Below are 121,896 nucleotides of genomic sequence, written 5' to 3'. Positions count from 1 at the left end.
GGTCTTCTGTGGCCACCTTGGAGTCTGGAGCCCCAGGGGCTGACCTGATCTGGGGTGAGCATGGGGCTGAGGCCACAGAAGCCAGTCTGGCCTGTGGCAGGCCTGAATTTTGGTGCCAGGGTTTACTGGAGTGGGCTTGGTGCTTGGGATCTGTGGTGAAGTTGGGTGCTATCTTAGCTGTCCCTTTTCCATGCAAGAGGGTATCTCTCTCCATGCTGTGCTGCCCAGGCTTGAAGGTGGGGTGACACTGGTAATGTGAAATTGTCCTTCCTATGCACTTCAATGTGTCTTTTCTTACTTCTGTGCTGCAACGGGGTGGCATAACCTCTCACCTGATTCCTGAGCTCTAGTGCAGTTATTTTCGTGCACAGATACTTGTTCAAATTGATGTTTCTGCAAGGGATGAGCACTAGAAACTCCTGTTCTGACAAACTCCTATTCCGGTTCTTGCTGACATCACTCCCTGAAATAGTTAATATACTCAACAGCTGAACACGGATAGGATGTTCACGGAATATGTTGACAGGACGAAAAGTTGAAACTGTTGGCAGAAACCCAAAGTCAATATCGAAGCCAAGGAAAACACTGCCTGCGGTGCCACATTAGAACAGCTCGGAGACCGTTCATTTTTAAGTGACAAGAGACTCACTTCCAAGAAGCAATTGTGTTTTCAGGTAGCAAATTTCTATTATTCTGATTGTTTCCAAAGAAACTATACTTTTTAAAGTATAGTTTTTTACTTTATGAGAAAATTAGTCATTTATATTCTAATTTCCTGAGTATATAGATAGTAGAGAAAGAACTAATATTCCTTTATGTAGAAATATTTAAATGTAAGATGATTTTAAATCAAAAAGAATACTTGATTGATTTAAAATTTTTAATTGGGCTTTAATATTTTCAGAGGTTTTCTTTACTTAGGGATTTTTGGACTGACATTATTGCCATTATTTATTAATTTTCTTTTTGCTCAAATCAAGAGGTTTCATAACTGTTTAATCTCTCTCTCTACCAATTCCCTTTCCAACATTACTAGCCACAGAGTTTGCCAATCAACAATAAACACAACAGTAGTCTGGACGTCTCAATTTGTATCTTGGGAAGCATTATAAACTTTCCAACTCCCTAGACACAAATGTAGAGAAAAAAAACCCCTTGTTTTCTATACCAGAAACTGTGTGCTTTGTCTTGTAATTCAGACATTTACAAGAAAATCTGTATCACCTTAAATTAAGATTTATGTTAAATGTGGTCTAAAACCAACAGAGTTATGTATTGTTTTCTTTTTTAGAATGATTTTATTCAAGCAAGCAACTTATTTCATTTCCTTGTTTGCTACAGTTTCCTGTGGTAAGTGAATTATCTATAAAGCATGAAATTCAGGCTAAGACAGGAGTAGCCAAGCAAGTCGCACCACCTCTGGAGAAAGCTATTGAACATACAGCTTCGGGGATGGAGATAGTCCCTGATGATTCAGGACACGTGTCTATTTAATGTTCCAGAACAAGTACGACTTGTGAGATATATTGCTGTATACATACATTGCAGACCAGAGGAAGGAGCTCAGAAGTGGGAATGTCTTGGGACTTGTGTTAATAAAAACTTCTGTCCACAGATGACACTCTGCAAAACAAAACTCAAAACAAAAAAATTACTCCTCTATTTTTATCAACATTAAAAAATTAAACATTATCTGAAATTTCAAAAGAGTGCTGGGCATTATATAGTGTCTGGGTCCAATCCAAGTATCTGTTAGGTACATGATACATAGTTTTACTCTGGACAGCCAGGGAACCATTTCAAAAATGAAAGTACCTGGTTTAAATTTAACTTAGCAAACCAGGCATTTGGATAGTTCTAGGTGAATAACTTTCAACACCAGATTTCGATCTCATTTCTCTATTAGTATCATTAATTTTTGGAGAATAAAAATGATTCTGGACATTTCATTAATCGCTATAGAGGGAGTTTTCTCTGTGTCCCCACAAGGCATGATTCTGAGTCCATGGTGACTTAAGAGGGCCACGTAACAATGAGTATTTAACTTTCCTCTCGTATGGCTACAATAAACGTCTACAGGGAAGGTTTACATTCATAGAGACTACTTTTCCAGGAAAAAAGGCTTTGATTCCTCCTAAATCACAACTCCTCTGTGTCTGTCCCTCAACCCTGATTGCTTTTCTAAACCGTAATTTACCAACCCATGTGCAAACCCACTGAAAACTGAGAAGGAGCACGAGCCAGAGATACTGTGAACCACGGCCACCTCCAGGTGGTTTCTCATTTTCTGTTTTTTTCTTCCGGCAAAATAAATCATGATTATGGCTACGAAAATTAAGGATGTAAATAAGCAAAAAACTAGAAACTACGTATTGCATGTAGTCCCCAAATTCAGAAGCAGTCGTTGTTAAACATCTTTTGTTTAGTCTTTCAGATATTTTTCTACCTATGCCTATTTGCACATTTTACAAAAAAGAGTTATTAACTATGGATACTCTTTGACTTGCATTTTCCACTTACAGCTACCTTTTGGTGCAAATAAATGACATTTTTTGGAGCTTGCTATTCTCTTTTTATGGTATGTTTGTGTGCACATTCTTATGCACTTAGTTATTTCTGTAGAATACATTTTTTGAAATAAAAATACTAGATTCAAAGGTATGAATATTTTAGAAGGCTTTATGGTGTGGCATCATGAAATTATCTTTCAGAAAAGTTACTCCCTAGTTGACTTCTACCAGCTAATAAGAGTCCTCATTTACCCCACTTAGGCCAACTCTAACAGGCTTCTGTTGCTTTGCATCCTGACATATTTATCTTTCTGGAAACAGTATCCTAATTTATTTCTGCAGAGCTACTGCCTCTCAGTTTTGGTCCATGTGGTTCTGGTGACCCTGACTCTTCTGCTGAACCAGGAAGTGCACACATCCTGCTGACTGCAGTGACCCAATCACAGCCAACATCTTGCAATGAAGCGTTTGTTTAGATGTCTAGAAATAGGACTCTTACTTTTTTTTCCAATTTAACTTGAAACATAAGAGAATACAGAGGCCTGAGCTACTGGTCCTATTTTGCTACTATGTGGAGCTTAAGAGTAATGGTAACACCATGACTGGAGCAAGCGGAAGGAGACTATTGTCCACTGATGCTATCCGTTGAGCACAATGTGGGGTTACTCCTTAAGCCAGAGTCACCATGGGCTTTTTGGCTCCTGAACCAATAGATTTCATTTGTATTCAAGCCACTTTGTACTAGGTTTTCCATCATTTGCAATCAAAACCAGTATACAAATACTGGTTATTTAATTTTTCATTTTTACTAATCTCATGGAAAAACTGGCTTCTAGTTGTTTTAACTTGCCTGTATTTGTGATTCTTCCCATTTTCATGTACTTACTAATCACTTCTATTTCTTTTGTAAATTATCTTTTCATATTTGTCCACTAATTCTTTAAAATTAGAGTACTTTTCTTCTCCTTATTGTTTATGTAATTGTTAAACAACACTGAATAACCTGCCCGAAATCCGTGGACATGGGAGCCCATGTGAAAGCTTTGAAAGCCACCATCATTATGAGATAAACTATATAACAGTACTTTACATATGCTCCAAAATACAGTACAGACACGGCTATCATTGTCATGATCATCATTATCATCATGATCGCCAACTTAGGAGGATAAGCAAAAACACCTACTAGAAGTTTCTTTCCATTCAGCAACAAAGTTGGCGTTTTTCTAGTCACTCCCTTCCCTGACTGAGTCGCATGGCAGTTCACAGAGGCTCAATGGCAGAATGGGAAGCTCTGGGCCAGCACCAGCCATTGTGTGCATCCTTGCATGTGAACCTAGGTGCTGGAAGAAGAGTGACTGCTTGATAATATGAGTCAGTCAAAACCACCAACTGTCTGACAAAACAGACCTCTTTGTAACCAGTATTGTCACTAAACCAATGCCTCCATGCTTTGTGCATACATGAAATCTAGGCAATACACTTGTATTCCCCAAAGCTTCCATTTGAAGAGATCTGTGCTCTTCCCAAATATAAACCTTGCCCAAGAGGTGGTCATCTGGCCGCACCTCTGAGAGGAATAGAAGTCTTGCTGTGTTGGGTGGTCAGACTGGGGCTCAGGGCCAGAATCCCCAGGGGGTAGGATTGTGCAGAGAAGATGGCACTCTCCGGTGCTTAATAAAATGCACGTGGTCTAAGCTGCCCATTGCCTCAAAGGCAATAAAAAATAGGTACTATTTAAATTGAAGAGTAACTACTGCCCCAGCGAATGGACAGGTTGTCATCAGAATAGCCATGGTTAATGCCCCAGCGAATGGACAGGTTGTCATCGGAATAGCCATGGTTAATGCCCCAGTGAATGGACAGGTTGTCATCGGAGTAGCCATGGTTAATGGTCAGTTGACTGACTGAAATGAATATGCTGGCTGACCAGGAAAGCTCATTAAGCAGACTTGGAAGAGAGTCTTTCCAGGTAAATCCAAATTTACAAATTAAAGCAATAATGACACCTAATTCGCTAATAATAGGTGGGGTGCAGTGTATTTTAGAGCTGGGAATAATTCCAAACAGCAAATAGTTCAAAATTTACTTTCAATTTAGCATATGCATGCATTTGCTTAAACTATCTTAAAAATGAGTAAAAAATATTGTCAGTTTGCTTGAATCATACTGAGATGCGGAACAATATTTAGCACTGCATGCTAGAAAAGGACACAGGATTGGGAGTCAGGGCTGGGTGACTGTCGCAGGATTTTCATTAAGTGTGTAGATCTTGGGCAAGTCTGTATGCCCTGAGATTCAGTTATTTAACTTTCTTTCAAAAAACCTAATCCAGATGCAGATAACAAAACCTGCTTCTAACTTCCCTTACAGAATTGTGAGAAGCTGGTGGAGATGTTTGTAACCAAAGTGTTTTGCAAATAGAGCAAATATTATTCTTTTTAAGGCATGATATTTTCATAGCATGTCAGGCAACAGGGAAAAACTAAGTTAGGATCTTATTTTATTGTGGGTAATTTATGTGCAAATTTTTGTGCAATTTAATGAAAATAAGCCAAAGTTTTAATGCAGAAGTGCCCAGAAAATTAAATAACACTCTACATTGTTCAAATGGTTGCCTTAATATATTTTATTTTCTCAGCATAATTAGAATTATATTATACAGGTCTTGGAGTAGTCAGTCAGTGGGAGAAGTTAAGACAACAGATATCTTTTTGTTAAAATTATTATTTGAATTATCTCAAATTAACTTTTATGGTTCTATCACAGGATGTCTGACTCAACTATACGAAAACACCTTCTTCAGAGGTGGGGATGTAGCTTCCATGTACACCCCGAATGCCCAGCACTGCCAGATGATGTGCACATTCCACCCAAGGTGTTTGCTATTCAGTTTTCTTCCAGCAAGTTCCATCAATGACATGGAGAAAAGGTAAAAGTTGATATTTCATTATTGGAGAAGCCATTTTTCTAAACTGAATCGGTTTTGTGCAAAGAGGTGTAGTATAACTGAGAGTTCTGTCTCAGACGGGGTTCAAGGACCAGCTTCAGCAAAATCCCTTCAAGTGGTTCTTACAAATGCAGATTCCTCAGCAACAACCCAGATTTGCTGAACCAAAGTTTCTTGGGACTAGAAATCTGCATTTTAAACAATCACTGTGTTTATTTAAAGTAGTAGAAGCTAGTCATTTTCTATTCAAAGCCTCAAAATGCTTGAACATCGTTGGGCTAAGAGATTGTCTCCAGAAAGCGTCTAACAGGTGAACATTTCATCTGAATAAAGAAACAGACTTAACTGTGTGACCCGTGATCACATTAGTGGCTAGCACAGTCCGAAGGAAATAACGTAAGACAAGCATTTTGCGGAGAATATAATTGAGAAAGATCTAGAACTTGTGATTTTGGGACAGGGCAGATCTGAATGAAGCCTAAAGTGAGCCAGTTTGGGCACCTATGGCATGATGCTATGTATGGTATGTGTGTGTTCATGTGTGCTTGTGCTTGTGTGAATATGTATTATTAACTGGAGATTTGTAAAAGTACTGGAAAAATACTACTTATGATTTTTTTTTTTTTTGAGATGGAGTCTTGCTTTGTAACCCAGGCTGGAGTGCAGTGGCACGATCTTGGCTCACTGCAACTTCCGCCTCCCAGGTTCAAGCGATTCTCCTGCCTTAGCCTCCCAAGTAGCTGGGATTACAGGCACGCACCACTACATCTGGCTAATTTTTGTATTTTTAGTAGAGACGGGGTTTCACCATATTGGCCAGGCTGGCCTTGAACTCCTGACCTCATGATCCACCTGCCTCTGTCTCCTAAAGTGCTGGGATTACAGATGTGAGCCACCGCACCCAGCTGTAATTACAATTTTTATTACATCAGAAAGATGCTTATTAATCACAAGCTACAGTTTCATCTTAATGTTTTTTCATTTTGAATAAGAATAAGTTTTTCTTTGTTCTTCCCATTTCCATATTCATAACTCTTTTCTCATCTTCACTCCACGTGAGTTTGTGAACTAGAAATTGGATAGTCATTCTCTGATCCTACATGTTAAACTTGTAGAGAAAACCCAGATTGTATGTGAGGATCATCATCTTAAAAGTGGAGGTAGGTTCTAGAATTCTTATAAATAATGAAATTAACATGAAGGCTGACATTTGAGACAGAGGGAAGTCTTTCATTAAGTGCAGACTACAAGGAGTTAATAAGCAAGATGAACACACAATATACAGATCCAGCTCTTATCACTAAGTTAATTTTTTAAGTAAATGAAAGTATTTGCAAAAATAATTACCAATTAAGGACATAGTTGCCTGAAAGTTTAAGAACACAGGAAAAATCATTAACTCTTCAATATGGTTGACTTCCTGTACTTAAAAAATGTGAGTGTAAAGAAAACGCAATGCTGAAGTTAAATATTATGGGGATGTTATAAAATTACCTCTAAGAGTGTTCTTTCCAGCAAGTTTTGGGGAAGCTATATTATTTCCCTTATTCCTGGTTTTATTTGTTAGTGTATAGAAAATGCTAGACATTTCCTCAATGTATGTTTGTTGTTCTACTTCCTAAATAAAGCTACTTTTAAAACAGGTTTGGCTGCTTCTTGAAAGATAGTGTTACAGGAACCCTGCCAAAAGTACATCGAGCAGGTGCAATTTCTGGACATTCCTTAAAGCAGTGTGGTCATCAAATAAGTGGTAAGCTGCGAATTTCTTAGCTACATTTGAGTTAATATTGAATCTACCTTAGAACAGCTTTTGCTAAAAGTTTGTACTGCTACAGCCTTTTGGAAGGAATCACTCATAAACATAGAAGATGGGGCAGTATTCCGGACACAAAAGAGGGACCCATATTCATCTGGACACTTCTGTTGTCTTTATCAATCGACACATATTTAATGAGCCTCTATTATTTATGAGGTTAGCACTCAAGTGTAAGATTTGCAGAAAATGAATCCAAATAATCGTGTCTCCTTGTTTCCAGATAAGAATTTTTAAGAAAACACGAGGGAACATCTCTCTCAGGTTCACGTGAGGGTAATTTTTATATCAGTGATTCTCAACCAGCAATGATTTTTGTCTCTTCCATTAGGGGACATTTGACAATGTCTGAAGACACTTTTGGTTGCTATGACTAGGGAGGGCTCTATTAGCATTTACTAAGTAGAGGCCAGAATGCCTCTCTCATTTACTAAGAAGAGGCCAGAACGTTCGAATGCTGCTGCCCAACCTTCTACAAGGCACAGAGCAGTCCTCCACAGCAAATAATCTTCTGGCCCAAAATGTCAACAGTGCTGACATCAAGAAACTCTGATATACCATTAGGCTCAAACTGAAGAACTGAGTTCTGCAAATCTTGCTAAAAATAATACTTCTTAAAGGAAACTTGAGGACTAGGATGCTAGAGAACTTTGATTTTACATCTGAAGCTACTGATGTCTTGGGAAATAATTTCCAATGCTATCCTAATAAATTTAAGACAAAAGAACTATTTCTCAAACATGACTGGGACTGATCAGAAAGCAAAAAGTGCTGAAAAGATTCAACTGATGGGTTGTCGGAATCTTAAAATAGCTGAGTTGTGATTCTATGTGTGACTATACATCATTATGATTTTATCTGTATTATGCACAATTAATTTTGTAGGTTCAAATTTCAGATGTTTTTAAATTTGTCATCCTTTCCTCCCTCATTGATATCACCCCTTCAATACATACACACTTTGAGCCTGCTGTTTGCATGTTAACCAGTTATCAAAGGATGGCAAAGCCTTCGTTATCAATATGGGCCTGACTTAGCCAGTGTAATAGGTGTAGTCTACCTGAGGTGGGGTACATTTCCTATTTTATAAGATCAATGTGTATGTTAATCTAATTTGGTATAAAATATTCAAGGAAGTGCTGTTTCCAATTGTTGTATCTTATAGCAAAATTTAAAGAAAAAGTAATATTGTGCCTTTCCCAGTATTCCTGTTATTGTTAATGTATTCTAAAACTCAGTGTTACTCACTTAGCTTGCTTTTAATGTTTTTTTCTAACTTCATCATCTTAAAGTGAAAAATTGTTCCCAAGTACATAAAATCTCTACTGTCAGAAACAATTCTAGTCGAAAGCATTTAGAGCTTTCATATGAACACTTAAAAAGTTGTTATTTGTAAGAGTCCCATCCCAACTCTTAGCCTATTCTTTTCTCACATGCAGAAAAATTGGAAAGAGATTTCATTTCTACTGTCTGCAAATTCCTGTATTTAAGAACCACTGTGAATAATCCACCTCCCTACCCAATTCAACATGCAGTTTTCCTGACAGTTTGTATATTTTCTGTCTTTCCCACCCTTAAATTTAGTTTTATGACTTCAACCACACTTCTTAGGAGTGGAAAGTTACCTGTAATAGATTATGGTTTATTCCACATAATCTTGGGGAATAAAACTTTTAAAAAGTTCATGGTTTATAATTCTGGTTTACATTACTTCCTTAACCAAAAGTCTAACTAAGAAATTTGAATATTTAAAAAAAAAAGAGCCTAATTTTGCTTCATTGTCTGTGAAAAGAATTATCTATATCTTTTGCATGTAAGACAAATCTCAGTGAAAAGGGTGCTTAAATAGAAGTTAACACTGTTTTAAAGCAAGAATGGAAATGGCTTCATCATGCATAAACAACAACTCTCCACATTTTGTAACGATTGATCCAGATGCAATTTGTAGTCAGACAGGAGAAGTTGAAAGCAGAGAAAGAACACTGGGAGATAGAGAAGCTCCTTCATTCAATGCAAAAGGTCAAAGGCACATCAGTTTCTTTAATAATGCAAACCTCAGCACACATGATCAGTGTCCTCATTATTATTGCCTTGTTTATTTCCCACTGCTCACTGTTAATTTCAACGTGAAATTTACCTGTATTGCTGCATGCATCTTGCAGTTTAAGAAGCAAAGTAACCCAATTTCCAAGCTAGTGCTTTCAGGAAAATACTGGATTGTATTTACTTCAAGCAGAGTTTGATAATTTATGGACATAATAAAAATTTTAAATCCCTTAATTAATATAGCAATTGCCAAAACTGGGCTGTTATCCTTCTAAACTACCGGCCCAAATGGTAGTGGGATCCTTCTAAACTACCGGCCCAAATGGTAGTGGGATCCTTCTAAACTACCGGCCCAAATGGTAGTGGGATCCTTCTAAACTACCGGCCCAAATGGTAGTGGGATCCTTCTAAATTACTGGCCCAAATGGTAGTGGGATCCTTCTAAACTACCAGCCCAAATGGTAGTGGGTATCTAATCTACCTCTAGAAAGAAAATGGACTGTGTTTCTCTATGTATTTTTCTTGTACAGCTTGCCACCGAGACATTTATAAAGGAATTGATATGAGAGGAGTCAATTTTAATGTATCTAAGGTTAGCAGCGTTGAAGAATGCCAAAAAAGGTGCACCAATAACATTCGCTGCCAATTTTTTTCATATGCCACACAAACATTTCACAATGCAGAGTACCGGTGAGTACAATTCATGGTGTTTGTTCTTTATATTAGTGCCCCCAGGATTTCGCTGTATTCTTCACAACCTCTTTTGTTCCCAAACTAAAAACCAAACAGGGCTTTTACTCCTAACCACTTTCCTTATTTACTTATTCTATTTTATATTTTTATCTTCTTTTTTTTTTTTTTTTTTTTTTTGAGATGGAGTCTCGCTTGTTGCCCAGGCTGGAGTGCGGTGGCGCAATCTCGGCTCACTGCAACCTGTGCTTCCTGGCTTCAAGCAATCCTCCTTCCTCAGCCTCCCATGTAGCTAGGACTACAGGCGCCCACCACCACACCTAGCTAATTTTTATGTTTTTACTAGAGACGGGGTTTTACCATGTTGCTTAGGCTGGTCTGAAACTCCTGATCTCGTGATCCACCCACCTGGGCCTCCCAAAGCGCTGGGATTACAGGCATGAGCCACTGCTCCCAGCCCTTCATTTTTAAATTAAATAATTCATTTAATTTCATTTGTTTCTCTACTTTTTTCCTCTGGCAGGTAATTGTACCCCATCTTCAAAGCCTGGCATCCTCTTCCACCACTTCTCCAAAGGCTGATTCTTTCAGGTCTTTCCTCAGATACCGTCCCCTCCAAAGGACCATTTCTGAGCATTCTCTTTTAAGCCACATTCAGCTCTGTTTATTTCATTCGTAGAGCTAATCACAATTTGATTTTTTTTTTTTTTTTTATTTGTTTTTTGTGAGACGGAGTCTCGCTCTGTCGCCCAGGCTGGAGTGCAGTGGCCGGATCTCAGCTCACTGCAAGCTCCGCCTCCCGGGTTCCCGCCATTCTCCTGCCTCAGCCTCCCGAGTAGCTGGGACTACAGGCGCCCGCCACTGCGCCCGGCTAATTTTTTTTTCTATTTTTAGTAGAGACGGGGTTTCACCATGGTCTCGATCTCCTGACCTTGTGATCCGCCCGCCTCGGCCTCCCAAAGTGCTGGGATTACAGGCGTGAGCCACCGCGCCCGGCCCGCAATTTGATTTTAACTTGTGAATTTCTTTCCTTATTTTTAAATCTCATTTTTGTTTGCATAGATGTATGGGGTACAAGTGTAATTTTGTTACCTTGGTGTATTGTACAGTGGTAAAGTCTGGGCTTTTGGTATATCCATCACTGGAGTCACGTACATTGTACCCACTAAGCAATTTTTCATCACCTGCCCCTTTCCCACCTCTCTATCACCTTCCCAGTCTCTACTGTCGATCACTCCATGCTCTTCTCAATTGTGGTGTCATTTTTCCTGAAGCGAAATTTTGGTGTCATTGTTTCTGAAGTCATTTTCTGAAGTCTGTGTCATTTTTTGCTTTCCTGAAGTGAATTTTGGTGTCATTTTTCCTGAAGTTCCATTTGCCCCACGCATAGGCTTTACTTATAGAATGAGGGTTTAGTGTCATGGTGTCTCCTGCCTCATTCTCACCCCAACTTTCCCTTGACCGCTTTGTGAGGAGAAGGATGTCCATTTGATTAATAATGCAAACCCCTAACCCACTCATTATCAGCATCATTGTTTTTTCCACTGTCCGTTTGAATACTAAATGTTATCTGGACTGCTACCTCCACCTCAAAGTGCAGGAAGCAAAGTAACCTCTTTTCTTCCCATTCAGGAACACTTGCCTCTTAAAGCACAGTCCCGGAGGAACACCTACCACTATAAAGGTGCTGAATAACGTGGAATCTGGATTCTCACTGAAGCCCTGTGCCCTTTCAGAAATTGGTAATTGTAGGACCACTTCACCTTGTGATTGTAGTAGGCGGAATAGGAGCCCCAGAGATGTCCCTGTGCGGAGCCCCGGTACCTGTGCGTGTGTTCCCACAGCTGGCAAAAGCGTTTCTATCAATGGGATTCAGTTAAGGACTTTGAAATGGGGAGTTTACTCTGGATTTTCTCGATGGGCCCAATGTACTCACAGGGTTGAGTGCTCACAAGGCTAATAAGAAAAAGAGAGAGGCAGAAGGGTCAGAGGCAGAGAGAGGTTTGAAGGTGTTACACTGCTGGCTTTGAAGATGAAGGTCCGTGAGCCAAGGAATGCAGGCGGCCTCTAGAAGTTGAAAAGGGCGAGGAAACAGTTTCCCTGTGGAGCATCCTGGAGGAACAAGCCCTGCTGATGTCTTGATTTTAGCCCAGTAAGACCCAATCTCTAGAATGGTAAGATAATAAATTTTTGTTGTTTTTAACCACTGAGTTTGTGGTTATGCCCCTATAGCAGCAGTTATAGGAAACTAGTACAGTGATGTTGTTATAGGTACAATGATACTGTAGCAAAACTGTAAGGTCCTTCCTTGGTTTTGTCCCTATCTAGGGAAATGACTCTACCTGGGGAGGGAAATAACATTCTGTCATGTCACACATAAAGGTAATTTCAATGGAATTGTCCAGAAAATTGCCATGACATTCCACCTCATTTAGCATATCAGGATGTTAATGACAAGATGTTACTGAAACCAAATCCCTTACTGCCAGTTCTCCGCAGTACTGGGTGCTGGCTCTGTGCCTGGCCCTGTGTTGGGTGCTAGGCTAGGATTTCCCTGTGGAAGATTGGGAAGGTTGGTTACAAGGTGTCTATTTTCCTGTCTCCTCTTTGCGACAGCACACCTCCACGGTGTGTGCCAGGTTCACATGTACTGGTGATGTAATTTTAACGTTCATATTATTTTTTTCTGGGAGAGTTTTTGAAGGCTGCCAGGAGGCAGGACTCGATGCAAGCATGCTCCATTCTGTACCCAGCACTGTTGCTGGAAGGATTTGCTGCACTTACGCAGGGAACAGGCAAGCTCATGCCGTGGTTCTGGGCTGTCACAGCTGCTGTCCACACCTGGGAGAGCACCCTGGATGGCTCATCTCTGTACTTCCTTTCTTGTTAAATTGCAATGAGTTCACATGTGATTTAATCTGATCAAATGGCCTTTACAGACTGGTAAAAATCTGGCTGTTTCAGGCAGTGTTTTGAGCTGCTAAGGGCATGGCTTTTCACTGAGTACGTGTTCCCCGTTCCTCAGGGAACACCCAGTAGCTACGTGCCTCCTCAACCTGGAGTAGGGCTGTCTCCTGGCCTCACTGCCCAGATGAGATTCATAAGTTAGGGATCATCTGTAGTCATCACTACAGATTTGTCCTTAGTTTCACCATGGATTTTTCTAATTTTACAAACAAAACCCCTAAGGCTCCTAGAAGGAGGGCAGAAGTGAAGGTGCTCGAGGGTCATATAGCTGATGAGCTGAACCAGAACCTGACCCTTGGGTCACACAGATTTCACATTGCTCACTCCCCCTTTTGATTTTTTAATGGATTTAATGGTGTTTTAAAGTCTCCTACCTCTCAACTCATATGAATTCATCATATTTACAGATTTCCTTCTCTTGTGGTCCATCTTCCTGCATAGATCTTGAGAGATGTCACGATAATCACGTCTCCCCAGTTAATTTAACAAAACTGTTTGCAATTCTGATATGGGAAATCTACCATATGACTTATTAATTTATCAATTGAGGTGGTAAACATATTTTTCAAGCCAAAAGTAGGAGAACATAAACTGGAAAAAAAAGTTGGTTTTTTTTTTTTTTTTTGTTTTTAATTTTTATCACCTCTGGGGAAGAAAATCTGATAAATGAACCTGGTTGATGAAATTGCAATTAGTGGGAGCAACATCATGGTTTCTGTTCTGAGACTAACCAGATGGCATCTTGAAATAGAGAATGTCCTAGAAATCAACTGGTTGCTTGGCCAAAATATCTATAAATAGTACCCGACATGTTCGATAGGAAAAGCAAAGTAAAAGCAATTTTAATAGGTTAGGACATTGGGCTGAAGTATTGCATATATTTAATGTCACATGCATCTGTGTGAAGAGACCACCAAACAGGCTTTGTGTGAGCAATAAAGCTTTTTAATCACCTGGGTGCAGGAAGGCTGAGTCCAAAAAGAGAGTCAGGGAAGGGAGATAGGGGTGGGGCCATTTTACAGGATTTGGGTAGGTAATGGAAAATTACAGTCAAAGGGGTTGTTCTCTGGTGGGCAGGGGTGGGGGTCACAAGGTGCTCAGTGGGAGAGCTTCTGAGCCAGGAGAAGGAATTTCACAAGGTAATGTCATCAGTTAAGGCAGGAACCGACTATTTTCACTTCTTTTGTCATTCTTCAGTTACTTCAGGCCATCTGGATATATGTGTTCAGGCTTAGGCCCAGAGGCCTGACATTCCTGTCTTGTCATATTAATAAGAAAAATAAAATGAAATAGGAGTAAAGTGTTGGGGTGGCAAAAATTTTGGGGGTGGTATGGAGAGATAACAGGCGATGTTTCTCAGGGCTGCTTCGAGCAGGATTAGGGGTGGCGTGGGAACCTAGAGTGGGAGAGATTAAGCTGAAGAAAGATTTTGTGGTAAAGGTTGATATTGTGGGGTTGTTAGTGGGAGCATTTGTCGTATAGAATGATTGGTAATAGCCTGGATATGGTTTTGTATGAATTGAGGAACTAAACAGAAGACATAAGGTCTGAATAAGAGAAGGAGAAAAACAGGTATTAAAGGACTAAGAATTGGGAGGACCCAGGACATCTAATTAGAGAGTGCCTAAGGGGGTTCAACATAATTAGTTGCTTGGTTGCTGAGTTTTTGGGCTCTATCCTTGACAGAGTCCTCCTTCTTAAGTTGGAGGCTGAGCTTGGTGAGGTGTGTTTTTAAAAGACCATTAGTCCTTTCTACCTTTCCTGAAGATTGAGGAGAGTAAGGGGTATGAAGGTTTTACTGACTACTAAGAGCCTGAGAAACTGCTTGGGTGATTTGACTAATAAAGGCCGGTCCATTATCAGATTGTATAGAGGTGGGAAGTCCAAACCAAGGAATTATGTCTTACAGAAGGGAAGAAATGACCGCGGTGGCCTTCTCAGACCCTGTGGGAAAGGCCTCTACCCATCCAGTGAAAGTGTGTGCCCAGACCAAGAGGTATTTTAGTTTCCTGACTCGGGGCATGTGAGTAAAGTCAATTTACCAGTCCTCTGCAGGGACAAATCCCCAGGCTTGATGTGTAGGGAAGGGAGGGGGCCTGAACAATCCCTGAGGAGTAGTAGAATAGCAGATGGAATACTGAGAGTGATTTCCTTGGGGATAGATTTCCACAATGGAAAGGAAAAGAGGGGTTTTAAGAGGCAGGCTAGTGGCTTGTAACTTACATGGAAGAGGTTACGAAATGATGACAGAATAGAATGGGCCTGTGAGGCTGGAAGGAGATATTTTCCTTGGTCCAAGAACTATTTGCCTTGTGTGGGAAGAGATGGATAGGTGGAAGTTTCAATGTGGGAGTAGATGGGAGTGACCGATTAGAGGGAGGAAAAACTGGCCGTGAGGGACAGAAGTTGGAATGCTAGCTGCTTTTATAACTACCTTATCAGCATGGGTGTTGCCTTGAGCAATGGGATCTGATGCCTTTTGATGATGGCCCTTGCAGTGAATGACTCCAGCTTCCTTTGGAAGTAAAGTGGCCTTGAGAAGAGTTTTTATTAAAGAGGCATTAATGATGGAGGACCCTTGCAGAGTGAGGAAACCTCTTTCAGCCCATGTAACAGCATGGTGGTGCAGGATATGGAAGGCATATGTAAGGTGTAGTAGAATAGCAGATGGAATACTGAGAGTCAGTGTAAATATTGATGCATAGTCCCTTTGCAAGAGTGAGGACCTGAGTTAAGGCAATGAGTTTGGCTTGCTGAGAGGTAAGTTAAGGCAATGAGTTTGACTTGCTGAGAGGTAGTGGAGCGGTGCAGAGTGGTAGCCTCAATGATAGATGTAGAAGATATTATAGCATACCCTGCCTTTGCTGGTGGGTGGAGATTAGGCCTGGTGGAACTGCCATCTATAAACCAAGTGTGATTAGGGTAAGGAATAGGAAAGACAGAAGTATGGGGAAATGGAGTGGATGTCAGGTGGATCAGAGAGATACAGTCATGGGGATGGGGGCCAGCCTAAAACAGTAAGGTCAAGTTGTTTCGACAGAAAGCCTACAGGGCATGGTCCTGGCTCTTGTGTAAGAATTTTGACTGCACAGCCCTGTACTTTGGCTGTGTGTAATGAAAAGGGTTGGGATGAGTTAGGGAGAGCTAGTGCGGGAGCAGCTTCTAGGGCTGTTTTTAAGGAATGGCAAGAGGAGTGGCTAAAGGATTTAGGATCTATGGGGTCAGCTAGGTTTGCTTTTGTGAGTTTATATAATGGTTTAGTTAGGATGGTAAAACTAGGTATCCAAAGGCGGAAGTACTTAATGCCTAGGAAGAAAAGGAGTTGTTGTTTTGTAGAAGGGGTTGTGGCTTGGGAGATTAGCCAGACATGATCAGCAGGGAGAGCACGTGTGTTCTCATGAAGAATTATGTCCAGATAGGTAATGGATGAGGAAGAAATTTGGGCTTGACTGAAGTAATGGGGGCTGTCTGTGAAGCCTTGCAGCAGTACAGCCCAGGTAATTTGCTGAGCCTCATGGGTGTCAGGGTCAGTCCAAGTGAAGGCAAAGAGAGGCTGGGATGAAGGGTGCAAAGGAATAGTAAAGAAAGCATGTTTGAGATCCAGAACAGAATAATGGGTTATGGAGGGGTTGTGGAGGGAGGTATTGAGGATAGGAGAGTATATATCCACTGGGTGGATAGGCAAGACAGTTTGGTTGATAAGGCACAGATCCTGAACTAACCTGTAAGGCTTGTCTGGTTTTTGGACAGGTAAAATGGGGGAATTGTAAAGAGAGTTTATAGGCTTTAAAAGGCCCTGCTGTAACAGGCGAGTGATAACAGGCTTTAATCCTTTTAAAGCGTGCTGTGGGATGGAATAGTGGCGTTGGGCAGGGTAAGGGTGATTAGGTTTTAATGGGATGGTAAGGGGTGCATGATCAGTCGCCAAGGAGGGAGCAGAGGTAACCTACACTTGTGGATGAAGGTGGGGACATAAAAGGGGAGGATGCGAAGGAGGCTTTGGGGACAAGCGTGGCAATGAGGTGTGGCTGTGGCCTAGGAAAGACAGAGAGGCAGATAATTTAGTTAAAATGCCTCAGCCTAATAAGGGAGCTGGGTAGGTGGGGATAACTAAAAAGGAGTGCATAAAAGAATGTTGTCCAAGTTGGCACCAGAGTTGGGGAGTTTTAAGAGGTTTAGAAGCCTAGCCATCAATACCCACAGCAGTTATGGGAGCAAGGGAAACAGGCCCTTGCAAAGAAGGTAATGTGGAGTGGGTAGCCGCTGTATTAATTACGAAGGGGATGGACTTGCCCTCCACTGTAAGAGTTGCCCAAGGCGTCTGTGATGGTCCAGGAGGCTTCTGAGGCGATCAGGCAGCGGCAGTTTTCAGCTGCTAAGCTGAGAAGATCTGGGAAGGAGTCAGTCAGAGAGCCTTGGGTCAGAGTTCCAGGGGCTCTGGGAGTGGCTGCGGGGTGAGTTGGAGAATCCAATTTCCACTGGGGTCCCACACAGATGGGACACAGCTTAGGAGGAATCCTCGGCTGTGGGCATTCCTTGGCCCAGTGGCCAGATTTCTGGCACTTGAAACAAGATCCTAATGGAGGAGGTCCTGTAGGAATGCTTGGCCACTGCAGCTTAGGCATTTTGAAGTTTTTGTGTGCTGGAGATGTGGCTGGGTTTTGTCTCACAGCAGAGGCAAGGAATTGCAACTCAGAAATATGTTGCTACTTGTCTGCCTCTACTCTATTATTGTACACCTTGAAGGCAAGATTAATTAAGTCCCGCTGTGGGGTTTGAGGGCTGGAATCTAATTTTTGGTGGTTTTTTTTTAAATATCAGGAGCTGACTGGGTGATAAAATGTGTATTGAGAATAAGACAGCTTTCTGGCCCTTCTGGGTCTAGGGCTGTAAAGCATCTCAAGGTTGCTGCCAAATGAGCCATGAACTGGGCTAGGCTTTTTATATTTGATGAAAAAGAGCCTAAACGCTAACTGATTTGGGAGAAGTCACATAAAGAAGAAGGAGCATTAATCTTGACTATGCCTTTAGCTCCAGCCACCTCTTTAGGAGGAAATTGTTGGGCAGGTGAGAGGGCCAGGTGTGAAGCCGGACTGGGTGTGAGGAGGGGAGGTGATAGAAGGATTATAGGGTGGAGGAGCAGAGGCTGAGGGAGAATTGGGACCTGGCTCAGTCTGGCGAGGAGCAGCCTGGGGAGGAGGGGAGAGGTCAGATGGGTCCATAGAAAAGGAAGATTGGAAAGACTCAGCAACGCTTGGGGTTGGGATTGAGGGGACAGGCGGGAGGGAAAGAAGGAAGATTTGGGATGAGTTGCATTGGGAACAAAGACTAGGGAGGGACTGATGTGTAAAAGAATGCCTGGACGTCAGGCAGCTCAGACCATTTGCCCATTTTACAACAAGAATTATCTAGATCTTATAGGATGGAAAAATTGAAAGTGCCGTTTCCTGGCTATTTGGAACCATTGTCAAGATTCTATTGGGGTTAAGTGGCATTGCAGAAGAAAATAAGGTGTTTTGGTTTTAGGTCAGGTGTGAGTTGAAGAGGTTTTAAGTTCTTGAGAACATAGGCTAAGGGAGAAGAAGGAGGAGTGGAGGGTGGAAAGTTGCCTATAGTGAATGAGGCAAGCCCAGAGAAAAGAGAGGGTAGAGACACGGAGAGAAGGGGTCAGGGTGCTTGCCCCCCAGGAAAGTGGTGCTTGCCACTAAGGGTGAAGGATCAAGGCAGGCATCCCTGCGGTGATCAGACACCTCTGAAACATGGGCGCATAATCAAGCAGGTGTCCCTGTAGTGATTAATCACCAAGGGAAGACTGTCTTCCCGAGTCCATGACCGGTGCCAGAGTTTTGGGTTCACAGATAAAACGCGTCTCCTCTGTCTCTACCAGAAAATGAAATGAATTGAAATTAAGAGAAGGGAGAGATTGAAGGATGGCGCCAAGATTAAAAGGAGAAAGAGGTTGAGGGATAGTGAGAGAGATTGGATAAGAGAGTAAAAAGAGGCCATTTACCCGATTTAAAATCGGTGAGATGTTCCTTGGGCTGGTTGGTCTGAGGACCAGAGGTCGTAGGTGGATATTTCTCACAGAGCAAAGAGCAGGAGGACAGGGGATTGATTGATCTCCCAAGGGAGGTCCCCCAATCCGTGTCACGGCACCAAATGTCATGTGCACCCGTGTGAAGAGACCACTAAACAGGCTTTGTGTGAGCAATAAAGCTTTTTAATCATCTGGGTGCAGGTGGGCTGAGTCAGAAAAGAGAGTCAGTGAAGGGAGATAGGGGTGGGCCGTTTTATAGGATTTGGGTGGGTAATAGAAAATTACAGTCAAAGGGGTTGTTCTCTGATGGGCAGGGTCGGAGCTCACAAGGTGCTCAGTGGGTGAGCTTCTGAGCCAGGAGAAGGAATTTCATAAGGTGATGTCATCAGTTAAGGCAGGAACTGGCCATTTTCACTTCTTTTGTCATTCTTCAGTTACTTCAGGCCATCTGGATGTATGCGTGCAGGCTTGGGCCCAGAGACCTGACATTTAACATGAATAAATGTGAAGTTCTTAGAATCATACATACACATTGGAAAAGATGGGGTTTAATAGCACTTTATAAGGAGACTTGAAGAATGTTTGAGAATCCACTATGAAGCTGCTGAAAATATCAAGAAAATTTAATTCTTATGTATATAAATAATGTGTCTGTTTTACATGAATTCCCTCTATCAAGTTTGGTATTTTAATATAGCATATATTATTTTTTCGTAGTAGATTTAAAATTTTTGATGTATAATTTAGATAACATAAAATTAACCCTTTGAAAGTGTACAACTCGGTGGTTTTTAGTATATCCACCTGATTTCACAAGAATCATCACTATCTAGTTCCAGAACATTTTTATTACCACTGAAGAAAGACTGTATCCATTGGCAGTCTTTCTCCATTGCCTACTCCTCCAATCCCCTGGCAACCACTAATCTAGTTTCTATGTCTGTGGACTTGACTCTTCGGGACATTTTACATAAATGGAATCATGCAATGCAGCACATTTTGCATCTAGCTTTTTTCATCTGGAGTGTTTTCAAGGCTCATTCGTATTCTAGCATATATCGGTACTTTGTTCCTATTTAGGACTAAATAGTATTCTATTATATGAATAAACCATATTTTGTTTATATACTTAGTTTGATGAACATTTGAGTTGTTTCTGGATTTTTTTTTTTTTTTTGCCTCTTATGAATAATGCTGCAATGGACAGCAGTTTTTGTGTAGGCATACATTTTAAATTCTCTTATGTATATACTTAGGATTAAAATTGTTGGATCATACAGTAACTCCATGTTTAACTTTTTGATGAAGTGTCAAACTGTTTTTGAGAGCAGCTACACAATTTTACATTCTTACCAGCAACAACTGAGTGCTTCAATCTCTCTACAACCTTAACAACACTTGTTATTGTCTTTTTTATTATTGCCTTTCTAGGCAGTGTGAAGTGGTGTCTCACTGTGGTTTTGATATGTATTTCCCTAATGACTAATAATGTTGTGTATCTTTTCATATGCTTATTATCAATTTGAATAAATTCTTTGGGGGAAATCTCTGTTTAAATCCTTTAGCCATTAAAAATAATTGGGTTATTTTGTTTTCATTGTTGAGTTGTATGAACTCTTTATATACTCTGGATACTACACTCTTGTAACATATTATTGGCAAATTTTCTGTGCATCTGCAGGTCATCTTTTCACTTTAGTGATGGTGTTCTCTGAAGCGCAAAAGTTTTTAAACTTGATGAAATACAGTCTGGCTTTATTCTTGCATGTGCTTTACCTAAAATGCCAAAACCTAATTCATGGTTATGAAGATTTTTACATATGATTTGTTCTTAGAGGTTTATAGTTTTAGCTCTTACATTTAGGCATTTGATGCATTTTAAATTAAATTTTGTATATGGTGTAAAGTAGGAATCCAACTTAATTCTTGTATGTGGATATTCAGTTATTCCATTGTCTTGAAACCCTTTTCAAAATCAATTTTCTATAAATGTAAGAGTTTATTTTTAGACCATCAGTTCTATCCCATTGACCTGTATGTCTGTCCTAATGCCAGTTACACACAGTCTTGATTACCATAACTTCGTAGTAAGTTTTGAACTCAGACAGTCTGAGTGCTTTTATTTTGTTCTTTTTCAAGATTAATTTGGTTATTCCGGATCTTTTGCATTTCCATATGAATTGTAGGTTGGTTGTCAATTTCTGCAACCAGAAGGCAGCAGGATTTTGACAGAGAGTGCATTGAATCTGTAGACCAATGAGTATCAATAGAATTATGTGTTATCAAATTTAGTAAACTACATAAACGATAGGAACACAGCTAAAATAAAACTAAGATATAAGATCATATTAATGTAATGTTAATAAAAGTAGATTGTCTCCCATTCTAATTTTAATGGGCACAAGGCATTTTTGTTAATCACTTCTTATTAAATAATTTTTTATAATATTCAGGAAAATACAACAACAAAAAACCCTTACCCCCAAAGGCCTCAGAGGCAGAGTAATAGAAGGAAAACGTAAACACATGCTGAGTAATGCAAACATTTGGCAACGGTGGTGACTGGAGCTGGGAGCACAGCTTTTATTTCTCTGACATAGGAGTTTGCCCTTTAGAGTTGGACCAGTTTTGCCTTCCTCTAAATGACAAACAGTTTGGAGGTATTTTAAAGGACGTTTTGTCACTTAGGACGTTTAGTACCATGAATAATATAAATAGTCATAATTCCTTAATTATGATGACAAAATACAAGCGAATTTAGCATCGTGTGGTTTCCTAAGGATCATCTCTCTCTGAGTTCACAGGTTGTCACATGAACATCTTCCAGCATCTTGCCTTCTCGGATGTGGATGTTGCCAGAGTTCTCGCCCCAGATGCTTTTGTGTGTCGAACCATCTGCACCTATCATCCCAGCTGCCTCTTCTTTACGTTCTATACGAATGCATGGAAGATCGAGTCACAAAGGCCAGTATGCATGGCTAGCACTTGCTGCTGTACTTTCATCAATTTTATTTTAGAGTCTGAGTTTTTAAAAGTTTCCTTCATTTCCCTCAAAACACTTGGACCTGCAGTTTAAGTAGGTACTTTTCTGCCAGGTGCAGATTAGTTAAGAGATTAGCAGACTTGTCTGCCTGTCTTCTCTTACTTTAAAACACAGGTTACCGGACGGGCGCGGTGGCTCACGCCTGTAATCCCAGCACTGTGGGAGGCCGAGGCGGGCGGATCACGAGGTCAGGAGATCGAGACCATCCTGGCTAACACGGTGAAACCCCGTCTCTACTAAAAATACAAAAAATTAGCCGGGCGTGGTGATGGGCACCTGTAGTCCCAGCTACTCGGGAGGCTGAGGCAGGAGAATGGCGGGAACCCGGGGGGCGGAGCTTGCAGTGAGCCAAGATGGCGCCGCTCACTCCAGCCTGGGCCACAGAGAGACTCCGCCTCAAAAACAAAACAAAACAAAACAAAACAAAACAAAAAAAACACGTTACCATTGAATCCAGGAAGCAATAGCCATGAGAACAAAGAAGGATCTGACGCCTTTGAATGAAGATTCAAAACACGATCTTCACGTTTTGTATTAGCTTGGAGTAAAAGCCACTCCCTGGCAGAATATCCCTTAAGCTTGTTGCCTCTTCCCTTTGTTTCAGAAACTAGAGCTCTGTTTATTCTGATCAAGGCTCTGTCCCACTCTCTTTATCTCAGATAACCCACCCTCTTCTACACACCGCATGGAGCTAAGAGAAGGGTGCCTAGTTACGGAATATCATCGGCAGCATAAACTCCCAGAATTTCTTCTTTGATTTTTTTGTTTGTTTGTTTTTCCAGTTAGAAGGTGGAACTTCGTCACTGTCCTCTCTTCAGGTTGTCTGTGCCTATTAGTTTTCTCCAGAGGGAGATGTGGTTTGATTTACATTTAATCTCTGCAATTTATTAGAGTCCTGTAGTCGGATTTACTTGGAAGAGAGTTTCCCAAAAGAATAAAATTTGCCAACTTCCTTTTTGGGTGTGAGCTGCTTTTGTATTTGCCTAATGCCTTTAATGCAAACTTCTTTCTTTCTCTCTTGCTTTTTTTTAAAAAATAGAAATGTTTGTTTTCTTAAAACATCTGAAAGTGGCACACCAAGTTCCTCTACTCCTCAAGAAAACACCACATCTGGATACAGCCTTTTAACCTGCAAAAAAACTTTACCTGGTAACGTGATTCAATAATAATATTACATAAAACGTAACATATTCCATGACTTAACAGCAACAGTGTTGAAACAATCCACAAGGTAACAGAAACTTGTGTAAATGTCGTTCATTGCTTTTCTCATTTGGTATCTTTTCGTGTTTATAATTGACACAGAACCCTGCCATTCTAAAATTTACCCGGGAGTTGACTTTGGAGGAGAAGAATTGAATGTGACTTTTGTTAAAGGAGTGAATGTTTGCCAAGAGACTTGTACAAAGATGATTCGCTGTCAGTTTTTCACTTATTCTTTACTACCAGAAGACTGTAAGGAGGAGAAGTAAGGGACATTTTATTTTTCGTGATCATTTCATATTCTTTTTCCCCCAGTGAAGGCTTACTCTTTCTACTGTTCATTTCATGTAGGTGTAAGTGTTTCTTAAGATTATCTTCGGATGGTTCTCCAACTAGGATTACATATGGGACACAAGGGAGCTCTGGTTACTCTTTGAGATTGTGTAACACTGGGGACAGCTCTGGTGAGTAACCTCACTTTTTCATGGAACTGTAAGGGATGTCTGTCATGTTGATAGTGTGCTTAGTCTTAAGGAATTATATGTCTTGTTCTCCTTGGTTAGAAGGGACTTTGATTCACTTCTAATTTCAACCATTGGCGTCAACACTCTTGTTTCAGTCTGCACAACAAAAACAAGCTCACGCATTGTTGGAGGAACAAACTCTTCTTGGGGAGAGTGGCCCTGGCAGGTGAGCCTGCAGGTGAAGCTGATGGCTCAGAGGCACCTGTGTGGAGGGTCACTCATAGGACACCAGTGGGTCCTCACTGCTGCCCACTGCTTTGATGGGTAAGTGTTGGATGCATCTCATCCAGAGTCTTACCTTGACTTTTCATTTTGAAGGTTCTGTGATCAGCTGCTTCACTGTCATGTGACTTTATGAATAGAGACGTGTTAAAGCAGGGATGGTATTCACAACATTTAACTAGCAGAGTCCAAGCACTGACCAGTCTGACCATCATAACAGAGTGTGGTCTCTGTACAGGACTGATGGCCCTGGGTGGGTATTCTCCCACAGAAAGAGAAACAAACACAATACACCCCTCCTCCAACCCACCGCCCACCACCAATCCCACCACCCATCCCACCACACAACCCACCACCCATCCTGACACCAATCCCGACACCAATTCCACCACCAATCCCACCACCACCCACCACCAATCCCACCACCAATCCCACCACCAGTCCCAACGCTACCCTCCACCAATCCTTCCACCAATCCACCACCCACCCCACCAATCCCTCCACCAAATCCATTCCTGATTCCACCAGTCCAGTCCACCATCCATCCATTCCACCACTGTCCATTCCATCCTGAGTCCACCACCACCCTGTCCACCACCTTCAGTCCCTGTCCACCAAGTCCTTCCATCCACCAATCCACCACCACCACCAGTCCACCACCACCAGTCCACCACCAGTCCACCAATCCACCACCACCACCACCAGTCCTCCGATCCAGTCACCACCCGCCAGTCCACCACCACCACCAGTCCCACCAGCAGTCCTACCACCAATCCCTCCACCAATCCACCACCAATCCCACCACCCACCACCAATCCCACCACCACCCACCACCAATCCCACCACCAATCCCACCACCACCCACCACCAATCCCACCAGCAGTCCTACCACCAATCCTTCCACCAATCCCACCACCAATCCACCACCCACCAATCCCAGCACCACCCACCACTAATCCCACCACCAATCCCACCAGCAATCCCACCAGCAATAAATCAAAGACTTATTTCTCAGGTCCATAGAAATGTTACTTCTTGCTTTTTGATTAATAAATATACTAATAATAATTTTTAAAAGTGAGAGTTTTGTACTCCGTATATTTCAACGTATATAATTTGATCTATTTCAGTTTTATTGGTCAAATAGTAGACATGTTAGGTAAGTCTTAAAATACTGAGGTTTTGGAGTTAGACAAAACATGGCTTGAGTGATAGCTTTGCTGCTTATTAGAGGTGTGGCCCTAGGAGATTTGTAAATCTCTCTGAGCTTTATTTTATCTAAAATATAAATAATAATAGTACCTAATTTGTAAGGTTATTGGGAGGATTAAGTGACACATTTAAAATGCTTAGTACTATATGTCAAACATGAACACTGCTCAACAAATGTAAACTATGATTTCTATATTCAATAAGAAGTGTAGAAATGGACAAAGCATATGAAAAAGCAAAAGAAATACTAGAAGACACTTGATTTTTCTAAAAAATAAACACAAAGTATTTTTGTTTTAGTGAAATTCATGCTTAGATGCTGTGTACTAGGATTGAACATACAGCCGCCAAAATATAGCAGTTGGTGGTACACGTGGGTGGAGCAAGACCCCTCCCCCTTGTCACCGTGAAGGGGCTCCGCCATACATGCCCTTGCATGTGGTTTAAAGGTGGTTGGCCTGGAAGAAAAGGCCCAAGTTGGGAAACAGTAGGTGTCTTTTTTACTAAATGAACTCCAATTTGAGACCAGGAATTTTCATTCTTGAAGGCTCAGTATTGTAAGTTTATAAGAGATAATAGACATAAAAGTATGATGATTTCATTTAAAAAAGGCTCCTTTGCGCGTGCTATCTCTGTTATTTTTTCTAGAATATTGTGCACACATGCCTTGCACCACTTGGTGATGATAAAGATTTCTAGATCTTTGCACAGAATAAGGCTTTGCTTTAGATCATAATTTTGGATGTACTTAGTATGTATTCATCTTTTAAAGAATAAATTTAAATTTTCATACTTTCATATATATATATACACACACACACATACACAAACACACGCACACACTTTATTTTAATATTTTATTTATTTATTTATTGAGATGGAATCTCACTCTGTCACCCAGGCTGGAGTGCAGTGGCAGGATCTCGGCTCACTGCAGCCTCTGCCTCCCAGGTTCAAGCGAGTCTCCTGCCTCATCCTCCTGAGTAGCTGGGATTACAGGCATGCACCACCATGCCCAACAAATTTTTGTATTTTCAGTAGAGACGAGGTTTCACCATGTTGGTCAGGCTGGCCTTAAACTCCTGGCCTCAAGTGATCCACCCGCCTCGGCTTCCCGAAGTGCTGGGATTACAGGTATGAGCCACGGTGCCCGGCCGTATAGAGATATTTTAAACAACACTGAAGTCCTCCTACTCTGCCTAATTAGAAGAGCATTGAAAGATCAGTCTGACTTCTTGATAGTTCTGAATTTAATGGAGCAATGAGGTGCAGCTTTGGTGAATGAGCTTAATTTGTCCATGATAAATTGCTAGTCTCTTCCCACTACAGTGTCTCTCAAAAATGGGACAGCAACATTCTTTGTGTTTTCACTTGCAGTAAGTACGCATGATACAATTACATAAATGTACACTTTTCAGTTTGTTAAACAGAATCTTCAGAGATTCACGTCTGCCGCTATTGGTGATGAGAAATGGCCAGTAGGAGGAATTAGGTAGGAGAAAATACGTCCTATGTAGTATTTCCTTCCCAGTTCTCTTTGAAAGAGAGTGATAGGAAAAAGGAACAATATTGAAGGAAGGCCTTCCCAGTTTCAAATAGGTTTTATTTTTCTCTCCTAGGCTTCCCTTACCGGATGTTTGGCGCATTTATAGTGGCATTTTAAATCTGTCAGACATTACAAAAGAAACACCTTTCTCACAAATAAAAGAGATCATTATTCACCAAAACTATAGAATCTCAGAAGGGAATCATGATATCGCCTTAATAAAGCTCCAGGCTCCTTTGAATTACACTGGTATGTAGCGTATGTAAGAAGGCGGATAGCAGAATTGTACTGGATGATATTTTCATATCAGTTTGAACAAGAGGGCAGATCTAGAGAGACTGTCGTTATTTTCTGACCGGTGGAGTTGAGGGAAAGGTGAGGGTTGCATGGGAAGTGAAGATCCCACGACTTGCCATGAAATCTCTTCTACGTGAAGAGCAAGAAATGTGAATTAGTTCTTTCAGGGAGGAGCACAGCTGCATGCAGGTGATGGAAATAATGGACGGAGGAGACGTCTGTGCTGTCTGAGAGGCACCGGGCTTCTTTTGACAAGAGTAGCAGAACTGTCATTGCTTTGGGCTTAGGGATATTAGAATGTGTGAGGACCAGTGGGACTAGATACATATTTCCAGGTATAATTTGGGTAGGAAAGAGACTGATGCCGAAAGAAGCCCTGGAAAGGCCAGAGCATCGTGATCAGAGGTGTTGCCTTTGGAGGTTCATTGCTGCCAGGAGCTGAATACCCACTGTATCCAATAACATTAATGGCCAGGCACGGTGGCTCACGCCTGTAATCCCCACACTTTGGGATGCCCAGGTGGGAGGATTGCTTGAGGTCAGGAGTTTGAGATCAGCCTGGGCAACACAGTGAGACCCTGTCTCTACATAAAATTACAAAAAAAAACACAATTAACTGGGTGTGGTGGTGTGCACCTGTAGTCCATGCTAGTCAGGAGGCTGAGACAAGAGGATCATGTCAGCCCAGGAGGTCAAGGCTGTAGTGAGCCAAGATCGTGCCACTGCACACAATTATGTGACCTTGGGCAAGTTGCTTTACCTCTTTGCACCTCTTAATTTCCTCATCTGTAAAATGAGGATGATAATTTCTTCCTGGGTTTGTTGTAATAATCAATACATTAAAGCACTTCATGTCTGGAACAGTGAAGACACCCTGCTATGACTATTAAGGATAGCATACACGGAATAAGACGCAGGAACTTCTAAATGTTTTTGACCGTAGATTTAGGTTCTGAGTTTTAAGAATGTAACTCAGGAAATTGTAACACCAAAAAGGTCATGTGAAAAATGGTGGTGACAAATTTTCTTGAATCAATAGCCTTAGAAGTTGGGCAGAAAGCAAAAAAGTTATTCTTGGTGCTACTCTATAGAAAGAGAAGACAGAAAAAGAAAAAGATGTATTTTTAAAGTCTATATCCATAACTTTATTTGACCAAACTCTAATTTAAAAATTATGTTTCAGAATTCCAAAAACCAATATGCCTACCTTCCAAAGGTGACACAAACACAATTTATACCAACTGTTGGGTAACTGGATGGGGCTTCTCGAAGGAAAAAGGTACAGCATGATGCTTTAAATATTGCTTCTAGAGTAAGTCTTACACGTTGAGATGCATGGAGTGGGTAGTTTTAATCGGCTTCTCTCTGAAATTATATCAAACCCCTTTATCTTTCCTACCTATTTATTCCCAAATATTTATTCAGTTATTCTTAAAAAACGTATTTTTGCTTTGGCTTGAAAAAAAATTTTAGGGAGAATTTTAAGCATCTTACTTCATTCTAAAGATCATTTGCTTGACTTCGCACGAAGGATTGTCCCCATCTAAGGCTGACAAGCCTGTGCAAGACCATCTGGTCCTCAGTGTTAGCAGCATTCCCATCTCCCAATACCATGTTCTCCTTTGATGCTAATGGCCAGGAGCACAGGCAGGCGTGTCGCCTCTCTCTGTGGCGAGTTCTTCATCTTCTTCTTCCAGGCACCCTTCCTGCAATCTGAGGAAGCCTAGGAACCACTTCTCTAACAATGCTTTTAAATGCTTAAATAAAATACACAGGATTACAAAAGAAACCAAGTGAAGTGCAAGACAGTTCTCAAAATACTTTCAAAAAGTACTACAATAATATATATGCCTCTTCATTAATCCTCTACATAGCAAGTTATTCTAATACCAAACATACTTTCGAAATAGTGGTGAGCACAAATGGCATTTTCACTTATCTGCCACAACTGAAAAGTGATATGAAAATATCTGTAATCTCTGTTGATGGCAAAGTCATAGGTGCCACTGATACTGCTGTGTTTGTTGTCTGCATTCATAATCGAAGGGAGTGGTAGGCTTCATCTGGAGGTTTGTGAAAACAAAGACTTTTTTTCTACACAAATTTATAAACCATGTGAATTCTTTCTGAGGACCTTAGGTTTGCAATTCCTACTTGTGGGTATCTGGAGTGTTCCAATTGTCCTTGAACTTTTTAAGAAACAGACCAGTCTCCCTTTCCAAAATTACGTTCCTGATAGACACTATGGAGAATAATATCTGTGTCATTCTTTACAGAAGAAGGTAGCTTGCCAAACTCTCTCCATCTTTCCCGATTCAGTCCTTAGTTCAAGTGATTCACATTTTTAGATTTTTTACTGGTAATCTGAGACAAGAAGAAATTAAAAGTAATTGTCACTAAGCAACGAAAGCTCCCAACACTGTCCTCCCCATGAGACATGCTCGCTTGCATTTACTCAAAAACAAAAGACCTCAAGACCCCTCTGTCGCGAAAACTCAGAGGGCTTTTCAGAAACGATAGGGCTTTCAATTATAATTTGGAATATATGAAACAAAAAAATGAAAAGTGAGAACTTCCAGGCTTTGGATTTTTGTAGGTGATAAATATAAAATGGGATTTCTGGGGGACTGTTACCGAGATGAGGGGATGGCAGAAGACACGGAAGAAAGGTCTCCAGTCAGCCCAGGGTGCTGGGCTTGTCCCGACACCACACAGGTAATAAGAGGACAGTGCAGGGCTCCGTCTCTCTCTCTCTCTCTCTCTCTGTGTGTGTGTGTGTGTGTGTGTGTGTGTGTAACACTACCTTCCTAATTTTTACTATTTGTATTCAAAGATACGGCCCTTATAAAAAAGTACACTGCTCTGATTCACTTGAAAACTTATTTCCATATTTACTATTTATTATGTTTCCTCCCTCTGAAGTTATATATTGATTACTTCACAGGTGAAATCCAAGATATTCTACAAAAGGTAAATATTCCTTTGGTAACAAATGAAGAATGCCAGAAAAGATATCAAGATTATAAAATAACCCAACGGATGGTCTGTGCTGGCTATAAAGAAGGGGGAAAAGATGCTTGTAAGGTAATGCATGAGATTATGAAAAACACAATAGGCTGCTTGAGAAAATTCACTTCAAAATATATTTTCTAATAGCATAATTTATTATAGTTTTTAAAAAAATTCAGAGACAAATGATCTGAAAAATTTATAAGCAACTTTTAACAAATTGAATATATACAATACATATTTATATTATTCATGATGTATGTCACAATCTATGCATGTGCTAATTTAAGAGGGACAAAAATACATACAATAATTGCACTAAAATATAAAAACATTAGATTTCTTTGTCATTGGGATGATGATATCAAGATTCCTTTGTTAGATTTATTTCAGAATTGAAGAGGGGATACAAAAAATGCAGGCACATGAGATACTTGGAGAACTTTAAGAAAGTTGTGTGTGTGTGTGTGTGTGTGTGTGTTGCTGTGTAGTGGACTACAGAATTTTAGAGGTGGTCACTTATTTGAGTCCCATTGTCATAACTTTCTACCATTTTATTTTTCCCCTGTGACTCAGGGAGATTCAGGGGGTCCCTTAGCTTGCAAACACAATGGAATGTGGCGTTTGGTGGGCATCACCAGCTGGGGCGAAGGCTGTGCCCGCAGGGAGCAACCTGGTGTCTACACCAAAGTCGCTGAGTACATGGACTGGATTTTAGAGAAAACACAGAGCAGTGATGGAAACGCTCGGATGCAGGCGCCAGCATGAGGAGCAGCCCAGAGTCTTGGCGAGTTTTACAACCTGGGTTCAAGTCAAATTCTGAGCCTGGGGGTCCTCATCTGCAAAGCATGGAGAGTGGCATCTACTTTGCATCCTGTCATAAGGACAAAAGACAGTGCACTCAGAGCTGCTGAGGACAATGTTTTGCTGAAGCCAGCTTTCAGCATTCAGTAACTGGGAGCTGATAATGTGAAGTCGCAACCGAGATCTCCATGATTGGGTGTTGTAAAATAAAATGGTAAAAGATCACAATTAGCAAGTGTTTTCTTCTGGTTGTGAAACAGAACTGAAAGTAAGTGGTTGAGGTTCTAGCACAGTGCCTGGACTCCCTCTAATTGCACTACTTCTTCTGGAACTCAGTGTATCTCAAAGATGTAATTTCCTCTCCTTGCTGCACCTGGTTAGCCACTGAAACCCACGATTGTCTGCTTCACTTGTGGAAAGAGCTAGCAGGCTTGGGTTCTGTTCTGCCGAGTGGAAGGGAGAACACCTGCGTCACACCCACTTTTATAAGAAAGAGATGGGTTACCTGAACCCATCGGGCATGTTTGCCTCTTGGCCTCCTAACTTTGCTACTGGGGCATGGATAGGAGGGTCCAGGCTGCGCGTGTGGAGGAACTCGAGGGGCTGCAGCATTGCACAGCCTTCACGGTAGGCAAGGAATCTGCTTTGCAAGGGGCATTAGCCCTGGAGGCTCCGTGGATATGGGCTATTGCAATAGTAATTCAAGGAGCATTTTTAGGGTGGCGCATTGGCTCATGCCTGTAATTCCAACAATTTGGGAGATCACAGCAGGTGGATCACTTGAGCCTAGGAGTTCAAGACCAGCTTGGGCAATGTGACGAAACCCCATCTCTACAAAAATTAGCTGGGCGTGGTGGTGCATACCTGTAATCCCAGCTCCCCCAGAAGCTGAGGCAGGAGGATCACTTGAGTGTGGCTGCAGTGAGCAGAGATCGCACTACTGCATTCCAGCCTGGACGACAGAGTGAGACTCTGTCTCAAAAAAAAAAGGAAGCATTGTTAGGTATAAATTACTATTATTTATTTATTTATTTTTGAAAGGAGTCTCGCTCTGTCACCCAGGCTGCAGTGCAGTGGCGCCATCTCGGCTCACTGCAAGCTCTGCCTCCCAGGTTCACAACATTCTCCTGCCTCAGCCTCCCGAGTAGCTGGGATTACAGGTGCCCGCCACCACGCCTGGCTAATTTTTTGTATTTTTAGTAGAAACGGAGTTTCACTGTGTTGGCCAGGATGGTCTCGATCTCCTGACCTTGTGATCCACCTGCCTTGGCCTCCCAAAGTGCTGGGATTACAGACTTGAACCACCGTGCCCGGCCCTGTTAGGTATAAATTATTTCATAAAATTCAGACTTGTAAATTTATTGTAGCCTTTAGAATGGATGATAGAAATCCTTATGCCACACAAATTCCTCATATGCCAGGGCTCACCATAACTGATACCAGCTCACTTGATTCAGCTCAGTTTAACATTTACACAGAATTGGCCATTTACAAAATCTTACATAAGTAGAAAAATAGAAAAGTGAGGTTTTCTGAAAGAGTTTGGGTTTTTCCTTCAATGCTCAACAACAGAGGTCCCCAATCTTTCTGGCACCAGAGACCAGTTTTGTGCAAGACACTTTTTCCATGAACCAGCGTGGTGGGGGGGGGGGTGATTCTGGAATGATTCAAGTGCATGACATTTATTGTGCACTTTATTTCTATTATTACTACATTGTAATATATAATGACATAATTATGCAACTCACCATAATGTAGAATCAGTGGGAGCTCTGAGCTTGTTTTCCTGCAACTAGACAGTCCCATCTGAGGGTGATGGGAGACAGTGACAGATCATCAGGCATTAGATTCTCCTAAGGAAGCTAGATCCCTCGCATGTGCGGTTCACAGTAGGGTTTGAGCTTCTATGAGAATCTCCTGCTGCTGCGGATCTGGCAGGAGGCTGAGCTCAGGTGGTAATGCTTGCTGGCCTGCCACTCACCTCCTGCTGTGCGGCCTGGTTCCAAACAGGCCATGGACGGGGTACTGGTCTGTGTCCCCGGGGTTGGGAACCCCTTCTCAAAGACACACTGGGTGGTAGGAGGGGCTAAAGGTGGAGAGGCTAAAGGAAAACATGAGGTCTGGGCTATCCACAAATCAGATAGTAGGAAACTGAAGAGTTAAAAATTTACTTCGGAATTGAATGGCTTTTGTAAAATCTGGCTAGATTCCATGAAATCATTTTAAAACCGCACTATGTAAACTTTTGCCTTTGCATGCTATGAAGACATTAGTCCTTGTTCGTGTGGATTTTTTTATGTTTAAAAGGGAGAAAACGGTTTGCAATGAAACTCTTCTATCTCAGTCTTTGAGTGTTGACCATCGGGTGTCGGAACAGGACTTTGGAATGCCTGCAGGGTAAACCTTTGGTCTGTGTTAGTCAGGGAATGACCTAGTTTGGTAAAACAGAGGAGAGTTTTGAAATGTGGAACTTTCCCGAGGCATAAACTGTCATTGTAAAGTTGTCAATCAAAGTCTGGTAGGACCGGGATGGTGTCTGGGTCACTCACTGTGTGCTCACACCCAGGGGAAACTGAGGAGCCCTTCACACAGTTACAGCCTCGTGGGACTAAAAAGTGTGAAATGGGCTAAGCAAATGAGAGGCTGGGATGACTTCACTCTTGCCAGGAAGAATGAAGGGAGCAGGCATGGGTCACTGGCAGTTCTACTTCACAAAGGCTGGTGGCAGTGCCAATCCTGCGAGCTGGCCTTGCCCTCCTGCGGCGGCAGTGTACACGTGGCATGCAAGCACATGCGCAAGTCATCTGGCTCCAAGGTCGGCCAAGGGCTCCAACATCTGTCTCAGTCCCTGCCAAGGCATGGGAACCCCCTCTTCAAAACTTGGAACTTTTCCTTTCAATGATTGTTTCTGTCTATCTGCTTTACTTGACTGCGAGCCGCTTCTAGGAAGGCTCTCTCATTCATGTTGCATATAATGGGCATTCAGTAAATGGCTGATGATGATACACTTTTATTACAAAAATAAGGCAATGGAGACTTGAAGAGGTAAAATGATTAGCTCAAGGTCACTGGCAAGGACAGAGCTGGAATGAAGCTCAGTATTCCCGTCCCAGACAATGTCCTCTCACCGATATCCTGCTGCTTCTCACTAGGAGAAGGAGGAAAGATGACAGAGCATTTATAACCACCATCTGTTATTTTCATTAACATCTGACACTGGTGTTTCCCCACCGGGAGCGATTTTGCCCTCCCTTCACCTCAGGAAACATTTGGCAATGTCTAGAGACATTTTCGGTGGTCCTAACGGGAGAGGGTGTGCAACTGGCTGGAGTGGGTAGAGGCCAGGGATGCTGCTAAACATCCTGCGATGTGTGGGACAGCCCCTCACAAAAGAGAGTTACCTGCCCCAATATCAGTAATGCCAGGGTTGAGACAGCCTGACCTCATGTCAGCATTAAAACCTTGTAATGAGAAGAGGACGTTTCAGGAACAGCAAGAAAGGGGTCGTAGGACCTGGCAGGCTGTGCCCTTTCTCTTCTTTGTTTTTGATACATTATATTTGTACATATTCATGGGGCACATGTGAAATTGTGTTATATGCGTGGAACGTGTAATGATCAAGTCAGGGTATTTAGGATACATACCCATCACCCGACCATTTCTATGTGTTGAGTACATTTCAAGTCCTTTTCTAGCTATTTAGAAAACTATGATACCTTGTTGTTAACTATAGTCACCCTGCTCTTCTATCAAACATTAGAATGTATTCCTTCTGTCTAACTCTATGGTTGCACCCATTCAGCAACCTCTCTTCGCCCCCACCCCCCACCCCCAACCCACACACCCTTCCCAGCCTCTGGTAACCACCATATACTCTCTACCACCATGAAATCATCTTTTATGGAATCATGCGATGTTTGTCTTTCTGTGCTTGGCTTATTTTTGACATAATAACCTCCAGTTCCATCACGTTGGATGGAACACTTACCATAATGACCTCCAGTTCCATCCACGTTGCTGCAAATGAAAGATTTCCTTCTTTTTTATTGTGTCTGTTTTCAAAGCGGGTTTTGATAGGCGAGAGAAGGGGCTCTGAGAGTTGATTAGGGCCATGCCTGAGAAGGGGTCTCAGTCAACTGATGCCACTGTGGTCATTCCTGTCCCAAGCGGAAGGCTTTAGGTCACAATATGTCCAATACATCTCCCACCTATGATCCACTGGATCCCACCTATGATCCACTGGTCCCACCTATGATCCACTGGATCCCACCTATGATCCACTGGTCCCAATAAACCTTGGGACCCCCAAAATCACGAAGCCACATGGAAAAGTCAAGCTGGGAACTGCATTGGGCAAACCTTCCTCCCATTCTATTCCTAAATAAGATAGCTTTTTTAAGCTATAAGAAGCCTTTTTTAAGCTTTAAAAAGGTTTTAAAAAGCTGCATTCCTCACAATTTGCCCACAAGGAAGTTCCTTGTGGAAAGAGGACAGGCAGAAGCCAGAGTCACCCCTCTGCTGACATGAGACAAGTGGGTATCTGATTGCTTCATTTGCCATGTTGTTTCACGGAGCCAGACTAAGGCATGAGTGACTGTGCTTGTAAATTGCATATTTGGTGAAGGGCTAATCGGAAACTCGAAAAAATGCACCTGTTGTCGCTTATCTACCTATGACCTGGAAGCCCCCTTCCCTTCTTCTAGTTGTCCCACCTTTTCAGACCAAACCAATGTACATCTCACGTAGATTGATTGAGGTCTCATGTCTCCCTAAAATGTATAAAATCAGGCTGGGCCCTGACTACCTTGGACGCATGTCATCAGGACCTCAGAAGGCTATGTCATAGGCACATCCTTATCCTTGGCAAAATAAACTTTCTAAATTGACTGAGACCTGTCTCAGATACTTTTTGGTTTACAATCCTAACTTCTGACTGGTACTTGGGTTTCTGCAGACTAACTTCTAGATTCTTCCCAAGACTTTGTCTAGTTATTCCTCATTTTCATCAGGCGTCAAATATTCAAAAACCATTCATTTCACTGAAAAACAATTAGGATAAAAATAGTTGATATCAGAATTTTAAACTGCAATGCATTCGTTGAAAATAATTTTTAAAGAATATCTAGGTCAGTTTAAAAGAAAGGTCTATTTAATCTCAAAGAGTTTCTATGTAGTCAAGACTTTTATTCTAGGCCGGGCACGGTGGCTCACTCCTGTAATTCCAGCACTTGGGAGGCTGAGGCAGGTGGATCGCTTGTGCCCAGGCATTCCAGACCAGCTTGGGCAACACGGCAAAACCCTGTCTCTACAAAAAGTACGAAAATTAGCCATGCGGGGTGATGTGCGGCTGTAGTCCTAGCTGCTCAGGAGGCTGAGGTGGGAGGATCACCTGGTGGCTGCGGTGAGTTGAGATCACACCACTGTACTCCCATCTGGGCGACAGGAGTGAACCCTTGTCTAAAAAATAAAACAAAACAAAACAAAAACTCTTATTCTACTTTTACTTGAAAAGACACAAATTTTTTGAATCCTGATACTATTTCAAAGACCTTAAAGATTTCACTAACTAGCTAAACCAAACTTAGGAAAATATTATTTGATTTTCCAATGAAGCATTTCTCTTATTTAGACCCTTTCTGTTTCTCTCAATAGGGTTGAAGAGTTATCCTTATCTTTTTTTTATTGGGGCTTCAGAAGAGAGATGAGGTTTCATGGAGTAAACAATACAAGGATATAAGGACCTCATATAATCTCACATATCCGTTTTCCATGAAAGCCATTCTTGGCATGAATTTGCCATTCTATGTTTGAGCCTCATAAAAGGCAATGCATCATAAATATGCACTTTTTGGGCAGCTAGAATGTACTTAACTTTAAATGGGAAACTCAAGAAAACAGCTAGGAACTCTTTATGCCAGGATAGGTCAAATGTACTGGCAATAGATCAAATAAAAATATCTGAGTAAATGCCTTCCAGATAGAACATCACTCTAGTTCTTCAGCACTTTACAAAAAGACCTGTTCTCAGTTCACATTCCCTTAATTCCCTGTCATTTCTCCCCTGGTCTTCCAAATATGTTTTTTTAAATTATGATTCCATTTATAAACACAAAATCGTATTTTGCTTCTCTAGGAAAAATTGAGAGCCTTCTCTGAACCATAAAATTATCTTTCTCCAAAATGTATTCAAATCAGGCATATTGAAAACTGTTTTGTGTTCGTGTTGTGAGGTTTTTTAGGGGACCGCACAGAAACTCTGAGCACTAGTTAGTGCCTTATGTTCTAAATGAGGAAACTGAAGCCAAGGGCCTGCAGGTGGCTGGTGACAGTGCACAGGCTGGTTCCACTCAAGTCACATGACTCGTCAGCCAGTGAGTAGGTCTGGGTGACAGCAGGCAGGGATGAACATGCCCTCCATAGGCTTTCAGACCTTCTTCAAGGCCAGAGGGAAAGCCTTCATGGAAATATAATTATGTGACACCCCCCAACATTTTTTCGCAAACTTTCCTGCCTATAAGCGACAGGTGCTACCACTGGAAGGCTCCCTCCAGGACAAAACCACCCTTTCCTTCCGGGATGTGACCTGCTCTGCTTTTGCTGACTGTCATGCAGCCGCTAGACATGTCACTTCCTAGCTCTCCATTTGGGTCTGTGTCCCAGGATGTAAAGAAAGCTAAAAAGAGGCTGGGCGTGGTGGCTCATGCCTGTAATCCCAGCATTTTGGGAGGCTGAGGCTGGCGTATCATTTGAGGTCAGGAGTTTGAGACCAGTCTGACCAATATGGTGAAACCCTGTCTCTACTAAAAATACAAAAATAAATAAATAAATAAATATAAATTAGCCAGGCATGGTGGCACGCACCTGTAGTCCCAGCTACCCAGGAGGCTGAGGCAGGAGAATCGCTTGAACCTGAGAGGTGGAGGTTGCAGTGAGCCGAGATCACGCCACTACACTCATGCCTGCATCACGAGAGACTCCGTCTTAGAAAGAAAGACAGAAAGAAAGAAAGAAAGAAAGAAAGAAAGAAAGAAAGAAAGAAAGAAAGAAAGAGAAAGCTAAAAGAGCATTTTTTTTTGTTTTGTTTTAAAAAATAGACTTTTAGTGTTCACAAGTGAGAATTTAAAAAAAAAAAAAAAAGGCTTGGTCTTAGAAGGAATCCTGTCTGCATAGGCCTCTGAGGGGCAGCCTTACCTGAAAGGAAACTGACTCCACAGGAGCCAGGCACTTAGGAGCGATCTGTACTTTGCTTCCCACCCGTCCTGTCTCCCCCAGCAGCCAAAGTCTCCTCCCTCCACTATATTGCAAATCAATGAATCCATTAGACTTTCCCTGTTTTCTTTTTAGACTTTGGGATTCAAGGTAAGCTGGAATTAATGGTTAACAGCCGACAGGTGAAAGTGTGGTTAAATGCAGCTTTGGCTAGCAGGCACGTTGTGTGACCGCTAAGGCACACAGACAAAATCAAGCTCTACAGCTGTCTCTGTGTATGTCACTTGTTTGAATATGAATTAAAATTAAAATATAAATTCAATGTATTGAGAAAGCAAGCAATTCTCTCAAGGTATATTTCTGACATACTAAGATTTTAACGACTTTCACAAATATGCTGTACCGAGAGACAATGTTACATAACACTGAGAACTAGTACAAGTAAATATTAAAGTTAAGTGACCATTTCCTACACAAGCTCATTCAGAGGAGGATGAAGATCAATTTGGAAGAAGAAAAACACCCTTATTAAGAATTGCAGCAAATAAGCAAACAAGGTCTTTTCAGGTACAGTTTCAGAACTTATTATTTAACATTCCTCTCAAGCAAATATGCCTTGAAATGCTTTTTGTAAATCATAGGAATTTAAAAACACTTTACAATAGAGAATGACGGATTTTTAAAATGTGTCTGATTGAGCTTTGTAGCGATGTTCAGCTAATATCCATAACTAATTCGAGAGGAAATGGGGAACGAAAGAAGAGCAACAGTGTCTACTCAGTAACAAGTGTTTTATGAGTTAAAAAGGCATCCAAATGCGATACTGAAAAATCGGAAGTCTTGATTTGTCTCACTGATGACTCTGTCTTTCCTACAGCCTGTTTAATGCTTAGTGGGGACAAATAGATTTATAGGTGACCAAGACAATCTATTAATGTATTAGCCACAGATTTTTTTAAATAGAAAATTTTCTAAGTAGGAAATCATTCATAGCTCTTTGAAAGATATAGGGAGAGGCCTCAAGGAAAGAAAGGAAGGAAAAAAATTGGGAAAGGAAACAAAGGCGAAAAATTGGGGCGGGGAGAGCGGCCAGATGGTGGCGGTGGGAAGGATCTGATCATAGGAAGCAGCGGGGCGACGGGGAAGGAGGGAGGAGGGGAGGGCCTGCTTCCCTGTGGGTTCAGCTTCTGCAGAAGCTAGTGTTGAGCGATACACACACAGCCACACTAAGGAGTGCTCCAGGATTGGGAAAGATAACATTCAACATTATAATGAGAAACCCGTGAACGCTATTGAGTTAACTACTCACCTCTCTCCCTATTTCTTGTAAATCTTAGTGTCAGTAAACTAATTCTAAATTTACATTTTATATTCTAAAAACATGCACCTTTTTCTCATTGTAGGATGATTTTCTTATATCAAATGGTACATTTCATTCTATTTACGTCAGTTTCTGGTGGTAAGTAGAGTGTTATCTTAACTAGGGACTGGGAGAGGGAAACCACACTACAGTCTCCACACATGTGGGAGAATCCCACACTGTTTATGCCAGGGAAGGAAATAAAATGGTTTTCTTTACTTCCTGATTAAGGCTCCAGAGGTTTTCAAAGCAGGGTAGGAATTGAGGTGAAAAAATTGTTTGTACTGGTAGGAATCTGTGTCTTTATGTATACCGTATCTATATCCATGCCTACGTACATCATTCATTTAAATGATATTTAAAAGCAATATTAAAAAGAAGAAATCTTGACTCGCCTCACTAATTGGTTGGTTTTTCATAAAGCAGCCAGTTCAATGGAACATACACACACACATAAAATAGGAATTTTGTACTGAAAAATGTTATGTAAATATTCATACATAGTTTATGCATTTCAATAATTTAACTACCCTGTTAATTCTCCACCCTATGTCACATCTGCTAAATCTGTTTATAAATTACTTAGCCAATATTAAGTAGGATATATCAGTACAAGTATTGTTTAGTTCCACGACCATTCTTTATTTAAAATGAAAGCTGAAGCATTCTTTTAGAAAAATAGCTTATGTATACATGTTATATTTAATTTCTGATACTATTGCTAGGATTTTAAGCACAGCAAATTCTTCTTTTTCTGGCATATGTGAAAAAAGGCAAATCTAGGTGAAGATATTAAAGATAAATTCCACTTAATATATTAAATTACACAGTTCATAAGTTCAATGTTCTCTGTGACAAGATTACTGCTCAAGTTATACTATTCCTTTGTTATAATTATCCGGAAATTGTATTGTTATTTCATTGATAAACATGTCAGCGCTAAATAATTGGATATATTTTGAACACTGGACCCAATAACTGCATGAACAATTGGCCCCCGAATCATGAGATCTACATCCATGGGTTCAAACAACCTTGGAGTGAAATATTTTTTTAAAAATTGTACTCAACATGTGTAGACATTTTTCTTGTCATTGTTCCCTAAACAACACAGTATAACAACAATTTACATAACATTTACATTGTACTAGGTATTATAAGTAATCTTAAGATGATTTAAAGTACACAGGAGGCTGTGAGTAGGTTATATGTAAATACTATGCCATTTTATATCAGGGACTTGAGCGTTCATGGATTTTGGTATCTTGCAGCCAATTCCTCACAGACATCAAGGAATGATAGTGTACATATATAGGTCCTTTATACATGCATACGGAACATTTACAGTTATTGACCACACACAAGCCTCTGAAACAAGTCTCAACAGATTTTAAAGGGTTAAAATTATACCAAACATGTTATTCAATCACTGTGAATGGGAGCTAAAATAATAATAAAAAGGGAACTGAAAATCCCCAAATGTTTGAAAATTGAGTATACCTTTTTAAATTAATATGAGTCAGAGATGAAATCACAATGGTAATTACAAAAAGAATTGTACAATAATGAAAATACAGTATATCAGAGCTTGGAGATGTAACTGAATCAGTGTTGAGATCAAATGTATAGATTTACATGTATACATTAGAATACAGAAAAGGTAAAAATTAATGATATAAGATGACCAGAAGATAGAGAATAGTGACTTAAGTGCTAAGAAACTAGAAGGCAGAAAGAATAAATCTCAGAAATTAATTAAATGGAAGACAAACATATTTGAGAGATCAACATAATCCCTTTCCAATCCATTTTATAAGGTCAGTGTAATCTTAACACCAAAATCTCATAGGAAAATTCTGAGAGGGAAAAAAAAATCACAGGTCTTTTATCTTATGAACATATGTAAATATCCTTAACAAAATATTATCCAACTTAACCCAGTAGAATGTTAAACAAATTAAAGGATGATTACAGTGTGACATTGTGACATTAGGCTTATTCCAGGAATGAAAAGTTGATTTAACATTCAAAATCAATAGATGTGTGACTTTGGGGTATATACCAAAAAAAAAAAAGAAGGGAAAGCAGGACTCACACAGATATACCTGTACACCCATCTTCATAGCAGCGTTATTCACACTAATCCAAAGGCGGAAGCAGCCCATGGCTTTATCGACAGGTGGCTGCATAAACAAAGCGTGGTACATACCGACAATGGAATATTACTCAGCCCTAAAAAGAAAGGAAATTCTGACACATGCTACCACATGGATAAACCTTGAAGACATTATGCTAAGTAAAATAAGCCAGTCACGAAAGAACAAATACTGTGGGATCCCACTGATATGAGGTACCTAAGGTAGTCAATTTCATCAAGACGGAAACTAGAACAGAGGTTGCCAGGGGCCGAGGGGTGAGGGAAGGGATGAGAGCTGGTGTTTAATGGGCACAGAGCATCTGCTGGGGAAGTTGGAAAGTTCTGGAGGCGGATGGTGCTGATGGTTACGCAGCAGTGTAAATGCACTTAGTGCCACAGAACTGTACACTCAAAATGGCTACATGGCACATGGTATGTTATCTGTCACAATAAAAAATAAAAATAATTTTAAATATTAATATGTGCAGAAAAATGCTTGCTAAAATTCTGTTAATGATCAAAACTCTTAGTAAGCTGGAAATGGAAGAGAACTTTCATCGACCATTAAAGGGCATTTTAAACAAAAGCAAACAAAAATCCAAACCAAAAGTTTTCAAAAAACATAATACATAATAGTGGAATATTGAAAGCTTTCCCAAGGGATTGAGAATAAGACAAGAAGACTTCCCATTGTTTCCATTTAATATTATAAGGAGGTACTAGTTGGTGCAGTAAGGATAGGAAATAAAAGGAAAATGATTAGGAGGAGCATAAGCTCTCATTTTACACAGATGATATGATTGTGTACCCAGAAAAATCCAAAATTAACCATCACATAAATTATTTGAGCCAATTAATTAAATTAGTAAGAAGTCTAGATACAACGTAAATATACAATAGCAAGCCCTTGCTAGTTCGCAAAACAGATTAACTGGTTTTTACTGACACTAGAAGCTGCATGTGGATTTTCCAAAATTTTTAAAATGTTTATATGTTTAGGAGCTGTAAGTGCAGATTTCTTACATACATATGTTATGCAGTGGTGAAGTGCCGGCTTTTAGTGTACCCATCACCCAAGTAGTGAACCCACAGGTAATTTTTCAATGCTCACCCACTCCCATCCTCCCACCTAGTGGCATATTGAAAATCAATTTGTCTTGTAAAATTAAATAATCCAATTAGGAGGGGGATATATTCTAAGAAAATCAGTGCATGGTGCACACACACAGAGCACGTGTGTGCACGTGTGTGTGTGCACGCACGCACGCACGTGTGAGAGAGAAGGACAGAGAGAGAAACTGAGTCTTGCTCTGTCGCCCAGGCTGGAGTGCAGTGGTGCAAACACAGCTCACTGCAGTCTCAAACTCCCAGGCTCAGGAGATCCTCCTACCTCAGCCTCCCGAGTAGCTGGGATTACAGGTGGAAACCACCATGCCCAGCTAATTTTTTTTTTTTTTTGTATTTTTTATAGAGGCAGGGTCTTGCCACGTTGCCCAGGCTGGTCTTGAGCTCCTCAGCTCAAGCAATCTGCCTACCTTAGCCTCCCAAAGTGCTGGGATTACAAGCACGAGCCACTGCGCCCACACCACATGATTAAATATAGAACATTTATTTGATTCGTCAATTAATATTCTTCTTAAAAGTAGTATTTTAAAGTAGCAAGATTGCTTTCCCCCCAAAGATGGGGATTTCCATGGTGGGGTTTCCAGATTATTCTCAGTGGGGTGAGGATGTATATTATCACACCCCCGGGCCATCAGATGCTATCAGAAACTGATCACTCTGGAGCCTTCGTTTCAAACAAGCACAGGGTTTGGACGAAGAGAAGCAGTTAGGAAAGCAAAAAGCAGAAGGCTCATTCCAAACCGGGATGAGATCCTGAAAAGCAGCAGCTTTTGCCAGTAAAGATCCTTGAAACGATTCAATCACTCTCAAAGCACTCCTTGTCTCCAAGACATGACTCATAAGCACAATTCCATTGAAGCCAAGGTACCATTTTGTGATTTTCGTTTCCAGCTGAGGCTGTTCATTCAAAAAACTCACATAAAAGTGTTCGTTGCCTTGATTTCCAAATTCAGGTGTATTTCCTGTTAAGTAGAGTTACTTGCCTTGCCTTTATGAGATTATTACCTAATTACATATATGCCCAGTAAAATCCAAAATAAAGCATGCCATGTGTTACATCACAGAATGTGTGACTCGGTTGTTCAAGGACATCCACTTTGAAGGAGGGGACATTGCTACGGTTTTCACACCAAGCGCCAAGCACTGCCAGGTGGTCTGCACTCACCACCCACGATGTCTGCTCTTCACTTTCACGGCGGAATCTGCATCTGAGGATCCTACCCAGTGGTAAGTGCTTCTGTTTCCACATCGAGGAGACAGATTTTTACAGGGAGACTGCTGTTCTTAACACATCTCCATCTACCGTTTTACACAATTTAACATTGACAACTGGAAGAGCAATTGTCTTTCAGTTGAAATATTATTACAGAAAGAAGGGATGGTGTTTAGGCAATTCAGAAAAGAATAAATATGCCTCCAAGTGTAGGCTTTCCAGCCTCTCTTACAGTCACAGTATTAATGGTATGTTTCTTCTGTTTGTCTCAATTTTTATGCTTCTTAAACATTTCACACTTTGCTTTTCTATCAATTATTAATTTTTGTTGTGCTTTAAACTGGAACTTCTCCCAACTATTTTATTAGAAAAAAATTAAATATTTAAAAAGATAATTTGAAGAAATAGTACAGCACCATGATCCCTTGCCACCACCAAGACTGCAATGTTTGCTATATTTGTATAGCAATATACAATATACAATATAGTATATAATACAATATACAATACCTATATTTGTACACATGCTTAACCATTTGAAATAATTTTAAAACATGACACTTTACCCCAAATACTTCAACATGCATTATCCTACACAAAAGACATATGAAATTTAACAAGAATTCCTTTATATTATTTCAGTTTTCCCTCAAATGTAATTTATAATTTATAGTAATTAACCAGAATCTTACCAAGAGTCACACACTGCATTGGGTTGTTTGTCAGGTTTAAAATATTTTGAACAGTCCGCCAACCATTTGTGTTCCCATCCTGAGCTTGAAAGTGTAATAATAAGCCTTTCTGTAGAATTAAGTTTTCAACATCTTTGTGTATTATTGCTACATTCACAGGCATTTATATAGCACCCTGAACTTATAAAATTTACTATTCCAGAATCTAGAACAGGGTTTGGAAAATGCCTTCTTAATAAAGCAGAGTAAATATGTTAGGCTTTGTGGGCAAAACCCGCAGTAAAGCCAAGGATATTATATAAGTATTTATGTCACCACTTAAAATGTAACCATTTGAAAATATAAAAATCATTTTGTAGAGCTAACAGGCTAAACAAAAACACACAGATTTTTGGTTGCATTTTATCAACAGGCCATAGTTCACCCATTCCTGTTTGTTCCTGTTAGGAAGGAGTATTACATGTAGTCTCTTAAGTGTAGGGATGTTGAAGTAGAAAGCGAACTCAGAATCTTGCTAAGAAAATATTTGTTTTGGCATGAGATAAAGTATTTTGTTTCCTTCTCTTTGGCTTTCTGTGTGCTGACTTTTAAGACCCATTATTTTAAAAACATAAATTCCTATTCAGTAATACGCATTTTTTAAAAAACAGGTTTACTTGTGTCCTGAAGGACAGTGTTACAGAAACACTGCCAAGAGTGAATAGGACAGGGGCGATTTCTGGGTATTCTTTCAAGCAATGCTCACACCAAATAAGCGGTAAGATATGTTGTTAGAATCAACAAATACCAGCTGTGATGTATACATATAGTCACATCAGTTATGGCTTTATGGCAATGAAATAAAACACTGCTATGTGGAAATAAACCCCCTTAATGAAGTTCTTTCAATGTAGAGTATAAACTAACATACATGCCTGCCCTCCAACACACTAAAAATTTCCTTACCTCATAGAAAGACATATGTTACTACCTCACTTCTCATCACTTATTTATATTGTTTCTACTTCCCAGCCTAAAATCTTAAATGAAAGTCTTTTTTTTTTGTGACAAGGTCTCACTCTGTTGTCCAGGCTGGAGTGCAGTGGTGCAATCACAGCTCACTGCAGCCTCAACCACCTGGGTTCAAGTGATCCTCCTGCCTTAGCCTCTGGAGTAGCTGGGACCAGAAGCATGCACCACCATTCCCAGCTAATTTGTTAATTGTTCCTAGAGACAGAGTCTCACTGTATTGCCCAGGCTGGTCTCAAACTCCTGGCCTCAAGTGATCCGCCCGCCTTGGTCTTCCAGAGTGCTGGGATTCCATGGTGCCCAGTTGAAATTCTTTATTAAACATATTAATCCAAATCAAAAGGAGCAAATATAAAAGTTGAAGTGACACTTGTCTTAATAGTGAGCAGATACTTGAATGAGTTAATTAGTGAAATAATCAGTGCAATTAAGGAGAAGAGAGGCGAGGTCAGAAAATCAAAATGTGAATTTACGAGTCTAAAATTGTTACAATACAAGAAGGACATTGGCATTCTTTTACTGCTTTCATTCAAGAATAAGAATTTTGTAGATTAATGTAACAAAAGACTTCTGAGGAAAGGTGGGTGAAAAAGTTCAGGGGGAGTCAGGAGGGACAGTTGCTGAGGTCAGCGCCTCTGGAATCTGGAAGGTACTCACGTTTTCCGCTTTTATTTCCAGCTTGCAACAAAGACATTTATGTGGACCTAGACATGAAGGGCATAAACTATAACAGCTCACTTGCCAAGAGTGCTCAAGAATGCCAAGAAAGATGCACGGATGACGTCCACTGCCACTTTTTCACGTATGCCACAAGGCAGTTTCCCAGCCTGGAGCATCGGTGAGTGAGCCTCGGCATTCGAGTGGCCAGTGACAAACAGAATGGTGATTCACTAAAAAGTTTTTGTCATCAACTTTATGCCAGAATTAATTTTGAACCCCTAGAAGGCATTTCAATAAAAGTACTCCTGGTTTTCTTCATGAAAAACACACTTAAAGCCTAATTTGGATGCATTTCATTTGTGGTAAGGAGTTTATCTTTTAATAACACTGTCAGAAAAATATATACACTTAGCTAATTTCAAAAGTGCTACACTTTTAAATTGGCAATTTTGAAACAGCTACAATTGGTCTGATTGTCAGTGCCCTTCCCAGTCTAAAAAATGTTACAGTATAACAGAATAAAAATAAAAACCTACTCCTCTCTCTCTCTCCCTCTAAATAACAGTTCCTTACCTAAGACAAAATACTCATGTAAAAAGTGTTATCCTGCTGCATACTGGATTTTGAAATATTTCAAGGATAAATCTATTGTGTAAGGATTTAAAAATGATCTGATCTCTAATGACCAAATCTGTGTCCTCATCTTTAAAAATTTCCATGGGAAATAGATTATTAATTTGTATATTCAGAAATATACATTATACAATATACAACATTATGCAATATTGTATACAATATACAACATTATCCAATATTGTATACAATATACAACATTATACAATATTAATTTGTATATTCAGAAATATACTGAGATAACTTAGATTTTCATAGTAAACTGCATTTATCTGGAATCAACAGAAAAGTGAAAAACATTCTAATTACTAATATTTGTGGGTTTCTTTCTTTTTTTTTTTTTTGACAAAGTTTTGCTCTTTGTTGCACAGGCTGGAGTGCAATGGCGCGATCTCGGCTCACTGCAACCTTAGCCTCCTGGGTTCAAGTGAATCTCCTGTCTCAGCCTCCTGAGTAGCTGGAATTATAGGTGCCCACCACCATGCCTGGCTAATTTTTGTATTTTTAGTAGAGATGGGGTTTCACCATGTTGGCCAGGCTGGTCTCGAACTACTGACCTCAGATAATCCTCCCACCTTGGCCTCCCAAAGTGCTGGGATTGCAGGTGTGAGCCACCGCACCCGGCCTAATATTTCTGTTTTAACATTGGATTTTAACATTCTGCCTGCCACATTAACAAAGAGGAGTAAACGGAAAGCAAACAAAGCATCAATGAGTTATTTCAAAAACAACAGTGGTTACACACACACACACACACACACACATACACACACCCCAAACCCCTAACTTAGTCATTTGACTTGCAACGCTTGTCTGTAGCTCAGCTCAGATGACAGCTTTTATGTCTAAGACTTAACGGAATGTGAACTGCAAGCCAAGAAAGTGGAGGCTGCTAAGCAAGATAAAAAAAGTAAAATCATTAAAAGTAAGAAGGACTTGGCCAGGTGCAGTGGCTCACTTTGCGAGGCCGAGGTGGGCAGATCACCCTGAGGTCAGGAGTTCGACACCAGCCTGACCAATATGATGAAACCCCATCTCTACTAAAAAAGAATACAAAAATTAGCCAGGCATGGTGGTGGGCGCCTGTAATCCCAGCTACTCGGGAGGCTGAGACAGGAGAATCGCTTGAACCCGGGAGGCAGAGGTTGCAGTGAGCCAAGATCGTGCCATTGTGCTCCAGCCTGGGCGACAAGAGCCAAACTCCGTCTCAAAAAAAAAAAAAAAAAAAAGTGAGAAGGGCTTGAGAAGTCATTCATTCATGCAGTCTCCTTCTTCATGTGGCCACTCTCTCAAGCTGTCACTGTACTGAAGAAGAAATAAAGTTACACAGTTCACAGGTGCTTAGCGGCACTGCTGGGACCACGCCCAGCCACTCAGCCTCCCAGATGGATGCTTCAGGGTCTCGCAGGTCCTTTCTCCAAAGGGGACTTTCTTATTGTCTCATGTTTTCTCCTCCTTGCACTTGGAAGAATAAGACACGTTTCCTTTTTCTTTTTATTCAGTAACATTTGTCTACTGAAGCACACCAAAACGGGGACACCAACCGGAATAACGAAGCTCGATAAAGTGGTGACTGGATTTTCACTGAAATCCTGTGCACTTTCTAATCTGGGTAACTATTGACTTCTTGATGACGTAGTGCAACCATTAAACATGCTGATGATCAGGACAATAGATCTCACTCAGGTTACCAGCTTATGCTCACAATGGAACGGACCCAAAGACCTTTACCTTCTTCATGTGATAGATTTCATCATGTCTTGTACAGTTAGATCCTCTATTTAAATTTCAAGTTTAAAATAATCATGTCATTTTCTTCTAAATAAAAAAAATTTAAAAGATCTTGGGATACACTTAAATTTTTTAATATGGAATTTACAAATGCTGTGACTGGAATTTTCCTGATAGCTGGTGAACTGAGTTCCTAACACAGTTCTTCTGTTTCGCAGCTTGTATTAGGGACATTTTCCCCAATACAGTGTTTGCGGACAGCAACATCGATAGTGTCATGGCTCCAGATGCCTTTGCCTGTCGCCGAATCTGCACTCATCATCCCGGTTGCTTGTTTTTTACCTTCTTTTCCCAGGAATGGCCCAAAGAATCTCAAAGGTAAGGAGTTAACAAGTAAGGATAATTTGTTATCTTTTTAAAATAGCTGATCAAAATCCATCATTAAAAACTCCAAGTAACTAAAAATTTACTCTAAATGTTAGTATAGGATAAAAATTGCAAAGAATTTCTAGCCCCTCTCCCATTCTATTCCCCACCTACTTAGCACAAACCCGACATTACCAAGGACTCTTTTTTTTTTTTTTGAGACGGAGTCTCGCCGTACTGCCCAGGCTGGAGTACAGTGGTGTGATCTCGGCTCACTGCAACCTTTGCCTCCCGGGTTCAAGTGATTCTCCTGCCTCCGCCTCCTGAGTAGCTGGGATTATAGGCATGGACCACCATGCACAGCTAATTTTTTTTTTTTTTTTGTATTTTTAGTAGAGACAGGGTTTCACCATGTTGGCCAGGCTGGTCTTGAACTCCTGACCTCAGGCGATCTGCCTGCCTCAGCCTCCCGAAGTGCTGAGATTACAGGGTTGAGCCACCATGCCTGGTCAATAAATTTTAAAATAAATATTATTTTACCTAAATAAATGTTAGGTACAGGTACAGTTTTGCTACATGGATATACGGTGTAGTGTGAAGTCTGGGCTTTTGCTGCTCCACCCTCCCCTATCCTTCCAACTGTCTGAGTCTCCAATAGCTTTCATTCCACTCTCTCTGTGCCTGTGTACATTTTACTCAGCTCCCACTTATAAGTGAGAACATGGAATATTTCACTTTCTGTTTCTGAGTTGTTTCACTTGAGATAACAGCCTCCAGTTCTATTCATGTTGCTGCAAAAGACATGATTTTATGATTTTTTATGGCTAAGTGACATTCTACAGTCTATTCTATACACCACATTTTCTTTATCCATTCATTTGTTGATAGACTCTTAGGTTGATCCATATCTTTGTTATTATGAGTACTGCTGCAGTAAACATGTGAGTGTAGGTATCTTTGTGAAATAATGATTTTTTTTCTTTCTTTTCCTTCGGACATGTACCCAGTAGTGCTGGAGGTCTCCACCTTGGCAAAGGGAGAGTTGTCTAATTCTAAATGAAATGAAGAGATTCCATTTCCACTTCATGACCACTAAAAGACAATTCAGTCCAATGCTTTGTTTAAAATAATTGAACCAGGAGCAGAAAGAGCTGAAAATGTCAGTGAAATGTCAAACCCAAAGTGGAGAGAGAGAGGTGGAAATGAATGTCTCCATCAAGTGGGTTAGGATGATGGTGGAGGGAGATTTGAGAATTGAGTTCCTGTTTCCTTACCAATGGAAATTAACACAGGACATCAGAAACAGCATGAGAAATTTCTTTGATTACCAAAAGGACATTAGCTAAGGTTGCTGTCCCTCTTTTATTTATTTATTTAAGACAGGGTCTTGCTCTGTCACTCAAATTTGGGTGCACTGGGTGTGATCTCAGCCCACTGCAGTCTCCACTTCCTAGGTTCAAGCAATCCACCTGTCTCATCCTCCCAAGTTGCTGGGACCACAGGTGTGCACCACCATGCCCAGCTAATGTTTGTATTTTTGTAGGGACAGGGTTTCGCCACGTTGGTCAGGCTGGTCTAGAACTGCTGGCCTCAAGCAATCCATTGGCCTTGGCCTCCCACAGTGCAGGGATTACAAGCCTGAGCCACCATGCCCAGTTTGCTATTCTTCATTGGCAGCATTCACTTAAACAAACAAACAAACAAACAAACATCCATAAAATTAAGTCAGTTTTAAAACCTAGCTTGTATATATCTTTGAATTGGAACTCTCAGAGCCCTCAGCACTTGCTTGCTTGGCCTCCTGTTGATGAAAATGTGTCCTCCAGACAATTCAGCCAAGGGGAGCCCCATGTGCCTTGCCCATCACATGAACCTCACTTTCCACTGAGTGAGGCTGTAATTTCAGAAGTGCCAGGTTTGTCACATGAAAATATATCTGTTACCATCACTTACTGAACAAATTTAGTAGAATTCGTTTGGTGCCTATTATATATCAGGCATTGTTCTGAAGACTGGGGATACCATTTAGTGAACTAAATAGATGAAAACCTTGCCGATTGGACCAGAGTGGAGATGAGAGAGAAGTGACCAGATTGATATGTGTTACAGCAGAGAGCCAATAAGATTTACTGATGGATTGGACCATGGATTGTGAAGTAGTCAGAGATAGCTCCGAGACTTTTGGCCCAAGAAACTGGAAAGATGGAAATGCTGATGACAGAGATGTGGAAGGTTTCACAAGCGGCAGAGTGTAGGAGAAGCAATGCCCATGACACATCTAGAGGAAAGGGTTGAACCGACAGCTGGAAATAGAAGTCACATTCAGGAGAGAGGTTTATGTATAGATCTGTGTTTAGGTGTCGCCAATATACAACTGATATTTTTTAAAAATCTAGTGAAATTATCAAAGAATTAAATGCAGACAGGGAAGAAAGTAGGTCCAAAGATGGAGCCTTGAGGTGTTATAAAGTTCAGAAATAAGAAAGATGCCATTGTCACTTGTAATTTTGTGTTAGTCACTGCTCTTTTCTTTGTCTTATTCCCTTACCGATCAATTCCTAGACTAGGAATAACACATTTGATCTTTAATACAGAATGTGATAGGAATGTGGCTTCTATAAGCCAAAGCTTGGCAATTTAAATTTAAATTTATTAAAATTAAATAAAACTGGCTGGGTGCAGTGCCTCATGCCTGCAATCCCAGTACTTTGGGAGGCAGAGGCAGGTGGATCACTTGAGGTCAGTAGTTCGAGACCATCCTGGCCAACATGGCGAAACCCCGTCTCTACCAAAAATACAAAAATTAGCCTGGTGTGGTGGCATGTGCCTGTAATCCCAGCTACTCAGGAGGCTGAGGCAGGAGAATCACTTGAACCCGGGACATGGAGGTTGCAGTGAGCCGAGATCGCGACACTGCACTCTAGCCTGGATTACAAGAGAAAGTCTCTGTCTCAAAGAAAGAAAGAAAGAAAGAAAGAAAGAAAGAAAGAAAGAAAGAAAGAAAACTAAAAATTCACCTTCCCAGCTGTATTGGCCACATTCCAAGTGCTCAACAGCCACATGTGGTTGGCGGTTACTGTATTGGATGGCATAGACATAGAATATTTCCATCACTGCAGGAAGTTCTAGGGACAGCCTTGTTCTAGACTGTGGTTTTGTCTACTTAGGAAAAGTCACTCTTTTCCAGGAAGATGCTTCCAGGGTGTAGAGTCAACGATGTACTTCACTCATCTCCTTGTAAACCTGTTGCAATCCTGGATAGGAGGTTTCTAGGTAGCATGAAGACTCCTGAATCTTTAAGACAGGCTGGGAGTTTTGAAAGGAAGGAAATGGAAAGGGAAGATACTGGGAAGACTGACAACAGAGCAAGCTCAGAAAATTGTTACGGAGCCAGGTGATTGCCTGAAAAATGTGCCCGCAAACTCCATGGGTCATGGAGTGTGACTTCTGCGGTTTATGGGTGTCACTCCGCGGTTTATGAGTGCGGACCCTGCGGGCTGCAGGTGACTCCATGGTTTGTGAGTGACTCCTGTGGTCTGTGAGACCTGTGCCTATGGGTGTGGACTCATGGCTTCAGAGTGACTCTGTGGCTCTGTGGCGTGACTCTGTGGTTTATGAGTGGACTCTGTGGTTTATGGGTGACCTCGTGGCTTGGAGTGGGTGTGACCTGCTCAGAGTGTGACCTGTGGCTCAGAATGGTTTCATGAGTGTGACTCTAGGGAGTGCAGTGGTGGGTGGATCTGTGTTTATGGTGTGACTCCATGGTTTAGAGTGTGATCAGGAGCCAGGAGTGTGACTCTGTGGTTTATGGTGGACTCCCATGGTTTGTGAGTGTGACTTGTGGTTTAGGGAGTGTGTGGATCAGGGAAGCTGGAGGTGGTGGTTTGAGGTGACTGTGGTTTCAGGAGTGGACTGACGAGGGTGGTGGACTGACGAGGAGTGTGGACCTCGTGGGTTTTACGGGTGACTCTGTGGTTTATGAGTGCACCTGCGGTTTTATGGGTGGACTGTGGTTTATGGGTGTGACTTTGTGGCTGAAAGTGGTGATCAGGTTTGCGAGTGACTCGTGGTTTATGGGTGTGGACTGCGGTTTGCGAGTGTGGACCTGGCTGGTTTGAGGTGAATTTGTGGTTTGCGGTGTGACTCCATGGTTTATGAGTGTGACTCTGTGGTTTATGAGTGACTCTGTGGTTTGCGGGTGACTCCATGGTTTGTGAGTGACTCTGTGGTTTGCGGTGACTTCAGTGGCTCGAGTGTGACTGTGGTTTATGAGTGTGACTCTGTGCCGGTGGTGTGCACCCTGCGGTTTGCGGACTGGTTTATGAGTGTGACTCCGCGGGTTTGCGGGTGCGGACTGGTTTATGAGTGTGACTGCGGTTTATGGGTGTGACTCCATGGTTTATGAGTGTGACTCTGTGGTTTATGGGTGTGACTCTGTGGTTTGAGTGTGACTCTGTGGTTTATGAGTGTGACTCCAAGGTTTATGGGTGTGACTCCGTGGTTATGAGTGTGACTCCGTGGTTTATGGGTGTGACTCTGTGGTTTATGAGTGTGACTCCATGGTTTATGGGTGTGACTCCATGGTTGATGAGTGTGACTCCGTGATTTATGAGTGTGACTCTGTGATTTATGAGTGTGACTCCATGGTTTACAAATAGTACTTTCAAAATGGAAAATCTTCACAATTAAGTGCCAGCATGAGCTGACTTTACTTTCTCTAGGTGCTGTAAAAATGTTTTTACGTGTCTGATATATTTCTACTTCCCTTTTGTTTTTGTTAGAAATCTTTGTCTCCTTAAAACATCTGAGAGTGGATTACCCAGTACACGCATTAAAAAGAGCAAAGCTCTTTCTGGTTTCAGTCTCCAAAGCTGCAGGCACAGCATCCCAGGTAAACTGAGTTCTGCACTCTGGCTGAGAGTGACCAGCCCCGAGGAGGCTGATGCATGCTGAGGGAGGGTCTCGCTCTGACATGTGGTCTGCTGTCTAGTGTTCTGCCATTCTTCATTTTACCATGACACTGATTTCCTGGGAGAAGAACTGGATATTGTTGCTGTGAAAGGTCACGAGGCCTGCCAGAAATCGTGCACCAATGCCGTCCGCTGCCAGTTTTTTACCTATGCCCCAGCTCAAGCATCTTGCCACGAAGGGAAGTAAGCCATGTGAAGCGCCATGCAGATACCCTTGTCTCGTCTGCCTGTGAGGCGCATTATGTTTATACCGTTTTGTTTCCAACTGCAGGGGCAAATGTTACTTAAAGCTTTCTTCAAATGGATCTCCAACTAAAATACTTCGCGGGAGAGGAGGCATCTCTGGATACACATTAAGGCTGTGTAAAATGGATAATGGTGAGTATAATGTCACTTGAAAAAATACAGCTGAAGGAATTATTCCATACGGAATCCATCACAACCAAGACTGTCAGGTCCAGCCGCAGAGGGGAGAACGTTCATGAAATAAACACATTTTGCCATTTTCCGTTGTTTTCACTCCTATCATCCAAGCTGACCATGTTTTAAAGGTAAATACTGGGGCTTGACCAAACCGCACATTGCCTAGTATTAACTAAATATATGTTTTAATTTGACACGTTTATACACCTGGCATTTCTGTTTTCCTTCTTTCTTTCTTTCTTTCTTTTTTTTTTTTTTAAACAGAGTCTCACTCTGTTGTCCAGGCTGGAGTGTAGTGATGTGGTCAGTGTTTACTGCAGCCTCTGCCTTGAACTCCTGGACTCCAACAATCCTCCCACCTTAGCTCCCTGAGTAGCTGGGGCTACAGGCGTGCACCACAACACTCGGCTAATTTTTTGTAGAGATGGGGTCTTGCCATGTTGCCCAGGCTGCTCTTGAACTCCTGGGCTCAAGCGATCCTCCCGCTTTGGCTTCCCAAAGTTCTGGGATTACAGGTTTGAACCACTGTACCCAGCCACAACTGGCATTTCATAATGAGACCCAGACTCTGCCAACACTCCTGTGATCAAGGCCAGTAATCTTTCCTATTATCCTTTGTAAGGGAAATATCGATCAATACTTTGGTTAGTCAAATTACTCATTTTCTTCTTAAAAATGTGTATCTATTCAAGAAATACTGGCACACCTCCTTTTTAGAGGTCTTTATTCAGATTCCATGCAGGGTTCCGGAGACTTAGGAATTGGCATAGGTTAAGGTAAAACTTTACTAACAACAATGAGTGTGGTAGGGTGGAAATAAGAGTGTTTAGATTATACAAGACCTATGATAACATAAAAGTTGCAAGAAAAATCCAACCAGCAGTGTTTCCATCACAGTGGCCAATTTCTGAGTATAGTCGCAAGAGATGGTTTGTAGGCAAACAGAATTGTTCCAAGGGACAAAATCCCCAACAGGAAAGAACGCACCACAGACACTCCTGCCTAAATTACCGTCGTAACTCAGGATGGCTTTACTATATACTGATTTACAGAAGCTGCATGTTCTTAACTGTTTATTGCTAAATGTCCAATATTCCAATACACTGTAAGATGCAACTGAGATTTAATGAATAAAATGCAAGTGATAATCATGCTTTGTCATAGTTTTAGAAGCACAAAAACCTTTCGTGTCAGATTATCTGCTGTACTGAGAAGGCGAGTCAATCCTTCATTTCTGAGAACTTGTTTTGTAGAACATAAAGATGTCATATTGGCCGGGCGCGGTGGCTCACGCCTGTAATCCCAGCACTTTGGGAGGCCGAGACGCATGGATCATGAGGTCAGGAGAGATCGACCATCCTGCCACACGGTAAAAGCCCCGCCTCTACTAAAAAAATACAAAAAAACTACGGGTGTGGTGGCTGGCGCCTGTAGTCCCAGCTACTCGGGAGGCTGAGGCAGGAGAATGGCGTGGAGCCTGGTAGGTGGAGCTTGCAGCAGCTGAGATCCCGCCACTGCACCCTGTGCCTGGGGGATGAGGAGACTCCGCCTCAAAAAAAAAAAAAAAAAAAAAAGATGTCATATTGCCTCCAACACTGATATCCTAACTAGTAAACCGCTACTCCCAGAGCTCAGAGGCGTCCGGCTTGAATCGCTGGATGGCTCCAAGCCTCCCAAGTGCCACAAGCCCATTTCAAGTCAGATCCCACTTTTCTCACTATAATTTCCCTTTAAGACAAGAAGGAGCATTCAGCACCATTCTGTTGTCTTTCTTCTACTTCTGAGCATTAGAAGGGATGCTTAGTGTCAAAAACGCTAATGTTGACATGGTTTAAAATATGGGAACGAGCACATATACCTTAATACATTGCAGATTGCGTTTCCCCCCTTCCTTCTTCATTATGGTTTTCTCGTTGGATTTACAGACTCTGGCCTGTAGAAGTTACAGAATATACCAGATAAAGATTGATAGCTGCAGGAGAAAATGTAAGATAAAGGAAAATAAACTCTTATGTCTTTTCAGTGCACCTTTGGAGGGAGTGAATTAGATAACTAGGTTTTTGCTGCACTGTATTTGATGGAATAACTCCCTAATGTGAAAGGGAATAGCTACGTGAGATGTTGATGGTGTCTTGTCTGCCATTGGTCTACAATGTAACTTAACTTTCTGAAGATAGATAGCAGCACCATTAAAACAAACATTTCTTAACACAAAATATGATTCTAAACACGTATTTTCAGCCTTTCGTTTAAACTGAGAATCAAAATAGGATGAACATCAAGGCCTCTCACCTGTACCTAATAGGTCTTGATTGAGTTATTTCTAACATACCCTAGTTACTGCTTACCTATTAATTTTCCTAAAATTTACCTTTATGACACTTCCCACCTTGCGAACTATAAAGGCTTCCGAGAAATTCCAGAATAGAGGACCCTCCAAAACAAATTTTCACCCTACCAGCTCTAAAATGAGAGCCTCTGTTCAGGCTTCCAAAGACACATCCTGCTCGTTCTCACCTCAGTTGCTGTTAGCTGCTGTTTCCTTCCAAACTCCTTCTCTCTTCCTCTCCTTCTATTTGAAATCCGCCCCAGAATTATACACTCATTTTCCTACCATGGAAAAAAAGGCCTAGTAAGGTTGTTTTATACCCACAAAACTAGTGAGTGGATCTTCTAGGATCCGGCTTCTCATCAGTGATTCTTCTGTTAACTTAGACTCCTCCCTTACCTTGGGACACGGAGCCTCTCTGAGCACCTGAGCCTGGTTATTCTAAGTGTGATCCAGGCACGGCACATTGGCATCACCCAGGAGGTTATTAGAATTTCAGGACCCACACAGACGTTACGGAGTCAGGATCTGCAATCTGAAAGCTATGCAGGCGACCCACAGGCACATAAAAGTATGAGTCGCATAGGTGTGTGCGTGTGTGTGCGTGTGTGTGTCTAGAATACTGCTGTCTACGAACACCCACTCCCATGCCATCTGTGTTCCGTGTGTGCGTGTGTGTGCACGTGTGTGTGCATGTGTGTATGTGTATGTGCATGTGTGTGTCCAGAATACTGCTGTCTACAAACACCCAAGTCCCATGCCATCTGTGTTCTGTGTGTGTGTGTACGTGTGTGTGTGCATGTGTGTGTGCATGTGCATGTGTAAGTCTAGAATACTGCTGTCTACGAACACCCCACTCCCATGCCATCTCTGTTCCTTGTGTGTGCGTGTCTGTGTGTGTGTGCGTGTCTGTGTGTGTGTGCATTTGCGTGTGTGTACACACGTGGGTGTGCATGTGTATGTGTGTGTACGTGTATGTGTGTGTCTGCGTGTGTCTAGAATACTCTTTACTAACACCTTAATCCTTTACGTGCCATCTGTGTTCCGCGGTGTGTGGTGGAGTGTGTGTAACGTGGAGCAAAGCGCGGTGGTATGATTAGGCATGCACGGTAAAAAAGGACAGGCATGTGGTAAAGGCGCAGGTGCTGCAGGTAAGGTAAAGATGTGTGCGTGTGTGTGGTCTGAATACCGCCATGAACAATCCTTTAATCTACGCCATCCGTGTCCGCGGTAAAGGCAGTATGTGTTCAGGAGCATGAACACCTTAACCTTACGCCATCCGTCTGCAGGTGCAGTTCCAGAGCATGAACACCCCACCCCACGCCATCCGGTTCCATGGCAATACCGCTGGTCCAGCCCGAGGATGGGTCTGTGTTGGGGCATCCAGCGCGAGAGAAAAGAGAGGAACTGTTCTTCTTAGGCAGCCACAAGAGTAAAGAAACACAGGATGAATCTAAGTCAAAGTCCCTGAAAAGTACTAAGGACCCCAGAGAATCCCAAACTGTCAACAAGGCCAAAGGTCAGAGGAAGTTCGCAGATCAGTCTTACTTTGGACGTGGATGGAGCAGGAGTGACTGGGAGTCATGGTCAGCAGAGTCATGGGAACAGGGCAGGAACTGGACAATGGCTGCAGCTTGAGGGCAAGGTGCTCGCCTTTTCTTTCTAAGAGTAGTTCTCAAACGCCAGCAGGGCTGGTTTAAACACAGAGGGCTGAGCTTCCAGGCTGGAGTTTCTCATTCACTGGATCTGAGGTGGGGCTGAAGAATGTGCATTTCTGACAAGTTCCCAGGTGACACTGTTGGTCTGGAGACTGCACTTGACAACCACTGGTTTCAAAGAACCATTCGCGTTATCATTTGAAGAAGGATAAGACAGCCTCGTAGTACCACACAAGAGGGCCGCATCCTTTGGGGTGTGTAATTACAAGATGAATTAGTTAATTCCATTTTTCATGTGCATGTTTTGCTTTGGCAACTTGATTATAAAGTCTCTGTAACTCAGGGTCATGATAAACTGTTGACTTGAGGGAAGGTTTTCTTCTTCTTGTTCCTGAAAGAGCGTAATTACTGATGGAAAGGAAGATGTAGGAAGCTGCTCATCGCAATGCTTCTGTTGCAGAGTGTACCACCAAAATCAAGCCCAGGATCGTTGGAGGAACTGCATCTGTCCGTGGTGAGTGGCCATGGCAGGTGACTCTGCACACCACCTCACCCACTCACAGACACCTGTGTGGAGGCTCCATCATTGGAAACCAGTGGATATTAACGGCCGCTCACTGTTTCTATGGGTCAGTACCATGGCTGCTTTTATTAGTTCATCTTGTTCACACATTTATAAAAAATATTACTAGCATATTAGGAAATACCTTAATCAATTAAATTGTCTTATTTGCAAAATTAATGAATTCCTTCAGTGGTAAAAAAGGCAGAAAGGAAGAGTCCCTCATGGTCTCCCAGCATCAGAACAGGTGTAGGTACACGGCCGCTTGACTGCCTGCAATTCTGCTTCCCGTTTAACCACATCCACATCCCCAGGGGCCTTCATGTTATTCCCTGCAAGAGCATACCTCCCTCTCTGTGTGTCTCGCTCTGTGCGCTGCGCCCAGAACTAAACTCACAGAGGATTTACCACTCTCTGAATCAAATTTCTAATATGTGTGTGTGCATGTGTGCGTGTGTGTGTGTGTGTTTAAATACAGAAAGAGGCCAGGTGTGGTGGTTCATGCCTGTAATCCCAGCACTTTGGGTGGCTGAGGTGGGAGGATCACTTGATGCCAGGAGTCTGAGGTCAGCCTGGGCAACATAGTGAGACCCTGTCTCTAAAAATTATTTAAAAACGAGTCAGGCCTGGTGGTTTGTGCACCTGTAGCACCAGCTGCTCAGAAGGCTGAGGTAGGAGGATTGCTTGAGCCCAAGGGTTCAAGGGTTCAGTGAGTTACTACAGTGCCACTGCGCTCCAGCGTGAGCAACAGAGCGAGACCCTATCTCTAAGTAAATAAATAAAATACAGAAAGAGTTCAGTCGGCGTCCGCAAACTGGGTTCCTTACTTAGGTCACTCTCAGCACTGGCCAAACACAAAGGCTCCAGCTGGGGGTATATTTATTCCAGGGAAGTTAAGTCAGCCAAACTTTCTGTTTGCTACTTTAGTGTCCTCTGAGTTGTTTCCAGACACAGTTTTGTGTGCTTTTAGCTTCGCTGCTTAATCAGTCTGCACACCATGTTAAACTCAAGAACACGTGTGAAATCAAGCATCCCCTCGCTAATTCGTCACATATGGGAACGGAGGAAACAGGAGTAACAAATTGAGTTCTCTCATAAACACAAAGCCCACCGATGAGGGTGATCCGGTCCAGTGGATCCGGTGCAGGTCAGGCGCTGGTGGTGGCGCAGGTAAGGCAATTACGTGCACCAGGCAGTTTCAGGTAAGGCCCAGCGTAGGTGGTTCAGGGAAGGCAGGCCTGTAGCGTAGGTAGGTTTCAGGTGTTCAGGTAAGGCTGCAGGTTCAGGTACGCAGCAGGTGCAGGTAGCCCAGGTGGTGGCAGAACGCGCAGTCTGCGGTGGCGCCCTCACAGGTCCAGGTGGTATGTACCAGGCATGTGGTGAACCAGGTGCAAGGCAGGTGCAGGCCCAGGTACCAGGTGGTGTTGATAATGGATGTGGAGGTCTGACCATCTTTGTGCATAATGGATCTTCCTGATAGGGTGATAATGTTTCTTTTTATCCTGAAAAATCTTAGGAAAAAAACCACTTTTTTCCACCTAAATGTCCGTCATTGGCAGAAAATATTAGTAATAGTTAAATAGTCACACACTTCACAATGTCTGGGAATTATTTTCAGTAAAGGAAATTTCTTTTCCTCTGCTGTTTGCTCCTTAGGGTAGAGTCACCTAAGATTTTGCGTGTCTACATTGGCATTTTAAATCAATCTGAAATAAAAGAGGATACATCTTTCTTTGGGGTTCAAGAAATAATAATCCATGATCAATATAAAATGGCAGAAAGTGGGTATGATATTGCCTTGTTGAAACTGGAAACCACAGTGAATTACACAGGTATGGAGAATTTTATCTGGAAAGTTATCTCCAATGGTGAACTGGATAAAATGTTTAACGCTGCTAGATTTACGACCTGAGCCTGCCAGTCTCTCCGTGTGTTATCATCATGGAAGCGAGAGGGCCTGGAACACGAGCCATTCATTCTGTTAAGGCTGACACACGTTCCTGGTGATTGAAACTTATTTGGGGAATGTGGGTGAAGAGATACGTTTTCCTGAGGCCTCTTCAGGTGCATAGAATGACACAATTTCATAATACATTGGAATAGTAAAGATAATTTGGTCTAAAGATAATTTAGTAAAGGTAATTTAGGGATGAAGGACTGAAGGTTAGGACAATTAAGCAACTTGTGCAGGATCACAAACTGAGTTGGATGAGGAGTTAGTGGCCGGGTGGGGCTTGTCTCTTTCTCGCCCCCTCATCCTGGCGCTTGTGCGATATTATGCTGAACCTGAGGGAGGAAAATATACGACAACAAGGCAAAAAATGAATATAGTAAACAAAGAAAACACAGATAATGTACAGTGGAAGAAGAGTCTCTTCTGGAAAAGAGGATCTATTTTGCATCTCATATTTAAACCATGATTTTTTACATTTAGATTCTCAACGACCCATATGCCTGCCTTCAAAAGGAGATAGAAATGTGATATACACTGACTGCTGGGTGACTGGATGGGGGTACAGAAAATTAAGAGGTAAAAATGATGTTATATGTGCTCCAGCCTAGAAATGAAGAACGGAAACTTTTCTGCCCTATCAAGTCATGTAGCTGAAGCACAATCGAGCCACACTACTCAGCTGCAGGAAGCGGATTAATACCGATGGAGAGGGAAAAGTCACCCAAGTGAGGCTGGTGCCTCGTCTGTTTGATTGGACATTTTAAATGTGACTACATCTCTTTAAAGACTAATTATATTTAATGAAGTTTAATGTGAAGCCTAGCACTTTTCAGTAAATGTTCTAGCCTGCTATCCAATTACTTTCTCTGGGAAGTCATTCCAGTTAGAGTCATAATTAATTTTGGAACTTAATTAACATTAACAAAATGGTACATGCAATAGTGGGAATAATGTCTTCTTCATACTTGTAATTATAAAAGGTCCGTGAAGTAAATCTAACATTTTTTCCTTCTAGATTTTTATATAGGCATGATTGTTGTTGTTGTTGTTTTTGAGATAGAGTCTCGCTCTGTCACCCAGGCTGGAGCCCAGGCTGGAGCACGATCTCAGCTCACTGCAAGCTCTGCCTCCCAGTTCAAGCAATTCTCCTGCCTTGGTCTCCCAAGTAGCTGGGATTACAGGTGCCCACCATCACCCCAAGCTAATTTTTTGTATTTTTAGTAGAGACAGGGTTTCACCGTGTTAGCCAGGATGGTCTCGATCTCCTGACCTTGTGATCCGCCTGCCTCGGCCTCCCAAAGCGCTGGGATTACAGGCGTGAGCCACCTTGCCTGGCCGTGATTTTTATTTTAAATATACGCGGCCGGGCGCGGTGGCTTACGCCTGTAATCCCAGCGCTTTGAGAAGCCAAGATGGGTGGATCACTTGAGGTCAGGAGTTCAAGACCGGCCTGCCCAACACGGTGAAACCCCATCTCAACTAAAAATACAGACATTAGCCGGGCATAATGGCAGGTGCCTGTAATCCCAGCTACTCGGGAGGCTGAGGCAGGAGAATTGCTTGAACCTGGGAGGTGGAGGTTGCAGTGAGCCGAGATTGCGCTACTGCACTCCAGCCTGGGCAACAGAAAGAGACTCCGTCTCAATTAAAAAAAAAAGTGTGTGTGTGTGTGTGTGTGTGTGTATGTATATACGTTTATGTGTATTGTATATGGTTATTCCACAAACAAACCAAAAAATTTTTTTCAGACAAAATACAGAATACTCTCCAGAAAGCCAAGATCCCCTTAGTGACCAATGAAGAGTGCCAGAGGAGATACAGAGGACACACAATAACCCATAAGATGATCTGCGCCGGCTACAGGGAAGGAGGGAAGGATGCTTGCAAGGTAACGCAGTGCTCTTAGCCAATGGAATATACACAAATTGGAATGCTTAATGCATTTTTTTTTTTGAAACGGAGTCTTGCTCTGTCACCCAGGCTGGAGTGCAGTGGTGTGATCTCTGCTCACTGCAACCTCCACCTCCAGGTTCAAGCGATTCTCCAGCCTCAGCCTCCTGAGTAGCTGGGATTATAGGCGTGCGCCACCACGCCTGGCTAATTTATTTTGTATTTTTAGTAGAGACGGGGTTTCACCATGTTGGCCAGGATGGTCTTGATCTCTTGACCTCGTGATCCACCCGCCTTGGCCTCCCAAAGTGCTGGGATTACAGGTGTGAGCCACCGTGCCCGGCCCCTTAATGCATTTTGAAAAGCAGTCTTCTGCCAATGAGCAGGGAACACAGTGTATTTGCTTGACTTGGCAAAAATGAGGAGACTGACTGGATGAACACAAGCACCCAGGTTCTCTGCAGTATATTAAGAGTCCAAGACAGCATTTACACGAAATCAACCCGAGCAAGATGTGCTGAAGACGGGAAGCGTCTGAGTTGATCTGTGCACCTTTTCTTGTCTCCCCTCATTCTAGGGAGATTCGGGAGGCCCTCTGTCCTGCAAACACAACGAGGTCTGGCATCTGGTGGGCATCACGAGCTGGGGCGAAGGCTGTGCTCAAAGGGAGCGGCCAGGCGTTTACACCAACGTGGTCGAGTACGTGGACTGGATTCTGGAGAAAACTCAAGCAGCGTGAACGGGTTCCCAGGGGCCACTGCAGTCCCTGAAGGACAGAGGATTTGCTGGGAGAGGGTGTTGAGTTCATTGTGCCAGCATGCTTCCTCCACAGGAACACGCTGAAGGGGCTTGGTGCTGGTAGGAAAATGCCAGAAGAAAACAAACTGTCACAAGCTGTTATGTCCAAAACTCCCGTTCTGTGATCATTGTAGTTTGTTTCAGCATCCAGTCTCTTTGTTTCTGATCATGCTTCTAAGGAGTCCAAGAATTACCATAAGGCAATATTTCTGACGATTACTATATAGGCAGATATACCAGAAAATAACCAAGTAGTGGCAGCAGGGATCAGGTAGAAGAACTGATAAAAGAAGCCACCATAAATAGATTTGTTCAATGAAAAATGAAAACTGGAAGAAAGGAGAACAAAGACAGTCTTCACCATTTTGCAGGAATCTATACTCTGCCTGTGTGAGCACATTTCTTTGTAAAGAAAGAATTTGATTGCATTTAATGGCAGATTTTCAGAATAGTCAGGAATTCGTGTCATTTCCATTTTAAAATATATGTTTAAAAACAGCAGTTTGAGTAGACACAAGCTAAGAGTGAATGTGAAGATACCAGAATTTCTGTATGGAAGAGGATGACAAGCAGCAATGTACCTGGAAGTGGTACCTTAGGACCAATCTTAAAGATACACTTTCCTGAAAAATGATTTGTGTTGGATCGTATAGTTATTTAAAATGTCTTGGGAGGGAGAGGCTGATGGCGATAGGGAGGCAAGCTGAAGCCTCCATAAGACAAGCTGCTACCGTGACTGTGGCCCCCAAAGAGCTAAACCGCATGTTTATTTGACAAAAGTCACCATTGACTACATCCGTACGACGGAGAAAAAACAATTTGGGCACAAATGGATGGTTACAGTAAAGTCTTCAGCAAGCAGCTCCCTGTATTCTAAGTACTGGGCTTTTCTGTTTGGTGCAAATATTTATCTCATTATTGCTGTGATCTAGTCCAATAACCTAGAATTTGATTTGTCACCACATAGCTTTCAACCTGTGCCAACAATTATACAATTCATCAAGTGTGAATTTTTTTTTTTTTTTTTGAGACGAAGTCTCACTCTGCTGCCCAGGCTGGGGTGCAGTGGTGTAACCTCGACTCACTGTAACCTACACCTCCTGGGTTCAAGCGATTGTCCTGCCTCAGTTTCCCAAGTGGCTGAGACTACAGACACATGCCACCATGCCTGGCTAATTTTTATATTTTTAGTAGAGACGTGGTTTCACTATGTTGGTCAGGCTGGTCTTGAACTCCTGACCTTGTGATCCACCCACCTCAGCCTCTCAAAGTGCTGGGATTACAGGCGTGAGTCACTGCACCTGGCCTTGGAAAATATTTATTGAGCACAATTATGTGAGAGCATCATGCTGAGCTTTGAGGATACAGTGGTGAGCAAACAGATATGTCCTGGCTTCATGAAGCTTATACTCTAGCTAACATGAACAACAAAATAAAATAATCACACAAAATATAGAAGTTCAAGCTGAAATGAGCGGCTGCACCAGATTCTATGAGATGAGAAAGGACATTTTTCACAAAGTTCAAAGACTGGGGATACAAAGGAATTTGTCCTGAGAAAGACAAAACAAAAACAACAACAAACAAAAAACCCAAAAGAGCAAAATGATGGTAGGGCATAACGGGGCCAGACCCAAAATGCGGACAGGTTCAAACAAAATTGGAACTGAAAATCAGAGTGCCTTCAAGAGTAGCAAACGATACTATCTTGTTACCTGCTAATTACCTTAGCAGACTGGAAGCAACACTTCACACAAAAGAGGGTTGGGATGTAATTTCTGATAAGAAGAGCTGTTTCTGTAAAGTCTTTCCTGAGAACGTATTATTTGAGAAAACCACATATTGTTGTTTTTAGCAGTTCACTTTGTATAATGTCTTAATTTTTGAAGAGCTGGTATATGCCCATGGTTTAATGAAAATACTGTAAGATATAAAATATACAATGAGAAGATCTCCTCTTCTGTGCCAGGAGAGTGCACATTCTACACACTGCGTGGCACCTTTCTGACTTCCGTTCGGTCTGGGCACAGTTCTGACTGGGATATTTCTCACGGGTACCGAGAGAGCTTCCTCTATCTTGGGGTATTTCCGATGCGTCCAGAAGGGCTGCCTCTGTCCACTATGGAAGGCTGGTGTTCACTGCGGGGATTCCGCACTTCGTTTAACCAGAGTCCCCTGTGGAAGGACACTTGGGTTGGTTTCAATCTTTCCCTCTTTCACACATATGCAGGAACATTTGTAGGATAAAGTCCAGAGGTAGAATTACTGAAGAAATTTCTCTTCAAAAATCTGTAGCCATTTTCTCTCCCACCAGCAATGTAAGAGAAGGTCACATTCCGGCTACCATAACACCACAATTAGGAATTTTTGACAATCTGATAGGTGGGAAAAGGTAGCTCACTGTAGTTTATTTTGCAGTTCTCTTACTATGACAAATTAATATAAATGACATTATGCTAATTTGGTGTATAAGGTCACCAAATTGTTCAACACTTCGTTTTTTACTTAAATACTAATTTGGTATTTATCACGTAGACAAAAATAGAGTATGCTCCTTGCAGTCATATAAACATGGTAAGAGTTCTTGCCAAAAGAACAAAACAAACGTTCCGAGCTTATGTTGTTCAACCTTGGGAATGGCTCAGTGTGGCAGACCTAGTGGCTGTCCAGCCTTCTCCCTGTGTGTTAGGGACATAAATTTGGGTGCAAGTGGCCTCATCTCCAGGGGTGGATCCTGATTCCCACACATTCTCTGATGGAATCGCATCCTCGTTGCTCTGGGAATCGGTTCCTGGTGGTGCAGGCCAAGGCAGGGGGCACACACCTTCACCCCACCAGGCGGCCAGACACACCTTCACCCCACCAGAGCGGCGGGCACACCTTCACCCCCGGCGGCGGGCGCTTCACCCACCAGGGAGGCGGGGCAGCCTTCACCCACCACAGTAACGGGCACGCGCCTTCACCCCACCAGACGGGCACGTGCCTTCACCCCCAGAGCGACGGGCACACACCTTCACACCCCCAGGCGGCCCGGGCGCGGCGCCTTCACCCCACCACGGTAGCCGGGCGCCTTCACCCCACCAGAGCGACGGGCGCGCGCCTTCACCCCAGGCGGCCGGGCGCCTTCACCCCCACAGGCGGCGGGCGCGGCCTTCACCCACCAGGCGGCCCGGGCCGCGGCGCCTTCACCCCACCAGGCGGCGGGCCGCAGCACCCCGCCACAGTGACTGGCTCCGAGTCAGCATCCCGGGCAGAGGTTGAGGATCTGGATGTCCTGTCGGAATAAATGCTTTCTCTTTCCCTTCCACGTGAATGCGGAAGCGTTGGCCCTGGGGGCGGTGGCACTAATCGTGAGAAGCCGCCCGAGGTCCCTGATGCCCAGACAGAGGGGCTGAGCTCTGCACCAGCTCTGGGCTTCCCTCTCCCGCAGCCGCGGCCGCTTTCGTGTTTGAGCCGCGGGCTTCCCACCACCTGCGGGAAGCGTCCCGTGCGCCGGGGCTCGGGTTATTGGTCACACCCCCGAGTCAGGGAAATGTCACTGACATTGATGAGGCGCGCGTTACCATAGTGCTCTAGGCGGCACAGTTTTGGTTTTTTTCCAATTTTAAAAGTTGGAAATGTTCTTGAATAGTTTTGATCCTAAACCCTCAGAGAGGCTGTCTGTGACCCTCTCCAGAGCTGCCTCCCTTCTGACGTGAGCGGTGCTCTGGGCCAGCGGGCGATGAGGCCACGCTGGTGATGGACGCCGCGGTTCTCACCTGCGGCACCCTGGGCACCAGTGGCTGGTTATTGCTCTACACTCGAAAGAGGGAAACGAAACTTTGGAAGGAGAATCATATGTTTAAGATATTTAAGAAAGGCTTCAGAAATAATACATTTACATTATACATGACCCACTCATGGCCTTACCTGTGGGCCTGTCTCATGAAAGCATTAGAGGAAATGCTCCCCATTTTGCTAAGGGGCATGTCTCCATCTCACCTGTTCAGGTCCACTTCTCCCCTCATCCTGGCGTTTTTCTGTGATTTTCCACTCCATTCACCGGTCCTATTCAGGATGGGTCTTTCCCAGGCCAGGTGTGGTGGCTCACGCCTGTAATCCCAGCACTTTGGGAGCCGAGGAGGGCGGATCACGAGGTCAGGAGATCAAGACCATCCTGGCCAACATAGTGAAACGCCGTCTCTACTAAAATACAAAAAATTAGCCGGGCGTGGTGGCGGCGCCTGTAGTCCCAGCTACTCGGGAGGCTGAGGCAGGAGAATGGCGTGACCCCGGGAGGCGGAGCTTGCAGTGAGCCGAGATCAGGCCACTGCACTCCAGTCTGGCCTACAGAGTGAGACTGTGTCTCAAAAAAAAAAAAAGAAAAGAAAAGAAAAGGGAAAGAAAGAATGGGTCTTTCCCTTGGCTCGTGTGAGAGGATTTTCAACATTCCAGCCAGCAGTGTCCCAGAGCTCACCTGTAGGGAATTTCCCGACTGCACGGAGGCTCTGCCGGCCCTGTGTGGTCAGGGCAATCCTCTCTGTGAATGTCCTTTCCACAAGACATCTCTGAGGCCACCTGTCACCTGGGAGGGCTTCTCTTTGTCCAGGCAGAGGTGGCGGCCACAGTCTCATGGATTCCTGGCGCGCCCTGTGGGCCCCACCCCAACTGTCCCACCTGCTTCCCGCTTGTTGTATGCAGATGTGTTCATTATTCACAGCAGGCCAAGCCTCTTTTAGGAGAACATTTCTTCCTTTCCAAGGCAATCCCATAAACTACAAATAACTGTTTGGAGCAATTCTTCAGTGAGGAATGTCCGTGTGTGTGTGTGTGTGTGTGTGTGTGTGTGTGTGTGTGTGTGTGTTTGAGAGAGAGAGAAAGAGAGAGAGAATGAAAATGAAAACGACTATTTCTGATACCTGAAGCACTCGGGCACTCCAGCTTCACTGCCTCTCTGGTCCCTGGGTTTCCTCACCTTTAGATGCTGTGTTACTTTCCTTTGGGTTCTGTAACAAATTACCACAACCCACCAGGGTGGCTGAATAGCCCAGATTTCTCTCCCGGCTCTGGAGGCTGTAACACTGGAACCACGGTGTCGGCAGAGCCCAGCTCCCGTCCAGGCCTTGCCTCTTCCTCGTTCCTCGGCTGCCTCCTTCTCCACTTGGGCCTCTCCCATGTTTCTTCTCCCTTTCTCATAAGAAAACTAGTAATATTGGTTGAGAGCCCAAACTGCTGTTTACAGTGTGTACTATATGTGGCACACAGTATATAGCTTACTGTCATTTTCCATTGAATTCTAACTTTCAGAGAAGAGACTATATTCAAGCTGCCTCCCACAATAACGGGCATACATAGTGTTCAGCAAACTAGTTCCCTCTCCTTTGCCCTTGGGTATCAGGCAATTGTCTTTACAAATGTAACAGTGTATGGTGGACTCACTGGTGGAGAGAATTGTTCGGGTTTGTGTTTGTCTTACCTTATCTATCCAGAGAGGGGTCAAAATTTATCTTATATGTACGGCTGCAGCTTTTCTACTGCGCCCAGCACTCCCCAGGAAACATGCGCACGCTTTGTAGCCACCGGGAACTTTCAAAGGACGATGCTGTGCACAGGTGGCAATTTTCACGTGCTGTGATGATTGTGTGGGTTCCTTCAATGCCCAGACACTGTCAAAACGGCAGTCAGAATGGCTCCCAAGAGCGTGGTTGGGAAGGCACCTTTACAAACAATACAGACTAGAAAACCTTTGTCATCCCACGGAAAACACTATCAAACACAACACAGAAGTATGGGTTTTGGGGTTTGGGGTTTTCTTTGATAAGTTTCTGCTGCCACCATTTGAAATAATTATCTTCACTATTAGAACGAGAAAGCAGAAAAGGAAACATCAAGACAAAAAGTGACTTTCTCAGAAATATTTATATACTTGAGCAAATTAATATTTGATTTGGGTGAATCTGAATGTATTTCTCAAGAAATTGCTTCATTAAAAATAAAACTGTGGGCTGGGTGTGGAGGCTCACCCCTGTAATCCCAGCACTTTGGGAGGCCGAGGGGGGTGGATCATGAGGTCAGGAGATTGAGAGCATCCTGGCCAACATGGTGAAACCCCGTCTCTACTAAAATACACAAAACTAGCCGGGCGAGGTGGCGGCGCCTGTGGTCCCAGCTACTCGGGAGGCTGAGGCAGGAGAATCGCTTGAACCTGGGAGGCAGAGGTAGCAGTGAGCCGAGATCGCACCACCGCACTCCAGCCTGGGGGACAGAGTGAGATTCTGTCTCAAAAACAAACAAACAAATAAAACAAACTTTTGTAGAAACAGAAAACCAAATGCCACATGTTCTCACTTCTAAGTGGGAGCTGAACGTTGGGTACTCATGGACATCAAGATGGGAATGTCCTGTCACCTCCAGCAGCTTCCGGCCCAGCACTGGGGATTCTAAAAGGGGAGATGAAGGGAGGGGCCGAAGGCTGAAAAACTACCTATTGCGTGTTATGGTCTCTGCCTGGGCAATGGGATCAGTAGAAGGTCAAATCTCAGCGTTACACAATACAATGACCCGCATGCACGCGCCCAGAATCTAAAATAAAAATAGGATAAATAAATAGAAGAAATAAAGGCATTAAAAATAATTTTTCAGCAATATATATATATACACACATATAGATAGATATTTCATTGTGCTTGTTATTTGGCAAGAAAAATCAAGATAGGTCTATTTTTCATATTTGACAGTTTTTAAAATTCAGATTCCATTTTATAAATGAGCAGTTTGTGATGTGATGGGCAGCCTTTAATATTTTATCTGACAATCAGTAGATGGATTTATCAGCATGTTTATGGCTGTGCTGGTGTCTGTAAAAATAGAATACAGCTAATTTTTTTTTTTTTTTAATGAGACAGAGTCTCACTCTGTCGCCCAGGCTGGATTGCAGTGGCGCAATCTAGGCTCACTGCAACTTCCACCTCCCGGGTTTAAGCGATTCTCCTGCCCCAGCTTCTGGAGTAGCTGGGATTACAGGTGCATGCTATCATGCCCAGCTAATTATTTTTTCTGAATTTTTAGTAGAGACGGGGTTTCACCATGTTAGCCAGGAGGGTCGGCTGCTGGTGTTGCTTCAGTATACAGCTAAATTAAAGGCTTCGATTCTCAGTTTGCTCATTCTAATTTAGCTGAATTCTGAGTATTATGCATTTGTATCTGAGGTTCCAGGCTTCTCCTTCATCCTTCTCGGGGTGTTAAAACTCATGTTGCCAGGTGCAGTGGTGCATGACTGTAGTCCCAGCTACTCAAGAGGCTGAAGCAGGAGGATGGCTGGGGCCAGGAGTTTGAGACCAGCTTAGGCAACATATGGAGACCTCCATCTCAAAACAACAATCACCAAAAAATAAAAAATAAAAAAAATTAAAAAATTTAAAAAAAACCCTCACGTGAAGAGTTCTTTCTGCTACCCTTGAAGATCAGAATAACGTAAGTTCAAAGCTGCTCTGGTATCCAGTCAAATCTACTCCTTCATTTTTTTGCATTGACCAAAGTGCTAATGGTCAGGAAGTAACGAGGCCAGTGGAAGATGTTATTTGATTATTGGGGACCTATTGGGGACCCCTAAGCTGTTAGAGCTGAAGGAGACTTTAGCAATCATTCCATAGAAATGAAACTCCAGGCGAGGATGTGACCTCTCCCAGCTCACAAGGCCTGTCAGGGCAGACGCTGAGCCCAGGAAATGTAGGTCTTCTGTGCGTCTTCAGTTCTTCAGGGGACAATTTAAATGAGAAGGAAGTTGGGTAGTAGAGTTCATGGAATAGCAGTTCCTCTATCAGGCCTGTGTTTCTCTTTGCTGCTACTTACATATGAGAAAGAAACATGTTCCTGAGATGCCACACTTATCACTTAAAGGCACTTTTCATTGTATTGCTGTTGGTCTGTGCTCACTGCTGACAGCAATGGCAGGCTGCCATCCTCGGAGTGAGGACCTGTGGTTCTCCTTCCTGCTTCCACTGAACCCCAGCAGCTGCCAGCACAGCATCTAGGAATAGTGGATGTGGACATAATTAGGAGTTTCTTGGGCAGCCCAGTTAACAACCCCACAGAGGGCATGATCATAAGAACATCACTCATGTCATTATCATTTAATTCTATCCAAAAAGAGTTAAAATGGACATTCTAGAGTTAAGTGAACAGCTTGTTAAATGAATAACATAGACATAAAATCCAGTGGGTCCAACCAGCAGTGATTACTATAGTTAATAATAATAATATCATCTTGATTAACAAGAATAGGAAATAGAATACAGTTAAGACTATCGCCATATTCACGTCTTTCAGGATCCTGCGATGCGCTGTGCACAATGCAGCGGGCTTTGCTTCTCACCAGCACTGTGCAATAAGATATTATCATTATTCCCTTTATAACATAATCCATGTGTTTTACAGGTGGAAAAGAGAGACAAGACAAACCTGCTGGTAAATATTTCAACCCAGTTCTCCATTTTCCCACTAGATGGCACTTTTATACCTCTCTGGTCCATTTTACAATCACAGCAGATGGGCAGAGTGCACTTAATTTATAGTATGTTTAAACAAATCCTATGTATATATAATATCTGGGAACATTAAATCAAATAAACGGCTTCCATTCAAATATGCTTTCCTTTTCCAATATAACAGTTGTAAATATCTGGTCCCTGGACAGCCCGTTCGCCTTTCCACCAGATGCTCCAAGGCCGGCTCTGGGCCCTTGCTCCTGCCCTGACCACCCAGCCTGAGCCCCGGGGCCAGGTCCAGGGTGCCCGTGCGCACTGCGTTCTGCCGGGGCCGGGCTCAGGGCTGCTTCCTCCCTCACCGGCTTCCTCTGCGCTGTTACTGCCCTCCCTGCACCCCCACCCCGGCTCACTCAGCTCCTTCACCTCTTCCCTGATGAACTGGGGAACAGTATTCCCAACCTTGATCCACAATGTATTAAGGCTGTGTTGTACTTTTAAAACAAACAAACATAAACATTTGAATGCTGAAGGCTTAGTGATAACAAAAATAAATAAATCTACCCACTCCCCCACACATCACAACGTACACACGACACATGCATATATAAAACATCCACACACGAAACACACACATATAACACATTCACACACGTGAAACACACAAAACAACACATACAAAAAACACGCACACAACACACAAAATATAAGCAAAACATACATGAAACACACATGAAACATGCACACAACACACAAAACACACATGAAACACACATGCATATGAAACACATATAACACATTCACACACATGAAACACATAAAACACAAACAAAACACGCACACAACACACAAAATACACACAAAACATACATGAAACATGAAATGCACACAACACACAAAACACACATGAAACACACATGCACATGAAACACACATGAAATACGCACATGGAACACACATGAAAGACACACGAGACACACACATGGGGAAGCGGCGATGGACACGCTCACTCCAAGACCCCAGGCCCCCGCGGAGGCCTCCCGGGCCCATGGCCACTGCCCGCCAAGCCTAAGCTCTCCGCGGGGCCCACGGGGCACCCACAGGTTCTGCGCGGCTGAAGCTTGTACCATTTTGTGACTGTGACATAGGAAGCCTCCTGGGGACAAACTTCGGTCAGCCTTTGGCTGTCCCCTTCCTGTGCCCAGAGAGAAAGGCTGAGGTACGGATCAGCCCTGACTGGGGACAGTGTCTCATGAACGAGTCAGCTGGTCAGGGGCTGGGAAAGAGACGGGAACGGGGGACCAGAAAGCCTGGGGGACGGAGCCCCGCGGCGCCCACCTGTGACCACCAGAGGGCGCCGTGCCCCGCCCGCAGCACCTCCGCCCGCAGCACCTCCGCCCGCAGCACCTCCTCCCGCAGCCTCCGCCCGCAGCCTCCGGAGGGCTGGGCGCTGCTTGAAGCTCAAACGCTCTCCCTTCTCAGTCCCACTTTTGCCCTCTCTTCACCTTGGAGCCCCCAAGTTTCCAAAAGAGACTGGAGTCCCGTCTCAGCCTGAGCACCGTATAACAAAATTAGGGTTCAACCCCACTAACTGGAGGTAACCGGAGGTAACTGGATCATGTGGGAGGCCCAGGTGTGCAGAGCCCCCGGAAAGTTACAGCATCTCCACCTAGGCGTGGAGACCTGGGCACCCCAGCCCCGCTGGGCATCGCATGGGCGTGGAGACCTGGGCACCTCAGCCCCGCTGGGAGTCGCAGGAATGGGCTTCCAGTGCCTCCTCCGTGTGGCCATTACACCATCAAGCTAAAACCACCTCCCATGGACTATATATGTATAAAGAAAACAAAGGAGACCCCTTCAGAAAGTGAGCTCAGATGACGCCCCTCTGCTAAGAGGTGCCTGCTGGGCAGGTATTTCTTTGGGTGCCACGTACTTTTGGGGAAAACGAGGCCTTAGCAACTCATATTTTTATTCACAAATAAGCCATCAAACTGTTCATTGAAGGAAGAGAGTGTGGCCTCTATTAGAAAATACAGAACAAACATTTACACGAGAGTGTTATTTTGGAATAAATTTCAGTTCGAGAGCTCCCTTTTTAAAGTCACCCTAAGCATACCGGTTGCTACACAGAGCAGGATTCAAACATCAAAATTACTCAAAACTCTTAGAGACAAACCAGTGAAATTCATTGTCCTACTCATTATCCAATTTATCCAACAGTAATCATTACGACTGATTCCTGTAACTGCCTATTTTCATGGCCTGTAGCGAGGGGGAGTACACGGTGTAGGCAGGCATGTCTGAAGGCGTAGAAGTCTCTGCCTGGGCATTAACAAAACGACTGGAAAAATCAGACAATTGCATCTTGGGGCATTGATACCTCTTATCTGCACATTAGACTTAGTTTTATGAGTAACAAAATTGAGTTGAGACTCTTAACTGATGTTCAGATTCACAGCCAGCACTCCCCACACAGAAACGGGAACACCCTGTGTCCAGTGGGCAGACCCACGCAAGCCCACCCCCAAAGCCCGGGGACACACCCCCAAAGCCCGGGGACACAGAGGGGCTGAGGAAAGAGGCTGACAAATCCAGACTCTCAGAAAGGAGCAGCGAGTAGGGACTTATGCCACAGCTGCCCTCCAGAAAGCTAGCTTCTTTCTTTCTTTCTTTCTTTCTTTCTTTCTTTCTTTCTTTCTTCTTCTTTTCTTTCTTCTTCTTTCTTTTCTTTTCTTTTCTTTCTTTTCTTCTTCCTTCTTTTCTTCTTTTCTTTTCGCGCGCGCAAAAAGTTTGTCAAGAATTCCCGTTTTGATTAACCTCTGTCTGGATTTTGCACCCGCCTGACAGGCACCTCGCTTTCTGACGACCGCATGGTTCTCAATCTTTGACCTCGCGATCCACCTACTCCTGGCCTCCCAAAGTGCTAGGATCTGCCAGACGAGCCACCATCCCCGACCTAGAAAGCGTTCTTTTTACAGCAGCTTTTATAAGACTGGTGCACCAGACCCTCTTGCGAAACTGATGCCCAGTGGGGAGGTTGAATCAGCATCTTTATAGGGGTTGTCTATGCCACAGGCATTGTTTGTTTGTAGGGGTTGTCTATGCCACAGGCATTGTTTGTTTGTAGGGGTTGTCTATGCCACAGGCATTGTTTCTGAGGAACTAATTGGTGTGCAGGGGTCCAACAGTCACTTCAAGATGGCTGACTCTTGCCATGCACTGATCTCACCACTCAGAAAACACTCAAAGGCCACTTTCTGGGGCACACATGAAAGGTCTCTGCTCTTCAGCTGAATCGAAGCATTTGAAATTGGCTGTTTGTTTTCAAATCTGTTCAGGTCAATTTAACTGTTATTGTAAAGAAGTAATTCACTTATAGTTACATAAGCCCAACCTGAAAGAATTCCCAAGAACCAAAGCTGGAAGAACTCGAGTGGCAGAATGAATGATCTCGTATGGGATTACATCTGAAAGTAAAAAATCAATATCCCATGAGTTCATACAGATACAAAATGACTGAGTGAATAAAACAGTGAGAGAGAAGAGAGAAATCTCCCATACAGGATTCCAAATAAGTTTCAGCACTACTCCTCTCTCAAGGACGTGGAGTTTAACTCTCTACCCTCACTTAGGGAACTGCTTCCAAAGAGTAGAGCATGGATAGGAGGGAGAAGGTGATTTACAGAGGAGAAACAGGCTCTCGGTGAGCTAACATCACCAATGATAAGTCACATTCATAGCATGCACTGTTTAACAAACAGATTTATCGATATATAGTTATGTATACCCAAACTTCCATTTAAAACTATGATTCGGGCCGGGCGCGGTGGCTCTCACCTGTAATCCCAGCACTGTGGGAGGCCGAGGCAGGTGGGTCATGAGGTCAGGAGATGGAGACCAACCTGGCTAACATGGTGAAACCCCGTCTCTACTAAAAATACAAACAATTAGCCTGGCGTGGTGGAGGACACCTGCAGTCCCAGCTACTTGAGAGGCTGAGGCAGGAGAATGGCATGAACCCGGGAGGTGGAGGAGGTTGCAGTGAGCTGAGATGGCGCCACTGCACTCCAGCCTGGGTGACAGAGTGAGACTGCGTCTCAAAAATAAATAAATTAATTAAATTAAATAAAATTATGATTCAGTGATTTTTAGTATATTTCCAGAGTAGTGTGATCATTAACCTAATTTTCTAACATCTTCATCACTCCCCAAAAGAAACCTCATACCTATTAACAGTCGTTTACCCATCTATCCCAGCGCCAGACATTCACTACTCTACTTTTGGTCTCTGTAGATTTGCCTTTTCTGAACATCTTACGTAAATGCAATCATACAACATGGGGTCTTTTGTGACCTGTTTCTTTCACTTTCACCTTGTTTTCAAGGAGCAACCATGTTGTGAAGCCTGTACTTCATTCCTTCATATTGCCATATAATAAAAAGGAATTGCCCTTGTGTAATTAAACACATCCTGTTTATCCATTCATCAGATGGAAATGTGGATTTTCTCACTTTTTGGCCATCATGAATAATGTTGCTATAAATATTCATGTATGAGTTTTTGTGTGGACACATGTTTATCTTTCTGTTGAGCGTGTACCCAGGAGCAGAATTTCTGGGTCGTATGGGAACACTATGCTTCCTATTTTGAAGAATGACGTTTCTGAAAGCAGCTACACCATTTTACGTTCCCACCGGCAACGTCTGAAGGCTCCAGTGTCGCCACATCCTGGCTCACAATGATTATTCTCTGTCTTTTTGATTCTAAGGCCACCGTAGTGGGTGTGAAGTGGTATCTTATTGTGGTTTTGATTTGCATTTCCCCAATGATTAATGATGTTGAGAACGTCTTTATGTGTTTATCAGCCATTAGTATATTTTCTTTGGAGAAATATTTATTTACTTATTTTCTCCATTTTTAATTGGGGTATTTGCTTTGTATTACGAAGTTGCGAGTTCTTTACATATTCTGGATGCAAGTCCTTGTCAGATACATGATTTGCAAATATTTTACGCCACACTTTCACAAGAAAGTGAAAAGTTATCTTTTCACTTTCTTGACGGTGTTTTGTGAAATACAGAAGTGCTTATTTTTGATGATGTCCAGTATATCTATTTTTTTTCTTTTGTTGATTATAATCTTGAAGTTGTGTCTAAGGAACCATTGCCTAATCCAAGGGCACAAAGATTTATTCCTGTGATTTCATTGAGGAGTTTTATAGATTTAGCAGTTACATTTAGGTGCATGATCCACTTTGAGTTCATTTTTGTGTGTGATGTGATACATTGAGTCCAAATCCATCTTTTCCATGTGAATTCCAGTTGTCCCAGCACTGGAGCCCTTGTCAAAAGTGAATTGACCATAAATGTGAGGGTTTGTATCTGGACTCTCGATGTTATTTCGTTGATCTATGTGTCTGTCATCATGCCCGCTCCACACAGTGTTGACTGCTGGAGCTTTGCACTAAATTTTGAAATTGGGCAACATGAGTCCTCCAAATTAATTCTTCTTTTTTTAAATATTATTTCGGCTATTTTGAGTCCCTTGAATTTCTACATGAATTTTTGGATCAGCTAGTCTATTTTTGCAATAAAAACAGCTGAGATTTTGATAAAGATTAATTTGTGGAGTGTAGCCATCTTAACAATATTAAGTCTCCTGATCCATGAATGTAGAATATCTTCCCATTTATTTAGATTTTTAATGTGTTTCATATCTTAGCATATAAATTTTGTACTTCTTTTGTTAAATGCATGCCTAGACATTTTATTTTTATGCTATTACAATGCATTTTTTCCTTAATTTTCATTTTTGTATTATTTATTGCTAGTGTATATAAATAAAATTATTTTTGTATATTGACCTTATATGCTGCCTCATGCTGAAGTGGTTTGTTAGCTGTAGTGGTTTTTCTGTGGATTCCTTAGGATTTGTTTATATATGTGATCATGTCATCTGAAAATGGAGATCATTTTAACTGTTCCCTTTTTTTTTCCTTTGTAATTGCCCTGGCTATAACATCTAGCAAGATGTTGAATAGAAGTGGCTAGAGTAGGCATTATTGTCTCATTCTTGATATTAGGGAGAAAGCATTAGTCTCGCTCCAGTAAATATGATGTTAGTTGTGGATTTTTCAGAGATGCCTCTAGCCAAGCTATGAAAGTTTCCTATGTCCAGTTTGCTAAAATTTTAATCAAGTTGAGGAAGTTTCCTCCTATGTATAGTTCATTAAGCATTTTTATCATGAAAAGGTTTTAGATATAGTAAATTACTTTCTTCCGTCTATTGAGATGATTGCCATAACTTGTGCCTTGTTCTGTGAATATGATGCATTACACTGATAGGCTCTTGGATGTTGAACCGACCTTACATTACTGTGATAAATTCCACTTGGTCAGTGTCTGATCTTTTAATATGGGATGGAATTAAGGTTGCTAATAATTTGTCGAGGATTTTTTTTAGGCTATAACGGTTATCACTGTGTGATTTTTTTTCTTATGATGTCTTTGGTTTTAGTGTTAGGGTGATACTGGCTTTACGGCATGAATGGGGAAGTATGCTCTTCTGTTGTATGTTTTGGAAGGGTTTGTGAAGAATTAGTATTAATTCTTTGAATGTTTTGTAGAATTCACAGTGAACCCCTCTGAGCCTGGGATTTTCTCTGTTAAAGTCTTAAAATTAACAGTTCAAGCTTATCCATGTCTTCTTGAGTCAGTGTCAGTAGTTTGGGTTTTTCTGGGAATTTGTCCATTTTATCTGAGTAATTTGTGGCATGCACAATTGTTCATAGTATTTCACTATAATCTTTTATGATTGTTCATGGTATTCCCCTATGATCTTTTTTATTTCCATAAGGTCATAGGTGATGTCCTCTCTTCCATTCTGGATTTTATTAATTTGATTGTTCTCGCTCTCTTTTTCCTGGTGAGTGTCACTAAAGGTTTGTCGATTTTATTAATCTTTTCAAAGAATTCACATATGTTTTTATTGATTTTTCTATTTGTTCTTTCCTTTATGTCTACTGTAATCTTGTTTCTCTTTTAATGAACTTTTTTGACTATGCAAGGACCAGTTCCGGTGAGTATGACAGGGGAGCCCTGCCACAGTGTTACCTAGGGCCCAGGTGGGTATGACAGGGGAGGAGCCCTGCCACAGTGTTACCCAGGGCCCAGGTGAGTATGACAGGGGAGCCCTGCCACAGTGTTACCTAGGGCCCAAGTGGGTATGACAGGGGAGCCCTGCCACAGTGTTACCCAGGGCCCAGGTGGGTAAGACAGGGGAGCACTGCCACAGTGTTGCCCAGGGCCCCGTTCCTGTGGGTATGACAGGGGAGCCCTGCCACAGTGTCGCCCAGGGCCCAGTTCCTGTGGGTATGACAGGGGAGCCCTGCCACAGTGTTGCCCAGGGCTTTGCAGATGGTTTGGAATTTCCCTCTCATCGCACTTGAACGCCTTTATGAAGGTGTTCTGTGGCATAATTCAGATTCCGGAGCCACAGTAGAAGAGATTTCACCAGATTTGTATTCACATTGCTGAATCTCAGTCCGTCCATCTCTAGTTGGAAATAGAATACGAAGTACCTTCGTGATACTAGCAGTATACAGGCACTCACACTTTTGAAATTAGGCAATATGAGTTTTCCAACTTAATTCTTTTTTTCCGTATAATTTTGGCTATTCTTATTCTTATTTTACAGATGAGAAGACTGAGGCACATAGAGGTTAAGAATTAGCGAAGAAGTGAGTAAGAGGTAGCAAGTAGGCTAGAAAATCAAATCCATAGCATCTGCTCCTGAATCTACACTTTTCCCCACTACCTGAGGAATCAGCTAATAATGGCTTCTGAACCAAATCTGACCTGCTGTCTGTCTTTGCAAATAAAGTTTTATTGGAACACAGCCATAGCCATTCATTGACACATCATGTATGGTTGCTTTTGCTCTGTAACAGCAGAGCTGAGTAATTGAAGGCAAGATCCTGTGGCTCACAAAGCCTAAAATATTTGCTACTTGGTGCTTTTCCAGAAAAGCGCACTGATCCCAGCACTGTGCTATTCTGACTGTCATTCCAATCGTACGTGCCTCAAGGCCATGTTGAAAACAAATAATGCAACTGATGAAATATGCCTAGAAGAGTGTCTAGCACACACATAGACGCGTGTGTTTGTGTATATGATATATATACGTGTGTGTGCGTGTGTGGGTGGGTGGGTGGGTGTGTATCAAGGTCCTTTCTCTGACAGTCTGCCTATCAGTAATTCATTGTATCCTAAATCATTTCTGTTTTGGTTCTAGAGATTAAGTCAAACCCGCTAGTCTGCTTTCCTTTCTCATTTTGGGTCTCATTGGAGCCCCATTCGGCTCTTTCCCATCACGAACACACAAGACATGTCTGCCGAGGTGGGGAGGGATGAGGTCACGATTCCCACTCCAAGGAGAAGGAAGGAAAGGCTGATTTCCAGAGTGAGACTCTGGTTTTTGGCAGAGCCAGTGACCTGACCAGAATGAAATGACACTGTGAATTTTCATTCCAACAAAGAAGAAAGAAATCCAATATAAAACTAGCTTTGACTAGATTTTGCTGCAAAATAGAAGATGATATTGAGCTAAATAATTCAAATTCTTATTCGGAACCTAGAGAATGTGGGGGCATTCATTCTCTCCTGTCAAGAGCCTGGTAATGCGATTTCAGCTGCCCCACGCTCCCCTTGCTTCCAGCCTCCCATGTGGCCAGCCTGGGAAACTGCCACCACCTCCACATCCTGCCCAGATCTCACCTGCTAGAGCATGGGCGGCAGAGATCCTCTCCCTAGCACATCACTTTTGGTCCATCAGAAACAGAACATTAGAGAAGACTCTCAATACTGCTCATGTTAGAATAAAGCCAGCTTCTTTTCTATTAAAAAAAGGTTGTACAACTCGCGCGAGGTTTGCCAGCGATGCAGAGGAGGGGGTTTTGTTGTTGCAGGGCTAATACCTTTCCATTTGTTTTTCTTCACGGAATTTTCTCCAGCACTCCCATGTAGCACTGCGTGCCCCGCCCCAGCCCCGCACTACGCAATGCTTTGGTGCTCCAGGGTTGCCGGTGGTTCTGCAGGGTCTGCAGTGACACAGGTCTCTCTGCCTGACACATGAGGTCCTTGTGAGTCTCAGCCATGTTCTTCTCCCAATAACTGGTCAAATGCAGAAGTGAAAACAAAGCATTTCAATATTTATTGAATTACCCTATTTGCTAGCCCGCCCTTTCATTTTCAGTTTATTTTTACACATATTTGATACCTATTATGTGTAGGGTACAGAGCTAGGTTCTGAGAGGAAAACAATAAGGAAAAAGCATTCCTGTTTCTGATAAGTAGTATTCTCTATTGAGAAAGTGGAATGAGAACAGAAAGAAATTCACAAATAATTGTAATGCAAGCAGAATCACATTGTTCCCAACGCTGTCCACATAAGGGTCACTGGGCTTCTTTCTCAAGGGCCTCTAGCCGGGCTGTGGGATGTTACTGGAATAGACGTACAGCATTCTTTGATTCATTCATTCACTCACTCCCCACCTCACTTGCTTCTTAGCCCCACCCAGCCAAGCCAAATCTCCTTCTGTCTCTTGAAAGTGTTATACACTGCTTAATCTTTGGGGCACAGCATCTGTCATTGCTTCTGCCTACCCCTTTACAACCATATGCACCTGCTTGTATTTTTTAACTGAGTCGTTAGTCATCTCCTCCACGAAGCCGTTACAGGCTTTCTCAGGATGACCCCCTCTTCCATGATGCATTGTTGCCTGGTCCGTGCCCCTCTGTAGAACTTGCCACATTGCATTATGGCCAGAGGCTTGTGTGTGTCCCCACTAACCCTGAGCTCATTGCTCTACCTACTCCCTGCACTTAACACCGTGTTTGGCTCCCTATAAACACTGAATAAAGGTTTGCTGATTGTTGCATACAAGAAAGTATTCAAAAATCTGGAGCAGCAGATATTAATGCAACCAAAACAATAAGATCTTGGCTATTTTGCAGAGTCCATAGCTCTGAGAGCCAGGGGAAAATAACATACGTTGAATTTCTGTGGATTCTATTTTTTATGTATTGAGGCAGATGTGTACATGTTCCAGAGAATAGTGGGGGTATAAAATTGGACATACCTCAGCCAGCTCGTAGAAAGCTAACTAACAGCCAGGTGATTCTGTAAGATGAAACTACCTCTTGGGCAAATGTACATGGCCTTTGATTTAGAGGCTTCTAGAAATTTTTTGGCTCTCCATAGACTAGACATTAGCACCAACTCTCAACATTTTATCTTACCTCAGACAATATTGCTTTAATTACTTCTAGAGTGGCATTGTCTAGTAGAACTTTCTGCAGTTATGGAAATATTATTTAATTGTGCTGTCCAGTGTCACTAGCCTCATGTGGCAGTTGAACCCTTGTAAAGTTACTACTGCAACCAAGGAACTGAATTTGCTTTAATGAAATTTAAATTTAAATGGGCCTCCTGTGTCTAGCAGCTATCCTATTGCGCAGCATAGCTCTAGAAACGTGGGCATATTATACCATCCTATCTATGTCCACTAAACTTCGTGACTGTGGATGCTTGTGAGGTAATAAGCTGGGCCCTGGAAGTTAAAATTATTTTTGACATGGAGGTAGCGTGTGATAAGTGCATTGATGGTAGCTAGGGCTGCATTCAAACTTTCAGAGGCACCAAAACCCTCATGGTGCCAATCCTTTGGCCACTGCCTGCTCCTATGCTGTATGGAATTAAATAGATTTTTTAAATTTTATACACACACACACATACACACACGTTTAACAACAGCCTATAAAGTATAACAAAATCCAATAAAGTCTTAGTTTTTCCTGTGTTTTAGCTTTTTCCTCTTCAATGCATTTTTAAATTATCAAATATAAAATTCTTTAAGAAGCGAAGTGTTCCTGCTTCGCTAGTGCGCAAATCGCCTGTGCCTGCCAGGCTAGACTGGCACTCTGGCACTGATACTGCTCAAGGCAGAGCAGAGAGCTGTGGAGTGAAATTCACCAGACGGGGAAAAACTTCATCTCAAAATACCTCCAGGGCCAGGGGTGGGGTGAGGAAAGAGGTTATAGAAAGCCAAGGTTCTGATTAAAATGGAAGTGGTTTCTAGAGAGGCTAATACAAACATCCATTTATCATCTCTCAAATGCACAAAACTCCAAGGAACCACAGCTGTGCTCTCAAGTGGATTTCTTGTCTGCCAAAACTTATTTTGGACAAACTTGACATGGAAGCCTGCCATAGAAATGAGAGGAAGACAAGCTGCTGGGGAGGGCTGGAAGGAAGATCCAGCTTCATACATGTACCTGGAAACAGAGGCCCTCTGAGGAGCCCCTGGGCACTTAGGAAATACATTTCAAGCCAATGAAATTCACTACTTGTAGGAAAATAAATCCAGAAAGTTCCCCGAGTCAGCTATGGCAGGGCTTGGCTAAGAACGAGATACTTGTGGCTTCAGTACTATACCCGAGCCTTCAGCCCTGCAGCCCTGCAGTGTTCCAGCCCTGAGACTGGCCTGGACAGTGTCTAGCTGGGGCCGGAGGAGCCCATCCCAATAGGTCAGTGTGCAATGCTGGGGGGAAGGAAAGAAGAGGCCAGTGGCAGTCACAGCCCAACATAAACCACAGCTTCAATTCTGGGTGAAATGTGACAGGGATCAGGGTACCTTGCTCCAACGAGGTCAGCCTGTTGAGGGTAGGGAAGAGAGAGGGGGTTCAGAGAAAGAGGGGAGATGAGAGGAAAAAAGAAAAACTTCATTACACAATTTAACTACATTCTGTGCAAATATCCAAAACATAAGTTAAAATATTTAAATCTGCTGTAGCCAAATCTGAGTTGTTGTTCATTACTATAGAAGATCATTTGGACAAAGCTTATGTTTCATGGATTCCAGTTTAAAGCTAGTCAAATCCTGTCCCCGAACTCATCCCAGCCCACTGTATCAGTTATACTAAATATCATTTTAAACTTTATCCCCAGGCCAGGTTCCCCAGACACACTGTAAGATGGAGACTTGCACACAGGAGATTTGGGGACATGCAGTGGGGACCAACGCCTGCAAAGACATTGTGCTGCAAGAGAGGGACTTGGGACAGAGCCCCAGTTAACCCCACAGGGTGCTCTGAAACTGGAGGGATCCAACCGAGTTGTCCCAAACTAAAACAGGAGGCCTATGCTATTGCCCACCCCAGCAAGGGAAGGAGGCATGAACTGGGCTTGATCCTATCTGCTGAGGACAGTTCCTGAAGAGAAACCCAGCTAGAAGCCATTGTCAGTCACCACTGCAGGAGAGATTCTGGCCTCAGTTCTGAGCGGGGATCTGGGCAGTGCAACACGGTAGCCACCATGTTCGGCTTCACATGCCCCTGTGGTTCAGACCCTGGCCATAGAACCAGCTGCTCGCAATGGAAGAAATGTTGAGATAACTGGTTCCACACGCTCTCCTAACAGAAACCCGGGCTCAGAACGATAAAGCGAGTTGTCCTTGGGCGTGCCGATGGTTGTCAGACGTTCTTTTCCATCGGAATCACCTGGAGGGTTTGTTATTACTGGGCTCCATCCCTGGAGTTTCTGACTGGGTAGATTTGGGATGGAGAATTGGCGTCTCTAACAACTTCCCAGGTGCCTCTGCTGCTGCTGGCTCAGGAGCCACACTCTGAGAAGCCGGGGGAGCGGGTGACCAGGCGCCTCTGCTGCTGCTGGCTCAGGAGTCACACTCTGAGAAGCCGGGGAGCAGGTGAATGTCGGGGAAACATTCTGCAAGACAGGAGTGGCAGAGGCGACCTTCTCATGGTGGAGAAAAGGAACAAAGCACACGAGACAGTCCTGGAAGTGCTTCCTGCCAGTCCACTCGCTGTAGAATCAGTTGGTGTGGGAGGAGCGAAGGCATGGGGCCAGGAGCTTGACGCTCTGAATTGGAATCTTCCGTCTACCATATACTGACTGGGTCATCTTGGGCAACTTACTGAACCATTCCATGACACAGTTCCCATAAAATGGGGATGGTGATGACAGTAGTTACCTAAGTCACTGTGAGGATTAAGTGAGTCATAGAAAGTACATTTTGAGGAGTGCTTGGCATATTTTAGGTGTACAAAGTATCGTATTAGAGAAAAATCAGCTGCTCTTTTTGTTCTTCTGATGGATTGCTGATGAACCAATATCCATGAAGGAAGAAAACCAGTTGAAGCTTTTTGCGGTTCAGGAGAGGGGCTGCCGTGTCTCTTTGGACAGAATTTGTACTTACTCTAAGGCATACAAAACAGTGCCAAGATAATACATTTTTAAATGAGCTTAAAAAAAAGAAAAACTTTTAGGCCAGGCACGGTGGCTCATGTTTGTAATCCCAGCACTTAGGGAGGCTGTGGTGGGCGGATCACCTGAGGTCAGGAGTTCGAGACCAGCCTGGTCAACATGGTGAAACTCCGTCTCTATTAAAAATACAAAAATTAGCCAGGCATGGTGGTGGGCACCTGTAATCCCAGCTACTCGGAAGACTGAGACAGGAGAATCACTTGAACCCGGGAGGCGGAGGTCGCAGTGAGCCGAGATCGTGCCATTGCACTCCAGCCTGGGTGACAAGAGCAAGACTTCATCTCAAAAAAGAAACCAGACAAACAAAAAAAAACCCTTTAGATTTACAGAGAAATTACAAAGACAGTGCAAGAGTACCCATGTATCTCCAACTCAATTTCCCTTATGAGTAACACTTTACATTATGTGCATTTGTCACAATGAATGAACCAATATTGGTACATGATTATTAACTAAAGCCCATACTTTACTCACATTTCTTTATTGTTTTCCTAATGTCCTTTTACTGTCCCAGGATCTCATCAGGAATACAACATTATAAGTAGTCATTATGCCTCCTTAGGCTACTTTTGCCTGTGACACTTTCTCCAACTTGCCTTGTGTTTGATGACCTTGACAGTTTTGAGAAGTGCTGGTCAGATATTTTGTAGAATGTCTCTCAGCTTAGGTCTGTCTGATGTTTTTCTTATGATTGGGCTGGACAATGGGTTTTTGAGAGGAACATGGAATGCCATTCCCACCTTATCAGATCAAGGGTACACGCTCTCAACGTGACTTGTATCTATTGATGGAGATCAGCTGGCTAAGACAGAGCACGCCAAGCCTTTCCACTATCAAGTTATTCTTTTTCCCCATTTCCATACTGTGCACTTTGGAAGGAAGTAGCTGTGCCAAGCCCAGCTCGCATGTAAGAAGTTGGGAGATATGCTCGACTTCTTTAAGGGTATTTACATAAATTTTTTGGAGTTCTTTTGCGTAGAGATTTGCCTACTGTTCGCCATTCATTTATTTACTGAATTATTCATTTATATAAAAATGAATTTATAGATACTTTGGATTATGCTTTGGGTTATAATCCAATGCTACCTTATTATTTTTTAGCATATTCTTATTTTCTGTCACTACAAAATGCTCCAGACTCACTTATACATTTCCTATCCCAGTGCTAGAATCAGTCTTTTCTCTTAGGAGCCCTGGTTTCCTTTTTTGGACAATAGAATTCAAAATCAAGATCTGGACACTAGATGTGCTCATTGATGCTGGGGAGTTGTTGCTTCTAGGCCCTCTCAGCTGACCGAGAAAGGAAATTCAACACGAAAACAAAACGTATATACATATGTGTTGTATATGTGTCAGCACCTACATATATATATATGTGATGCTAATATATATACACATATCTGTATCAATAGTTCTAACATATGAATCTATAGTAGGGTAAATGTGAGTTCACAGTGATATCTTAGTTGTATTCTATTAGCACAGGATGGTTGTAGCCTCCTCCCTTGGTTTACCTGTACCCTCAACTCCAATAGCAAGAAAAGTGGCTCTCAGCATTCACTGTTTGTTTATTTAATTGTTTGATACTAGTATGCACGGGTAATGTTTCAGAATTATTAACCTGCACCTGATGGGAAACATTTTACCAAACCAGAGACCAGAGCTCACACACATCTAGATGCTTTCAGTCTTTGCAGACCCCACTGGTTTCCAGAGTTATTTCACCCATTTCAGGGAGGTTGTTTTGGACATTCGTAATGCAGAAAGATTCTTTCATAATATTCTTCATTTCATCCTGGTGTTTCCTGACCTCCTAAATATTTTTTTAAATGTGTACACACAGTAAGTCTCACTTGTTGTGGTCTAAATTTCAATGGGGCTTGACAAATGCAATGTCAGGCATTTACCATTATGGTATCATATAGAATAGTTTCACCACCAGAATATCCCCTGTGCTTCTCTTGCTTCATATCATACACACTCCAAACGCCTGGCAACCACGGATCTCTCTATAGTTTTACCTTTTCCAGAATGTCGTACCTTTGGAATCACACAGATATAGCCTTTACAGACAGACTGCTTTCACTTAACAATATTTGTTTAAGATTCATCTGTGTCTTCTGTGCGGCTTACTAGCTCATCCTTTTTATCACTGGGTAATATTCCACCATATGATGTACCACAGTGTTTGTATCCACTCATCTACTGAATGAAATATTGGTTGCTTCCAGTTATTTGATGATTTTGAGTAAACCCCTATAAACTTTTGCATGAACATTTTTGTGTAGACCCAAGTTTTCAAAGCAGTTGGGAAAATACCTAGGTGCACAGTTGCTGGATTGTGTGATAAGACTATGTTCAGTTTTGTGAAAAAAACCTGCCGACTTGTCTTCCAAAGTGGCTGTATCATTTTGCATTTTTATCAGTAATGAAAGGGAGTTCCTGTTGCTTTGCATCCTCACCAGCAATTGGTATTGTCATTTTAAAAAATTTTAGCCATTTTAGGCCGGGCACGGTGGCCCACCCCTGTAATCTCAGCACTTTGGGAGCCTGAGGCGGGTGGATCACCTGAGGTCAGGAGATCGAGACCAGCCTGCCCAACATGGCAAAACCCCGTCTCTACTAAAAATACAAAAAATTAGCCAGGAGTGGTGGCAGGTGCCTGTAATCCCAGCTACTCGGGAGACTGAGGCAGGAGAATTGCTGGAACCCGGGAGGTGGAGGTTGCAGTGAGCCGAGATCATGCCCCCTGCACTCCAGCCTGGCCAACAAGAGTGAAACTCCATCTTAAAAAAAAAAATATATAGCCATTTTAATAGGTATACAGTGGTATCTCATTCTTTTTAAATGTGTATTTCCATAAGAACATAGGATGTTGAGCATCTTTTCTTATGCTCATTTGCTGGTGAAGTGTCCAGATCTTTGCTCATTTTTTTTTTAATGGGGTTGTTTGTCCTCTTATTGTTTAGTTTTATACATTCTTTGTATATTTTGGATTCAAGAACTTTATCAGATATGTGTTCTGCAAAATTTTCTTCCAGTCTTTGGCTTGTCTTTCATCCCTCAACAGTATCTTTTTGTTTCCAATTCTAATTTGATTTTATTTTTTAACTTATGTTTTAGTTTCAGGGATACATGTGCAGGTTTGTTATACAGGCAAATTGTGTGTTGCAGGGCTTGAGTGTACAGATTATTTGGTCACCCAGGTAATAAGCATGGTGTGCCGTAGGTAGATTTTTGATCCTCCGCCTCCTCCCGTCCCCCACTCTCAAGTAGACCCTGGTGTCCAATGTTCCCTTCTTTGTGTCCCTGTGTACTCATTGTTTAGCTCCCACTTATAAGTGAGAACGTGCGGTATTTGGTTTTCTGTTCCTGCATTAGTTTGCTCAGGATAACGGCCTCCAGCTTCATCCATGTTGCTGCAAAGGACATGATTTTATTCCTTTTATGGCTGAACATTATTCCATGGTGTACTTGCCATATTTTCTTATCCAGTCTACCATTGATGGGCATCTAGGTTGATGCCGTGTCTTTGCTATTGTGAATAGTGCTGCAATGAACGTATGCATGCATGTGTCTTTACGGTAGAACGATGTATACTCCTTTGGGTATATACTCAGTAATGGGATTGCTCAGTCGAATGGTAGTTCTGTTTGAAATTTTTTGAGAAATTGCCAAACTTCTTTCCACAGTGGCTGAACTAATTTACATTCCCACTAGCTGTATATAAGCATTCCATTTTCTCTGCAACCTCGCCAGCATCTCTTAACAGTGTCTTGTGCAAAGTAGAAGTTTGTAATTTTAATGAAGTCTGACTGGTTTTTTTTGTTTGTTTCATGGTTGTATTTTTGGTGTTGTATCCAAAAACTCACCATCAGATTCAAGGTCATATAAATTCTTTTATGTTTTCTTCTGGAAGATTTATAGCTTTTGCATTTTAAAATTAGGCCTATGTTTCACTTTCAGTTAATCTTTGTAAAAGACATAAATTCTATGTCTAGGTTCAAAGCCATGCCCCAGTTATTACGCTGTGGGGACAGGTTTGGCTAGCATGGCTCTGAGAAGTCAGAGGACAGCATGAGGACCTGTGGCAAGAAGAAAAGACGAAGGAAAGGCGAAGGAAAGGACACTGGAAAATGTAGCTGGAAAGGAGACAGGGCAAACTTTGTAATTTGTCTCAGGCTAGCTCTGTAAGAGTGGAAACACATTCACTCATTTTTAATAATGTAAAATTTGGACCATTGAAAGATTCAAATAATGGCTGTAGGTGGTCAAAAAGGAGGATTCTGGCACTTCTGTTAGTGAAACATTATCCATATCTTAGTTGTTGCATCAAAGGACACATTGAACTGGGCTGTGGCAACTGCAGCCTCCCCTTGTGCCCAATCCCCTCTCCGCATGCGTGATCTGCTCCGGCGGGGGGATTGCTCCACTGTGGAAGGTGCTCACGTGTGGGAGCCCAGCACCTCTCTCGGCCTGCCTTTGTGTTCTCCTAACTCTATCAGTAGTAGAATAAATAAAGTAGAACTTAACCTTCAGATTACTAAAACAAATGTTTTCTGTGTTACCGTTTCTTTAAATGTGAATAAAAGCCTCCTTCCTTCCTTCCTTCCTTCCCTCCCTCCCTCCCTTCTTTCCTTCCTTTCTTCCTTCCCTCCCTCCCTCCCTCCCTCCCTTCTTTCCTTCCTTTCTTCCTTCCTTTCTCTTCTCCTCCTCCTCCTGCTTCCTCCTCCTCCTCCTTCTCCTTCTCCTTCTCTTTCTTCTTCTTCTTCTTCTTCTTCTTCTTCTTCTTCTTCTTCTTCTTCTTCTTCTTCTTCTTCTTCTTCTTCTTCTTCCTCTTCCTCCTCCTCCTCCTCCTCCTCCTCCTCCTCCTCCTCTTCCTCTTCCTTCTTCTTTTCAATTTTATATGGTGCTAAGACAATATCCCAGGACCACCCTATTGGTAAAGTGCCATCACCCAAACTTGTCATAGGATTGCTTTAGAACTGGATTGTGATGATATAATAGCAACGTCTATCATGCCTTTATTGTGAGCCTGGTGCTGTACTAATTTGTGTAAAGATGATCTCATTTAATATTCCCAATAACCTGCAAGAGCGGATGGTGTTTTCCCTGTTTTACAATGAAGAAGCCGAGACTCTGACGGGTTAGGTGGCTTGTCTGTGGGCACTCCCTCAGGAAGGAGCCCGGCTGGCTGGCAGGCTCGCTCTGACCCCATCAGCAATACTCTCCACTCCCCTGCCACGGTGCCTGCTGCCGGAGGGATCTCCAATCACTCCGCTGAATTTTAATTTTATCTTACGGATGAGGAGTCAAGTTTGAGAGTATACTGAACAGAATTTTTCCACGTACAGTTGGTACTATGAATTGTAACTATGTAAGATTGGGATCTCATAGGGAAGGGGCTTTGGTCCTACCTTTACACTCAGCAACAAACACATAAAAGGCCCTTTAAAATGCTGAGTGAATAAATGTGGGATACATTGTTGATCCTTGATGTTTCCTCAGCATCCCACTCAAAAACAGATTCAAAGTACAAAGAAGGTAACAGTCAGATTCCTCAAGTTCACCAAAAGAAAGTATGTATCTAGAACAGTCAACTTAGGAAAGTATCTGGCCTAAGGGTTTGCTTGAGTGTTTGCAGCACATCATGTATCTCCAGCCCTGGCTTCATAGTCAGTTTGGTTTTTGTTTTGATTTTTGGTTTTGTTTTTTGAGACGGAGTCTCACTCTGTCGCCCAGGCTGGAGTGCAATGGTACAATCTCGGCTCACTGCAACCTCTACCTTGTGGGTTCAAGTGATTCTCCTGCCTCAGCCTCCCAAGTAGCTGGGATGACAGGCACCCACCACCACACCCAGCTAATTTTTGTCTTTTTAGTAGAGATGGCATTTCACCAGATTGGCCAGGCTGGTCTCGAACTCTTGACCTCAGTGATCCACCCTCCTCAGCTTCCCAAAGTGCTGGGATTACAGGCATGAGCCACCACACCTGGCCGCTGGTTTTTTTTTGTTTTGTTTTCTGTTTTATTGCTGGAAACTGGACAAAGAAAACTGGAGAAGTGAAATGATCTAATGTTAATCCTGTCCCTAACTCTTAAGACACCTTGGACCTAAGCACACAATAAAGAATAAGAAAAATAATGAAAAGGAAAAGTCGTATTCATTTCTTCTTACCCCCAATTTTTAATTTTTTTATTACTATAAACTGGAATATTGTTCTAGTTAGATGAGATTTTCATACATTGTAACCAAATTTCTTACAAGTGTATGTCATTTTTAAGATTACAGTAGTATTTAATAATATTGCATTTTACCTAACAAACAGGTAAAATAAAGGAACTTTGTTATAGAATGATTACCTTATGTGAGAACCGTGACTGACCACACTGTCCGTTCTGATATTTACATCTGAGGTGTACTCTTTGAGGGGATTCAAACATTACTAACCCTTTGTAATGGGTTGTATTGTATACAAAATGTTTGGTTTTTTTTTTCTGGGAGCAGCCAGGTTGAATTTAAAAAGGATTATAGTACAAGAAAATGTAATTTTTTTTTCTTACAGAACTATCATGAAGATTTACTTCAATTGACCTTATTTGTAGTTTATCCTGATCCCGAGCAATGGTGGTTTTAATACTTTGCTGCACTCAGGTCAAAACAGGTGGACCTTCAACAGCTGACCCATGATGGCATCTATGCTCTGATAATTACAGCTGGTTGCTTTGTATTTCAAATGAATTTTCCATCCCAGCTAATGGCCCTTTGTTCTCAGACAGGAAAAGGTCTGCAACCCTTTTCCCCTCCTTAGGAACACCTGAAGCAAGCTTGACCCGAAGCAGAACTCCTGGCAAACATCCACTGTTACACTGGGGTCTTTCCGGCGTTTCCGTCACCAACTACTCATCGAGAAATGCTTTCAGCAAGCAAGATACTCCTGGTCTGTCTGGAACAGATTGTTTATTGTCAACAAACCTGTCATCTGTGGGCTGCAGCCGAGTCGAAGAATGGATGTTGGAAATCTCACCAGAAAGAGCTTTGTGACGAGGAAGATGAACAGGCTGAGAGACCCCCAAGCTCAGCGGCAGCTTTGTACCATCCTATCCCCAACACCACACTCTCTCTGGGAAACCAAAACTCCTCCTGGCAGAAAAGGGCACTCAGGAAGCCACATCGGACGGGCTGGGGAACTCCCGGGTAGAGATGCTGCACTTGCTATTACTTTATCATATACATTTCACTAGTTATCAATAACAGTCTGTATCATATATAATCCACTAGTTATCAATAACAGTCTGTAGTCTGTTAAACTGATAATCACATCATCATTGTCATCATGGCTGTGGCAATGCAGCAGTCTTCCCTCTCCTTCCCCATCGCCATGATCATCTATATTTACGGAACACACAGCTAAATGCCTTATTATTTTCATTCTGAACATCAGTGTAAGGGGTATGTATTCCACTGCCTCCCTATCTATGTACCAGGCGCTGGGCATTGAGAGGTATATAGATCTTGGTTCTACCATTTATGATCTAAAACAGCTGAAAGTATTGACATAAGGATACTAAAAACTAAATAGAGGCTGGATGCCGTGGCTCACGCCTGTAATCCCAACACTTTTGGAGGCCGAGGCAGACAGATCACCTGAGGTCAGGAGTTCAAGACCAGCCTGGTCAACATGGCAAAACTCCATCTCTACTGAAAATACAAATATTAGCTGGATGTGGTGGCACGCGCCTATAGTCCCAGCTACTCTGGAGGCTGAGGCATGAGAATTGCTTGAACCCGGGAGTCGGAGGCTGCAGTGAGCCGAGATTGTGCCACTGCCCTCCAGCCTGGGCGACAGAGTGAGACTCCATCTCAAAAAAAAAAAAAAAAAGAAAAAAAAAGAAACTAAATAGATATAATTTATTGACATTATAGATATAATTTAATTTTAACTATTAAGAGCACAATCAGGACAATTCTATGTTTTCCATAACCATTTCATGTCCCTCCTGGCACCCTGAAGGTTTGCATGTTCCATTATGTGGGGCCACGCACCCAGTTTGTAGCCAGTGGAATGAGGACAGAAATACCACTACGTTGTAGAGAAGGCAAGCCTTGCCTCTGTTGAGGCTGTTCTGAGATCTCAGGGTGCCCAGCTCTTCAGCAGAGCAGCGATAAATCCATGGTGCTGGACATGACATGTATTCTGTGTTTGTATGATCGACAATTGAAAGCCACAGAAAAATTAAAAGACAATTAAAAGTCACAGAAAAATCCAAACTTCAATTTCTTCACACAAAGGAATGACTCTAGTTGCACATCTGACTGGACAGTTGTAATGCTGGGATATGGCCCTGTGACTGCTGTGTGGACGCGGGCATCCCGGAGCTGGTTCTCCGCTCTGTGGTGACCTGGCTCTCTTTTGATTCTACTAAGCATGGAGGAAGTTACTTAGAGCAAATACTTTACATTTACTAGTAAGATAGCTGCACAGGCTGGGACTTTTCTGACAACGGTAATGATCTCATTAGTTATTTTAATAGTTTAAATAGTGCCTTGGAGAGTAAGAAGATCGACTGTTAAGGGAAGAAAAAACACAGCTGAGTTGTCTTATTAACGAATTGAGCCGCTCATTAGCTAATCTTTTGCAAAGTCTTTAATGATCTCCTGGTTAATGGCTGCTAGAAATACAGAAGTACTTTAATACAGGGCTTTCAATCTAAAACATTTGCGGCTGTAACACTGATTACTTTGTACATAATAATAATAACAACTCAGCCAACTTTTCCTGTATGCTTACTATGTGTCAGGCACATGTGGGAACAGAGAATACCTGAAAAGGCAAACAGCCTTAATTCATTTGGCTATAGCTAATGGGTTTCTAACTCAAGTTACACATCAATTTATTAAATCAGGTCAATTGATGTAATTAGCCAACTGTTAAAAGTTGTACAGATGGAGAGAGCCGGTGGATCCCAATGGTCATGATTTACGAGAAGGCATACATCACACCTTGCCTCTATGGGGAAGAAAATTCATGTTTCACAGACAGTATAAGTCTCCATCCTGAGGTAATAGAGAAGCGAGTTTGTGATTGTTTTGTTGTTATTGTTGTTTCTCTCCTTAATCTTCCCACCTCGCATTTAAAAACTCAATTAAAAAATAAACCGTGAATATAAGTCACCATGTTCTTTGTTGTGGAAGAAAGAGACAATGTTTCACAATCCCTTGAAGTTGAACTCTCTGATGCCCTCCAGCAGCTGATTTGGGATACCTGGTTACTTGTCAACTCCTAACCAGGACACAGCGTAGTTCAGAGAAGTTGCCCTGGGAGTGTCAGGTGGCAGCCAAGCGTGCAGATGCGGGAAGTCAGACTGCACCGAAATGCTGTCTTTCCTCGTGAGAAACTGCGACTTTGCTCAGGTTAATACATTTTCAACATTTCACTTTCCCCATCTCTGGAAATGGAGGCCCAGTAACCACCTCACTGGACTGCTGTGAGGACTCAATTCCAACGCGATGATACACATCATGTACTGGTATGCAACAGGTATCCAGCAGATGGCAGCTACGATTTTTGTGTTTATTATTAATAATGGGAGTACCACTTGGGCAAGTTCATCTTGGTGATATGATGCTTCAGTTTCCTCTCCTAAGATTTGTTGACCCTCCTGCCAACCAGGACTTGAACCCTGCCCAAATTTCTGTGTATCTTTCTTAAGCTTTGCCAAACTCCCCCCACACTCCCTACACCCATCCACAGGCTGGACCTGCCTTTTACCCCTGTCAACAATACCGTTGCCCACTCCCCTCTTCCCACCCGCCCCCCTCCCCCGCCACTGGTTGTATTTCTGTCGTGGATGAAATAATCAAAATGATGCTGATGCCACTTGCTTTTTAGAATCAGCGGACACAATGGCTTCCTTCTGTATCCCTGCCCCACTTATCAGCCGAGCACCTCGGATCTCAGAAATCACCTCAGCGGGGGCTAGGCTTGGCTGTTGTACAATGAATCACTGAGCTGCCACAGCTGGGGGCACCATTGTACTACGGCGTGTTTCCCAGGCTCCCTCCCCAGCTTCTGTCTCCTTCCTGTTGGCTTCGTTCCTGGCATGCCTCACATATGAGCATTTTACGTTAGGCTATGCAAAGAAATAAAAACAGCAACTGCATCAAGAGGTTCAATTTACTTTTCAACACAATCTTATCATCTACTCCTAATTTCCCTACTTGGGCAATTAATATAAAACTTATTATTATTTTACTATTTTTTATGTATCAGTAGAATTCTATTAACAAATGCCACTAAAGCGTCCAATTCAGTAATACAAACCTTGTTTTACCCTATCTTATATTGGCGGGCTGGTGGAGATCACACCACTGAACTCCAGCCTGGGCTCACTGCAACCTCTGCCTTCCGATTCAAGAGATTCTCATGCCTCAGCCTCAAAAGTAGCCGGGACTACAGGCCTGCACCACTGTACCTGGTTATTTTTTCTGCATTTTCTGTAGAGATGGGGTCTTGCTATGTTGCCCAGGCTGGTCTCAAACTCCTGGGCTCGAGCAATCCTCCCACCTCAGCCTCCCAAATTGTTGGGATTACAGGTGTGAGCCATCACACTCAGTCTCACAGCGATTGTTAACCATAATTTGTAATTATTAATTAGAGAACTCCAGAAATAAACATGAACTCGGTGATAATTTTACTCTGAGAACATATCATATAAAGATAATATAAATTCTGCCAGAATATTCTGTGGCTTCTTCTGCTTCCCAAATGTCCTACATAAAACTATTAATACTTGTAAAAGACTTCAACGAAGAATGAATTTCCCCCAGCTGAGCAAGTGTAATTTGGCTATGGCCAGATGAAGGAGCTTTCTGAAGCATTTCTTGACATGGAAGCAAATGGGAAGGCCTTATGCACAGGCAACCAAGAAAAAGGAAATCTAAACCATTTAAGATGCCATGACTTTCCAGGTGCAGGTGCATCAGGTACATACTCCGTCTACTATCAGCTTCTGTAACAAGAGCCTCTTTATATAACATGGGCAGTTGGTCTTGTACTCAGTTGGGCATCCAGCACGGCTCCTGTCTCAGCAAACAGAGTCAGAGGGGTTAGCTCTGGTGTAGGATGCCTGCCTGGGTGGCAATCCCTATTGGATGGGTGAAAATAGATCATTATTTAAAAGTCTTGATCTGGCCTTTCCCTGTGTTTCCTGTTCTGCTAGAGCTGACAGCTAGGGCTCCTCAAGCTATGCACAATTGCTTTCTGCACTGTGTGTGTGTGGCTGGAGCCTCTAGGTTAGCAAATGTATCTACTCATTCCAGAATGGTCTTTTCATAAAGAAAACCTGGGCCAGGCTTGGTGGGTCACGCCTGTAATCCCAGCAGTTTGGGAGGCCGAGGTGGGTGGATCATGAGGTCAGGATATCGAGACCATCCTGGCTAACACGGTGAAACCCTGTCTCTACTAAAAATACAACAATTAACCAGGCATGGTGGCAGGTGCCTGTAGTCCCAGCTACTTGGGAGGCTAAGACAGGAGAATCACTTGAACCTGGGAGATGGAGCCTGCAGTAACTTGAGATTGCACCACTGCACTCCAGCCTGGGTGACAGAGCGAGACTTCATCTCAAAAAGAAAAACAACAACAACAAAAACCTGATATGTTAAATCATTTCAAATCACGTTTGTCCAACTGGGCCTGTGGGCTGCATGTGGCCCAGGATGGCTTTGAATGTGGCCCAACACAAATTTGTAAACTTTCTTAGAAGATTATAAGATTATTTTTGGCAGGTTTTCTTTTTAGCTCACCAGCTATATCATTAGCGTTGGCATATTTTATGCGTGGCCTGGGACAATTCTTCTTCCAATGTGGTCCATGCAAGCCACGAAGGACTGGACACTCCTGCTTTCAATCTTCTCGGTGCTCTTAGGATAAAGACCCAGGTTCTTCCCATGGACTCTGCACCCAACACAGCCTGGCCCGCACTCCCTCTCCAGCCCCTCTCGCCGCACGCCGCTGCCCCTCGCCTTGTGTTCTCCGGCATGGTCAGCTTCTCTCAGTGCCCGGGGTTCCCTACCTCCACAAGGCCTTTACCATCTCTTCCAGAACTCTGTTCTTCCTTCCACTTGTGCCTCCACTGTCACTTCCTCTGGAAGCTGTTTCTGCTTTTTCAGACCACCTGGGTGAAACTGCTCTGTGTGCTTTCTTCTGCCATGTGTCACTCCTCTGTACCACTGGCCACCTTTTGTTTTTTTTTGAGACAAGGTCTCACTCTGTCAAGCCATCCTCCAGCCTCAGTCTCCCAAGTAGCTGTGACTACAGTCTCACACCACCATGCCAGGCTAATTTTTGTATTTTTAGTAGAGATGGGGTTTTGCCATGTTGTCCAGGCTGGTCTTGAACTCCTGGGCTCAAGTGATCTACCCACCTTGGCCTCCCAATGTTTTGGGATTGCAGGTGTGAGCCACCGTGCCTGGCCCACTCAGCACGTTTCAATATGACACGTATCTGTGCGATGATGCAGTTCACATTTGCCTCATCTCACAAACTCGAAGCTTCACCAAGCCAGAGACAATGCTGACTTTGTTCTTGATAGCATTTCCAGGGCAAGCATGGCTCCTAGGATAAAGCAAGTCCCCAGTGATGCATTTCAATAAAAGCAGAGAAGGATTACAACTTCATCAGGCTTGGCTGGTGCCGTGGCTCACATCTGGATTCCCAGCACTTTGGGAGGCTGAGGAGGGCGGATCACCTGAGATCAGGAGTTTGCGACCAGCCTGGACAACATGTCCAAACCCTGTCTCTACTAAAAATACAAAAATTAGCCTGGCGTGGTGGCGCATGCCTGTAATCCCAGCTACTTGGGAGGCTGAGGCAGGAGAATTGCTTAAACCCGGAAGGCAGAGGTTGCAGTGAACCGCCGAGATCATGCCACTGTACTCCAGCCTGGGTGACAGAGTGAGACGGTCTAAAAATAAATAAATAAATAAGTCATCAGGCTTGATTTTCCAGAGAAGCCAGGTCATCCTCAGTCAGCACCTCGCAGGTCAGGTCCTGTTCCCCCAATTGCTCAGCTTTCTACAGCGACGCCTACCATGGGCCACTCACCCTCAGAGCCTGGGACAGGTCCTGTTCCCCTAGTTGCTCAGCTTTCTACAGCTGCACCTGCCATGGGCCACTCACCCTCAGAGCCCTCATGTCTCCTGCTGATTTTTGCTTGCCGTTGGCCCACTACTGTTCCTTATTCTGCCTGGAACCCTGCAAGTCATTGATCCCTCATTCAACCTGCTTCTGGGTGCTCAGCACAGGCTCAGTGGGGGGCCTGGCTCCAGTCCAGGTCAGCCTCTGTAAGCACCAACCTTGACGCTTCATAATGAATGTTGCCAGGAAGCTCTGATGAAGCCATTCACAGGCCCAGGTGATGGTGAAGAAAACGTCATTCTTCCTATAAATGCTTCCCACATCTCACTTATTTTCACGACAGGGAGCTTTTTGCTGTCAGGTTTTTGCCTCAGACAGAAATTCATCGCTTTCAGGGCATTATCCCTGTATCAACTCTTCTGTCACTGTGGCTTTGCATTGCTGCATTAATAACAACAAAAAGGAACTCATGTTTATCAAGAAAAAGCAAACCTTTAAACTTCAGAGGGATACATTGAAAAAAAAAACATAAAAATGCTCAGAGATTGAGATTGCTCCTTCAAAGCTCTGGACAGACGAAAACACGTTGGTTATTTACATATAGACAGGTTCTTTGGTAAGGTCAAGAGCACATCATTTCCAACTAAATATTCTAAGATATTAACTGTCTTTTTTACCTATGTGAATATCATAGGACCTTCAAGTGAGGCCCAAAGCTCTCTGTTTTTAGAAATGTATTTGCAGTGATAGTCCTGGCACAGCTCAAATCTATCCTGAACTTGACCTGAATTATAAATTAATTCTTAACACTTTTTGCAAAACAATCCACTGCTCTGGGAGTTAGGAGAATGAGTGTGCTCCTAAATCACTCCATCATCTTGAGATTTGCTGTTTGCAAAACGGGGCAGATTGCCATCTTGACAGACTACGGAAGAAGAAACCCGGAAAAGGGCTTATTGTTTTTGAGATTTATTTCAATCAAGATCTGAACCCCTGAGGCCTTTCTTTGTTAATTTTCCTATGACTCTCCACGTATTTCACCCTTGCCTTCTTTTTGATTTCCCATCTGTCTTGCTCTTTTTAGTTTCCTGTCGAATTTTGTTTGTTTTGTACACAAATTCTTTCTTCTATACATGCCTTTGATTTGTTCCCTAAGTCCTGACCTGTTTCAGGCTGTATTCTCTATTACTTTCGTCCTGGGACACATTCCTTTGAGTTGCCCGATGGGTGAACTCAGACCGCAGAGGGTCAAGCTCAGACACGTCTTGTGGTGGATAATCTACTGGTTACAATTTTTTTTTAAATGGTTCCTACTTAGAAACTCAGTCCTCCAGCACTCATACACATAAACTCTCAGTTACTTTTTCAACAAAATTTTTCTTAGTGGTGAACTCATTTTACCAAGAAGTATTCAATATGTCACATGAATTTGCAGATGTAATATTTTATATATATATCCAATAGTACAACATAAATTCAATAGTACTATAAATCGCATTTCAACTTACTACTATTCAGATGGGTATAGATCATCATTATTGACGAGTAGATTATCAAACTCAACGCTTCTCATAGGTGTTGTCATGAAGTGCTGGTGAGTGAGTCACAGTAGGAAAATATAATTTTAACACAAACAGATGCTTTTGAGGATAAAAGAGACTCTATTAACAATTACACTGGGACAAGCAGCACAAAACATGAACTGCTGTGGGCCAACTGGCATGTGTGGTCACCTTAGTGGTAACTGTCCTGAAGTGTGCTGCACACCACTTGACAAATAATCACAAGACTGACATGCAAATGAGGCAGGTTCAAAGAAATTGCTCATTTACAACTCAACATGCTTTCCTGAGTGAAGGGAAATCCTTACAATTTTTTTTTTTTTTTTTTTTTTTTTTTTTTTTTTGAGACGGAGTCTGCCTCTGCCACCCAGGCTGGAGTGCAGTGGTGTGATCTCAGCTCACTGAAAGCTCCGCCTTCTAGGTTAACGCCATTCTCCTGCCTCAGCCTCCCGAGTAGCTGGGATTACAGGCGCCCACCACCACGCCCGGTTAATTTTTTGTATTTTTGATAGAGATGGGGTTTCACCGCATTAGCCAGGATGATCTCGATCTCCTGACCTCGTGATCTGCCCGCCTCAGCCTCCCAAAGTGTTGGAATTACAGGTGTGAGCCGCCACGCCCGGCCAATATTTTTGGTTTTTAAGTTATAAATATTCCTAGGTAGCTTTATATGAACCTTTTTACAAAGTGCCAGCATGATGGGGGCCAATACCTTCAAGTTAAGAACAGATGGGCTAGACAAAGTTAACCGCAATTTAATTTTTAGGAAATTCAAAGTGAATGGCTGTGAAAACTGGGGTTTATCATTGTACTAGTTCACGAGTTCTCTTTCCTGAATTCCCAGGGAAACCAGACTCCCACTTACCACCTTTTGAAACTTGAAACACCCTCTTCCTCCTCATCCAGGACCAAGGTTTCCTAGAAAGCTCTATCACTTTTTTTCAGATTAACCTGAAATAGACAATGTCCATGTGAGATCATTTCAATCTTAAAACCTTGGCATCAAACTAAGGTTCAGGTAATAGTCTTGTACCCGAGTGCGATCTTCCTCTCCCTGAAACTCCCTTCATGTGGTCTCAACTGCCCAGTTCCACGAGCAGAACCCGGGAGCAGAGTGTGGAGTTCTTTGGATATGTCAGCAAGGGACGTGCCGCTTGGGGTTACGAAGTGACAAATCTGTAAGCAGCAGGAATTTCTTTTCCCTCCAATTTTTCACGCGGTATCTGGAGAAGCAAAGATCTAGATCTGGGCCCATGGCAAAATAATATGTCTAGTTTTGGGAGCTGTGTCCTACCTTTCTCAAAAAAGAAGTGCAAGGATTTGACGGGTCCTAGACTTCCAGGGGGAATTTACAACAAACCCAGAGAGAAGCAGGGCCTTGGGGCCTGAAGGAGAATTACCTGCAGCATGCAATCTATAGGAGTAAAGAAACTGTGACACATGCATCTAGGTATAATTTTCTGGCAAATGATTTCTTTCTGGTATGAAATTGTTGTAAATTATGAATATTGTTAAAAGGGGGAAGCATAATGTACTTATGCTGGCTCTCTTCCCAGAAATAGTAGAATATATAATACGTGTTGTGGAAGGGCTCACAAACACCAGTGTTATATTTCTATGTATATACTTCCATGTATTATTCTAGCAGTTTCATGCATTTTGATTTTTTTAATCTACAAGTGGATCAGAGCCCCTAAGAGGAGGAACCACATTTCATTCACTGTTGGGTGACAAAGAAAAGCCAGACTGAGACTCTGCACACACACACGACCACTGCCCTTCCACAGCTTTCACTCCGGTCATTTCATAGAGTTGTCTACTGTGCAAATAATCATCTACTATAAGACTATACATTGAGGATATGCTGAAGAATATCAGCCAACTGTCAAAAAAGATATATATGCAATTTTGAGTGCAATGAGTATTCTCAGATTTAGCTGTTTATGCTGTTCACAGTGTTCATGGCAAAAGTTAGAGAGTGTGATAATTCCCTACAGCAGTCATACCAAAGTGCCAGGCGTCAAAATAAAAAAGTAAAGGAAATGTATTATCTCACGGTTCTAGAAACCCAAAATCAAGGTGGCAGCTGGGTCACTCTACTCTGAAACTTGCAGGAGAAAGGCCATTCCTTCCTCCCCCAGCTTCTCGTTGTTTGCTGGAAATCTCTGGTGTTCCTCAGCTTGTGGCAACACATTTCCGTTTTCACCTCCCTCCTCACGTGATGTTTTCCTTTGGTATCTTTGCAGCATCTTCCCTCTGTGCTTGCTGGTGTCCTCATCTCCTCTTCTTATAAAGACGTCAGTTATTTTGGATTAGGGCCCACCCTAATGATCTCATATTCACTTGCTTGTATCTGCAAGACCCTGTTTCTAAATAAGGTCACATTCGGAGGCAGCGGGAACTAGGACCTCAACATATCTCTTTGGGGGAGGACACAATTCAACCCGTGACAGATGGTGTCGCTCTTCCATTAGTTGACATCCCAGGAACCATCACCTTTTCCCATTTATCTTAAAATTCAGGTCCAAGATCAAGAAATGGCTGAACAACAGGAAAATATGAAAAATGGTAGCTAAACTAGGAAAAGAAATGTTAGTAAATAATAACCATCCTGGAAATGAAGGTAAACTGTAAGTTACTCAAAGGAGAAATAGATAGTGCTCAAATTCACCACAGGACCAAGAAAACTAAATCAAAATAAAGAAGTTAAAAAGTATAATAGAAAAAATAATAAGTAGAGAAGATAGGCAAAGAAGATTGAACATATATGTAACTGGAATCTGCAAAGAAAAAAACCACTGGAATGTACCTAATATTTAAATTGTAATTCAAAACAAACATTCCTGAAGGAAAAATATAGACCTAACTCTATAAAGCTGAGCCACAAGAAGTTGCTGGCATTCATTTTCTCACCTGTGCCAAGGGCAGCTTCATTTGACTAAATCCAATATAGATTTAAAGGGCCTACTGGCTATCTGGGTAAAAAATCACCCACAGTGCTCAGCTCTGGAAACTATGCCAATAAAATGATTAACGTTTAGAGATTTAAAAAATACTTCTGTGGCTTTAAGAAAAAGAAAAAACCATTTACAAAGGAAAGAAATATTTTTTAGTTTACAGCCGACTTCTCAAAAACAACTACAAAGCAAAATAGCAATGGGGCGATATTTTCAAGAAACTCAAGGAAAGAAAGTTTGAGTCAATGATTTTATATCCAGCCAAGCTTCATTTCAAATCTGAAGGCTATGGAAAAACAATTTTAAACACACAGAAACACTTTGAATATTGTAACCACAAATCTTTCCTGAGAAATCAACTACAAAACAAACTTCCTTACAGATGTGACAATGGGAGAAACTTTGAACATAGTACTGGTAATGAGTATTAATTATATTCACATGTAAACCTAAGATTTAAACAAAGATTAGGATAAGGATGAAAGAATAGTGTGTAGATGTTAAAAACCCTGAGAAAGTAAAAATAATTTCACTTTAAAAATGAGAGAAGGAGAGAGAAAGCAGACTAAGCTCATTGTATGCTGCATGGATAGTAGATGTGTGAGAAAAATATCACACTCTGGAGACTGAGGCAGGAGAATTGAGTGAACCTGAGAGGCGGAGGTTACAGTGAGCCAAGATGGTGCCACTGCACTCCAGACCAGGTGACACTGCGAGACACCGTCTCAAAAAAAAAATATATATATATATATATATTTATATATATATAAATGTATATATATACACACATATATATGTATATGTGTGTGTGTGCGCATATATATATATGTGTGTGTGTGTGTGTATATATATATATATATATATATATAAAATCAAAGCCAATAAACCAAGTAGTGGGAACCTAAGTAGGAAAAGGAAGTTAAGAATTTTATTCAAGGTATTAACAGGAAGGTTACCATCAAAAAGTGAATACAAACACACCTACTATAATTTTATTTTGAACAGAAAGAGCAACGGGTGCTTGCCAGAGGTTATGAGTGAGATGAGAGCTTCAGTATAAAGGCCCATTCCTTAGCAAAAAGGTATGTTCTGGGATGATGGAACGGTGGTGCATCCCAAGCGTGGCAACCTATGCATGTGTTAGAATTTATAGAACTGTATACCAAACACAAAGTCAATGTTACTGTTGTATTTGTCTATTATAAATATTATTTGAAAACACAACAAAAGTATACTTGTCAACCAACTGAATAAATAAATGAATAGACAACCCTCCCCCAACCTCTACCAGAAAGAGCAAAAGCAATAAACGACAAGGTGAAAAACACATTATACATATAATGCAATACATACAGTAAATATAACATAAAATAATGACAGAACAAACACATCAGTCATATTAATATATGTAAACTGGCTTAACTCACATGTGGTAGGCAAAAAAAATTAGCCCCTCAAAGATGTCTATCTACCTCACAATCCCCAAAACCTGAGAATATGTCACATTACAAGGCAACAGGGTCTTTGCAAATGTGATTAAGGTAAGGGCTTTGAGATGGGGAGAGGCTCCTGGTCCTTCAGGTGGGCCCAATGCAATCTCAAGAGTGCTTAGAAGAGAGGCAGGTGTGCCAGGGAGGCAGCGAAACAGAGGTCCAAGCGATGTGGGAGCCTGAGTCACGGAATGCCGGCAGCCTCTAGAAGCCGGAAAAGCTAAGGGAACAGATTGTTCCCAGGAGCCTCCAGAAGGAACAAGGCCTGCTGACCTATTGTGTACTTCTGGCCTGCAGAACTGTGTTGTTCTAAGCCACAAAGTCTTTGGTAATGTGTTATAGAAGCAATAAGAAGCTAGTACGTCGTCATTTTAAATTAAAATTATAGATTAGGTTACAAGATAAAATCCAGTGGTCTGCTGTATATAACAAGCACATCTAAAAAGCTTTAGAAAGGCTGAAAAATAAAGGCATAGGGAGAGGTACACGGGCAGATGTGCGCACACACACACAGTGGCCTTCCCTGTGTATCTGATGAAGTCTTTTCCTTCTATATAATAAGCAAATTGTAATGAGAAGGGGAGAAGGGAATATATATATACACTCACCAGGCTATGAAGGATTCACCACCAGACCGGGAAGCAACAGTCTGGGCTCCGGAGTTGGACACTTGTCCGTGCACCGACAAGGAGAGGTCTCGTGAAGCTTCCACGCGGTCTGGGACCCGAGCTCTTTTTGTAGTGAGTTTTTGGCATGAGGCCCAGTCACGAGGGCTCTTTGAGACTGGGCTCAAGGAACACAAAAAGGTTGACTTGGTTTCGCAATTGTCTATTATTTGTCAATAGAAATAGAGATTTCTCTAAAACAGCATTGGATGAACGCCTCGAGACGCTCACACGACCTGTTCTGGGACTTGGTGACCATTGTTTGTGTCCACGTTCAGTTGAGTTCAAATTTAATATTTAACTTTTCCTCCACATTCAGCCTCAATTTGATACTCAGTTGTAGGAAATCGCCCTTACAGATACACAGGGAAGGCATCGTTGATGTAGATGACAGATATAGGGTCAGCACAGGAGGATGAAAAGCACAGTTAATAAAAACCACACCCAGCGTGGCCTTGCAAGGGGAGTCATATTGTGAGAATTGCCAGGAATATACACACAGCATTCAGTGTGCAGTAAGGTGCAGATCCCTCCCTGGACTGCGGGAAGCATATCTAACGCCATTCGATTTTACAACACAACAGTACAAAGCTGAGCAAATACATCTGATAACAATGTAAGTCCAGTGCTACTATCATTAACAGCTTTTTCTACCTGAAAGCTTAACATTTTAATTTGTTGCTGAAGCAGGATTGTACTGGCAGCAGGAGAGAATACTGATAGGGTACCACCACCAGGGAGTCCAGCGCATTCGCGACCAGCGATGTTTGTAAGCATCTAGCTTACTGGGGAGGGGAATATCATCCTGGATGGTGAATGGAATTAATGGCCACCCCAAGTGCATCTCCCCATCCCATGTGGGGGCAGGTATTCCCACCACAGGATCCACATACCCAGAGGGCCCCCAAGGGAAAGAGATAGTGTTTCACTGGGGGCAATGTGGTTGATTTGGAGTATGTGCTGACAATTTTCTGGAGGGAGAAACCCCAGAGTAACATTAGAGGAGCCACTGAAGGCCTCCAGATAAAGCCGGAGGTTATATGGAATCCGGCCACCAGCACCGCGGGTCCCCAACATAGACTGCTCCAGGCTCACTGGGTAGAATACCAAGGCTTTTGCCGCAAAGGTGAGGGTGGAGTTCACCTTTCATCTTTGCTTGGTTTAGTCAAAGGAAGTCCAGGTTGCATTGCAAGTGCTGTTGTTGTGGCCCCATTGGTAGCGACAGAGCCATTTAGAAATGATGGCAGGGACGACTCTCCAAAGTAGTCCATTCCCGGCGGCCTCCGGCAACTCGACGCAGAGCCAGCGTTGACTGCAGTTGGCTTCTTCTGCAGCGGTGGCTGCCCAGTTGATGAATTTATTCTTGGCCTCTGACACAGAGACATAGGCACTGACCATTAGTAGATATGTTATTCCCTGTAATGACAAAAATGGAGGGGAGCATGGTATTGTTTTTCATCTTTAGGAAATTGTACAATGCCGTCATTTTCTGCTGCCATTGCTTCAAGGTCACCAGCCTTAGGGGTGGAAGCTGATGGATGCTGTACTTATACTTTGGCTCCAGGATTTAAGGTACCTGTACCAGTGGGTCTGAGTCCCTCAGTTCTGTATGTAGCCTCTGTTGGGGCAGAGAGGTCCTCAGGGGTTAGTTGTTGACAAGGTACCGTTAACAATTGAACAACCTGCATCTACGGTTTTATAGCAAAAGAATCTGGAGTGGTATTGTACAAAATGACCTTTAACTCTTCCCAGTAACCACTCTCAATTATACCACCATACATTATGCCTCTCATTGCAAGGCTGGAACGTGTTGTAATCCATTCATCCGTATTCAAGTTTGCAGTTACGGTGGAAATTCTGGCCTGTTGATCTGCCTGCTGATTAAGTAGTCTGTCAAGAGAAAGCAGAGACACATGATCATCAGCATGGAAAACAGTGTTCATGGTCGTGTGCTCCAGGATCCAGATACCTTCCCAGTATTGTTTTCCCCAAACCTCTTTATTCCCAGTTAGCCATTCGTTTAGTTGCCACTGGGACATCCGGGTAGTAAGGCCATATGCTACTGACCAAGAGTTGGTATACCAGTGGCAAATCCCTCCGGCCTCCTCATGAGTAGCTCAGAGGATGGATACTAGTTCAGCCAGCTGGGTGCTCCCACTCTTTCCTTCATCAGAAATGCTTTTTTTTTTTTTTAAGAAATTCTTATGTTTTTAACAGGATCACAAGCCACGGCCTTCCAGCATCAGGTCCCACCAATGTATCTGGCGGATCCACAAGTAAACCAAGCATGTTTCTGATCCTCTGGGCCTAGTTCTTTAAAGGATTTGCCCCATTGGGCGGGGGAGATTTCCTTGCCTATCTGCAGGACTTGCTCAGTGGTTCCCTGAGCTGGCAAGTTTCGTACATCCTCATGAAAAAGTGATACCCCTTTTGCTTTTGGCTTAGCCTGGTCTTGTATGTTTTCCATTTCCATTTTATTGTATGTACCATTTCCATTTTATTGTATGTACCATTTCCATTTTATGTTGCTACTTTCTTGGGTGTGCCTTATCCGGTGAGTTTTGGGGGAACCCATGACCCAAGTCATAATAGGAATTTCAGGCCTCATAAAGACATCATGGTTTAAGCATAGGCCCTCCGTTTCCAGCAAAGCCCAATAGCAAGCTAACAATTGCTTCTCCATACAAGTACGAGCTTTTCCAGCCTCTGGCAGTTTCCGGGTCCAAAACCCCAAAGGTACCCTCTCTCCATCTTCTGTCTGCCTAAGGCTCCCATTAGCATGTTGATCTAGGACGGCTACTTGCAGTTCTGCTGGCCCGTCCCGTAAGGGCCATAGATCCAGGGCAAATTGCTCCACTTCTTTGGCTTGTTCACAGGCCGTACTCTCTTTCTCTCTCCGTTGAATGTCATAGCGTTTTCTAGTCTCTTTCTCTCTCCGTTGAATGTCATAGCGTTTTCTAGTGCCTGCGTGCAGAGGTTGTAAATTGTTACCCAAGTGGGGGATATGATGTCTTCATAATCCAAACAAGCCAATAAATTTTGGGGCCTCCTTTTTAGTGGTAGGGGTTGCAGATTTTATCTTTAGCCTTTGGAAAAATGGACTATTTCCCTGCATTCCATAGGATGCCAAGGAATTTTACAGTTTGTACACGTCCTTGAATTTTACTAAGGTTAATTTCCCATCCTTGAGATAGGGAACTGGGTTTTCACCTGCTCCAAGCCCCGGCTGACTAGTTCTTCAGTTTTACCCTGACCAGGCTACTCGGACAGCTGCTTTCTCAGCATGCGCCTATAGTCCCAGCTACTTGGGTGACTGAGGCACCAGAATCACTGGAACACGAGAGGAGGAGATTGCAGTGAGCCGAGATCATGCCACTGCACTCCAGCCTGGGTGACAGAGTGAGACTTTGTCTCAAAAAAATAAATAAATAAAAGTAATGCACTACGTACACGGCATCACCTATGAAGCGTTCTGCCTGATAGTCATCTGAGTTTAATGAAACATTTACGTCTAAATTCCAGGTGACAAGAAAGAAAGGGGATAACTGAAAAAGTTAAATAATATCAAGATTAAAAAATTTAAAAATCAGAATATAACACATTCCCCAAGCCAACAAGCCTTTTCTTTTCCCAAACTTAATGTCATGAAAGATAAATTTAAGAAGTGGCTGGGGGTGGGGCGTTGCTCTAGATTAAAAGAGATTAAAGTGGCATAAAAGCTCAGCAGTATGTCAACATGTTTGGATTCAGAGTTTAGAAAAGTACAACTGTGTAAAAGCTTTTTGGAGGGTCATTAGAGAAATTTTGAATAATGGTTAGTATTAAATGATACAGAATTATGTTTCTTGAACATGATCATGACACTGAGGTCATGAAGAAAATGTCCTATTTTATTTTATTTATTTATTTATTTATTATTATTATACTTTAAGTTCTAGGGTACATGTGCATAACGTGCAGGTTTGTTACATATGTATACTTGTGCCATGTTGCTGTGCTGCACCCATCAACTCGTCAGCACCCATCAACTCGTCATTTACATCAGGTATAACTCCCAATGCAATTCCTCCCCCCTCCCCCCTCCCCCCTCCCCATGATAGGCCCCAGTGTGTGATGTTCCCCTTCCCGAGTCCAAGTGATCTCATTGTTCAGTTCCCACCTATGAGTAAGAACATGCAGTGTTTGGTTTTCTGTTCTTGTGATAGTTTGCTAAGAATGATGGTTTCCAGCTGCATCCATGTCCCTACAAAGGACACAAACTCATCCTTTTTTATGGCTGCATAGTATTCCATGGTGTATATGTGCCACATTTTCTTAATCCAGTCTGTCACTGATGGGAAAATGTCCTATTTTATATATGCCTGCTGCATTATTAGGGTGAAGTGTCATGATGTCTGCAATTTACCTGCAGGTAGTATTTATGAAAAAAAGTATAGATGCACTGTGCTTCTCTCTGTATATATACACACATGCATATGTACACATCTACATACACAGTGTATATGTATGTATATAGAGAGATGGTGGAAGGAAGGGGAAATGGGGAGGAGATGGAACAAAAGAGGTACTTTGATAAAAATTATTGTTGGAAAAAACATAAACAGAGCTCAGCATCTCTCTTTTATAGTTCCCTTTGCACACATACTGTGGGTCGGCGTCTGGGAATGAATCTCCGGTTTGCACCTTTTTGGCTTGTGCTGCCCCAGGTCTGAAAGGACGGTCTTCAGCTCTCTAGGTGGGGCTCTGCATTCCCCTTCTCGTCCTGGCTGTTTCCGTACCTCTGCTCTGCAACTGCCCCAGGGCTTTGAGAATTGGCTCTCATCTCTGGATCCTTCACGAGAAAGGACATTTCTTTCCTAGAATGCCCAAAATTCTATATTCCAGATGTCTTCTTCATTTCTTCTACAAGTCTCTCTAATACCAGCTCCTAAAACTCCTGCTTTTGCTCCTGAGTCATGAATATCCAGCCTTAAACGCTGCCAGAAACATATCCTTCGTCTGCATTCATCACTGAATCTACCCATTGATGAGGTTTCACTTTCTTCTGTTTGAATCCTGAAACTGTCAAACTGCAAAACAAATAATGAAGAGCTACTTTAACGGGGGCAGGAAGGTGGGGACTTTAACCCCTACCCTCGAGTGGCCTGTGGTGTATCTGAGGCATCTCCAGGAACCACAGGCACTGTGAAAACACAATTTTCAAAATGCTGGTCTCCATCATAATTCGAATGTGGCCTCTATCATTCCCAGCTGCTGTCTTCTTGCATTATGCTAATATTTCTAACAGTCTGCAGCAGCCCACTCATGCACTTCACTGCAAAGCTACACCTCACGTGGCTAATCCCATTAAGTCCCTATTTCTAGTCTGAGGAACATACCTGATTATCAGTTCATTCAGTTATTTTCTTTAGTTCCTTCTTTTGCATTAAAAAAAATGCCTAGTGGAAAACAGTGGTTTTTATTAGTTGGCAAGCTTCATTTTTACTAACTTTTCCAGTTGTTTCATAATGACTATGTTTGTCTTTTAGGGCTGCTAGACTGGGTAACTAACCAACAGAAACACATTTTCTCACAATTCTGAAGTTTGTCAGTCTGAGATCAAGGTGCGGTCAGGGTAGGTTCCCAGTGAGGCCTCCCTGCCTGGCTTGCAGACGGCTGCCTTCTCACTGTGTCCTCACACGGCTTTTCCTCACATGGCTTTTTCCAGTGGAGACAGAGCAAGATCTCAGGTGTCTCGTCCTCTTTGGGGACATCCACCAATCCTATCAGATTAGGACTCCACCCTATCACCTAGTTTAACCTTAATTACTTCTCTAAAAACCCAGTCTCCAAACACAATCACATTGGGGGTTAGTTAGGGCTTCACCATATGAATTTTGGGATGACACAGTTCAGTCTATAACAAAGACCTTTATTAAAAACAAGATCTTGGATCTGTCTTCCAAATTAGGCAATGAAATATGTTAACACACTTAAGCCTAGAGCCTGGAGTTCTGGAAGTGACTGAGGTTCTATCCAGCAGATGACCAAAGAGAATTAGATTTGGAATTGAGTTAAGTGGGAAAAAAACATAACTCCATTTTGCTAACATGGATCCTGATAGAGGGGGCATGATGCCGGAGCTAGTAGCAGCTCCCTGATTTGGCAGGCGGCTTCCCAACTCTGCAGCTTCCTGCAGCAATTATGGCAGCTTTCCTGGTCCTGGCCAAGGTGACGTGGTTCTCAAACCAATGACACTTGGTGGAAGCATTTATTCTTATTCATTCATTTGTTTATTCACTTGGTGTCACATATTTGTTGAAAGAATGAACAGATGATTGAATGAGTTGCCTGTATCAGAACCTAGAAAGCTCCCAAAGCAGGAACTTCTGATTTCTTGGTTTCCTGTGCCAATAGTAAAAGCTATTCTCCCAATCAGGGCAGAGGCAGAGTGACTTTCGGAGCTGGGAGTTGTTTCAAGAGCCAAGTCTGGATCTTGCATCTTCAGCCCTTCCACACTCCTGCAAGCACTGAGGACCAGCACTAGCTGAGGTGTCTGTAGCTGCCTGTCACTGAACACGGTTAGCTTCTTGCAGAGGGAAGGAAGAAAGAGGTTTTTGGCTAGAGTCCCACTAGGAAGACTGTTCCCTAGAAATCATGTGTTCTACACTACAATTTAATAATCATTCGAATTCAAAAGTGAATAGCAATCTGAATTTGATCATTTACAACCAGACAATATCCTCACTGTAAAGCCTTCTTTTTAGATGTAAGAGTCCCCAGGATAGGGAACGAATGCATGTCTCACCTTCTCCAAAATTCATACGTTGAATCACCAACCCTCAGTGTGGCTACATTTGGAGGTGGGACCTTCAGTGGGTAATTAAGGTTAAATGATGTAATCAGGGTGGGGCTCTAATCCAATAGGATCAGTGTCCTTATAAGAAGGAACACCAGCCCCTCCCCGGCATCCCCCTGTCCCATGCATGCACTGAGGAAAGGCCATGTGAGCACACAGCAGGACGGCAGCCATCTGCAATCCAACGGGAGAGTCAGAAACCTAAGGATTTCCAGTCTCCAGAACTAAATTTCTGTTGCTTAAGCCACCCAGTCTCTGATGTTTTATATGGTAGCCTGAGTAGACTGATGTACCCCACCACTGTTTGACCCCCGGAGCCAATGGAATCATCTTCTTAAGCATCTCATTCCCATTTTGGGGGCTTCCTTGCTTTCCTTGAGATGCAGCAGCTAGAGTGATATATCCTGTCTCTAGTGTGACTCACCAAAGAGGAGCAGCTGGATAGGTATAAGACTGTTAAGGTATTTAATAAGACTGTTAAGCAGAAGGCAGCTTTCCGGAGAAGCTTGTTGTCTATATACTTCATTATTTAATGTTGCTTAGTCAGTAATGATACCCAGCATTGCCTCTCAATTTTCCATTCGTTTCTGAGTTACTGGAGCCCTTGGCCAAGGGCTGAGACTGCAGCACTCTAAAGAAGAAAGAGCAAACCAGCCTCACCTGCTATCTGCTTTGTTCTGGGCTTTGGGCTGGTTGCTCTATTTGTATGCATTGCCCATGTAACTGTCCCAACTGCTCCATGAGGTGGGATATGTACGGATGGGACAATGAGGAATTTCAATATCAAGTTTTCTGTGCTCTGCCTAGCACTTCCGCTCCCCCAGCTTGCTCTCTCTAACGCCCTACTCCGAGTTTTCCCCTGTGATGATGACTGTTTTTCCTGTGACCACAGTGTTTCCTGTTCCCCTTGCCTTCAGGAATGCACTGCTCTCCACCTCCAAATTTGATGCTATGGCTCTCAGAATAATCATCTCTTGTGCAGGCCTCAACACCATTGCCTTTTCTTCCATAAAGTATGAAAGCATATTCATACTTTAATATGCCCACCGAGGGGTGGATCCAGTTCCGTGCCTGCTCCATCCCAGTACCCAGACAGCTGACTGTCTATCATGATGGCTGCACAGTAAATTCATGACCCTGTACCTCAAGGGAACCATTCGTACTCAAGAGGCATTTCTGCACTTCCTTAGTCCTCTCACTCTCCCAGTTGCCCACCTTCATCCTCCTCAAATCCCCAAAATGCCTCCACAATTCTCACAGTTGCTTTTTACTTCAATGAGAAAACAAAAGTTATCCTCAGAAGACGGTGTCCTCACTCAGTCACCATCACAATTCTAACCTGGCTACCCAAATACCCAAAAGGCCTGCCTTGAGTAACAGTCATGAATCGTGTCGACTTCTCTACTTGTTCATTACCTCAACCTCTCTCCCCTACTGAAGGACAACATAACAGCATTTATCCCCTGTCTCCTCCATCACCATGTCTTCAATATCCACTGAGTCATCCCATCAGCACACAAATATGTTGTTATTTCTTCCCTTTAAAACACCTTCTCTTGCACTCAGTTCCATCACACTTGATACCCCATTTCTTTGTCATCCTTCGTAGCAAAGCTTCTCAAAGTTATTTCCAATTTTCTCATCACTCTCTCCCTCAAGTCCACTTCAATCTGTCTTTCACTTCCTCTACTCCTCCAAAAGTGTACTTGTCAAGATCGCCAACAACCTTACATGGAGAGCAAATATTTGGTGCATAAATTAATAAAATAAATACAAATACAATTACAAAGTGGTAAATGCATCTAAATAATCTTTGCCTAAGTCATGATTTTTCTGGAGGCCAGGCATGATTAAATAGTAATGATTACTATCATTAGCACAGTAACAATGACCAAATAAACTACTATTTTGCTTAGCAGGAAGGAATTATACTAAAAATAAAATCAAATTTCTAGGAAGTTAATCACTCCAATGATTTCTGCCAATCACCTTAATGAGTCTATTGATGTGCTAACGAACTCATTCTTAATTTCTGACAGCTTCCAAAACATTTTTAATCACCACAAAAGTGATTCATAGATTAGTTTGCAAAGAGATGCATCGACATCAATCACCACAATACAGGATTTTTAAATAAATTACTGCTGAGGCAGCTGGCAGACAGAGAGCCCGTGGGAGAAATGTTGGCACTAGGCAGGTGTATGATAACGTAGGTTCTCTGCAGCCCAAGCCTGTTGTCTCCGTTGTCTTTCTTCTGGGATCTCAGTAGGACTGGTGGTGATGTCAAAACAGGAAGAAATTGTAAACTTTCACACATCTAACTTTTAAAAGTTGGAGATTACTCTGAAATAATGACCTCTTACACTAAGGTCGGGATCAATACATGTTTTTAAAGTATGGTAAGATGGCTACTTGTCTTATTTTTTGTTGTTGTTACTTTATCCTTATTGACATAACAACCAGCACTGAAGTGATGTTTGTGAGCAAGTGATATGGATTTTAGCATTTAAATTCTGTTGAGCTGGAGACAGCAGTCCCGCCTTCCTCCCCCAGGCCTGCAAGGGAGTACAGGATGATGTTGCTGGGTCACCGAGGTCGGTTCGGGCAGTCAGCATCAGTAAACCCTGCCTGCTGCAGACATGTTCCCCCTGTGAGAAGGGCTCTGCCCAGGGTCATCGCACAGGGTCAGCGAACCGCAAGTCACTGCTGGCTCATCCTTCAACAGCTTTATAAGATGAGAAGATTCTATATTCACAAAATTCTGAATCCCCATGAATATGTCAAAGACAAAGTTACTCTCACTCCAAATTTAGTTATAGGTCAAATTGGCTTTTATTCATGATTAATGAATCAAAGCAGCCTCCATCTACAAATAGAATGAGCGCCCCCACTGGGCAATGGCAGAAAAGCCGGTTTTGTAAGATAGGGACAAGGAAATGGGACAGTAAAGAAAAACTGACTGGTTAACTTCAGGTTACTTCTATTGTAAGAGTTAAAGCAGAAGGGGTTTCCTTATTAGTAGACTCAGGTAGACTGGACTCTTGATTTCAGGGAAAACTGGTTTGTTCGGGGATCCATGTGCTTCCTTAAAGTTTCCATTTTGTGATGTGAATTTAGCATGAGTGCCTCTATTTTGGCTTGGCCTAGTGGCATAGGCCCAACATAGGCATTTCTTCACCAGGGGTTCTCAGACTTTGAATTGTACCAGTGAGCCGTGGGCCCTAGTCTCTTTAAAGATTAAATGATAAAAAAGGGAGCATCTTTCCTGTCTCAGCTGCCTGTACTGAGATAATTAAGTTAGAAGAAAAATAATTAAGGATAAAAGAAAATGCACAGTATGTCCCACAGGCCAGTGAGTCCACACCTGTTCATTTGAACACTTTATTCAAACCCTCCTAAGTGAAAATGTCTCCCATCTATTTAGCATTCTTCAGCTTCAGAATTCTCCCAAATTATTTCCTTTTTTGGGAGGCTGAAGTTTTGCCTGTTGACTCTCTGGTGTGAATTACATTGCAATCAATGGAAAGAAGAAGAAACAGAAAACCTTTCCATTTGCTGGTAAACGTTTGTGCTGAAAAATAGCATATTTGTTTCTTCCAAGTGAAGTGAATAATTTATTTTGTGGTTGAAATGTTTTATTATTTTCACACACTTTCTACATTGCCTTGTTTTCCCACTAGGGTTGAATGATCAAAAGATCTTTGTAATATTCAAATTTTATACGGATCTTGAGTGATAAGCAATATTAGACATGGCAAATAAATCATTTCAGTTCTAGTTTTTTGACTTCTTATCCAATTTTATTAAGTACGTATTATGAAAAGAGACACAATTTTTTTTTTAAATCTAAAGAGGATTTAAAAACTGAAGTAGATGATAGAACCCCGAGTTTAAGGAGTTACAATCTATTTACACTCACGAAAGAAGAAAATCATAATGCTCAGTGGGTATGCCAACAGGATAAATAATGTTCTATAATGTTCTATTGTCTTTTAAATAAAGAAAATTATGGTTTCAGTTGACTTTAAGGTCTACACAGCAATCAATTGAGATTTCTTGGAGCTGAGTCCACACTCAGTGTGGAAATCTCCTACAAGAAAGATGAGCACTTCTGCAAGTCCTGGCTGGATTATAAGTTACAAAGCTAAGCATAGTAACTGATAAAACCTAAGAGAAAATAATATTATTTGAGGACTTACTGTGGGCCAAATGCTATGCTGAAGAGCTTCACGTGCATCCACATATTTAATCATCACACCCTCCCTATGAGGTAAGTACTCTGATTCTGCCCATTTTGCAGATGAGAAGACTGATGCATAGAATAGTTACATAACTTGCTCAAGAACATTCAGCTACTAAGTGGCAGAACAAGGATTTAAACTGCCTGTCTGACTCCAAGCCTGACGCGATTACTATATTCATTGACAGATGGAGGAGTAATGGTGTCCAGTCCACGTTAAAATGTTCACTTAGATTTCTTTTGGAACACAGGGCAATACTGGTTAAGTGGGGCTACTGTTCCTGTATGGGCTGAACAGAAAAAAAGGCCTCTAAGTTATTCCATTCCATCCTCTATACACTATGTGAAAAGAAAAATCTATTTTAATTGCACCTGCAGCTGCTACCAGCAGACCTGTACTTGATGGTGGGTCTGCACGTTACACTATATACATACATATAAAAGCATGTTGTTTCTTTGGTCAATTAAGCCAAAATACCAGTTCCCCCAGAAAATAACATTCAGTCTGGCTGCTTGGCGTTACACAGACCCAATGTCTCAAGCAGTTTGTGTTAACATGATGTGACTTGCCAGCTGCCTTGAGTAGCATTGTATAATTGCTCCTCTTCACCTGCCAATACATGCAGGAACATGACAACAGCCTAGCCCAAATTCCAGTGAGTGAACAAAGATCAAACAAGATTGAACATCAATTGATCATTGTTGAAGCGGCATGGTGCATGCATGTAGGTTGATTATACCATTCTCCACTTTGCATTTCCCGTAATAAAATATTTTTAAGGTTTTCAAATTTAAAACTTTAAATCTAGAGAGTTTCAAGATATTTAACAAATGTCCCTGATTCTATACTGCAATTGTTTCTATCATTATAACTCTTTACACTTCCATAGGAAAAGTGTTATATTAATGCTATGGTTAGCAGTTTGTATTAATAACTATAATATTATAGGTAAGTTAAATATTAAATTAACCATGTATGTGCTTTAAAAAGCATTGTAGATATATATGGCAAATCACTTTCAACAAAACCAGTGATGACCTGTAAAATTGTTTCCTCCCCCATTCACCTTTCTTATTTTCTTGGCCTCTTTTCTTTGGTTTAAATGTCTTGCTCATGTCTGCTACATAAACTTTGAAGGTTAAGAGAAAATTTGTCAAAGTGGAAATTTAAAAACAAGCAAAACCTACTATTGTTCAATGATCATCAAAACAAAACTCAATTGAATATTGCATATTTTTCAGATGAGCTTGGCTCACAAAACACTAATTTATTTTAAAAACTCTCAGTCATAATATTCTCTGATGGAGGTGATGGTGGTGGGGGGAGATGGTAGAACTGTAGATTGTTTTATTGCTACATTTACTCAATATCTTCTTAAAAAACAAAACAATACAAAAACATGTAAATATCAATTAACTTAAAGGAGAAGTTTATTAGAAATAACTTTAGAAAGGATAACGCAGTGAACTGTGGCTAATGGTTTGAGCAGCATTTTGTAGTTTTAGTTTGAGAGAGCCACTAAAATATAGCATCTTCTATTTAAATAGTAATTCAATTAGATCTGTATGAGATGACTAAAATGACATTTAAAAAATAATGTATTCGGCTGGGTGCGGTGGCTCATGCCTGTGATCCCAGCACTTTGGGAGGCCGAAGCAGGCACACCACAAGGTCAAGAGTTTGAGACCAGCCCGGCCAACATGGTGAAACCCTGTCTCCACTAAAAATACAAAAATTAGCCGGGCATGGTACTGGGCACCTGTAGTCCCAGTTACTTGGGAGGCTGAGGCAGGAGAATTGCTTGAACCCGGGAGGCGGAGGTTGCCATGAGCTGAGATTGCATCACTGCACTCCAGCCTGGGTAACAGAGCAAGATTCCATTTCAAAATGATGATGATGATGATGATGATAATAGTAATAATATATTTGTTGGAGTAAAACTCACAATTCCATTACTTTTGCAAGATAGTTCTGTCAGAGTCACAATTTTATTATAGTCAGGCCAGAAGGGAGAAGACCTTCTCATCATTGACCTGTAGTTATTTAATTAATCATTTTTAAAAATGAAATGAAAAACCACAATGAGATATCATCTCACGCCAGTTAGAATGGAGATCATTAAAAAGTCAGGAAACAACAGATGCTGGAGAGGATGTGGAGAGATAGGAATGCTTTTACACTGTTGGTGAGAGTGTAAATTAGTTCAGCCATTGTGGAAGACAGTGTGGCAATTCCTCAAGGATCTAGAACCAGAAATACCACTTGACCCAGCCATCCCATTACTGAGTATATACCCAAAGGATTATAAATTATTCTACTATAAAGACACATGCACATGTATGTTTATTGCAGCACTGTTCACAATAGCAAAGACTTGGAGCCAATCCACATGCCCATCAATGACAGACTGGAAAAAGGAAATGTGGCACATATACACCATGGAATACTATGCAGCCATAAAAAAGGATGAATTCATGTCCTTTACAGGGACATGGATGAAGCTGGAAACCATCATTCTCAGCAAACTAACACAGGAACAGAAAACCAAACACTGCATGTTCTCATTCATAAGTGGGAGTTGAACAATGAGAACACGTGGACACAGGGAGATGAACATCACACACCAGGGCCTGTCTGGGGGTGGGGACTAAGGGAGGGATAGCATTAAGAGAAATACCTAATGTAGATGACAGGTTGATGGGTGCAACAAACCACCATTGCACATATATACCTATGTAACAAACCTGCACATTCTGCACACGTATCCCAGAACTTAAAGTATAATATAAAGAAATAAATAAACAAATTTTAAAAATGAGCATTAAGGAACCCATGGCTCAAAACAAAATGTAAGTCCTTTACAACTGCTTATGTCTAAATGTATGATACCCCTATCAACTCACTCAAGGTAACCAACATCCTAATCCTAGATTCATAATTCCCTGGCTTTTCTTTCAACAGAGTTTTAACTATGAACGTGCATCTGTAAATTCTATTGAAATCTTGATTGTTTGTAACTTTTATTAAAGTGCCACATGCAATTTTTTGGGACTTCAGTTTTTTCTTTAAATATAGTATTGTTAAAATTCATCCTATTGTTGTTTCTGTGGTTCATTTGTTTTTATAGTAATATGACATGCATCACATGAACAGACCATGAATTATTCACCCACACTTCTTTAACAGGCAATGGGTTGTTTACAAGAATTTGCTTATTGTCAATGGAGCTGCTTTAAACACTCTTGGCCAGGTCCCCTGTTGTATGTACGAAAGAGCTTCTCACCTGGAAGTCGAGTTACTGAGTCATTAGGTATATAAGCAATCAATGGTAGTAGGTGTGAAAACCTACTCATGAACTGGGCAGCTCCCATAACTAGAACAGGTTCAGATCTACACCAGGGCTGCTACATGGTAGGATAATATTTATGGACAAAACAGGGAAAGTAGTGAACAGCAAACAGACGTGAAGTACAATAGTAAGATTACCTACAGCTCCGTGGTTGCCTTATTTGAACACATCTGAATAACTGGTCACCTGTGACTGACTGAAACTCAGCTGCTGTGATTGGCTGAGACTCATCTACTTGTTTCCACATCCAGTTAGGTTACCGTTCACTATATATAGAGAGAAAAACCTTAAATCCAAACTCAAAATATGTAAGACGGCAGCTTTAAGCTAAACTTAATTTAACACTGATGGTTTTGCCCATTTTTTAATGTTTTATTTTATACATTTATTTTGCTTATTTGTTCCTTTGTGAGTTGCATCTGTCTTGTTATTTGGCTCTTCTGACTGGTTTCAGGAATTCTTTATATGAACTTAGTTCTATATATGAACTTTATATGAACTTAGGAGTTCTGCATATAAAGCCTATTTTTTGCATCTTGTAATATGTTAGATAAAAATTACATATGTGGATTTTCTAAGCAAACTTCACAATTCTTGAAACTCAAATGTCTGTCTGAAACACAGATTTTAAAGACAGTCACCCCTGGTTTAAACCCATCCCTCTTATGAACTGTGTTATCTTGGAAAGTATATGAATCTACTTGAGTTTGAGTTTTTTCACCTAGAAAATTAAATACTAAAGTTAATAAATACTATACTTAAGTTTCCTAAGTCCTCAGTAAAAAGTAGCTATTATTAATTTTGTTTCTGGATATGAACTAATTTTTTTTCTGAACTATTATTCTTCCAAGTGTAGCATCATTGCAAACAAGGCCAGATTTAAGTTTAAAGCCCCTCCCAAAAATGTGCCCATTCATCCATTCATTCTTCAATATCCACATATATCATTTTGGATAGTTTTTATTTCAGCAACAAACAACTCTCAAATCTCCATCCTCAGCCAGCTGAAAATTCTGCTCCATGTCATTCTCAATCAGCTAGAAAGAGCAGCCTGTACCTGGAACATTGCTGGTCACCATGTCAGAAAGAAAGAGAGCATGGTGAATAACACACTGGCCAGTACACAGCATCCACTCAGAAGTGACGCAAGTCACTTTTGCTTATAGAGCAAGTCACAGGCTAGACCTCAATTCCAGGAGAGTGTGTGTGGAAGTGTAGTCTTTTCATGAGCTTAATGGTAGAAATGGAAATGTTTGGTGGACTACTACTGGCACGGTATCTATTAAGCTCCAGCCTCTGTGCCAGGCCCTGTTGTAGGTGCTGAGAATACAGGGTGAACACAATAGACAAAGTACTTATCTTCATGAACATGATATTGTCACTGGGGAGAGACAGTAAATCAGCATTGCAGAAGGGCCTGAAGTTTCAGAATGGGTTGTAACCTTAGGACATTGCCTGCTATCAAAACTCGCCTTGGACCTAATCCACCTAGCACCAGGAATCAATTTAATTGTGACTCTAGAATTCATAACAAAATCAAATAATACAGTTGAAGTGACTTCATGTGGATTTTATAGACCAACTTCATGGCAGAGTTGACTGAAATAAATTTCCAGAACATTTTTAATTGGACTTCAAGCTTGTATACATGGAGGATACAGGGGCAACATATTCTCCCTTTGTTTAGATCACAAAGTTTCCTGCATGAACCAGCATGCAGGAAACTATCACTTGTGAATCTATCACTCTACATGGGTTCTTGATCTGAGTTCTTCGGGAAAGCAATAGCTGTCACTTCTTGTAAAGTGCTGCCGATATAGGTGGGAATTGTATTTCACTGCATCTCATTTCAACCAGAAGTACAAGGGCAAAAATCACAGGATCCTTATTCATTGACAATACCGTCAATCCCAATTAATCAACACCTGGAGGATTCTCCAATAACACAAGTGTGCTAAATTCCGTTCCTATATACTCTAATAATAGTCTCATTTATATTCTAAGTGCATGGTTAGTGATTCTGCATTGCTAGATTTCATTAAGAGATACATGGGAGGGAGTTTTTGAAAAAAAGATCATCTTTTTGTTGCAAAATAAAAAAATATATAACTTGAATTGAGTCTATTCTCATTAATCATTAGCAATCAAATGACCTGAGCTTTCTCCTAAACTACACAAGCTAATAACTGACATTACCATGAACATAAGCAGAAATGTAACAGCATGGTGCCAGCCGCCACTGTTTCTGTTAAAGTATAAA

At 42.3% G+C, this 121,896-nt stretch overlaps 2 protein-coding genes across 4 annotated transcripts; both read left to right on the top strand.

Annotated features, from left to right (window-relative positions):
- The first annotated feature begins 452 nt into the window (after positions 1–452).
- On the top strand, positions 453–31,098 carry KLKB1 (kallikrein B1). Of its 2 annotated transcripts, XM_021939041.2 has the most exons (15): positions 453–674; positions 1,292–1,350; positions 5,280–5,442; positions 7,104–7,210; positions 9,850–10,009; positions 11,642–11,751; positions 21,818–21,977; positions 23,096–23,205; positions 23,362–23,524; positions 23,611–23,723; positions 23,879–24,047; positions 26,837–27,012; positions 28,244–28,339; positions 30,005–30,144; positions 30,646–31,098. In XM_021939041.2, the coding sequence occupies exons 2-15, from the start codon at positions 1,293–1,295 to the stop codon at positions 30,835–30,837; spliced, it is 1,917 nt and encodes a 638-aa protein (XP_021794733.1). In that variant the 5' UTR covers positions 453–674; position 1,292; the 3' UTR covers positions 30,838–31,098. The 2 variants fall into 2 exon arrangements, with proteins under 2 accessions (XP_021794733.1, XP_017814773.2); XM_017959284.3 differs by lacking the exons at positions 453–674; positions 1,292–1,350; positions 5,280–5,442; ... (1 more) ...; positions 9,850–10,009; positions 11,642–11,751 and having other exon boundaries at positions 21,857–21,995; positions 23,083–23,205.
- Positions 31,099–38,283: 7,185 nt separating this feature from the next.
- F11 (coagulation factor XI) lies at positions 38,284–63,737 on the top strand. 2 transcript variants are annotated; one of them, XM_009208031.3, is made up of 15 exons: positions 38,284–38,649; positions 39,486–39,541; positions 43,769–43,931; positions 45,260–45,366; positions 46,296–46,455; positions 48,413–48,522; positions 48,860–49,019; positions 53,789–53,898; positions 54,046–54,160; positions 54,249–54,355; positions 58,848–59,016; positions 60,606–60,781; positions 61,384–61,479; positions 62,652–62,791; positions 63,371–63,737. In XM_009208031.3, exons 2-15 carry the CDS (start codon positions 39,487–39,489, stop codon positions 63,530–63,532), a joined length of 1,830 nt encoding a protein of 609 aa, XP_009206295.2. In that variant the 5' UTR covers positions 38,284–38,649; position 39,486; the 3' UTR covers positions 63,533–63,737. The 2 variants fall into 2 exon arrangements, with proteins under 2 accessions (XP_009206295.2, XP_003899481.2); XM_003899432.4 differs by having other exon boundaries at positions 53,998–54,160.
- Positions 63,738–121,896: the final 58,159 nt, after the last annotated feature.

The sequence above is a fragment of the Papio anubis genome, chromosome 3 (genome assembly GCF_008728515.1).
Source record: "Papio anubis isolate 15944 chromosome 3, Panubis1.0, whole genome shotgun sequence".
Taxonomy (NCBI): domain Eukaryota; kingdom Metazoa; phylum Chordata; class Mammalia; order Primates; family Cercopithecidae; genus Papio; species Papio anubis.
This window is presented reverse-complemented; position numbering and strand designations above follow the sequence as displayed.

Excerpts from the sequence above, each read along its gene's own strand:
- F11 (XM_003899432.4), top strand. The coding sequence starts at position 39,487 with ATGATTTTCTTATATCAAATGGTACATTTCATTCTATTTACGTCAGTT. Across the intron at positions 48,523-48,859 it reads CTGTGCACTTTCTAATCTGG|CTTGTATTAGGGACATTTTC; the intron begins GTAACTATTGAC and ends TCTGTTTCGCAG. Across the intron at positions 49,020-53,788 it reads TGGCCCAAAGAATCTCAAAG|AAATCTTTGTCTCCTTAAAA; the intron begins GTAAGGAGTTAA and ends TGTTTTTGTTAG.
- KLKB1 (XM_021939041.2), top strand. The coding sequence starts at position 1,293 with ATGATTTTATTCAAGCAAGCAACTTATTTCATTTCCTTGTTTGCTACA. Across the intron at positions 1,351-5,279 it reads GTTTGCTACAGTTTCCTGTG|GATGTCTGACTCAACTATAC; the intron begins GTAAGTGAATTA and ends GTTCTATCACAG. Across the intron at positions 21,978-23,095 it reads TGGAAGATCGAGTCACAAAG|AAATGTTTGTTTTCTTAAAA; the intron begins GCCAGTATGCAT and ends TTTAAAAAATAG.